Source organism: Urocitellus parryii, chromosome 7, assembly GCF_045843805.1.
Source record: "Urocitellus parryii isolate mUroPar1 chromosome 7, mUroPar1.hap1, whole genome shotgun sequence".
Taxonomy (NCBI): Eukaryota; Metazoa; Chordata; class Mammalia; order Rodentia; family Sciuridae; genus Urocitellus; species Urocitellus parryii.
Window position 1 is genome coordinate 78,670,049 of NC_135537.1, and position 144,179 is coordinate 78,814,227.

Below are 144,179 nucleotides of genomic sequence, written 5' to 3' on the forward strand. Positions count from 1 at the left end.
CACACATGTCCAAGATGAACAAGGCAAATCACAGGAGGAAATATGGCTGAGGAAGGGAAAGTAGTGTGTTGTATTTTTTTTTATTTAACTTTTTAAAAAATATGTTTTAGTTTTCAATGAACCTTTATGTTTATTGATGTATATGCGGTGCTGAGAATTGAACCCAGTGCCTCACACATGCTAGGCAAGCACTCTACCATTGAGCCACGATCCCAGCCCTATGCGTTGTATTATTTACACTCAGAAGACTGTGAGTGTGGATATAACTTGGAAGAATGCAGAGACAGAGAAAGAAACAAAGAAAGGGAGGAAACAGCCAAAGACATATTTAGTCTACATTAATACTCTGTGTGTGAGAATCTTGGGTCCCCACAAGTTTTCTTCTTGCTAACTACCATAGCCATAGTTGAATTAGCCAGGGCATCTTTCTTCAAAGGTTAGAGACCTGCTTCTCATTTCCTTAGAACTCCCAGCACTGCAAAGAACAAAGATTTGCCTCACTGATGCTTATTACTTGGTTGATAATTTCTGATTAAGTGCACTGGGAACTTTTATATAGTAACACTATATTAATTACATAATGAATTGTGTGACATTTTACTCTGTGACTATCAGAATTTTTGAATTACTTTCTTTACAAAATGAAATAAAGACATAAAGCTTTCCTGTGACACGTGTAAAGATTCAGGCATCAACTGAACTACTAGAGACTCATTCAAACTAAACTATTTGAGTTTACTCGTCACTAAGAATCACTGGATTTTCTTGCAAAATGTTTCATCCCCTTTAAATTCTTGTGACTCACTCTTGGCTTTGGGGCTTTGTAGTTTTGCCAGGTATTTGGGGAATGTGCACAGTGGGCACATGAAAGATAATTAGCTGTTTCTTCAAATAGCACCATTGTGGCATCCATTAAGATAATTCCAGAATCCTATAAATGGAGAGGGCTTGTTCTTCTTTCCCTTGCTGAACTCTCCAAGAGCAGACTATACCATGATACAGCTAATGAATCTGTTCTAGTCTATTAGGTTGTCACTAATGGACTCCTAAGAAAATAGCTGTAGCCGTTTTAGCATATATTTGGGGAATTTTCAGAGTCACTCATAGGCAGATGTGACAGAGGCGTTCTGCTTTCTACATTGATGACATCTTCTCATATATTGATTGCAACCTTTCTGGGATAAATATTCAACATTTGTTAAAATTTAAAATGTTTGAAACCTATTATTAAGTCAGTCCTCATTTCGGAGTTACTTAAGGAGATAAGTCATATATAGATATTGTGCATATGAGTGACCACAGCAATGTTTTAAAAAGTAAAAACAAATTTCATATGTATATAAAATGATTTGTTAATTAAATTGTGATGTGTACATTCAGTAAATTATTTTTCTTTTGCATATATATATATGCAAAAGAATTAAAATCAATATGTTAAAGAGATATCTGCCCTGATGTCCATTACAGCACTGTTCACAATAGTCAAGACATGAAATCAACTGATGTGTCCATCAGTGAATACTAAAAAAATGTGGTATATATGTATATATATGCACCACATTTTAAATTTTATATATATATATATATATATATATATATATATATATATATATACACACGCACACAAACACAAACACACACAATAGAATTTTATTCAGTCACAAAAAGAGTGAAATTTTGTCATCTGTACCAACATGAATGGAACTAGAGGATATCATATGAAGTGAAATATATCAGGTACAGGAAGACAAATACCTCATATTAACTTTATAATGTGGAAGCTATAAAGTTGATCTCAAAGAAGTAGAGATAAAATAGTGTTCTCAGAATCTGGGAAGGATGTGGGGAAGGAGGGATTGAGAGAGCATTGTACAGAGGTACAGTTGGATCGAAGGATTTAGATCTAATAATAGCACACTAGTATAAATATGGTTTATGACAATAGAAGATGTCAAAATACATAGTAGAAATTTTCAATGTTTCCAACACAAAGAAATAATACATGTTGGAGGTAATAGAAAAACCAATGACCCTGATCTGGCAATTACTTATTGGATATATGTTTTGAAAAATAACACTGTATTTCATAAATATTTTTTATTTTTGTGTGTCAACAAATAATTTCTAAAATTTTTAGAAATGGATACTTCCAAATGGCAACATCTTTGTGCATAACATTATTACAAGTGATATTTACTTTATTTTTCACTATTTTTCTGTCATTTCCATTTTTTTTAGATTTTACTCTAATAAAATGTTATTATATGGCCATAAGTTTTAAAATTTATAAAGTAAGTATTATGCATTATGTATCAGCCAAATATAGTGTTCAATTTAATAGTGTTCATTGTTCTTCAATATCCCTCCTCATTTGTGAATCCCAACACCTTAAATCATGAATGGTTACAATCAATACCCACTGACAAATATCCAGTGTGTGGGCTCCAAAGCAAAAATGGTTTGTGTAAGCTTCTAGGAATGTTCCCATCAAGGTTGGTATACATTTATTGGCACTGTGTTGATTTATTTTGACAGCAGGCTATTGGTATAGATAATTCCAATGCTCTTTATCAGTGGTAAAATTATATATGAAAATTGTGTGTGTGTGTGTGTGTGTGTGTGTGTGCATGTGCACACATGGGTCATTATTCCAAGAATGTCTTGTGCCCTGAATGTTCATAAGGTAGTTACATCAATGCTATTTTCAAAGTTAGTATAAAGTCACAAATTGTCTTTATATAAATAAATTATTCCTCCACCAGATGTTATTTAGATTTAGACAAGAGAATAATACTTACGCAGAAAATGTACTGATTGGGAGAATTATTGGCTTGATCTCATAAACAACAGCCAGACAATCATTCTCAGAAAATAGACTCTAGCTGGGGGCTGTGGTGCACACACACCTGTAATCCCAGTGGTTTGGGAGGCTGGAGCAGGTGGATTGTTAGGTCAAAGCCTGCCTCAGAGATTTAGGGAGCCCCTAAGTAACTCAGTAAGACCCCCATTTCTAAATAAAATACAAAGAAGGGCAGGGGATGTGGCTCAGTGGTTAAGTGCCCTTGAGTTCAACCCCTAGTGTGGAAAGCAAAAAAAAAAAAAAAACCAAAAAACATAAAAACAGAACAACAACAACAACAACAAAAATAGACTCTAGCCTAAGAAGTGACATGTGGCTGATGTGTTAGTATGAAACCACTGTCTTGAGCAGGCATCCTTCAGTGGGGTCACTTTAGCCCCTTGTTGTGGCCTAGGTTGCTAAGGACACCAGCACGCCTGGTTATTGGATGCTGTGTGGCTGAATTCTCACCTCTGCCCTAGTACTATTTAATAATCTTGCCTCTGGGGGCACTGTTTCCACTCATTTTAGGTGTAAGATCCTAGCAAGCCATTGCATAGAACTGCTGCTGCATAGACATATTGGGATGCTGTGGCACTAGGGATGCTCCAATAGAGGGAGAGGGAGACATTCCTGCATTTCTTGAGTTCTGTAACTGGAGGGAGCATCCTGGTGCCTCTCTGCCACAGATTCCTGCAGAGAAGAGTTTGAATAGTAGGAAACCTGATGGCAGAGCTCATCTACATCACAAGCAGAATTAGGAAAAGAACAAAAAACTAATTACAAAGAAACTTGCTAAGATTATCTCCTTTTTTTTTTTTTTTTTTTTTTTTACTTTTTGTAAGTTGAGGCAGATGTGTCAAGCTTTCTAAAACAGTGTTGAGAAAAAAAAAAAAACAAAACAAAACAGAAAAGACCGAGGATGTAGCTCCTTTGTTAAGTGCCCCTGGGCTCAATTCTGATTTACTTAGTGTCTTACTGAATTTCTGAGGATGGCTTTGAACTTGCGGTTCAGGCATGTACCACTGCTTCCAGCTGCAATTCTTCTTCTCCATTCTTCTTGAACAACAGTTCTCACCTGTGAAACAGTCTACTGATGCCAAGACGTCTTCTTCACTGATAAAATTCAAACATCATTCTCAATCTTCCTATTATCTGTCCCATCAGTAGCATTGAGCATATTTGTTGAACAGACCAGCAGATGACCTTTCCTGATACCCACCTTCTGGCAATAACTTCTTTATGCAATTACCTCTCTTCAAGAGCTGGTGGGATTTATGAGTTTCTTGTAAGCAACCGAGCTTCACAGATGAGATGGGATGCTCCACCCATGACTATGCTGCCTTTTTATAAGTAGTTTTTAAAATTCCAGCCACACCATCCCTGCAACAGTTAACCTGTGCCCAGACGGCTGGCTCAAAGACACTGAACTAGTAAATGTGAACTGTATGAAGCAGGAAGTTGTGGGATTACCATTAGCAGCACTGGAAAAACTAGTACAGCATAATGAATCATTCCCTCTCTCTTTCTTTTTGTCATATTCATCCTATTTTCAATAACAATGTCAATTTTTAAACAAATCTTTAATTTAATGGCCAAAAAAAAAATGTGTTTTCCTAATTTTTGTGTTAATGTTCATTTGTTTACTCAATAGAGACTGAGTGTTTTCATCCCCTGCCTCTTTTGGAAACATAGTCTGCACCTGACTGTCAAGAACACACGTTTTTCTCTTCCCCCACTTCTGATTTGGTTCTTCTTTTAGTTCTAATTCATCACTCCAATCTAGGACTTTCAGAAGGTAGAAAAGGTTAGTCCTCAGAGCAACAATTTTCCCCTCTATGGCCACCTCTTGTGACTTGTCCAACCTGAGTGTTGAGTGCAATCTCTAGGTTGGGGATACCTCAGTACAGGGGTCTGATTTATATTTAGAGTTTCTCCAGGGACCCTTTTCAACAGGCCCTCATGATTTACTTACTGCCATTCCCTCCATATCACCTTCAGCTCTGATGTTCACAAGGTAGCCCCTGAGGCCATTCCTTATAAAATAGCCCACGGTCACTCTCTACCGTCCTCATACGGTTTTGCCTATTCTCCACAGCACTAATTGCCTCCTAGCATAGTATCTACTTACATGTTCACTTAACTAGTGACTGTCCTCCTCAACTGGAAGATGAACGCCTTAGTCACTGAGTCTTTGTTTTGCTTAGTGCCAACTTCCCACACCTCCCCCAGGCCTGGAACACAGAACACAAAATGTGAACAATTGTTGAGTGAATTCGGCAGTTGTGGCCAAAGGAAACCATTGTTGTAAGGCTATGACATCAATCCTATGAGATAATAGGGACTCAGACCCGAAACCTATCATTTTCGAAAGAATGAAGATGAATGAGCAGATTTAAAAGTTTTATGTTAGGCACACCTTTTCCATGTCTTCATTATTTTTATTCTTTTGATTGAAACAAAATGATTACACATATCTACAGGGTATAAGGTGATGTTCTGATGCATGTAAACATGGTGTAATGATCAAATCAGGATAATTAATATATTGATTTCTTTTAGAAAAGAAGAATTGTCTAACTCATCTTCTCACTTTAAATCCCATCTTAGACCACTTCCTTCTCCACACTTCTTGGGAAGAATTTCCAGTTATTGTCTATTAACACTGCCTATGAGATTATGTTTCCATTTCTTAGAGTAAACATGGGAAGACCTTGTGGCAAACACTTTGCTGAAATTTATATCATTCTGTGTAAGCCAACGTTCTGTTATTGTAATGTTGTGGTGTGAACTGATAAATACAATCAATAAGAGTCTAAGTTATAGGTTATAGATTAGTAAAAAATAGAGATTATAGATATAAGATTTTGATAAGTGAGATAAGACAATGATAAAGCAAGACCTGTCATAGACAGGCCTAAGACTCCATTTTGCTGTCTTCTATAAAAAACTATTACAAGAGCTGTTTCTGGGAAACTGAAATGAAAGCTGTTTTCTTATATTAAAAAAAAAATTATCTCCCTGTACTTTGTACCCCACAAATTGTACCCTACTCAGGATGCAGTGGTAGTCCTGTTGAGCTACATCCTGGGTTTGAATGCCCTGGGGGTCTACATGTCTTTGAAAAACCTCTGCCAAATTCAAGATACAACTGTCCAGCATCTGCTTGAACCTGGGACTGTGGTCAACTGAACTGCAAAGCTAATGCTATTTTAGCTTCTGTTTATCTCTTGCTTGCTGACTGGAAAACTCTAGTCCTGCCTAGAGCCCACAGGTCCCACGTATTAATGTTTTAATTTCTGTGACTGGATAGCTCACATGACAATAAACAAATCAGTGAGTTGTGGTTTTTGTGCTTACATTCTCCTTGGATGGACCAGGAAGTTGCTGTCCTCCCAAAGAGTCTCTGCGGTGGCTGACAGTCCCTGGCCAGGTAAACAAAGCTCTCTTCTGAATTGAAATTCGGACTTGGAGTGCTTTGTGGATCAGTTCCCCATAACAGTAACAGGACACCTGAGACCGCTCAACCTAAAATCGGAGAGGTTTATTTGGGCTCAAACTTTACAGGGCCAGCCCATGGGTGGTTGACTCCATTGTTTTGGGGCCTATTAGATAAGGCAGCACATTCCGGTGAGGAATGTGAGGTGGAGCCATTCACCTCCTGGCCTTGAAAAACAGGGAAAGAGAAAAAGAACAGCCTCTCATATCCCTTCTGAGATCACACCCCCAATGGCCTGAAACGTCCCAGGAGGCTCCACCTCTTAGAGGATCCCCTCTCCTAATAGCACCAAGTGGGATACCAAGTGTTAACACACCGACTTTTGGAAGATATTCCAGATCCAAACTATGGCATACCCTAACGCAGCTACCCACCCCCCAATGATTTTAATTTTTAGAGTGCTCTCCACATACCCCTTTCCAAGGAGCAGTCAAGTCCCTAACACTATGTCTTTTACTCTTGGAAAACCTACTGTCGCTCAATACCGAGTTAAAATGTGCTTGTTGTCAAGGTCCTCCCCACCTCTTCCTTATTTGGTAGTGCCTCCTGGAGCTCCCAACCTTGAACCTTGTGTGTCCACTGTCAAGGCCTTAGTAGTCACCCTGGGGCTTACTGTTCTTGAGAACAGGGATAAGTCATAGTTTTCTCTGTGCCACTGGGAGCTCAGATCTAAGAAGGCATTCAGCAAATGTGATACAAAAGCAGTGATCCAGGAAGGAAATGGAAATTTGGGATGGGTGATAAAAGAGATCTTAGGAAGGAGAATGAGGGTAAAAAATAGGGAAGTAAGAGGAAAAGAGGGGAGACTAATTGAAATTGTGGAATAATCATGGAATAGTCTTCCTGGAAAATGTAAATGATGAGTTTCACATAACTTCAAGGAGAACTTCTGACCATGTCAATGTAGGTAAAGAAAGATATGCTACATGTATGCGATTAAGAAAGATAATTAGAAACTTAGAAAGAAAGATTGATCAATGTGGTAGAATCTATAGTCAAGGAATTATTTTTAATGAAAAATGTAAAATGAAAATCTATTTTTATAATTGAAAAATATGGAAATAATTTCTTGAAATTTGTAATTTAAAGGTAATTAGTGGGTTTGATATAGTTTCACTCTAAAGAAAATGTGAAAAATCTCACTTACAAGTGTCCCACATTATTTTATAATTTTATTTTGTGAGAGCAAAAACATAATAAAGAAATTTCAAAAGGATCTGAATCATTGTGCAAAATTTATTTAATGGGATAAAACCTCATTTTCCCATAAATGGCTACTACTAATAACAAATTTATTATTATTAATTTCTTGATCCCCATTGACCATCTGGTGTATCTTAATGGTAGCTTTGAACCAATTTTTCTATTGGTAAATACACAAATAAAACTAATAGTGACTTATACAATGGCAAAAGCCTATAAACTGTAGTTCAGTTACATTCTTCTATGTGATGCTGCATTTTTAACTCAACTGCTTATTAACACATGGTGGGATGCTATTTAAGAAATTTTAGGATTTTGATTAGAATCAGATTCAAATATTGATGCATATAGAACAAGATGAATGTCAACTTCCTTCAGATCACTTTGAGAACTGAGTCTTGGCAAAGGGATTTATGACCACGAAGAGATCAAGTCACTTTTGATCTTTTTTCCTTGTTGACAGGGAAAGGCTTTGAAAGAGCTCAGCTCTTCTCATTCTGCACATGCAGCGGACAGGAGGAAGCCGAACCTCACAGAAATGTTCATTTCCAGGCTGACTCCTGGGGTGACATAATTGAACCTGTGGAGCTCTTTCTCACTTTCTCGCTGAGATCACAGAAAACAACCAATTCTGGATCAGATCTATGCTTTTTTCTTTTCATTGTAAATAACTTGAAAGAGGAATGAAAATTACTCTCAAAGCCATTGAAATAATATCATCAAAGCCATATCTGTTTTTTTTTTTTCCCCACAAGGAACATTCAAACCTGTCTCCAGCAAATCCCTCCATCTATTCTCTGAGTCTTGAATTCTTCTAGGAACCACATTTCATCATTTATTCAAACATATTTCCTCTTCTGTTACCTTTAACCTCTCCACTACTTTTCCACCTTAAATACACATATCTCAGTATGTCTCATTAATATATATATATATATATATATATATATATATATATGAAATGTACTCTATCAGCCATACATTTCCCCTATTAGTCTCTCTCTGTATTTACCCATAGCAAAGATTATTAAAATTGTTGTTTATACTTACTGATTAGATTCCCCAGAAATTACATGAAATAGATTTTGCTAAGTCTGGAAAGCCCACTTACCAAATTTAAAGACTATCCTTCATTAAAATCTCTTCCCTAAACTGATATGTCTGGGACACTTGACCTCACAATCCACCATGGTTAACATTTCTTCTTCAAATTTGTATTTTCACTTTTTGTTCAGTGTTATTGCTCAAAATTTTGACTTCCTGTTTTATCTATTTTAATATATTTACTTTTTATGCTTAATATTTCACACGGGATCATTCAAACATCTGAAATTCTTGGTAGACAGCATTACTTTGTATTTAAGTTTTATTCTGATTTCAGTAGCAGAAGTTTCTTTTTTGCTCTATTTGTAATTGTTTGTTTTGAGCAGTGAAATCATGCCTGGTTTTCTTAATCATAAGAATCCCAAATATGTGAGTTGAGGATGGTTTCTTTACAAAACAATTTGGAAACTTTCAAGACTGCACCATTTCTCCTCAGGGTGTTATATAGATTTAGACCCAAGTATTCTATAAGGGCTAGTCCATGGATAAAATTACTGTAAGCAGTATATTTTACCCCATTCAGAGTCTTGGCCTGGATAGTCAGAACCCCATGTTCCCAATTTTTCATAAAAGGCTAATTTTTTTTAACTTTTTTAACCATATTTTTTGTTGCTTTTAAATCTTGGCTTTAGACTAGGTTTGATTATTATTTTTTTTAATGATCTGGCCTTCTGCCTTGGAATTGGACAATGAAGAGCCAGGCTTTCCATAAAGAAGAATGAAATCATGCTTTTGTAGAAAAATGGATGGAACTGGAGATTATCACGTTATGAGAAATAGGTCAGACACAGAAGATAAATGTCATATGATTTCTTGAACATGTATAGACTTGAAAATATAATATGGAAGCAGTAGAAGAACTATTACTCTTCTTCAGGGAAGGATTCCTGAAGGAAGAAGGAGAGAGGCAAGGGAAAGTGTATGGATATGTTTACAATCATGGAGAGGACAGACGATTAGCATGCAATATACACACAGGGACATGTTACAATTTGGAGCTAAGATAGAACAAAGACCAAAAAAAATAAAATAAAAACAGGGTCAGTCTTCCTTCTTTTAAAAATTCTTATTCATAATAAAAATATATTTTTTAATTCCTGTGAAAAACATAATATATTATAACCAGATCACCTATTTTGTTGATAAGAAAGATACTCACTAAGAAACTGGTTTCACCTGCTTGAAGGCACCTTTCCTGCACATCTGAAATGCTGGCAGTAGGTAGGCAAGGCCCCGGGGGCTGTGGGCTCTGGCTTTCATCATTGTCACAGGGTATTTAGTGGAGACTAGGGACCCTAGGCTGAGAAGCAACCTGAGAAAAAACTGCATCTATTGAAATAGGAAGTAAGGGAAGACAAAAAAGGAACCCAGAGACCCTTGGAGCCAGTCACAGGGGCCTTTTATCCAAACTCACATGGCTGTTAGGAACAGCAGGGACCATGTAGAGTTATCAAGCAAGAGAAGGTCATTGTCACTTGGTGGCTAGTGTCAGGAAGAGGAGGATCCTGCTGCTTCTGGTCAACCTTTAAGTCCTTGTCCCCTCTGTCCTGAGCTGGAGGCTCCCACTGCTGTCTTTAGAACTGTCAGGCGTGGAGGGAAGAGGGAGTATGCAAAGGTCAGAGGAGAAGTGGTCCGTGCTATCCTTCAGCTCTGGCTCAACCTCCCCAGGCTGCATGTAATCATCTTTGATGGAACCATCCTCATCCTCATCTTTACCCACCTCTGGTTGGTTCACATTTCTTGTTTTGGGTAGTGGAGGCAGAATTTGTCAGCAAGTGCAAGGAGCACAGAGAAGATCACAGCCCCCAGAACAATCTCTACCAGCACAGACCATGCCCGACCCCCAGTGATCAGTCCAGGGGTCATGGCTGATACTGTGGGGAACTCTAAGAGCCCCCCCCCCAAGGGTTTAGTCTGCCTTACTCATGTAAGGGCCTGATGACATCACTAAGCCTTGACCTCTATCAGAGGCCTCTGTCCACACCACTTGTGCACAGAAGAAAACAACCTGAGTACTCTGAAACGGGAGGTACATTCCTAAGAGCATGAACACTATATAGAAGAGGATACCGAGGTCCAGAAACTCACTTAACCAAAGCCCTAGGATTTGAACCCAGGTGTCTGACACCACAGCCCAGTCTGCTACACTGTTTAGCTCAGAATGGGACTTGGAGGTGGAAGCTGGTCCTGACTCACAAAAGTTGGAGAAGAGCAGTTGTTTGGAGCCACCTAGACACAGGGCAAGTCATATGAGAAGGATGCTAGTGTCTGCCCAGGTCAGGGGCCCCAGACACAGCCACAGCAGCCCTGCACCTCTGCTACTGAGTTGGGAGTCACTACTACAACATCTCTACCCTCCCCAGGCTTTCTTCTGGGGTTATGTAAATCCTTGAAATATAAATTATCTTTCTTTAAACTTCTTTTACTTTCCAGTGCAATGTTTCATGCTCTGAATGGTCTAGCGTCCGATATTTAAATAAATTATATGAAACGTAATCAATAATAAGGTAGTGCATTACTCAGGTTTTATTGCTGTGACCAAAATACCTGACAAGAACAATTTAGAGAAGAAAACATTAATTTTGGCTCACAGACTCAAAGGATTCAGTCCACAGTTCAGCTCTAAGCCAGAAACATCTTGGGAGAAATCATGGCAGAATGGCATGGTAGAGGAAGGCAGCTCAGCTCCTGGCAGATGGGAAGGAGAGAGAAGAAGAAGGAGAAGGAGAAGAAGGGAAAGAAAGAAGGAAGGAGGGAAAGAAAAAAGAGAAGGCAGGGACAGACAGTCCTCAAGGCCACACACCCATTGACCTACTTCCTGCAGCCATGCCTCACAGCCCTACAGATTTTATCACTTCAATTAATCCATTCATGATGTCAGAACCATCACTATGCAATCATTTCTCCTTCTAACACTACTGCATGGAAGGCTATGCTTTCAACACATTTTTTTTTACAGGATGTTCCAGATACAAATTTTTTGGTTTATTTATTTTGTGTCCCTAGTACTTAGTGAAGTACTTGGTACATAGTAGGTGTCGATAAATATTTATTGCATAGATAAGTAAGTCTAATGTAACAAGTTGAGATCTATGTAACTTTGAAGAATTAAGTTGTCATTAATTTCACCTTTATCATATTAATTCTTTATCAAATGATATGCTAATACTGTTCGTGCCAATTCTTAGTCACATTGTATCTCTAAGTAATTTCATTATCTTTCTGACTGAGGTAGTGATGTATAAGAATTAAATAGTCACAATTTATTAAGATGACATATGAATGCAATAAGCATTTGCAAAATTGAGTATATAATGATTTAATGATAAAATAATTCAGAGATAAACATGCAGATAGTTTGAAAAATTTCCATTTCCATTTGTTTGTAGTTATGACTAAAAGTTTCTTCTATTTCACAAAGGACAAGCTGAGCATTGCATTAAGATTATACTCTTCAGCATGCCACAAGGTGTGTTCAATTATTTCCTCCACTTTATTGAAGGTGTAACAAGAAACTTGTCAGGAGCCATACCTCCATTAAGTCATGATAAATCCTTAGGGTCAAGAACTGAGAACAATATGCATTTAGTTTATTTCTATGGACATCAGTCTGGACATTTTTGAAAGAATAAATGTACTTATTATTGCTTTTATATTCTGTGAACTTTTGATGTCTTTGTTACAGGCATGAATGCCTTCACAAGTGTTTTTATTGTATAAAGGAAAATTGCATTCAAATTTCTACAGTCTTATCTAAAGACAGAACCTCGTGTTACTGAGGATACATTTAAAGATATCAGGGTGTTTGCTTGGTACCCCTCTGTCAGAGCATCATTTCCTCCTCTTTGCGCAAGTGCATGTTCATAGCACCATTCTCTTTTACTGTCAGTAATGGAAAGAGAAAAAGTTAAAGAGTGTGTGCTGATTCTAAGGTAATCAAGTAGCTTCTCTGTGCAGAATACACACACACACACACACACAGAGACTTGTGTGTTGATATCTCATTAGAGAGTAATTAGAGTTCCACATTAGAAACTTAATATGCAGTGCTATCCAGTTTAAATGATTTAAAATTTGATTTCTCCCATTTGTTTGCAGTATAAGATATTTCTTTGGGTCCTCTTCCCAATCTAATGACTAGTTTAGAATGGTAATGATGCATATAAATTTAAAAGCTACCTATTCAGGACAGAAGCTATGTTAGAAAGGGTGTTTAGATGCAATGGTGTGTGGCCATACTGGGGAAGCCGTCATCAGAAAAGCAAAACAATTGGACTTACAGAGCATATTTAAAGGTAATCCAATAAAAATAAATGAAGATAACATTTTCTTTATTGACTAGAAGATGTCCTAATGGATATTAGGTTTGGGTATTCTGGGATGAAGTGTTATTCAAACTAGTCAAAATATCATTAACAGTGATGAAAACTCACCATATGTCTTCAATGTTTAAAATTGGGCAAACCCACGTCTAGACCAAGGCTTCTCTGCACACATCAGGGGAAAATTGCCAGATCCTGAGATAGTTAGTGCTGAAAGGATTCAAGCCCTGAGAAAGGCTCAGAGATTCCTATAGCTGACACTTCCACGTTCTTGCTGGAGGACCAGAAAGACCATTTTGATGGAAAATTCCTACACAGGCCACCTGGTATAACTGAATCTTTTGCCTAAGTCTTTCAAGATGTTTTAACATATTGCTAATTAAGTTTACAAACTCATTGTTATTTCACATTTCCTATAGTATTCAAAAATATATTTTAATGTAATATCAGTAAAACATTATTACTTTTAAAAGTAGCCAGTGAAGCTGGGCATGGTGGTTCATACCCTAGCCCTAGCCAGATGGGAAGAGGGAAGACTACTTTGTCCCAGGATTCAAGATAGACTGAGCTCCATCTTGAAAAACTAAGCAAAACAAAATCAATAAATGGCTTTCCAAAGCGCTTATCTTAGACAATCCACAAATATCACAGCCTGAGGAGTGGCCTGAAACCTCAGTTCCTGCCTATGCATTCAGAGTATTCCTGTCCACCATCTCTCATCATTCTTTTCTTTCTGATTTTTTAATGAATCACCATATACTGAATCAGGACATAACAAACTTTTTGTGACATTTACATGAAATTTCTCTATCTTCACCATCTCATTTTCCTTATTTATCAGTCAGCCTAACTATGCAAATTTCTAGTCCTGAACGCACAAATTCTAAAGAATTAAATTTCCTTGATCCCAGGTGTGATCTTGATTCAGTTTTCAATTTATATGCACAATACATCCAAAATCTTGTACTCCATCTCTTTGTTCTATCTGGTTTTGACCACATTATGGACTTGGACCATTTCTGGTCCTCTTAGCTCAAGGATATATTATTTTTCCTCATATACCTTTCTAACCAGATTCTATGTCAACTGTCCCAGAAGTTTCTTCATTAATAATGTTGATTTCACAATCTTCCTCCACAATACTGGGATATGTTTGCAATAGATAGATGTCTTCAACCTCTATCTTTTGAAGTTAATGCCCGTCTTTTTCAATCATTGCCAAACTTTTTGAATATACTAATACAAATTTTCATTATTGTTTTATTTGTTACAAATAAGCTTTTAAAATCAAACATATGTACATTAAATGAGACATGCTGGAAAAAAAGAACCAATTGTCCTTTCATTTGAACTTAAATCGTCTGTATTGATTAGTATTGTAAATTAACTAAAAATTATGCAATATGTTGCAACTCATTAATTTGGCTAACGTGAGCCGAAAGAACTTGGCTTGGAGCTTTGTTGATTTAGTCACATGCCATTTTCAAAACTTAAAATCACGGTTGTTTTTTTTTTTTTTTTTTTTAATGGAGTAATTTAGGTAAGTGACCTCTCTGAATATTTCCATGTTGTGTTGCTGCTCTTTCACCTCCCTTTCTTCAGACTAGTCAGGTATAATGACCCAAGCAGGCTGCTGTAGACTAGCCATCAGATGATCACACAATAATGTTCAAAACATGGCAGCAAAGAGTCATGTGAATAGCCGAAGACAGCTCTTTTTATGATTCTTTGTTCTTTATCAATGTTTTGTTGACTGGAATTGGATGGCAATTGCATGATTTCTTTATGACCAATCACTTGTGCAGATAATGATATCATATGTTAAAGGCTTGGTCACCAGACCAGTAGATTGGGAGCCAGTAGAACCTCTAAAAGGTAGTGTCTGGCTAGAGGTGTTGAGGTCTCTGGGGATAGGCAGTCGAAAGAGATAGCCGGACCCCAACCACTTTCTTTTCCTCTCTCACCTGCAGTTCATGAGATGAGTGGTTTTGCCCTTCGAGGGCTACCTCACCACAGGGCTAAAAGCAGTGGGCTCTAACAAACATGGACTGAAAACTCTAAAACTGTAAGCCAAAGCAAACCTTTTATTTTATAAGTTGATTATTTCATATATTTATTATAATAAAAAAGCTGACTAACCCACTTCCCAATCCTCTCCTAAGCCTTCTATGTGCTAAAAATGAACATTAGGAACACATTCAAAATATTCCATGAACTTCCATGACTTCATTTATTTTGTCCTCTGCCTGTCTACCTTCATATACAGATGAAACTCAGAGACATTCCAGGTTTTCTTCAAGGCCACCGCAACAAAGAAAATATCACAATAAAGTGGGTCACATTAAGTTTTTGGTTTCTTAGTGCTAATAAAAGTTATGTATATACTATATTATAGACTATTTAGTGTGCAATGGTGTGATCTCTTTAAACATCTCTATCAAAATCTTTATTAATACCCTAATTAAACCATACTTCACTGCTAGCAGAGTCAATAACCATTTGAGCCTTCAGTGAGTTATAGTTGTCTTGCCTTGATGTTGATGACTGCTGATTGATCAGGGTGGGGTGAAGGTGAGATGGCTGCAGCAATTTCTGAAAATGAAACAATGATTAAGTTCTCCACATCCACTGGTTGTTCCTTACATGGAATATTTTTCTAGCCCAAGAGACTGTCTGGTAGCATTTTGCTAATAGTACAATTTTTTTTTCTCCAAAATTGGAATTAATCCTCTTAAAACTTGACACTGCTTTATCAATTAAATTTATGTAGTATTCTAAAGTCTTTGTTGTCATTTTAGTAATGTTCACAGCATTTTTCACCAGGAGTAGATCACATCTTAAGAAACCACTTTCTTTGTTCATCCATAAGCAATCACTCTTCACTCTTAAAGTTAATGTGATTGCAAGAAATTCAGTTATATCTTCAGGCTTCACTTCTAACTCTTGTTCTCTACTGTTTCCACCACGTCTCCAGTTATTTTTCTCTCCTAAAGTTCTGAAGACCACGAAGTCATCCACATGAATTGGAATCAACTTTTTTCCAAAGTTATATTCAAGTTATTTTGACCTCTTCTATGAGCCATACACATTTATAGAGACAGGTAAAGTGGTGACACTTTCCGGGAGCTTTACAATTGACTTTTCCCAGATTAATCAGAGGAATCCCTGTCGATAGCAGAATATCCTTATAAAATGCATTTTCTAAATAAGTCAATTGTGTTCCTTGATCCATGGGATACAGAATGAATGTTGTGTTAGCAGGCATAAAACAGTCTTAATCTCCTTGTACATCTCCATCAGAGGTCTTGGGTGATGGGTACATTGTCAATGAGTGGTAATACATTAAAGAGAATCTTGCTTTCTGAGCAGTATGTCTCAACGGTGGACTTAAAATATTCAGTAAACTATGTTGTAAACAGATGTGCTGCCATCTAGGCTTTATTGTTCCATTTATAAATCATAGGCAAGAGTAGATTTCCTCTGATTCTGAAGGTCCCTAGGATTTTCAGAATGGCAAATAAACATAGCCTGTCTTCAACTTGAAATCACCAGCTACATTAACCCCTAGTAAGTAAGGGAGTCAGCATACCTTGGATGCCTTGAAGTGAGACATTGACTTTTCCTATCTATTTCTGTAAGTCCTATATGGCTTCTTATTCCAATAGAAGGCTGTTCCATCTAATTGAAATTCTCTTGTTTGGTGTGGGCACCTTCATCAGTGATATTATCTTGAACTTCTGGATAATTTGCTGAAGCATCTGCAGCCAGCACCTACTGCCTCTCCTTGCATTTTTAGGTTAGGATTCTTAAACCTCATGAAACAATCTTTGCTAACTTCAGACTTCCTCCCCCAGCTTCCTCCGCTCTCTCAGCCTAGATACAATTGAAGAGTCAGGTCCCGTCTGTGGAATAGCTTTTACCTTAAGGGAATGATGAAATTGATTTGATCTTCTAGCCGGACTACTGAAACTTTCTCCATAGTGGCAATAAGGCTGTTTCATTTCCTTATCTTCTGTGTGTTCACTGGAATAGCAATTTTAATTTACTTCGAGAACGTTTCCTTTGCATTTACAACATAGTTTGAAGCCAGGGTTCTAGCTTTTGGCCTACTTCACTATGATTATTTATTTCTACTTTTTTTCTCTAGTTCTTGTCTTAAAGTGAGAAACACATAACTCTTCCTTTTACTTAAACACTTGTAGGTCATTAGAAGAGTATTAGTTGACCTAATTTTATGCTATTTTATGATTGAGAATACAGGCCTGATCAAAGGGAGAGCGATGTGGGAACAGCTGGTTGGTGGAGCAGAATGCATACAACAAATTTATCTATTAGGTTTGTTACAGTTTTATATGGGCATGATTCTTGGCACCCCCCAAATATTATAGTAGCAATATCAAGAACACTGATTATACATCACCATATCAGACAGAAACCTAATGAAAGCATCTGAACTGTTCTGAAAATTAAGTCAGGAAGACCACATACCTTCAATGTGTAAAAAAAGATGTGATATCTGCAAAATGCAACGACGTTAAGTACGATAAAACAAGGCATGCCCCTTCTTTGTAAATAGTTCTAGAAGAATAACTAAGAGGTGATGTCTTCTACTTATTAAAAATTAACACTTACTATAAATCAAAAGTAACAAATCTGACTATTTACTGAGTGAAATATGGGAATCTCATACTTGTATTTACATTAATGTACTCACAAACTCTAAGAATTTAAACTGCTGTATGTCAAGTACACATAAGAAATTTCTTTGCACTCAGAGTTGCATAAACTGTCCAAGGTTACTTTGCAGGTAGTAGATGTGACTTTAAAAATCACTAACACTAAAGTCACACTTTGAGTATTTCACATATGGCATATCATTTCATTCTAAAAACTGTAAATTTAGTAGTATTAGACCGGTTTTATATCACAAAATGGTGCTTTAGAGATATTAAATAATTTAACCAACTTTAGAGCTGTTGAAGTAGCTGAGATTCAACATACATGTGTCTGACATGATAGCCTGTGTCTCTAATGGGCTGGTAAGTTTAAATGGGCTGCTAAAATATTACTTCCTTTGAAACATTTCTTAGTTCTCTTACAGTAATGTGCCTCTTACCCTCAGTTGACCATTATACAGAGCACTGCATTCAAGACACATAGCAGAGTACAAGGTGGATACTGAGCACACCATATAATTAGTACTTTGCATAACTATTGGACCAGCACTTAACATGTATATGATAGTTTTTTGGAATAATATATAGTAGACATTTAGCACCTCATATCATGGGCCATATGCTGTATATAGCCTAGCATATGATGGACACTTAGTACATGTTACTAAAGTACTTTATATGATTAGCATCTCATGCAATTAGCACATCTTACCATAAGCATGTAATGCATCATTCAATGAGCCCTAAGCATACAGTACACCACCAAACAATTAGTAGACATGACTTGAGCTCTGTGATAGCAAGTTTGCATTTTATGTTTCTATCCTAGAGATTACATATTTTATAGTATAAACAGTGAATTCAATAGTATAGTACTTATTACTATGGTTGTTTTAATAAAGTGAAATTGATATTTAAATGTTTATCATTGAAAATGCATGTTCTAATGCTGCATATTTAAACTTACTAGTCATTAATTAACTACATATTTGAGTGATTACTATGCAACAACACACTCATAAGTAAAGGAAATCTGATGTTATTTTAAGAAATTTTTAAAAAATGTCTGGGACCAAATTAGCCTTCTTCTTCAATTTAGTTAATGCATTTTGAAAATAATAATCATTAAGTCATCCTGAGACTGTTTGCAGGATGGGAAAACAAGAGGTGGTCACACCTATATTTAGAATTTCACATGTAATAGCTTCAGATGATGGCTTGTATTCTTAGCCAGGACTCAATTTTCCATTTAGAGGAAGAAATTGATTACTGAGTTCCTGACTTTAAAAATGTGTTCACTCCCTCCCTAGTGCACCTACCATCCAAAATGAGACTCTGCAATTTGCTTTTTATCCTCCTGATCTCTTTTGGGAATTCTAAGCCAGAAATGAAATACACTCTTCAAGAATAAACAGATGGACTCTTTAATTGAATAGCAATTGCAGCAATCTGAGTACTTTCAGGTATGGCTGAAGATAATTATTTATCTGAAGATAAATAATTATCCTATAGTATCATTGATGAGACAGTATGCCACAAAAATAAGATTTCTATTTGATATTCAGAGAAAGCAACTATGCACCAGAAGAAGAATTTTCAATCCATTTACAACCCCTTTAACAAAGATTAATCCTTGGAAAACTCCATGGGGTATTTTACCCGGTTCTCATACTTTCTCAATTCTAGCGATCAGCTAGGATGACTGGGGCCAATTTCTTTGGAAATTTGGCAACCGTTTTCTTCATTATTGCTTAGCACAAATGAAAAACAGGAAAGCCTTTCGGAGGTAATTTGGCAAGTTAATAGGACAATTCTCTGCTTTATTCACCAATAATTTTAAACTATGTCAATAATTTATAATCAGATGATTAAAAATAGAGTTCTAGTGTCTATTCCAGTACGGTAGTTAGGGCTATGTTGCTTTCAGAATTTTATGTTTAGATGTCAGTTCTATTAATGCAGAGATTTAATTAAACAAAATGTATATATTAGAAGCATCAGACCAAAATGCTATTTTATACAGTCTATAAAATATTTCCCAACTACTATTTGTCACATCCATGCTTAGGCAGAAATGCTATTCACAAAGTAAGATGTTCTTTTAGTTTATGAGAGATGACATAACAAAGCAGCACAGACGAGTTGGCATAAACAATAGCAATTTCCTCTCTCACAATTCTGGAAATGAGAACTCTAAGCAAAATGCGATGAGGAATGGTTTCTCTTGAAATCATTCTCCTCCCTCCTTGGCTTACAGACTGCCACCTCTCTCTCTGTCTTTATATGGTCTTCCCTCTGCATGTGTCCGTCCTGACCCGCCTCTTCTTAAGAGATACAAGTCACGTTGTGTTGGGGCCATCCTCATTTAAATTTAGTTTCCTCTTAAGAGAACCTGTCTCCAAGTATGTTCACATTCTCGAACAGTGAGAATTAGAAGTTCAGCATGTAAATGTGAGGTAATAATTCCGCCCATTATAAAGTTTTGTCATTGTTGTTTTAATATCACTGAAAACTCTGTGCTATATATACACTCGTATTCAAGTTCAAAAGAAAATCACTTTTGGAAAAGGGATATCCATGTTTGAACCCAGGCTGTGGTATTTACCCTCAGTGTGATGTTGGAAATGTCACTTATGAAAAAGAAAATGATTTGATGACCTTTGAGCATTATTAATGGTTACTTATGGATTGTGTAGCCCTTTGTGATATAGGATTCCTTATAAGTCACTACTTCATAAAGGGCTGTACTTCTCAGCCACATCAAGCTGTGCATGGTGTTAACCCTAAAATCCTCAAGTTCCTCTCCAGAGGATTCTTATAAGTCTTGGAAAAGACCTGGGAAATGCTATCTAAAATGTGTCCTTGTATCTCTGAACAGGAAAGCTGAAAATACTCAAAGACACTCCTCTGGGCATTACTCTTAATTTAGCTTTTTGTGCCCCATTTCTTGTTTATTTAAGTGTGACACAATAAGGGCCACTAAATGTTAAAGATCAACTACCATGATCAATAGTATGAATCTTAAATAATTGACTGTTTTTCTTGAAAGAGAATTTTCCTTTGGTTTCCACAATACTAATATTTCCCAGTAGGAAAAAAAAATATAACTAGTGCTTTGAACTTACAAATTAAAGGCTAATTGTATTCTGGCAGGAAGCATTTGCTTAAAAGTTATGAGAATATATGAATTAATGAGAGATTATAATAGGAATCCCTTAGCAATCTGAAATTGAATCATTTTGAAAACATGTGAGAAAACATTAAACTTTTGCTTTTTTGGGGATAAAGATAATCCTAAATACCTAATCACTTTCTATGTCTTGCAGCAATGAATAAAACTAGAGATTTTGCTCGGTTGAACCATATCACCTTCTTGCTATTGTACAGATGGTTTCTCTGCTCATCATTAAGAATTCTCAAAAGACCCATCCAAAAATCTCATCGTTTCTCCTTTTAGGAACACAGAAATCAGCAAACACACTCATTTACTCACATTCATTCTATGAACACTGACATATCGGTGCTTTTATAGAGCAAGGCGGTTGTGGTTGGAGCCCTGAGCAATGTGACGATTACCCTCAGCTAACACTCTATTCATGTAAAGCTCTCCAATGCCTAGATAAAGAATGGCAAGTCAGGATTTAAAGGAGTCACATGACTTCTTATAGGATGAAGCTACCATCCAAATGCATCTAAGATTTTTCACTAGTGAGCTAATTTTTACATTCAATATTGATGACCCTATCTTGCCACACACTTTCACTTGGCTTTTCTATTTTTGCAATTCTAGAAGTGATGAGCCCCATGAATTCATCAATATTTCTGTTTGGCATGTAATAGACAATAAAGTTTGGCTAAATAAAGTTACAGCCATCTCCATGTTTTCAACAAATAATACAAACTCTCTATCCATTCTTCAGGTGGAATCTCCTCCAATTCAATTTCCCATAACTCCTGATATTATATTTTACCAGATGTACCTCTGGAATATATTCTTTAGAATTTATTCTTTTTACTACTTCTATTCTACCTCAAGTAGGAAACAGTTCTTTTAAACAAATATTTTTGTCACCATGAACACAGGCTTCCCTCTGTACAGGACACTGTGCACTTGACTGTCAACAATGTCAGCATTTATCCTGAGTTTCATCCATAGACCCCACCTTATTTAGTTATTGACACTGTAGCCCAAATTATCTTTCTAAAGTATAAAACTAATGAGTCACCCACCATTTTTTCTTAAAAGCCTTCCAGCTCTGCTGATTGCCTTGATGATGAAGTACAGACAGCTTAGCACCATTACAAAGCGTGTGCATCCCCTCCTACAGGGCACAGCCTACCTCTTGGCATGCCCAGCTGTTCGCCTGACCTTACAGACCTGCTTTAACTCCCCTTTCTGTACCTCTCCCATCCCCGCCCTTCTCCAACTGCACAAGCATACTGGAACTTTCTGCCTGGAATAAGTCAGAAAATGTTTACCCACCTTCCTATTTCATTTGCAAAATGAGCAAAAATCAAGAGTGTGTTGGATGCACCATTAGCAAGGATATCTTGAAGATTTTATAATTCTCTGACAGAAGCATGTATTAAAGAGATTTGGGAACACTTGCCTACATCTGCATGGACAAAATCTGCAGGGGTGTGTATCGGAGTGACAGTTGCATTAAGTCAGATTTTCATTGCTATGACCAAGATACCCAACAACAACTGAGAGGAGGAACAGTTTATGTTGACTCAAAGTTTCAGAGATTTAGTGCATAGAAGGCCTTCTCTGTTGCTCTAGACACAAGATGAGGCAGGACATCATGGCAGAAGTGTGTGGTGACACAGCACTTCCCTACACAGGGAAGCTAGGAAGCAGGGAGAGAGGGAGAGTGACCACAGGGAACACGAATACTTCCAGAACACACCCCCATGACCCAACTTCTCCAGTTACTCTACACTTGCCTACAGTTACCATCCAGTGAGTTCATTCAAACTAGGATGGGTTGATTAGGTTACAGCTCTCAAAATCCAATTATTTTACCTCTGAATGCTTCAGCATTAACACAAGAGCTTTTGGAGGACTTCTCAGATCCAAGCCATAACAATAGAGGAAACTCAGTGGCCCTAAGGAAGGGCAATATCCACTGAAAGCCGGACATCTTGTTATCATGGAGGTGAGGTGAGCATAGACGTATCAGCCTACCAGACGACTTCAGTCTCCAATCCAAGATTGTGAGCACCTAAATGCATCATTACTAACAGATTTCCACCTGGAGACCTTGAACATGACATTTAGATTTAAGACACACATTCTTGCCTTATTACACTTGTTCTCTTTTCCTATTTAATTTCAAGCTGAAACACTGCATTATTTCATGATTTAAAAATTAATTCTACTTTTTGTTGTTGTTGTTTAGTTATAATGTCTTGGTTTAAATCCTGGACAAATTCTACATCCATGTTACTTGTTTTTCAACTTCTAATTGTTCTAACATACTCTTCCTAATACAAGTAAATAATTTTATGTTGTTTCATTTGATTGAATCATGTTATTCCTCACACCTACCTAACAGCCTTCACTATCCTCCAAACCACATAAACACAATATCTGTCAGGTATCTTGGAATCTCTTTTTGTATATAAAATTTTGTGTGGGTGGAAAAGCAAAGCTCAATGCTCTAGAATGTCCTTGGTTTCTGTGTAATAAAATAGTGAAGAATTTTAAACATCAGAACTTCCAGGGAACTGAGAACCATACAGATAAAAAGCTTTATTTTATAAATAAGTAAACCAAGACTCAGAGTTTGTGATTCAAGTTTGCAAAAGTAATACATGACCGTTAAGTCAGAAGCATGGGGCTTCCGGCACCCAGGACAAGACATTTTACTCTAATAAAATGCTACTGTATTCAGATGAAAAATAATAGTACTAGAAGGCCATTTTTATGCATGTTGTAAATGTGTGTTCTTTGACAATAAAACTGGAAGACATTCTATTATTCTTACATAACAATAAGCCTGACTTGTAAATATTTTCCTCTCATTATCTAGAACAGTCTGATGGGTTCATGAAAGGCAGGCAGAAAGAAAATGACACAGTAGGGAACAGAAGCTCATCCCAGTGTTTCCTGGTGCTCAGATTCTCCTGCACTGTTTGCACGGTCACAGCCAGCTGCCCTGGTCCAGCCAGTCCTCAGCTGCATACATACCTTTGTTTCTCTTAGGTAGTCAACACCAATTCTTTACCAATTCTTTATCGTAGCCCAAGGAATTGACATACATTTGTAGATAAAAGGAAATGCAGGGAAGAAAAATGTAAAAAAATATAGATATGAAAAGGTAATTGATAGAAAGTAGTGGGTTCTGAAGAAAATTCCTTAATTAGTGGTGATAGTGGTGGTAACAGTTGTTGCCATAAAGCAGATGGTAGGATGAGTGGTAATAGCAATGACAGCAGTAGTGGTAATGGAAGTAGTAGGAGTGGTCGTGAGAGTCACAGTAAAAATTGTGGTGGTGGTGGTGGTGGTGGTGGTAGCGATCGCTGTAGTGTGGTGGTGAACTAGTTGCAAAGTTTGTAGTGGAGGCAGTACTAGTTGTGGGAGTAGTGATGGCAGTAGTGGTGATGGTAGTAGTAATGATCTGAGTAGTGTCAGTAGTGGTAGAAGTAGTGTTGTGGTAGTAGTTGATATCTCACTTTCAGATGAGACACTGTACCATGGAAAGATCAAATGAAAGTTTAAAAGCTCAAAAGGTTTAATCTAATAAATTTAGCAGCCAGAATATTTATATGCTCAAAAATATTGATCTTTAATGATATGAGCTCACAACATAATAATCTTGAATTGTCAACTTTAAATTATACTACGTCAGTGGTGCAGTGGAAGCAGCAGTGGTGGTAATGGTAGTGGTGATGGTAATTATCATGGTGGTCATAATAGTGGTGGTGGCAGTAATAAGAGCACAAGGAACAGTGGAGGCAGCTATTTCCTGGGAATTTACTAAAGGTCAGTATTACTCAAACTCTTGCAAGTACTGATTAATTTGTATTTTTCTCAAAATAACCCTGAAAGGTAGGTACTAATTCAGTGATTTTTTTTTTTTTTTTTGACAAGAAAATACAGCACTGCACCCAGTTCTGAGCAGAGTGTCCAAGGCTTTGCATTTGGAAAATGGCAAAGCTACAGTCTGAACCCAGCAGAATGGATGCAGTGCCCATACTCCTAGCTGTTGTGTCTCAAGGGAAAGTTATTTACTGATCATCCACAAGACTGATGATGAGTAATTGTTAATGAAGAAATGAGAATAGTTTTATAATCCTGGCAATTCTGAATCCTATGTGGAAGTATGTAATGTGTATCCCCTCTGAGCATGTTTCTAAGATTATTAAATTTTGAGCTCATATTATTCAAGGATCATTATTTTTAAGCAAATAAATATTCTGGGTGCTAAACTCATTGGAGTTGGACTTTTGAGCAGACTGTTTTAACTTCCTCATGCCTCAGTCTCTTATTTGGATGGGAGCTACTAACTGTACTCCTATCATAAGCTTGTTTTGTGAACTGATTTGATTCAAGGGCATTGATTAAAAAAAAAAAGTTAGGGCTAGTTAGTTAAAGGGCAGCTATTACTATGTGTTCACATGTTAACTCATTTAATTTTTACAGTACTTATGATGAATCAATAAATGTGAAGGGGGATTCAGTAAGTAAATTGATAAAGTCACTCAAGTAGTAATTAGTTGAACAGGGATTTAAATCACTGTTTCTTTAGCTGTTAAATGCCACGTTCTTGCCATTGCATGACAATCTTTCTTATTAGATTACAACACAGCTTTCCTCAGGTCTAATCTGTCCCATGCCATCCCACTCACCAACAGGATCCCTGGGGGCCAGCCTCATCTCTAGGGCTCCTTTGAGCACAGCAGGGTGTCTGACAAAACTTGATTAATCCACGGAAGCCATTCCCCAGCAGTGTCAAACTGAGAGCCTTCCTGAATTTTTTCAAATCACAGCAGAAAAAGAGAATCCGTCTTTTCTGTTATGGCAGTGAGAAAATATGAAATTGGATACTTTCACTGGTAATATTTTTCCACTAAGTAGAAAGAATCAGTGAAGAAGAAGGCGGAGAGGCCAACCTAGAAAGAAAATCAGGAAGAATGAATGAAAAAAATGACTTCTGGAATGTTCATTTTTTTCCCCGTTCAGTTGTTTCAGACACTCAACTGTGTGCTTCCACTCTCAGCAGTTGGAAAGTTTAACCTTCTGTTAGTTTCCGTGAGTCATTATACACCCCACTATTTCCATGAGCCAGCTAGAGGTTGAATTCTGTCACTCAGACAGAACACAGAAACCTCTAATGCAACACACAGTTATAAATTGTGCTATTCCGCTTCCAAATCTTTTAACTTAAAGAGATTAATTTTTGTTTTCTAGATGAGCATAATTTTAATATTAATCAACTAATGATGCTCAGAATGATGATAACAAGTTGATACATTTTGTCACTTGAAACACTAGCAATGGTAGAATTTAAGATACAAAATTACATATAAGAGGAAGTGAGGGGAAAGGGGAAAAAAACAAGAGAGAGAAATGAATTACAGTAGATGGGGTAGGGAGAGAAGATGGGAGGAGAGGGGAGGGGAGGGTACGGGGGATAGTAGAGGATAGGAAGGGCAGCAGAATACAACAGACACTAGTATGGCAGTATGTAAAAAAGTGGATGTGGAACCGATGTGAATCTGCAATATGTATACGGGGTAAAAATGGGAGTTCATAACCCACTTGAACCAAATGTATGAAATATGATATGTCAAGAGCTTTGTAATGTTTTGAGCAACTAATAATAAAAAAGAGCTAAAAAAATAACATATACTAACAAAAGTGTTTGCATGGGCAGAATAAAAGGTTGATTTCAAAAAAAATAAAATAAAAAAAAATAAAACTGAATATCATGTTTTAAAAACTGTAATGGAAAAATGAAAGAAAGCAACATTAGTTTTTAAATCACAGATTTTTGATTTTTCATTCAAGCTTCCCAGGGTTCTCTGGAAACCTAATGGAACAGGAGGAAGATGAGGATCCTTCACTAAACTTCTCCAATTAACACTTTAATAATTCATTAAATTATTATGTGAGGATACGAGTAAATAACTGAGTTATTTTTTGCTTCTATTTCATTATACACAGTGTTCAAATAATGATAATATCTACCTCATTGTGATACTGTACAGATTATATGAATCTCCATATGGAAAATATGTTAAAACACTAAGAATATCATTCAACACAATAAATCTTTACTCATGTTATTGTCATTTCCTAATATGTTTAAAATAATATATTAATGCAATTTTAAAATCACAAGGAAATAAACTATTGTTTCCTGCAATTGTATTAACTTCTGGTGTCACTGAAACAAGGTTCTATGTTTTTGGTCAGAGTACATCAACAATGGACTTCTAGTGGTTCAAACACCTCTGAAGTAGAAAATCCTAAATTGATTAACTAACCATACTGTCCAAGTTATGGATATACAGTCTGATTCTTTATTAGAAGTTGGATAATTCTTGTTTGTTTGTTTGTTTTGCTGTGCTGGGGTTTGGACCCAGGGCTTCCTATGATAGGCAAGTGCCTTACCCCTGAGCCACACTTCAGCCCTCAAATGGATAGTTCTTAAATCACAAATCTGCAACACAGAGAAGCAAGTAGGTGTTTCCCGGAGAATGTGAATTCTAAATGCAGTGTGTTAAATCTGGAGTAGTCAGGTTTTTCCCTTCTCTGACTAATACCCACATTTGATGGATCTTATCAAGGTACAGCATATTTTATTCCCCAGCGTTGACAGTTATACATCTAGTCAGGACTTATCAGATGAAACCAAAACATAACTTGATTTCAGTCCTGATATTAAAATAAAAGATCAAAACAAGTAAAGAAAATATAGCTGTCTTCCTAATTTCAGAAACTCTTCAGTTATTGGTAAGTGTTCACTCTTCTGGGCTACCAGCACAGGAGAAACAAATAACTGGACCTAGTGACCTAAGAGAACAATCTGAGTGCTCACTCAAAATTCAGTGAGAACTAATTCTATGATGCTAATTAAAATGTTTGGGAAAATTATTTTTAAATAAATAAATTTTGTGATTCAGACAGAATCCCAAGGAATAAGATTTTTTTTGAAGGATATGAAGACTGGAGTATGAACTACCCTCCCAATCTGTATCCATTTACCAGCTTGCCCTAAGACATTGTTATCTTCATCTATATGAGTTAAATGACTTACATTTTATATTCTTCATAAAAATGTAGGAAATTATACCAAATACTCATGTAATGAAATTGGCCTTAAATTAACATTAATTCTTTTTGTTTTATGATTCCAGAAGGTCTTGGATATACTGAAGAATCACACACATTTTGATAATATAATATAAATAAGTTTAAACTATTTATTTTATCATGTGCTAGAATATAATGTTAGACTAGAAATGTATAAAAAAATTTACATCTGTAATTAGGTTAAACTTTTTTTATACTGTAACAAACTCAAGTTGTTTGCATACCCTTTGAAATAGCGTCCTAATACATATTTGAATATTTACATGCATATATGAAATAATGACAAATTATTTATTCATCTGAGTGATTAGAACTTTTCAAAGCATAAGTACTAGAATATGTTGCTTCCAGAATTTATGAAAATTGTTTTACAGTATAAAACCTGATATAAAATTGTTAAATATAACATTATTCATAGTATTCCATGCCTAATTTTCCAATGGAAAAATGACTCCAAGCAAAAAAAATAATAACTTTGCAAATGTTCATAATCTCCAATCTTCTTACCATGAAATATAAAATTTTCTATTCAATAGGAGATAAAATTTTAACTAAAAAGGCTGAAATAGTTGATTTCACATTTCATAGTTTTGAAGGTTATTCTACTAATGACATGACCAAGTAAAGTCATATGTAAATTTTTGGAAAAAAAACAGATAGAATTCAGAAGGTTACTGAAATATGACTTCTTCATGAGCAGAGAAATTAGAGCAACAATCACAGTAAGCCTCTGACTAAATGTCCATAGAAAGTGCATTTAAAATCAATGCATAGTATCTGAAGATACTATGTACTAAGAACCTGAGTACTAAGGTGTACTAAGAATCTGTATAACCAATAAGATAAAGGGATAACAACAATTTAAATAGAAAGCTTCACATAAGCATGCAGCCAAGAGGTATGGTATTCCCATACAATGAGAGTACACATTCAAAATTCTTGACAGTTTTCAAACTAGAATGAAGTGGGTGAAGACTGACGATGGAGATGTGGTTAAGACTTTCATCCTGTGGGAATATAAAGTCCATTCCAATAAAAAGTCATTGATTTGTAAAGATTTGGCAAAGTAAGCCAAAGGGCAAGTAGGAATAACAGAAATACAATAAATTCAAGAACTTAGAGTGGAGGTGGGCAGAAAGCAGAACTAGTGAGACGTCAGGAAGTAAGACCGATTTTATACTAAAAAGTGATATTTCACAGAGGCATGGGGGAGCATTACATTTTTAAAAAGTCACTTGCAAAGTATAAAATGCTAGATGGTGTCATTTATAATGAAGACAGAGTATGAGATCTGGAAGCTGATATTCTGAATTTGACCAATTTAACTATTGGAAGTCACTTATGTCCACCCACATTCTATTTCTTGTAATGTGAAATTGGGATAAAATAAAAGACATATGAAAGCAATTAAAAGAGTGCCATGTGCATACTTTAAACTCAGTTACCTATTTTTTTAATGCTGCACTATGACTATTTTGCATGACCTCAAGATTGGGCTAAAATGATTGACACTTCATTTCCTAGGTATCAAAATTCTTCCCTATGGAGGGAAGAGAGATGCTTTTTAATGAATAGTGCTGAGCAGCTGAATACTGATAGGCAATAAAATCAACTAAAATAAGCCTTGATCTAAATTTCATACTTTGCAAAATAACTTTTTAAATGGCAATGGACTGAAGTATAAAATATAGCAATATAAAAGTATTTTTTAAATAAGAGCAAATATTTGAAATAAAGAACAAGGCAGAATTGTTAGACTTGAGGCCTCAAATTACAGTCCAGAGAAGAACGAAGCTATAAATTAGACTTCACTAAAATTAAAACTATTGCTTTGCAAAGAGGATGAAAAAGGAAGCTACAAACTGAGAAAAACTGTCTCCTCTTTCATACATGCATGCACGCGTGCACACACATACAAGCACACAAAGACTCTTGATTCACTCAGTCCTCATGGGTCATAACTACTTAACTGTGAATCATTGCAATGATAACTTTCCTGAAAAGGCCTTTAACAATCATAAATCTCTTGCTCACCTTGTAAAACCACCCCTTTAGTAGAATTCAATCAGGATTCCTCTAGAATTATATCTGACCACCTTGATTTTACAAGGAAATATAAGATATGAACTGACTGATTTCACTTCCAATACAAGAGCTGAAAAATGACCTTTTATTATAGGTCCAATACATTTCCAGTAGCATTTACATTTAACAATTCATTTTTGTTAGCCTATATTTTATTTTAAATTTTTATTTGACAAAACAGTTGCATATATTGAAGCTATACAACATGATGGTTGGATACATGTAAACGTTGCATAATGATTGTCCCATTCAAATTAATACAACTCTCACCACACTAGCTATACATTAGATCTGAAGATACTTTCCACCTCAGAACTGAAACGTCGTACCTGTTGACCAACATTTCCCTGTTTCTATCTCCTCCCAGCTCCTGATAACCACTGTTATTACTCTCTCCTTTTAGGAGTTCAGCTTCTTTAGATTTTTATGCATAAGTGAGATTATGCAATATTTGTCTTTTTGTGTCTAGTTTATTTTACTTAGCATAATATCCTCCAGATTTCAATGTTGTCACAAAAGACAGGATTGTCTCCCTTTAAACTAGTTTTATCATGTTTGTCACTTGTGAGAATAAGGCACATTCTTTTATTTTTTCTTAATATAAAAAAGTCCTAATAGTTTTGACTGTTTTCTAGATATCTGTATTACCAAACTGTCTAAATCATCAAAGTTCTTGATTTTATAGGTGTACAGTTATGTAAAAGAAAATAAATAATTGCATCATTTATCCAAGGTAGTATTGTTTGCATTTTTCATGAGCATTACTATTAATGTTCTGCAAAAGCTCATGTTGAAGTCTTGGTTGAAGGGGACAGTCCTCAGAAGTGGGACCTTAGGGATGTGATTGGATTATGAGAGGTCTGATTTGCTTAAAGGATTAATCTGTTGATGGGTTCATACAATAATTGGTTTGGGGAAGGGGGCTTTGTAACAAAAGGTGTCATAATCTTTCTGTCAATCTCTGTCTCTCTGTTTCTGCTTCTTACTTGCCATGAAGCAAACAGCTTTGTTCCTAAACATTCGAATGCTACCCACCATGATGCTCTGCCTCAACAAGCAAGTGGTGAGGAAACAAGTGACCATGTACAGAAAACTGTGAAACTGTGATACAAAATAAATCTTTTCTCTTTTAAGTTTATTGATCTCAAGTATTTGCCATAGTAATGGAAAGATAGCTAAAACAATGGATGACTCTTATTCTCTCAAAAATAATTCATCTGAAATACTTTAATATGGAACATATTTGCTATTCACTTTAGAGAGATGGTAATTATGATGTACTCTCAGTTTATTCCATATTTTGCTTTAAAAGAAATGACTGCTTAATTTTATCAAACACAGTCTTCTTAGATTTTTATTATATGTTATGTGAAGTTGAACCATAAATGATTACTTAGAATTAAACATTCAACCATATTGCATAATTATTTTGGTATACCTTTATTTAATTGATTAGAGATTTTTACACTTGCATCCATAGATCCAACTGGTCTGCTACTTCATTTTATGCTATCATACTAGTTTTTTGGTTTGAGAAAGATATTGATTTCACTTTTTTCTATTTTAACATGTTAAAAGTTGAATAATCTACAAATGCCTTAAAACAAACCTTCTTGATTAACTACATTATTCTTCTGGCATAACTTTGGATTTAATTGACTAATGTTACAATTATAATGATTACGTATATATTCCTATGTCAAATTATTTTAGTCATAATATATCAAATTATTTACAATATATTACATATCTTAATAATGTCCTGGCATGAAATGTGTGTCAGCTATCTTTTTTGCAATCTCAGATTCTTTGGACATTAACTTAATCATGTGTTCTTTAAAGGTTAACACTTGTGTTTTATATCTGATATTATTGAATTATTATTTCCCAATATTATTGAATTATTCAAGTTTTCCACCTCTTTTGCAATGTATTTTGATAAGTGAAGTTTTCTTAAAATGATCCTTTTTTTTTTTCAAATCAATTGCCATAGAGTTTCTTATATTGTGACTATATTGTTTTGGTATAAAAGACTTTTTAATATTGTCTTTTATATTTTTTTTTTATATTGAGGTCTTTCCTAAGCACTGATTTTTTTAAATTTTTTTTCTTCTTTTTTACTTTTAATTTCTATTGCTGGTATTTCATCATGGTACTATCATTGTGTCCTAACTGTTATTCACAATTTCCATTTCCTGGGAATTTTGCTTAAAACTCTGAAATATATTCTCTACCATGATTGAAAAAAATACTAACGCAGTTCTGCTTGTGGGTTTTTTCCCCCCAGTTTTTTATTAAAAGTTTTATTGGTTTGAATGTTTCAGCCTGCTTGGGCTTCTGTTATCAAAATACTACAAATAGGGTAATTTAAACAACAACAACAACAAAATATTTTTCCATAGTTCTGGATGCTGGAAGTCTAACATCAAGGTACCAGCAGGATTGATTTCTGATGAAGGATCTCATCTTGGCTTATGAACTGCTATCTTCTCAATGTGACCATATTAAAAAAAATATACACACACACACATATATATATATATATATTTATATTTGATAAATATTTATATTTTATATTATATATTCATTATATGTCATATATATTATATATAAAATATATATATATATTTTCTGTGACCACATAAGAATTAACATATATTTATATATTTAATATATAATATATGTTATATATATATTTATGTTTAATATATATTTTATATATTTATATTATATATTTTTTCTTTTATAGATACAAGGAGAGAGAGAAAGAGAGAGAAAGACGTATGAGATGAATAGGCAAAGAAAGGGAGCAGTCCTGTAGCGCCTCTTATAAAAAGATTCTATTTATATTTCACTGGATTCCCACTCCTAATACCACATTTAATCTTAAGACTACTTTCTCTATGGCCCCATCTCCAAATTCAGTTATGTTGGTGGCTAGGGCTTTAATATATGAGTTTTAGGGAGAGACATCTCAGTCATATATAAAGAAGGTACAATAGTTTACTTGTTAAATAATCCTAGGGAACATATGTCAGGGAGAATAAGACACAATAAAAAATACTTTATGTGCATTTGTTGGCATTTGTAGTGTAAATTATAGAGGTATGTTTTTTCTACGATTCCAGAGAGTCATCCTAGATTCCCCCCCCCAAAAAAATTTTCTAAAATAATTTTTCAAGCTACAACCTGCTCATAGGGTTAACAGATAAAATGCAAGATTCCTAATTATGATTGGATTTTACATAAACAAGTACTTCTTTAAGACACTTAATATCAATCAACAAATATATGAAAAAATGCTCATGATCTCTACCAATTAGAGAAATGCAAATCTCACTCCAGTCAGAATGGCAGCTATTAAGAATACACACAACAATGAGTGTTGGTGAGGATGTGGGGAAAAAAGTACACTCATACACTGCTGGTGGGACTGCAAATTGATGCAGCCAATATGGAAAGCAGTATGGAGATTCCTTGGAAACCTGGGAATGGAACCACCATTTGACCCAGCTATCCCTCTCCTCGGACTATACCCAAAGGATTTAAAAACAACATACTACAGGGACACAGCCACATCAATATTTATAGTAGCATAATTCACAATAGCTAAACTGTGGAGCCAACCTACAGCACTTCTGTGGATGAATGGATAAAAAAATTAATGTGGCATATATACACAATGGAACATCACTCAGCAATAAAAGAGAATAAAACCCTGGTACTTGCAGGTAAATGGATGGTGCTGGAGAAGATAATGCTAAGTGAAGTTAGCCAATCACAAAAAACAAATGCCAAATATTTTCTATGATATAAGGAGGTTGATTCATAGTGGGGTAGGGAGTGGGAGCTTGGGAGGAATTGATAAATTCTAGATAGGGAAGAGGGGTGGGAAAGAAAGGGGGGCAGGGGATTAGCAAGGATGGTGGAATGTGATGGACATCATTATCCAAAGTACATGTATGAAGACACGAATTGGGTGTCAAAATACTTTATATACAAACAGAGATATGAAAAATTGTGGTATATATGTGTAATAAGAATTGCAATGCATTCTGCTGTCATTTATTTTTTAAACAATAAAAAATAAAGAAAAAATAAAATTTTACAATTTATGTAGAAGTGGAATTTAAGTATCTGTCCTGCCTTTTAATAGTGCAAATAATTGAATGACAAATCATTTTTGTTGTTGATTTATTTAGGCATGAATCTTAACTTGTTTTGTGGGTTCTACCCCTTCATGGACCTTTCGTTAGAAATGAATCTTGTGTTTTTATACCATGTTTATTGCATTGAAAATCCTTTTGCACATTTTTCCCACAATACTGTTCTTTACAGAACATTAAATTCCATCCCACATTCCATGTGAAATTATTACATAGAATAGTAAATATTATTCTTGCTACACCAGCCTTTGAATTGCCCTCTGAAACACCACAATATAACCTGTACTATATTTTATGGCATTTTAAAATTCTCCTGAAGCAACTGGTTTTTTTCAGGATGTCAATTCAAGTACATAACAGTGCCTTGCACATTGGTTTGTTGCTGCTGTTTTGAAAAAAAATAAAATAAAATGCTGTACTTTGCTTCAGTGTTTCTTGAGGAGAGTTCAATTGAGTTAGGAAATGGTGCTGGCCCACTCATTTGGAGACAGAAAACTATCCAAGGCAAACTTTTTATGAGTGCTGTTAGAGGCTAGGTTGTCACTATCTAGAATCTCTTACCTTTTTATGACCTTAGGCAGTTAGGATTTGATTCATGGATTGAACAGTGACTCATCATTTTTAGTATTACTTTGGGAAATGCTTATGGCAAAGTCAAGGAAACAAATATTTATCAATGTAAATTATTTGCAGGATGGAAATACTATATTATATGTGGAATACACACATGAACACGCACATACATAAATTTTCACATTTATTCCTTGTAACAGTGATTTGTTTTTGTTAACATTGTGATTCCTAATTTATGTTACATTAGCTTTATTTAAAAATAAAAAAAATTTCCTCATTTCTGTTACATTCTTAACTTTAAAACAATTCTTGAGATGACTTAATCCTAAAACTTACAGTGTGTACATTAGTTGTAGATATGTTAAAGATACCACAACTAATATAAGGTACATAGAAATATTTTATATTATAAAAATTGACCTTTAAATAACCTCTGTGTGGGAATCAATCTATAAATCGATTAATCTCTCTGTCTGTGGTGCAAGTGTCTTATCTAGAATCCTGAGAAAGAATGTGGGGAGGGAGGGTCTATGTTTCCTTCTTATTTGGTCATTACACTTTCTCCCAGAAACTTCGGGTGGTCTTAGGGGTTTAATGTCATTTTGGTACTTATCGATTTCAAGTTTTCCTGGCACCACTTGTTGAAGAGGCTGTCTATCACCATGTATTAAACTCAATCTCTCATGTGGCACAAAACTCAATTCAAAGTGGATTGAGGACTTAGGCATTAAATCAGAGGTCCTTTACCTAAGAGAATAAAAAAAATAGGCCCAAATCTATATCATGTTGGCTTAGGAAATGACTTCCTTAACAACACTCCTAAAGAGCAAGAACTAAAATCAAGAATCAACAAAAGGGATGATATAAAACTAAAATGCTGCTTCACAGCAAAGGAAATAATTGATAATGTAAAGAGAGAGCCCACAGAATGGGAGAAAATCTTTGCCACTTGCATGTCAGATAGCACAAAACTTCAGGATATATAAAGAACTCAAAAAACTTATCACCCAAAATAAATAAACAAATAAATAAATAAATAACCAATCAATAAATGGGCAAAGGTACTGAACAGGCACATCACAGAAGAAATACAATCAGTCAACATATATATGAAAAGCAATATCTCTAGCAGTTAGAGAAATACAAATTAAAACTATACTGAGATGCCATCTTACTCTAGTAGAAGTAGAATAGCAATTATCAAAACTACAAGTAATAATAGATGTCGGCAAGGATATGGGGGGAAAGGTGCACTCATACATTGTTGGTGGGACTACAAATTGGTTTAATCACTCTTGAAAGCAGTATGGAGATTTCTCAAAAAACTTGGAATGGAACCACCATTTGACCCAGTTGGTTTATGCAAAGGACTTAAAGTCAGCATACTAAAGGGACATAGCCACATCAATGTTTATAACTACACAATTCACAATATCTAAACTTTGGAACCAACCTAGGTGCCCTTCAACAGATGAATGGAAAAAGAGAATGTGGTATATATACACCGTGGAATATTACTCAGCAATAAGGAAAAATGAAATTATAGCATTTGCAAGTAAATGGATGGAAATAGAGAATATTATGCTAATTGAAGTAATCCAATCCCCAAAATCCAAAGGCCAGATGTTTGCTCTTATATACAGATGCTAACTCACAATAAGGGGTACAGGGAAGAATAGAAGTACTGTGGATTAGACAAAGGGTAATGGAGGGAATGGAGGGGGAACAAGATGAATCAAACATTACTATCCTATGTGCTTATATAATCACATGACCAATGTAATTCATATTCAAACAAAAAAGTGAGAAGTTATACTCCATGTATGGATAATATGTCAAAATACTTTCTACTATCATATAAAAATAAATAAATAATACATGTTGACAATATTTAGAAGATGAAAATATAAAATTCATTTAAGAAAATTTATTTCAATGGACATTAATAACATTATTTTCACAAAGAGTAAAATTTTAAGTTTTAAAGTTTCCTAATTTTACTGAAAGTCAACTTTGGAGTCCTGAATGCTTATTCTCAGGAGTTTACATGAAACTTTCAGTTAGGTGCCCAGAAATAATCAACTGTGTTTGTCTACACATTTGTTTGTGCCGCTATAATTTGTTATTGTGATTGCACAATGTACTATTTTAGAAACATATATAATTTGTTCAAATAACCATGGGAAATGTAGAATTGGGTCTAAATCATATATGAATATTTAAATAGATATAAGTAAAGTGAATTGTCAAGCAAAAATGTTATCAAAGGTAAAATAATAAAACAAGCTTGAGAATCTCATGAAAATGCAAAAAGGGATCTGTATTCAGATTACTTTTCAAGAACGAAAGTATCTTTGTACTTATCAACCTCCCAAATGGAAATAGTATATTGAAGATGAGAACAGTTATGAGGGTTTTGTTTTTTTTCTGGAAAAAAAAATCAAGACTAATCATCAACGTTGTTTAAAAAAACTTATTCTTACTTCAAAAAATTGTCAAGTAAATACATAGTGTGTGTCATTTTTAAAGATTCTCCCTTTACCCAATGATCTCAAATTTTTAGCAATTTTGGTTCATATGCCATAGTGTGTATGTGTGTAAGAGAAAAACACTATTTAAAATGTAAAGAGTGCATGGGTTCTTTTTAAAAACTAAGAAAAATAGTTAAATTCTCAAAGAACTGCAGAAGAAAATTTTACTCATGTAGTAAAGAATATCATCAAGAATAGAAATCTATCTATTCCTAAATATCTCCCCTATGAAGGTAACAGAGTTTGGAATTCTACCATTAGGGACGTGTAACTTTTATATGTTTCAACTCAGTATAAAATGTCACCAGCCCTAGAGCACTTTCTAAAACCTCAGATGGAGTGTGTCCCCTTCCTCCACAGGTACATGGCACACTGTGAACTCCATGAATAACACTAGTGTGATTTGAACACTGTTTTATGTTAGGCTATAATGAATATCATGTACATTGTTAGATCGTGAATCTATGGGCAACCTAGTGCATTGAGCCTTCCCCAAATCCTATAACTATAAATAAGAAATTGTGCATTGCCATATATTATGTAGATTTCATTATAAATGTGCTTATCTAAATCTAAATCCCACACTTTCTCACTATGTCACATAGCATTATAGTACTCACTCTTGAAATGCAATATTTATGGGAAGAATGTTTTGTTTATTAAATGGACTGATGAAAATTCGTTTGTCAGATGGTCTCTTCTTGACCAAGAACATAAAATCAGTAGTAATACTCTGACCTCATTATCAGAAAGAGGCTGAAACCATTTAATAAATATTAGTGACAGATTATGAAAAATCAACCTAAGAACATCCCTTTTGCTTGGGATAAAAGCTATATTTTTAAAAATATTTTTAAAATTGTTGATGGACTTTTAGCTGAGCTACAACTCCAACCCCAAAGCTATATTTTCACTTATGTGAAATTCTTAGTCTTGTGGTATTTATGACAATAATTGTAGAAGAACTAGAAAAAGAAAGAATCCAGTATCTTTTTATACAACAAAAGTAAATATTTACAACTTTCCAAATATTCACATTCATTTGTATAAAAGGTAAAGTATGCTAAGCATAATTATTGAAACAAAGCTGTGGCATATAAAAGTCTGAACATCAGGTAATCTATTTATTTTTTTAAATTTATTTATTTATTCTAATTTGTTATACATGACAGCAGAATGCATTTCAATTCATAGTACACATATAGAACACAGTTTTTCATGTCTCTGGTTGTACACAAAATAGAGTCATACCATTCGTGTGTTCATATATGTACTTAGGGTAATGATGTCTATTTTTATCCACCATCTTTCCTACCCCCATACCCGCTCCCTTTCCCTTTTACCCTGTCCAAAGTTTCTCCATTCCTCCCGTGTTCCCCTCCACCCCCATTATGGAGTAGCATCCACATAACAGAGAAAACATTAACCCTTTGGTTTTGGGGGATTGGCTTACTTTACTTAGAACGATATTCTCCAAATCTATCCATTTACCTGCAATTTCCATGATTTCATTCTCTTTTAATACTGAGTAATATTCCATTGTGTATACATACCACAGTTTCTTTATCCATTCATCTACTGAAGGGCATCTAGGTTAGTTCCACAATTTAGCTATTACGAATTGTGCTTCTATAAATATTGATGTGGCTATGTCGCTGTAGCATGCTGTTTTTAAGTCCTTTGGTTGTAGACAGAGTAGTGGGATAGCTGGGTCAAGTGGTGGTTCCATTCCAAATTTTCCAAGGAATATCCACACTGCTTTCCAAATAGTTTGCACCAATTTACAATCCCACCAGCAATGTATAACAAACATCTTATATAAAATTTGTTTTGACTCTGCTAACTGCAAAAATTATGACAGGCAGAAATTCTAAGTTTACTGACTTTCAATCAGAATTAACATATTTGAATTTTTTTCTTCATATTCTGAAAAGTTTGTGCAAATATACACTGTACTTCTAACTCTCCCTGGCTTCACAATCAGATAAGGAAAGAACGGGTATTTCTCCTCATCAAATCATAGTTCCTGTTTGAAAATAAAAAAAAATCCTAGAAAGAAGAAATATTTGGGTATGGCACACAGTTCACTAAAGACAAACAATTAGAATGGTTTGCTCTTTAAATTATCCTAATACCAGATCCATCTAAGGCTATTAGGTCCTAGCAGAAAGTAATCCTTCAACATACAATATAACAAGTTCATAATTATTTCTCTATATAATTTTAATTGAATATTATTTTAATAATTCAGATTAATTCCAGTAAGAATTCCTTAGTTTGTGTTTTATAGAAGTGATTTGCCTTCTTTCATCTTCATACCTAAGTGCAGGGAGAATTTTTTCATCCATTTGTAGCCTGAATGGCTACTTTGACTATAGTAATAGGCCTTGGCATAAACGTCAATATGACCCACATGTGTGAATCATCTTGCCAAATATTACTCCATTCCTCATGTACTGCTCTACTGAAAACCAATCAAACAAACAAACAAAAAAACACTTATCGGCGGCTATATATTCAGAAAAAAATCCCCCAAAATTTACATCTTATATTCCAGTTCATAAATGTTATCATGCCTTGCTATATTTCTGTACATACTTTGTAAATTTTCACAGTGAGCAATATTACACATGGGGAAATACAAACTCCTCATTCACTAGAAACATGTCATTTACAGTTCAGTTTTTAGTAAGATTTCAACATGGATGTTAGAAACTCAGGGAAAGTCTTTATTGAAGGGTAGAATAATTTGTTTCTCAATATCTATAATGACAAATCCTCCCATCACCTCCTTCACAATTGTACTCTCCTCTTCTATCCTACAAATTTCTTCTGTTTTGCAGAAGGCTAATGTTTTCCAGAATTACACATTGGTTAAAATATCCAATGGAACAAACTCAAACTATTAAAACTATGCTGAAATCTTTCATAATTGTTATTTTTTCCATTCCATTTAATCTAACCCTCAAATTCAATATTTTAGAAATATTGTTGATAGAAATGGGCATTAACATGGGCAGTTGGGTTTTGCCAGTTTCTAAGTCATCTGATTTTGGAGAGGCAACATCACTAAATTATACTTCAGTATGAAGATATAAAGTGGTAAAACAAATTACAGTGAAATTTTCATGTTTAACACTTACTTGACTATGTTTTTAATCTTCTCTTTGTCCTTAAAAAAAATCCTGAAATGAGCGACTGGGGTTGTGGATCAGTGGTAGACAGCTCACCAAGCACGTGTGAGGGACTGGGTTTGATCCTCAGCACCATATAAAAATAAATAAAATAAAGATATTGTGTCCATCTACAATTAAAAACTAAATTTAAAAAAGTCTTGTGCATGGAATTGTTTCTTCAATTTAGATAATTTTAATAACAATAACAATTACATATTCACATTTTAAAAGAGTTTACCTATAATATATTTTTTTCATCACAAATGTCTTAGATAAGCTCATGCTAATTTTGGAGAGCTTGAAAAAATAGTACCAAAAGGAAAAGTGACCCAAAGTAAAGATACTGAGAAGCAAAATTTGTGATATTAATCTCCATTCAGAGATTTTTCTGCTTTATCTTTACTTTTATTTAAAGACATCTAATAGAAATAAATAAAACTTATAAAACTTATATATCCAACTATGTCATAATCAGATTGTCTTCTGAATTTTTTATTTATTTATTTTTTATTTCAGGGAAGACACTGGGAATTGAACTCAGGGACACTTTATCACTGAGCTGAATCCCCAGCTGAATCTATTCCTTTATTTTTAAATTTTTTTAAATTTTTTTTTTTTTTTTTTTTTTTTTTTTTTTTTAGGCAGGCTCTTTCTAAGTTGCTATGTTTCTGAGGCTGGCATAGAACATGGAATCTCCTGCCTCATTCTCCTTAGTTACTCATTATCACACCACAACACACATTCACTTTTCACATAGAGCATTTATGTGTGCATTTACTTTACTATGCTGCCATAAGTTAAAGTCATTTTTTTTACCTCTTCTCTGATTTGAAACCAGCTTTGTCACTGTCAACAATGAGTTCCTCCAGATCTTATCCATGAGAAAGTTTCCAGCCCTTACATAACTAAAGTTCTATGCCACATTTATACCAAGTAATCCTTCCTCTTAACTCATTTCTTCCTCTAACTTATTTTGACAGTTCAGTTCCATGATCTTTTTCCTAGTTCACTCGTCTTTCATTTTTAATATCTTTATTACACTTTTCTGTCTTTGATCCTTCTTAGATGTTGATGTGGCTTCAGTGCTGTTTATCTCTCTATTTTACCTCCTCTTCAAACTGAAACCCACTCATGGTTTCAGCAAACATCTAGACAAGACTTGGAGATAAGTACCTTCAAATCATCTCTTTCACTAAATTTCGACTCCATCTAAAATATATAAATAAATTAAAATAGAACATATACCCAGAACACATTTCTTTTCCTTGATCCTCTCCCAAGTAAAATATATATTATCCTCACAAGACATGCAAGCTTAAATCTTGAGTTTTATTTAAGGTTCTGGTTTCTCCTATATCTTGCATCTTAATCCTTACAAAATTCTGTTCACATTTATATCTCCTTTTCTTTTAACTTTTCTACCTAAATGTAAATGAACTCTTTGGAGCTTTAAAAATTACTTTCTGACTGATGAAAACCCCTCTGACTATTCTGGTTATAATCATTCAGGAATGATGTGATTGCTCTACTATGGCTAGTAATCATGCCTCACTGTCACTCTATTTTGTTGGATGACTCTCTGCCACCCTCAGGAAGAAACCCAAACTCTTAAACAGTTCATAGGTTTTCCAAGATTTGGTCACTGTCTACTTTTTCATTGTCACTTCTACACTTTTTTTCTCCATTTGTGTTACATATCTGATAAGTCCTTTAAGGGGATATGTTCTTTCACTTCTGTTATATTTTAGATCTGAAATGTTTCCCAATGCTCATGTGTTGTAAAGCGGGTCCCTACTGCAGCAGTATTCAGAGGTGAGGCTTTGGGAGGTGATTAGATCATGAGGGTTCCGGCCTTCTCAGTGGTTTAATCCATTTATAGCTAAAGGGATGACTGTGAGGTTGTGGAAACTGTAGTCAGATGGGGCATGGATGGCGAAAATATGTCGCTGGTGACATTCTTTGAGGCACTAAAACTTGTCCTTGGACTCTTCCTCTCTATATATCTGCTGCCTGGCTTCCACGAGGTGAAGAGCTCTTCTCCATCATGAGTTTCTACTGTGATGTTCCGTATCACGGCAGGCCTACAACAATGGAGCCACCAGACCATAGACCAAAACTTCTGAAACCATGAACCCAAATAAATTGTTCCTTCTCTAAGTTGTACCTGTCAGATATTTTGCTTGCAGTGACAAAAAGTTGACTAACCGAACATCATGTTCCAGGGGTTTATAATCAAATCCTGGAGATTTCTTCTCCTTCTCCATGACTTGATCCATTTTACCACCTGTGAACAAACTTCCCTGGCTTCTTATGTATCATTCTCTTCCTGGTTCACCTAATTCTGAGAGAGGTTTGAATGAAAGGATCTCAGGAAAAAACTGACGTTCTACTCCTGCCCTGAAGTCAGATCCATGTGGAAATTGGGTTATTATTTCATTTGGCTTCATAGAAACCCCCTCAACTGTGAGCTGCCCTTATTTGCCCAATTACTGGTAAGGCTTCCACACCCTTACCACCTTCATATTAAAAATATTGAAAATCTGACTTGTACGGTAAATATTTTCTAACATTAGACCATGGTGATGGTTGTGGGACAGTGAATATGCTAAAAAAACAACCCCACAGAACTGTAAGATTTAATGGGTGAGTTTTAGACTATGTCAAAGTGAAATTGTTATTAGGAAAAAAATATATGATCGCAGGTTTCATCCGAAGCCCATTGATCTTTTAATGAGAATTCCACTTTGTGTGTGTGTGTGTGTGTGTGTAATATTAAAGTTTGAGAAGTACTGTAAAGGGTGGTAGAGATTTACAAACCTCTTACTTAGGTGGACTATTACTTAAGTGGATTCTCTACCCATATATGGCCCTAGGAAATACCTGTGTGAGAGAATGAAGAGGGGGTCCAAGGTATCTGGAAGACCTTTAAGCCAATGAAGAAGAGAATGAATGCAAGTCTCCTAAACACCCAGGTGAGTTGAAGAAGTTCATCAATGATTTCAGGGTATCTTCAGGCCAAAGTCATCTCTTTGGCAAATACCATGCTTTCCAAGCTGAATCTTCCCACTAACACTCCTTCAACATTAGTGAATGCCTGGGAGTAGCCCTTGGGATTCAGACCTCACCAGATGGGTCCTATATTAATTGTGCTCCTTAAGTAGGAGATCTTAGAAGCATTTCCATAGTGGTCACATAGATTTTGCTAAGATGTTTCATAATCCTACCAAATCTTAACCATCTAGCTGTATTATAACATGCTCATGGGCTTCAACAGGCATCTTGTTTAGGTCCTCCTGTTTCTTTTCACTGATGTAAATTGAAGTGCCAGCCTGTTCCCATGACAGGGGACAGTGCTGAGCCAGGTCCACAAGGTCTCTGTCATTGAAGGTTAAAGGACATAGAACAAACTCATGCAAGTCATTTACCAAATAAAATTTTGTTGAGTGTCACAATAAAAAAAAAATAAACATTTGGTGATATTTTCTTTGAAGTAGGAAAAGGAGATAATCATTGAGGTTTTCTGTTTGCTTAGTTTTTATTTTAGATTTGGAGTTCCTAGGTGACATTTATGTTTTGTCATTGCTATTTGACACTAAGTAGAAATCTGATTATAATGTGTCTTTCACTAAAGCTGAACTTTGTATTTTAATTAAATTTTAGAGAGACTTCTAGAGACTCAAATAGCAGAAATAATTTTAATTTTAAAAAGAAGTCAGTTGTCAGTTTGTTATCCTGCTAATGGATTGCCTATAGCTTGACTTTCCTTCAATTATTATGGAAAGATACATCAGCTAGAATACTTTCAAACAGATACATTACCTTAAGTGAAACATACTCAAGAAGAATATAATGGTGATATGTATATCCACACATGATCACACAAAACCATGCAATATAATATTAATTATGCTTTAAAAAAGAAATCCCATGTCTTGGGGTAACATGGGTGGAACTGGAAGACATTTTGATTATTCTGAGTGAAATAAATTAGAAGCAGAAAGATAAATACTTCATGATCCTACTTATGAATCCATATACACCCATACCTGGAAATAAAATAGTATAATGGTTGTTACCAGAGGCCGGAAGGTATAGAAAATGAGAAACAGATGTACAAATAGTACAAAGATGTACTTATTTAGGGTGAATAAATTCAAACATCTAATGCACAGCTTGAGTACTATAGTTAGTAATAACGTATCCTGTGCTATATATTGGAAATTTGCTATAAGATTAGATTTCTGGTGGCCTCACCATATAAGAAAGAAGAAAGATAAAGCTTAAAGAGTTAAAAAAACAACAACAACAATAACAAAAAACTTAACTATCTGAGTGGAGAGCTATGATGATTTTGAGTTGTAACATTATGCATATGTACCTCAAAACATCATATTGCACACCCCAAATATATATATATATATATATATATATATATATATATATATATAGTTAAAAGAAGAAATATATATGTTCTACTTATTTTCTATCTCAAAATTAAGAAAAATATATTTTTATTATTAAATCTTGATTGTCTATGCCACTATCCTCATTCATCTTCATGAAGTCTTAATTTATTTTGCAAACATATTTGGAATACTTATATATTAATATTAACATTTCTTTTTTTAATACCTTTGAGGGTAATTTTTAAGTAACATTAATCTCTAAGTAAAATTTTAAGAATGGCTCCTTGTGTGATCTTAATTGCAGATAAGTTATTTTTCTATTCTTTCATTTCCTTCTCTGTGTTCAGTGAACTTCATTAATGTACTCTTTGCATCATTGTATTTGAGGATCTAACCAGTGCAATGTGTGCAGTGATAAAATAGCTCTTCTTAATTATCGGTAATTGCTGCCACAATATCCATCTGCTCTTCTTTGTTACTCTATTCAATATGATCTGAGAGGAAAGGGAGCAATGGATTCCAAAGTTGGTGCACAGGATGAAATTTGTTCATTATCTTCCTCTGTCCATGCTAATAATTTAGAAACAGAACGTGACCCAGGTTTGTAATTACAAATTGAATATCAGAATTTCTTTTCTCACTCTGAAAGTAGCAGCTTGGGTAAAAGGTCTACATTTTCCAATGATTAGCATGGGGGCATAGCTCAGTAGCAGAGCATTTGCCTAGTATGATGAGACTCTGGGTTCAATCCCAGGCACTGAAAAAAAATATTAAAATGATTTTCTGGAAATGAAGCCATCTGATCCCCAGGAGAGGATCCAATCCAGAAGAGAAGATGAGAAATGAAGAGAAAGGAACTGGATCCAGTGATATCTTTTGAGGACCCCATGTAAAATGAGCCTACAGCCAGTGCAATCCTCACATTATTTCTTATACAAGTTATAAGCTGATTATTTCCTTTTTTGTTTAAGTCAATTTACTTTTATGTTTATTTTTTACATTAGTCAACTCTTCATGTGGTCTAATTTTTAAAATATAGTTTTAAATTTTAATGAATACATCATAATTGTACATATTTATGGGGCACAGCATGACATTAATACATTTATACAATGTATAATGCTCTGATCAAGATAATTTGGCATATCTATTACCTCAGACATCCTTCTTCATGTTGAAAACATTCAATATCCTATCTACTACCTATTTTGAAATATTCAGTTAACTGAATATTCAATTAACAGAATTATCACATTGTGCTACAGAATATTGGAAGTTATTCCCCTTATCCAACTATACCCCTGTACTGCCAATCATCTTCTTTTCATCCCCCTTCCCAACACCTTTCCCAGGCTTTGGTGACCACTGTTCTGTTCACTACTTGTAATGAGATGGATTTGTGTGTGTGTGTGTGTGTGTGTGTGTGTAGGCTGATTTAGAACTGGATTTTATCAATGTCAACTGAAATAGCCTGAGTAATGGGCAAGTTTAATGAAATTAAAATCTTGGCTCAAAATCTTACAATATGAAGATAGGAAAGTTATGTCCGATTTATTCTACATAACTTTCCTAGGTTCATATATGAATTCACGACCATTGCAACTCCACACTGTGTTCAACCACAAGAATGGGATCAAAATTATAATGGGTTGCACCCCACATATATAATAGAATAAAATATATAATATGTCAAAATACATCCAATTGTCATGTATATCTAAAATAAATAATAATAATAATAATAATGATAATAAAGCTCTTACAATATTTGGTGAGAAACAGTAATTTACACTACTGGCAAAGAACTGTTGGAGGTGTCACAGTATTGTCTGGTGAGCAGCCCAAGGAACAAGCATTCTTGAAAACTAGTCTGACTTCTCAAAGGAAGCGGCATTTGTGCGGGCTTTTACAACATGAATAAGAATTTCATCAGGAGGAAATCTGAATGAAGACATTATTGGTAGTGGAAGACATGCTAAATATAGAGCAAAAATGACACTCTGTTCCTATTTCTTTATTTCACAGATTGTAAGAAAATGATGTCCTAAGTGATAATTTTAAGCATAATTTTATGAGTTTGCTGACTAAACTTCCTATCAACTCCTATTCACCAGTCATGCAGAGGAAGCAGAGGAATGCAAATAATTAGTCAATGTTTATCCAATTTATTTGGCACTGGAATTCTGTGTTTAATTTTCACTTATTACCTGAAAAATAATATCTCTGTTCTGGGAATAATACTATAGATTTTTTTTAGAAGACCTTCTAATTATCTTTTAAGTATACTACTCTTTCTGATCATTTGGATTTAAAACTTAACAATGAATATTATCCTCATGACTTCTCAATAGGGAAAACTTACCAAGTTGGAACAAATATAATCATAAACTTAATTAGAATATACTCATAGACTATTCTTTTCCATAAAAAACACTTAAAATATTTTAGAAGCAAGAAACAGGAAATTATCATCAAGAAAAGGTAGAATTTTTAATATTGTTTTGTTACCATATAAAAATGTTGGAAATTATTAAAGCAAAAAACTGTACATGATATTAAAAAAAAAAGTCATGACTAAGAATTTCAGGCCATCTAGAACTACGAAAACGCTCATTTAAGACACCAAAGCTTAAGGATACTCAAGCAGCACTCTTGTTTCAATCAAAGTCAAATATGACCCTTTCAGAGGAAGCTCTAATCCCCAGGAGATCACAACTGAGAGAAGTATTAAATCTACAAAAGAAGAACCTGAAAATGAGCCAAGTATTTTTGAGTCTTTCTAATACATGTCTTGTTCGCAAAAGTTCAATCACAAAGGGCATTAAAAAAAAAAAGAAAAAGACATGTCAATTTCTCACTTCACAAAAACTACCCAGAACACGAGGCTATAGTACCACAAGCTAAGGCTGCTTTTAATCTTGACAAGACCTTCCTTGAAGGGCTAACTGTGAAGAACAAATAAAAGAACAGTGACCCTGCTTAGAATTGTGAACAAACAGAACATACCTGTTCAAAAGAGAGTCCTAAACTCAATGGCCATTTTCAACCTTAGTGTGCCATCATGCCCTGCAATGTTACCTAAAAGGTTACCATTTTTTATGTCAGAGTCCCAGTCCCTCACTACTTCACACAACATATAATATTCCTACAGGCTTTCGTTTAATAAAGTGGAATCATTGGTATGTTTGTTTCTTCCCCAGAATTTCAACCACATGGGCAAATAGCACAGAGATCCTTGTTTATTGTCATGAACACACTCAGTTTATACTTAAGATTGGCAACCAATTGGACCCGGGCCTGCCCCCCTTGCATGACTTGAGCACTGTAAATAAAAACTTTAAGAGTATCTTCTAATTTGATCCTTCTCTTGACATTTCCTATCTCTACCAATTTCACAGATATTTATGTGAACTTTCAAGCAGAAAGCTGGCTCCCACACTATAAATTTTCTCTTCATCATGCACAACACTAACTCATTACAACATCTGATTGTTTTCCTATTTTTCCCTTCTACTCATAGCCTTGCCTCTAAATCTTCATCAAGTGAACTATTTCGGTGCATAAGTTTTCCTAATTAAAAATTGCACATATTTTCCCAATGGTCTCTCTGCCTCAATTCTTTCCCCCATACTCATGACTGTCTCCACACTGACATCAGAGTGGGGGATTGTCACTCAGGGTTGATCATGACAAACATTTGCCTGTAGAGTTTCTACCAATTCTTTTAAGACTCAATTCAAACAACAGAGGCAGCAGTCAATGGTCTCTCAACCAGAGTGTCCCTCTGCAATATTATGCATGCCATTTGTCTTAATCCTCAATAAAAATTTGAAGAATTGTGTGGACATGGTTGCTTGGTACCCACATCAATCCTTCCTTTTTCAGAGAACCACAAGATAATTGAAGCATTCACCCATGATTATATTTTAAAAAGGTGTCTCCTCATTATACTATTCCAGAAGATCGCAGGCCCTTTTCAACATGGAGGTTTTAAAAATATAATTTCCAAGGTCCCAGCATCAGAGGTTCTGATTTCGTTGGCCCAAGATGGGACTTGAACATCACTGTGTTTTATATCCTTTTACAAATTCCTAAAGTGCAGCCACCGAGGAGAGAAATCGTGTGTCAATGGGCATGTGGGATTCCACAGAGATATTTTTCCTGGACAGTGCATGAATGAATGAGCTAATCAGATGAAAGGGAATGATTGATATTCCCAAGTTCAGGGTCAGGTTTACTTTGTCGCCTGCTGAATATAAGCAGGAGGCATGTAGTACAGACGACAGCACAGCCTGTGACAATTAGGAGACCAGCCAAAAGAATGCATCAAACAGCAAGAGGATAGAGAAGAAGAATGGAAAGAAATCAAAGATTTGAGGCTATTATTGAAATGATGATTATACTTTGTACAAAGCCTTGTCACTGATGTTTTACCTCTTGTCTGTCCCAGAGAAATGTCGTCTAAATGAAAACAACATTTTGCTTAAATTTTTCAGCATTCCATCCCATGCCCATAAGAGTGATCAGTACCTTTGGCATCCAATGTCAAATATGGAAGGAAAGAAAGAGGGAAGGTGTTCAGTCTTGTAAATTGTTAAATTTTAAAAATACATGGCAGCTATTGAGTTGTTCAGTGACTGATAATTTTTCCATAAAGGAGTTTTGATCAGGGTATAGTGGCACACACCTGTAGTCAAACCAAGTCAAAAAGCTGAGGCAAGAGGATTCCTTGAGCCTAGAAATTTAGACCAGATTAAACAAAAAAAAAGAGGGACTCCATTTGAAAGAACACCCACATTAAAAAAAAGAAAGAAAGAAAAAAGAAAGAAATCAAGTCTGGGGACATAGACTTAATATCCAGCACTGTAAAGGAAAAAAAAATTTAAAAAGTAAAAAAGAAATAAAATAGAGTGTTTTAGTATATATTTTTACTATTTTAAATTCCTATATATCATTTTAATAATGAAACAACAACTTATTTTTAAAATTAATAATATTTTTTTGTACATTCCTCCACAATTTCTGACATGGACAGTGGGATTTCTAGAAGATGATATTAACTAATAAATTTCTGCTCTCACATCATCTAACTTGGGCGCTTACTTCTGAAATATTGCAACCATAAACAGGTTCACAATCAATTACAATCTCAAACATGTAACATATTATAATTATAAACATGTTAATAATTAAGAATTTTAAGTATTATAGCACAATAGTTTACTTTTATTTATGTCATAAAATAATTGAAATAAGCACTTAAAATTGATTCATCAAAGGTCATGAAGATCATGATCATCTAGATTAGGCCAAAAAAATAAAGTTTACTTAATCATTTTGTACTACTACACAGTATTTAAAATAGCATTTTGTCCGAAAAAAACCATTTAGCACTGGGGTTACCTTTAAGAGAGGGGTATCAGAGTATATATTCAACTTAGAATGAGTGTATCAATAAAATATGTGCTTATGGCTACAAGAATGAAATGCTTAGAGTTTAAAGAGGTTAGGGATAAAAATCACAGTACCAAATTAAGAATGGCCAAGACAGCATTAAATTAGCATAGTACTTTTTTTTCTAGTAGTTAGAGAATAAGAAAATCATAAAATATTATATATATAACTGAAGATTCATAACCCTGAATAATAATCAGATATTATGAAATTATTGACTGGGCAGTTAGACAGCAAGATGAATTGAACAATGAGAACCATAAGGAAAGACAGTTCCATCATTTTAGCAGTTAATATTTTCTAAAAAACAGAAATACATCCTGACACAGATTTGTATCTGTGTTAGAACAACTAAATATTAACATGCCAATAAAATGAATTATTGCAGTAAATGATATGATAGTTTAAATAATAGGGTAGCTTACCTGCTTCATGCAGTATTTTTGATGACTAGAATCTATTAGTAAAAGGATTGATTTATATAAAAATCACAACTTTAAGATGCAAATGTGTACATTGACAATGAAGTCAGAATAGGTTTCCAGTTGCCTTATTCCCCCTTTATTATCAGTCCTTTCTCTCATTAAAAGATTATGATTATATTTCTTGTAGCCATCACAGGATAAACAGAAGTGAGCACAAAACTGACTTCAATTATTGACAATGAATTTAAAAAGGAAAATGACTTTAACGTTTTGCATAAGCACCTGGTATTACAATGTTGTTTTGACTTTAGGCACAAAGAATTTGAAAAATACCCCCCTTAAAAATCAATGCAAAAACTGGGTAAGGGTCACAATAAGCTATTTTAGCATTCTAGAGTGTGACTAAAGTTGTACAACCCATGCCAAACTAAGCACAGTGAGAATCTTGCCCAACAGTCTGTGACAGTTTCGTCCCTGGTTGTCCCAGAGCACCCTCAGTTCTGTTGGTTGTATGGTTTTCCCTGCAGGAGGAAGCCACCCAAATCAGCAGCTTCACAGCTGTTGTGAGAAAGAACTCACTGCATGCCAATCATTGTCAGTCAGTTTGGCAATCTTGGTGTCCATCTAAAAGAGAGCTCAATAACTCTGCTAGCCTGTGTTGAAGTCCTATTGGAAACAATCAGTAGACTGCAGGGGTCTCACAGATTTAACAGAGAGCTTCAGAAGTTGAGAGAGTCGGGAAGCACAGAGGACTTGATATTCTATCCATCCATCCCTGGTGCACACACAGTGAAGACCACAAGGGCTAACATACCCAAAAATCCCTGGCAAACAGAGCCTGAGCACACACACCTGAAATGTCCATGGGAGGTAAAAACCACAGAAGCTTTAAAGAAAACTGACATTTGAAATCTCTTGCCAGGCCATATATTAATGAACAGAAAGAAGAGACCTTCCTGGCTTAAGGTCTTTGAGTATATATCCTTAGACCACCTTACTATGAATCCTAAGTACTCAAACACAGTGGATTCAGTAGATTGTCACCCAAAAAAAGAAGGAAGAGGAGGAGGAGGAGGAGGAGGAGGAGGAGGAGGAGGAGGAGGAGGAGAAGGAGGAGGAGAAGGAAAGAGGGTGAGGGCAGAAATAACCAGGAGGCACATATGGCAGGAAAGAGAAACTCTGCATTTTTTCCAGGCAGGCCATGAAACAAACAACAAACAAATGAAACATCAACGCTCAGTGGGAAAAGACAGAACATAGAATTCATTAATTAGAATTAATCAGTGGTCTTCTTGAATGTTTGTCATTCAAATCAGTGTTATCAAAAAATAAAAAGAAATGAGAAAATTTGACCAGTATTTTAAAGAAAAATGTTCTAGATACTATTGTATCAGACTTCATGAAAGCTTTTATAAACATTTTCGAACAACCAAAAGGAATCACATTAAAACATTAAAAGAAATATAATGACTTTGACTCAAGGAATCGTGAATCCCAATAAGCACAGAGTCTCTCTCCTCTCTCTCTCTCTCTCTCTCTCTCTCTCTCTCTCTGTATATATATATATATATATATATATATATATATATATATATATATCAATAAAAATTTTGAAGTTAAAAATATACTGGCAAAAATTCTCAAGAGTCTCAGGAGTAAGAAGCTGAAGGGAAGGAAAAGCAACTCAAAAGAATAATTGAAAACATTTTAAATATTATGGAAAAATTCAGTGGGTAGATATGGGGCTCAATAGGTCTCAAGTAGAAGAAAGACAAAGAAGTAACATATCTACACGTAATAGTGTAAGTGCTGAAAGCCAGAGAGCAAGAGAAACACTGCATGGAAGAATGAGATTGATGACCAATCATATACAGCATGATTAATGCCCAACTTCTCAGAAATAGCAAGCCAAAAGGCAGTGTGTGACTGCATTCAATTTTATAGCAGAAAATATTTGTCAGTCAAGAATTTTATAACCAACAAAAGTAATCATCAAAACTAAAGAGTAAATAAAAACAACCCTCAAAAAAATAATAGAAGAAGACTAAGGGCCTATGCTGCCCTGACTTATAAGAAATATTCAAGAAAATTCTTCGGGCTAAAAGATTTTATTTTAAATTGGCAGAAATTAAAACTGGTATAAATGATAAATATGTGGATATATATAAAAATAACTATGATATAGTTTCTCTCTTCTGTTAACTTATTTAAGTTAAATTAATGTAAATTAATAATTGTGACACCATATTTTGCAATTTAAGGAACATATAGTATTATATATGTGTGTGTATATATATATATACACACACTATATATAAAAAAAGAGATAGGAAATATGTTTGAATACAATTTGTATATTTTACCAGAATTAAACTACTACTATAATTTTGCAATAGATTGTGACAACTTAATAGGCACAGTGTAATCCCTAGATCTTGAGTAGAAAAGCTATGATCCTTAGAATAACCTAAACTGTCACTTATTTTTTTGTGTGTGTATGTGTTTTCTTTTTAATTTTAGGGAGGGATTATAATGAAATATGAAGGAATAAAACTAGCAAAATAAATCAAAACTTGTCCATCAGAATCTATAAAACATTGATAAGATGTATTTATTGTAGAAGATCAAAGTAAATATGGCAATATCATATGGTCATGAAATATTGTTAGTAGGGCAATTCCCTGCAAAGGTGTCTATTAATTCAACATAGTTTCTATCCAGATCCTAGAAGGCACTTATAGAATCTGACAATAACAATATGAACTCAAAACTCTTGCGAAAATGCAAAAAATGAGAGTATTTAAAAAATCTTTGAAAATAACAAAGGTGGAAGAAATCCCCCTCCTAGTTTTTAAATTTACTGTAATGGTACAGAAATCAAGACCATGGTATCGTCCAAAGAAGTCATAAATCAAAAGAATTGTGTGACTTCAGTAGTGTCTTTACATTTATTTTCAAATGGAGTTTGACAAATAAGTTATGACAATTCAATAGGGAAAAGAAATTCCCTTCAATAATTAGATATTCATATACACATATTTACACATAGATATTAATATTTATGTGAGCATATATTTAGATTTATGCAAGAAATTTCTAATTAAATAAAAATATGTTTATAACCTTATTTCACACTATGAAAAATAATCCAAAATAGATCAAGGACAAAGGTAAAAGCTAAAACTATAAAATAAAACACATACACACATACACACAGGAGAAAATTGTGAAATTTAATCAAGCAAAGTTTCTTAGACATATATGGAAAGGTCTGGTGTTGAGCATAGGGATTGTCTCCAAATGGGCATGAGGAAACTTTTTTAAAAGATGGAATCAATTTAAAATTTCATTGTAATTATGGTTGCAGCACAATATAAATCTACTAAAAGTTATGAATTGTCCATTACAATGAGTGAATTTTATCTTATACCAATTATACCTAAAACTGTTAAAATTGGTTGCTAAAATGTCAAAATATGTATCTCATAAATTTCTATGGAACAATACCTAATAATTATAATATGAGCAATCATGTTCTAGAAAACAAAACTGATTAGAATTGATTGTTGCCTTAAAAGAGAGAAATGGTAAAAAGAATATTCACTGTTCCTCTCAACAAGATAGTGGATTGGACTTTTATTTTATCAGCATTTTGTATAATAGAACTAGAAAATTGTGAAGAAGTAGTATGATCTATTAACCTGAGTGCTAGTACATTTTAGTTCTGAAATCCAGCCCTCTGGTCAAAATATATGTCAATCAGCTCTAGGTTGAATAAAGAGAAAATGCTAGAATGATTCTACACTGAGCTGACAAACTGATTATTAGATTAATTATTACTTTGCTTTACTTCTTTGTAGCCCAAATATGTGGTTGGATATTTTGTTCTGCATTTGTAGTCTGTCAATCAGTAAAGCCAGCAACACATCAAGGGGCAAGTTGTAGAAGGTAAAGCCAGATTCAGGAGAAATGATCTCCCAGTTGGATTAAATTTCATTACTTGGACAAATGATGCCCAGTGTCCTGAGATTCAAACATTTTTCCCTAATAACTAAATTGCCAATTTACACTTTCCTCTTTAAAATTGACTTCAATAGTCAAAATGTGAAAAAAAAAAATATATATATATATATGCTTAAATATTTTAATAAAAACACAGGGAAAGTTGTAGTTTTGAAGATCTCCTCAGTTATCAGTAATTTAAAATTTTAAATAGAGTATATAGTACAAGTAATAGAGCTAAACAATTTATATTAATTATTGCAAAAGTTTCTTTTCCAAAGAAACAATAAATGTGTCCCAGTAGTAAATGAGAATGAATTAGTATAATTTGCTTAAGAAAACTAAGCCTAGAAATACAGATTAAAAACTCAGAGAATAACCTGAATGGTTCAAGGTCACTGACAAAAAAGAATTTTAATATTTTATGACACATAATATGTAAGTTTGAATATGTCAACATTTACTCTTGATTTTTATTCACTTCTTGTTAATTTTTCATTTTGGTTTAATGGTAATCATTATACATTTGTGGACCCTTTTTATAATCCATTCAAAGTTATTCTATAAAAAACAACAGCAACAATTTTATTCTTGACCTTGTCATCGTATTGGCAGTCATATATTTTTGTTGAATTCACATTTTTCAAAATTAAACATTAATAATATACTAATGTATTATTATTATTATTCACAAACCAACTTCAAAATAATTTTGAAATTTTGTTTTCTTTTTTTTAAATATTTTTTAGTTGTCAAGGGACCATTATTTTGCTTATTTATATGTGGCTCTGTGGCTGAGAATGGAACCCAGTATTTCGCTTCACACTGTGCTACTGAGCCACAACCCCAGTCCCTTGTGTTTTCATTTTTATACACTACTTAAGGAACAATCATTGTCAGATGATAGAATTGATAAAAAAAGAGTAGCTCTCACTTGAATTGATCTATGATGTTTGCCAACCCATGTTACATTGGTGACAGCTTCTTGATCTGCTAGAAAAAATTTCAGGGTCAAAGAAGCAGTAGATAGGCAGTTAGCTGAACAATTATATGATGCTCAAAAATACCATTTTAAATTTTCTTCAGCAGTGTGAATAACACAGATACTTTCTCTAAAAGTCCTCTCTAAGTACCTAGTCAATTCAAGTACAAAATTAAAGGTTTTGATATTACATATGTCAGCCCCTTTGGATATACTCTGTAAAGCAAAATGTCCAGAAAAAGCTATACTGAAGTCCTAATCATTAGTATTTATAAACTTTTTGGAAATAGTGTCTTGCAGATGGAATCAAATTCAGATGAGAAACATGTGTTCTAATCCAATATGGCTAAGTGTCCCCTTGAGAAGAACAAAATGCCATGTGAAGATAGAGACACATGGGAGAACACTATGTAATGACAGACAGAACCTAGAGTATTGCAACTGCAAGCCAAGGAACACTTGGGCTTTCAAAGACTAGAAAAAAACATCAAGAATCCTTGCTTAGATGACTTGGATGGAGTATAACCCAGTCAAATCCTTGATTGGAGGTTTCTAATTCAGAACTTTTGAAATTCAATTTCTGTTGTTTGTAAGCCCAACATTGTGGGTATGTTTGTAATGGTAACCCTGGAAAATACATATATACTAAGATTTCAGCATGTGGGTATTCTTTACAATAGATATCTACAGATATGAATGTAGTCTTGAAATTGGGTGATAGGTAGAGACTGGAAGCATTTTGAGACTACAAATAGAAAAGGTCTAGATTGCTGGTAAAAGCAGTTATAAATAAAAGAGTTGAAGAGAAAACATTCAACACTGTTTTAGAGAATACAAATATCATGATGAAAAGAATTTTTATAGAAATATGAGTATTAAAGGTATCTCTAAAGATGTCACAGATAGAACTGAAGAACTTTTTATTAAAAAAATGGAAGATGGTATACTCCACTGGTTTGTGGAAAGCATAACCAGTAGGGCAATAAATTTGGATATTTAGATGAGAAGATTTCCAATCCAAGTGTACAGACTTCTTTTTATTTTCTTCTTATACAAAATGCAAGACAAAGTGATAAATTGAGGAACCACTAAAAAGAAATCACCTTTGATGAATTGGAAAATTCTCAGCATTGCCAGAAATTCTCAGCATGCCCTGAAACTGTTCCAAGTCTTCGGCAGGGATATTACTTTCTGAAGAAATTAGATGTGTTATTCTTGATTCTAACCAACCATCTTAAGAAGTCAGGATATAGATAGAATTTTCTGTAGAATATTCCCTCTTGTTTGATGTATCCCCATCATGTGCGAAGGAGACGAAAAAGGTTTGTTTATTTATTTATTTATCTGTTTATTTATTTTTTAATAAGCAAAAGCATTGGACTGGATTGGAAGTTACAGAGATGAGAAGAAATGAAGGAAAAATACTTTATACCTCCCTTTTATATTCTGCCAAATTCTACCTTGCTGTCTACATAAAATCATGAGGCTGAGCCATGATGCAAAGACCTGGGTCAACAAGACCTCTTTGTGTCAAGAAGGCAGGGCCACACCTCAGTGGGCCAACAGGATGGAGTGCTTGCTGCCCTTGTGGGCCAAGGGGACAGGGCTGTTGCACCAGTAGGATCAAAAGACAGAGATTTGAAATTCAGATAATTTTTCTTAGGTCATACAATTTAATGAAATTTTTCCCTTATAGCTTTTAGACTTCTTCTAATTTCTTTCTTATATAATTGAAATATCTACCATGTGCCAGTTACACTACACCATTGCAGAAGCAGATACCTTCTCTGGTTTCAGTGATAGGAATTTTGCAAGGAGAAATCACATTTCAAGTATTACTCAAAACTGATCCAATGGTAACTTAGAAAATAAGATTGTTGTACTTTTGAGTGAATTATATTCAGGTGAGATCTCAGAGTTAATATTGGATTGGGCTATCTTTGGGGGATATTAGGATGAAGTGAATATATTTTTTAATTAGGATAAATATGAATTTTGAAGAGCAATAAGGCATACTCTTCTGGGTTGAATTCTGTCCCCTGAAAAAAATATACTAAAATCCTGAGCCCCAGAATGTGTGAATGTGACCTTATTTTTAAACAAGGTGCTGTACATAAAGTGAACTTTTGATGATATCTTTAGGTATGCACTGTGAGAAATAGAAACTCTGGTGGTCCATTTACAGCATATAGTATTCAGCCTTAATTGTATCCAATTATAGCCATTTTAATTTTAGCCCTTCCCTTTGCCCGCCCTAATTTTAAAATTAACCATTTGCATAGATTGTGCCTCTGAGTCCTCCAATCAAGGCAAAGGGCAGCACTGCATTAAGTTTATAAACAGGCAGACTGCCTTCCCAATGCTTGCTAGCCAAATTCCCTAGCAAGCCAGTCTGGCAGAAGTAAAGTTTGCCTTACCTATCCACTTTCAAGGAGGTTTTAGGTTTCTTGTGGTACCTCGATATTTCTAACATGCACTAATTCAGCAAAACTGATATATTTTGAAGATGAAAGCAATGTTCTGTGAAGATAGAAATACACAGAGAACATAATAGTAGACAGCACATAATACTGGACACAAAACTTGGAGTGTTAGAATCACAAACCAAGTAACATCAAGGACTGATGCCCATCACCAGAAGCTGGGAAAAGTCAAGGACAAATTTTACCCATATGCTTAGAGGAAATATGGCCTGCTGATACCTTGATTTTGGATTTCAAACTTCTTAAGTTTGACAGAATAAATCTTATTGTTTCAAGTCACCCAGTTTCTCTACTTTATTAGGGCAAATCTATGAAACTTATTCAGACAATTAACTAGTAAAAAAGAAGGATGCCTGGATTGGTAATTTTTCTCTTATCTAAAAGATTAAGTGAGAAAACTCTTACATATATGAACCAGGATTTAAAATTTTGTACATTTCTGTAGTCTCTTCCTATTGTAATTTATACAATGGAATGAAATTTTCCCTATAACTTATAAAAGTAATGCTATTTTTAAGTGATCATATGGCTTAGGATTATGCAAAGTAATTCACATATATTTTCATCTAATAATCAATAACTCACTATGGTAGTTACCATTGTTTCTGTTAAGTATCACAGGAGATCATAAAGAATAAATTTTTTGACTAAAGACAATAAATCCATGTCTGTCCAAATCCAAAATTCAACCTCTTAACCACAAAGTTTATTTGAAAACTGCTGTTTAATTCTCTCGTATCTGATTTTCAAAACTAGATTTAAAAATTAGTTGGTACAAATAACACTTGAGGACCTGTTATGATGGTATGTTTCTAGGATCCATATAAAAATTGGAAGGAAATAATATTTTTCTTTGGTTAAAAACGAACAAATATATCAACTCTTACCATTTATATGTTTTATTATTGACACGTATTACTTTATAATTTGGAGTGCCCAAATTTTTATCAACTGAAATTTTATATTGCAGAATAATTATTCTTCACTGTGTGTGTGTGTGTGTGTGTGCTAGAATGCTATCCTAAAATATTAATTTCAAAATGTCATTATGTCTTACAATAAGTTTGTATGCATGTGGTGAATTAAAGATGGCTACACATTTGCTCATGTTCTCCCCTCCGGTATTGGGAAATAGTCCCCTCCACTCCATTTTGAGGAATCCTTTCTAACCACTTGGCCAGTTGTGCATAGAATAAGTGCATTGTACCCAGATTTAAAACAGCTGTAGTTTCTACTCCTTTGTTATGGAGCACTCTCCATGGGAGCCATGATGTTCCATGCAAGAAATACAACCACTCAGCTAAAGGCCAGCATGAAATGTCCCAGTCTCCTTACAGAGAGTGAGGGAGAGAGTTCAGCTTCCATCCCAACATGGAGCAAAACATGAGAGTAAAGCCTTTTTTGACTTTTCAACCCAGCTGACAAAATATAGGGTGGAAAAATTAGCTAGCCAATCCTCTGCCTGAATTCTTGGCCCACAGTTTCATTGGATAATAATAAAATTGTGTGCAAACCATTAACTTTAGTTCCTCCTTCATTATGCAGCAATGCATAACCTGATCAGGATATTCAATTGCATTTTACATAATGAAGTCAAAACCATTTCCATTCATTTTGTTTTTTTGTTTTCTATCCCAAATCTCTGACCTGGAGGTTCTGTCCAACCTGGTTTTGTGCAATTTGGCTGATAAGAGTAGTCATTTGGCTTCACCAGTAATTTGCAGGTGCTTCATGGATTTGTATGTTGTCTGATTTTGTGCTTTTATTTCTAACAGGATAAAAAAAATACTGATTAAATTTATGTTTCCATCTGCTTACAAGAAGGTCACAACATGCTTTTAAGATTTAATGCATGATAAATTTTCAAAGTAGTTTCCAAAATTTAAAAGAAGTTGGGATAATAAAAGCTATTTTGTTGTTGTTGTTGTTTTGTTTGCTACTATTTTTAAATTATGGGAGCAAGAGTATAAGAAAAACTTATTTCTCATCTTAATTCTGTAGTGAGAAAAAAATAATTTTTACAAATGGCTTCTTGAATATTTTCCCTTATTTGAACAATGCCTTTAAAGTAATATCTATCTGATATTCCTTAGTAAACATATGTATTTTTCTTTTTGTGATTTCATGAAAAGATTGACTCTCATGAAACATCTTATTAACTATTGCAATCATTATACTTTTGCTATCATATCCATTAATTCTTCATTATTTGTCAGATATCTATTGAATGTTCTCTGTGTTTGGGATATTTTTCTCGAGGTTATAGTCCTGTAAATAGTCACAAGAGAAGAGACAGACAAGTTAGCAAACACCTATTTCCCAGACAGGTGTGCTCCCAGAGAAGCAACCAGGTGGCACAGAAGCAACAGCCTTGGGTCTTGGGGATAGAGTCTTGGGTCTGCTAGGTGCAGACTTGTAGGAGGAGAAGGCATCAGCCCACCTTGACTGGAAGGAGTACTCGGAACAATTGGTGTGGAGCATCATGCACCAAGTGGCACACGGAGCAAAGAGCAGGACCAGATCCAACATGGACAACCATACCAGGGACTCATTGTGAGTACCCTGGGAAAAAGCCAGAAGAGGAGGGAGAAAGCAGAGGGGGCTTAGAAAGGGAACCATTCTCTGATTTTGAAACTGTATATTCCTGCTGGAAAGAAAGAAAAAAAATAATCATACTCCTAATTCCATGGCTCAGAGGTAACCACTAATACTTTCACATGAAAGCATTTGTTTTCAAGATGGTTTCAATACACAGTTTTTAACCATTAACAATTTCATATAGCATTTTTTAAAAAATTATGAGCAACTTCCTGACCTCTATGGAAAATGTTTTTATGATTACTAAATTATTTTTATTGATGTTCTGGTAAGTGTTGTGTTAAAGGCTTTACAACCACTCTTCTGGGGAATAAAAGTCCTGATTTGTGGAACTTGGAATTTTTTGCTAAGAAAACACTCCTTCACTGGCTAGTTTCAAACTCAACAGGCTACTGAACACATAGTTGGGAAAAAAAAGTCACAATGTTCTCTCCTGAGTGGAGTAAGCCACTTGAGCACACTGTTTTGAGTTGATTTTCTGTGCTCTAGGTAGCCTTAACTTCATTTCACTTTTTCTGTTATTGGATACTTGATTTCCATACATTTCCTTTTATAAACAAGATCTGACTATCACCTTGATATGTAATCCTGAGAGGAAGGTGCTGTTTAAAATTTTACAATTTCTGACAATTATCTACTGTCTGGAGATAACAGATAATTGCATATTATAAGTAAGATTGACTTAGATAATTTTTCCATTTTGTCAAGAATTGTGTACTGCAATGAAGAGATTAGACATGATGTTTTTATAAAATGTACAATTGAAAAAAATGTTATGAATAATAGTAGTTGTAAATATATTTAAGAAAGACACATGGGGAGATGAATGACAATGTAGAAGCACAGGGAAGGGGAAATTTACACTATCAGGACAAGGGTTAAATAATCCACTGGCAATTCAACAACAGCAAATATTGAGTACCATTGTATATCATGGCCTGTTTTCACCACTGCAGATATCCTATTGAACCTGTGGGGAGGGGATTACCATAACTGAGTATCCATTCTGATGGAAAAGGCAGATAATAAAGGAGAGATCACTAGCATAGAATGTTAAAAGTGCTCCTCACTACTTTTTCTTTATCAAAGGAGGGGTACTAGGATTTGTTCAGGCTGCAGCTGAGCATTTGGAGCACTTGAAAGCTAACCACATCCTCAGGACCTCTTTGTATATCAAACACCTTGGAAATACGTGGCAATGATTTTTTGCTCAGGAATGTGACTGCTGTGGTTTGGCTTCAAAGCAGTGATGAAGAGAAGAAATTGTAAGTAAAATAGCAAGAAAGGCTGCAATTGGAGGTGATGCCACCACAGTTCACAGCTAGAAGATAATTCCTGATGGATATAAAGGGCAGCCCTTCCACAGCTTCTCGCCACTCCACCCACTTGCCTCATTGAGACAGTAATGAGAATCTCATCAAACCTGCAACTTGGAAAGTCAGAATTATTCTCATGTCGACAATTTACCCAGGAACATAACTGAGCATTTCCTTAGCATCTTTGATTTCCTACAGCAAAGTTTTGCTTGTTTGTGTTTTTCCATCAGTGAAACCCTCATATTTATTTTACACAGTTTCCTAAGCATTTTGTCTGTTTTCTGTTGTGCCTGGAATATCTGGGTGTGCTTTGATATCATTTGTTGTAAGTCGATATGGTATTCCAAGAGGGATCTCTGGGAAAGAATCAGATTTCTTTGTGCAGTAACTGTATATGCACCATTATCCAAGGTCATCAGTGGTAAGTCAGGGAGCCAGCGAAGCACTGAGGAGCAGTGTCTACCAGACCACATGCTGAAGACATGGGGCCAAAGAAATGAAACTCAGGATGTGAATTCTCAAACTCTGGCAAAAAAAAAAAAAAAGTGATCAGCTGTAGATTTTTCAACAGAGATAATACTAGAGTAAAGATTAAGAAAGTATTTTTTGAAAAGAAATAAACTGAGAACAAATTGTTAAAGAGAAGATTCAAAAGGTTTAACAAAATGTAAGAGCAAGAAGGGTAGTTATAAAAACCGAGGAATTGCACACTGAGCTAAGTAAACAGGCCCATTTGAAATAAAATTCTGCATTAGAAATGGAGAAACCTGAAACAACCAGATGGCCTGCAATTGTATTTCTACTAATCTTATTTTCTTAATGGCTTAAAGGTAAATTTAAAGTTAAATTAGGTTCAGAATGCAATTGGGAGTTAAATGGTGTGTAAATTAATAGTTCAATTTTTAAAGTAATGGTATTAGTTTAGATTTTGAAATAAACTGGTGCAAAACCACATATGTGGGAAATAAGAATGCTTTAAACTTTGTAAAACTTCATGGGAGTCGCACTGAAACCTAACAGGTTCACTAATGAAAGCAGCAGCAATACTAAGTGTAAAAAAGGCAGACTTTGATGTCATTTGTGAGAAGGCACGTTTTAAAACAAGAGATGAATACTACTGATAACAGAAAGGCTTCATGTGACTATTAAAGAAAAGACGTGGAAAAGAATTAATAAAAGAATTATTAATGGTTAAAGATATTTAGTGTATTCACTAATACTATAGTCAAATTAATCATTGTTTTTTCCAATGAAGTTTTCCAAGAAAGTCCATCCTTTTCTTTATTGTTTTTGTACTTCTATGTGAACATTTTTCAATGAATTAGTTATTAGGTACTAGAAAACACTGGGGAACAAGTAGCTTGACAGGTATTATAGTGCTGTGTCAGAGTATAATGGGGACCATCTGTCCATATAAACAAAGACCATACAATTAGATAATTTCCATTAAATCCTTTATTATTTTAAAAATGAAGCTAAAGGCAATTTCTATTTATCCTTCACTGTGGTTTTACAGCATATGGAGATAGAATCAAAAACTCATTTATATTTGTTTGAGGGTCTACAATTCATTAGTGTATCTGAAAATCTTCTCCTTGCTCTAGCATGAATTTAAGCAATCAAAACTGGAGGAGGAAGAAAAGATAAGGAATTTAATAAAATATTTTTAAAGTTGTCATTGAGTTGTAAGTGTTATTATTACTAACCTTATTTCCTCCAAAGTTTTTACTCAGGTTCTCACTAACAAAAACAATAAATAAATAAAATTTATGTGAGTTGATAGGTGAGTTAGTTGGCTGGATTGTGGTAGTAATTTTACAATATATTTATACTTCAAAATATTACATTATATGACTTAAATATACACAATGTTTATTTATCAAATGTGCCTTAGTAAGACTGAGAGAGGAACAAGGAAACAGTATGATGGGGTAATTATTTTAAGCTGAGAAAGTAACATGAAAAAGGGTTTCTATGGACCTATTTTTAAGGTCAGAGCATCCTTGGAAGCCAGCTATAGCTTGAACATATTGATGATGGACGTATATATTTCAGCTGGTCAAATGCATTCCCTTGTTGTATAGTGCTTTTCAGATTGGTTAAGCACCTTATTTAAACACATCAGTTCATATATTATTTGTAAACTACCAGGGCACTTATAACAAAATGCATAACAGTCTATTTACCCAATGGCCATATTTTCTGCAATTTTATTGAATAAGTCCATAGTGTTTCCTAAAATAAGTTTATTAATAAGAATTTTAGAGTAGTCTACTAAATGCGATAAAAACTAATATGATAAAACCACAAATATTTCTTAAGGGTTATAAATAATTGGAACCTGTTATTTTTGGTAGGTTATATCAAAGAAATGCCTCTGAACTCAATTCTAGTAAATTAGGTTTCCAATTAAAATGACATTTTATTTATTTAGTTTTTATTTGTTCATTTGTTGGCTGCTAGATTTTTGTCATTTAAAATTATTACTGTTTTTATTCTGCAAATAGTTAAACAAAAATTAGATTAGAAATGGGACACTTTACCTCGGCTTCTTTCTGGCAGACTGAAAGACATTTTTTTTATTTCAGAAAATCCAATTTCAATTCATCGCATTTTATTAGATATAGAACACAATCCAAATCTTTTATTTGAAAATCACTTGCCAATGTTCAGAATTGATTATTTCACTGAATCATGATATTTTAATAAATATTAAAAGGTTAATAAACTAAAACCTAAATCTTGCAGAATTTTCAAAAGCATTTAACTACTCTATCACTTTATGCTTCTTCGTAAAATTATTATGTATTATAAACTTTCATCGAATTACTATGTGGGAGACATTGTCCTAAGCACTTAAGTTTGGTGGTTGGATCAATATTCTAATATACTCATGAGAAGAAAATGAATAATATATGTAAGATACTATACATTTATTACTATAGTCAACAAGACATAGTGGTGTGGGTGAGAGCATCAAGGGATGGAGAGTAACTTAAACATAGGGGGTCAGAGTCACATCCCTGTGAAGTTGACAAGTGAGCTGAAGCCAGAATGATTTGGGGAAGTTGACATGTAAGGGTCTGATCAATCTTGCAGATAGAAGAATTGGAGTAGTCAGTTATCCTAAGATAGGGATGAGCTGGACCACTCCAGGGCCAGAAGATGTACACACAGGAAGAAACAAAGTCAGAAGTATGGCATAGGAAGATCATGTATGGTCACAGCAAGAGCTTGCAGTGATGAGCCACTGAGCTTGAGAGCACACTCCTGGCTATAGAAGATGACTTTTCTAACTGGTGGATGGAGCATGGTGGTGTGGTAGAAGGGGAAAAAACTAAGGAATACAAGAAGGAAAGTCAATTAGGAGGTACATTCAGAAGTACATGCAGAGAAGGACGATGGCTTTAATGAATTATTTCCCTAGAGGCAAGAAGATGGAGATAGTTTCAGATACACTTTGAAAAAAGAGAAGAAAGAATTTCCAGATGGAGAGGAGGAAGGAAAAGAGGGAGAGAGACATCAGTTATAATGACTAAATTGTGAACCTCAAATACTGGGTTGATGTCATTTCCAGAACACTTCTGTTTTAGTCATGTTACATTTGGTAATGCTGAGAAACCCATGAGTAGATAATATCTATTGAGTGAACAATTTGTGCCAAGCACCGTCTAAATTTCTTTATGTATATTATTAAATTTAATCTTTTTAACAAATCTATGAATAGTAGATACTATTTTACCAACACAAAAACACTCATAGAAAGGTTACTAACTTTCCCAAGTTTATATAATCAGTAAATTACTGTAGATTGAATTTGACTTAATCTCCCTGTCAAGGTAGGTAAATTTACAGGATACATTTTGATGTATGCATTAGTATTCAATCCCAGGGTTAAATTAGAGTAGATTTCTGCTTCTCTAGGAACAAGATCGTCAGACTGTTTTCTAAGAGATATCAAGGTTGGAACCATTGAGGATGAATATATCAAAATCTGGAATCAGTATCTCAGGTCTATAATCTCAGATATCCAATTTTATCATCAGATTAATTTTTAGAGGTTGGCTACAGTGGATATGCTTGGGAGATGGATGGATAAAAGCATCAAATGAAATACTGAGAATTTCCAAAGCATCCATTTTGGTTGCATAAGTGTGATGATTTGGATATGCTATGTCCCCTAAAACTTCTATGTTAATGGAGGAATGGCCAAAGGAGACTGATCAGATTCTGAGAGCTGTAACCTAATTAGTCCATCTTAGTTTAAGTGGAGTGGGTAGTACCCATTGCTGGGCAATGGTTGAGTGGGGTGTAACTGGAGGATGTGGGGCCCTAAGGCTGTGCCCTGAGGGGCTCATCTTTCCTGTGGCTCCTTCCCCATCTCTCTGTCTGCTTCCTGTACCCCGTGAATTAGCAGCATTTCACCATACCCTTCCTCCATGATGTTTTTCCTCACCTTAGATCCAAACCAATAGAGTCAGCCAACTATAGACTGAAACCACTGATACTGTTAGCCACAAATAACCTTTTTCTCTTCTAAGTTGCTCCTGACAGATATGTTGGTCACAGCAATGCAAACCTGACTAAAACACATAGGCATGCATTTGTATTTTTTACAATGGGAACTCATTGTTTTGTGCCTTAGAAGACAAATGATAATGAGAATTCATGAAGATAGAAAACAGCTGAATGAATGAGATGATTCAAGTATTCAATGTCATCAGACCACAAAGTGAAGATAGTGTGGCCAAATAGGATCAGGGTGCTTTGATCTTCTGGCCAGTGACTGCTGAAATCAAAGATGTTGGCTGATCTCCCCTGAGAGGGCACTGCACTTTTGATTAATGTCTCTCACTCTGACTTCACACTTATGAGCAAATCCCTTCTAATTTAAGTACTCTTTTATGTAGACATAGTTTTTATCAGAACACATTATAGTTGTACAGCCACTTTCTGAAAATAATTGTTTCTCTTTCTTTTGACTCTCAATGTATAATGGCTTACTAGTTCAACGCTAACAAGTGTTAAGAGTGAACTTCATTGTAGATTCAAACTGCTGAAAGTATATGCCGAGTTTGCTATTGATATCAGTGACTTCTACTTTTTTTCAGATCTAAAGCCAGCATTTCTTCATGAATCTATTTTATTGCACAAGGATCAAGAACACAAACTTCACAGACTTTTTGAATTCACTAGCCAGAGAGAGAGCTTCCAAATCCTACTGGCAACAGTTCTCATTTTGTGAGCTGACCTGATCACATTTAGCACTTGAGTCATCTAATTCATTCCCATTTTCTGCTCTTCATGTGTTCTCATTTGTCTTCTGAAATAAGAAACAAAACAGTGACCTCTCATTGGAAAAAAAATATAAATGCATGGTCATGCAAACATAAATATTCTGTTTACTTTGGAAATATTCAATGTTTTCATTTGCTGCTTTTATGTTTCCACCTCACAAGTTTGTCTACTGGGGCCAAGACGTAAAAAAAGTCCATCTACTCTCAGTTTGATAATAAAATTAAGTATCTGAGATTATGAAGCTGAGGTTTTGACTATAGACCTTGATGTATTTACAACTATATTGGTGTTTGAACTTAATTCCTCCTGGAAAACAGCCTGACAATCTTTTCCCAAGAGAAACAGAAATCTACTCAGATGTCACCATGGGGCTGAATACCAGTGCATACATTTTAAAACACCTTATAATTTTACTTACATTGAGAGAGGGATTAAGTCTAAGTCTTCCATTATTAAGTCATTAATATATTGGTGGTTAAGTAACTATTTTCACTACCTAATCACCAGTTTCCTTATATTTAACTGAATGCATCATGTAATTAGGTACACTGTGATGCAAATATATATAAATCACACATGCAAACAAAATAAGTAACATAAAGGGTATGCAAAATATGTGTAGGCTTCATTAACATTTATGATATGTAAATTTATGCATTAAACCATTGTTTGTGAACAAATCACCTATGTTCCTAAAATTTAATGCTGAACAAGACAAAAAAAGAATCTACTAAGATGAATCTAATTTTGCTGACTATGAAAAACTAATTTCAAATTCAAAGACCTGCAGACTGAAAGTAAAAGAATGGAAAAAGATTTAATTTGCAGTAGGTAAAATAAAGCAGGAGTGGCAGCTTTCATATTAGATAAAATAAATTTTAGAACAAAGAAATTTGCTAGAGGCAAAGGGGCATTATATAAGGACAAAAAGATCAACCCAGCAGATCAACTTAGAAGTCTTAAATGTATATGTATCAAACAGCAAAGCCATAAAATAAATAAAGCAAAAACTAACAGAGTTGAAAGCAAAAATAGACAAATACATGAATGAAGTTTTAAATTTTGTCATCTCACTCTGATACAACCACTAAACAGAAAATCAGCAAGAATATAAACAATGAGAATTCGATCAACCAACCAGATCTAGTTAGCATATGTAACATATCCTAACCCAAAACCCAATAACAGCAGCAGCACCATAAGCATTTTTTAATGTATGAAATACTCACCCAGAGACCACACCCAGGATCATGGAACTTATCTCAAAAAATTAAAAGAAATGAAATTTTTTAATACTAGTGAAATCCAAGCAAATATAAGACCACAGAAAATGTCTGAAAGTTAAACCATATACTGAAAAATAATGCATTGTGAGAAAGAACATCTGAAAGGAAATAATGATTAAATGAAACCAAATTAATACAGTTACACAGAGCATATTATAATATATGGGTGAATCTAGACAGGTACCAGACACACACATACAAACATAAGTCAAACTGTGGATCTGAAAAATATCTGTTGATTATATCCATGTCAATATCTTGGTCATTTTGTTGTACTACAATTTGAAAATGTTAAGTTAGGAGGGAAACTGGGAAAAGGGCATTGAGGATCATTAAATATTATTTTATAGCTACATGTAAACCTGTAATTACCTCAGAATTGAAAGCTTAATTTAAAAACTCAAGGGAGTTTTAGAAATAACCATAGGGTGTGCATGAGGACAGGTTTTCTAAAGTCTGCTCTGCCATTTGTTTAGCTCAGCCACCTCAAAAATTCACTTTACCATTCTAGTATTCCCTCACAGGAAATGAAGGAATTTAGATAAAATGTGAAATTTCCAGTCTATTGGGTAGTAAATAATTATATCACACTGTAAAACATTTTATAGCTATTTCGCCCCACCAGAACCACTTTATGAGTTTATTTAGAAACCACTAATGGAGATTTTTACATGAAAAAAACTGTGTGTTTCTCCCTTTATTAATCTCCTAAATCTTTATAAACTTGAAAAAGCATAGTATTTTGTAAAAATATTATTCGTCCATTCCATAGATCATGTTTATAGACTCTGTAGGTCCACATGTCCACTGCTATCTGTAATTCCTTAACCCCCTCTGGGTCCACATTTTATGGTTTGCAAATTTAATAAGATAGGCTTAAAAAAAATCTCAGAGGTCTCTTTCAGACCCAGAATTCCAAGGAGAAGCTTTAGATTTTTCAACCATGAAATTCTTAATAGCTTTTGACTTACTATTAACCACAGAATTTGCATATGAATCATATTTCCCAAAATGTGAGAGTGCATTATCAAATTACATGCAAATCACACCTAATAGGTTACAAAGCACAAATATACTGTGGCCATGATCCTAAAGACATATCATCAGTCACAAATGTTTTTTATTAGTTCCTAATTGAAATAATATTGAGTTCTAGAATCCTGAAATAGGATCTCAGGATCCTGAGAGAGGGTCCTGAGATCTGATCATTTCTATAAACAATATCTATGAGGGAAAGGGATGCAGACTGGGTGCTACTGAGTAATAGTGATGTGCATCATCTCAGTTCACAAGTCCTGTAGAGTCTAAAGACAGAAAGGGATCAAGTTCATGTCTCTGTCTTAGCCTATGCACATAGTACCGTAGACAGTACTATATGTCTTAGGTATTAAATCCTCAACGAAACCCTCATAACTTGACATCACTTTTGTTAGACAGATACCCATGCTGATGCTGGGAAGGGTATACAATCTGCCCAGACGAGAACTGGATGCTGGACTTAACCTTAGCTCTGTCTTGATATGAAGCCCACACACTTTATGCTGCACTGTGGCATTTCATGTAGTTTGAAAAGTTAAGAGACAAAAACAAAACAAATAAAGAAAAACCAGAAGTTCTGAAAAGGAGAAAAAAAAAAAAGAAAAATGAGCATACTCAGCAAAGGCACCCCTTCCCACCAGATCTAATCCCCCATTCTGTCTTTATGCATGTTGGTCCCTGTCCCTGATCTGGGCTTATCTTCAACAGCTGCAATTTCACTCAGTGTGGTCCTCCAACAAGACAGATGCCTGTGACAAACTACCCTACCTCTGGCTAGAAGAACACCGCATTCTAAGAAAGGCCAACAATTCCCCCCAAAAAAGAAGTTAAAAGGAGAGAGAGAGAGAGAGAGAGAGAGAGACTTCAAGTAATCTAGTTCCAAGTAACAATCACAATGCTAGATGTCTCCTATAAATTATGTTTCACTGAATCACTACTGAAATACATGATGAAATATGACTATCTTAACTCTTGTGACAATATACTTGCATCAGATATAAGAAATTATAGGTTAAACCTGAAAATGTCAGTAGATAATATGGTTGCTCTCTGTAAACCCAAGCCTGTAGGCTCAGCAAGGATTGGCTTGCTCATTTGTCTTGATTGGCTTGCTCATTTGTCTTGCCCTTGTTCCTGACGTATATACAGTATAAGGCACTGCTGTTCCAACAATCTCCAATTGCCTCCATTGGGACTCATTCATCGACTTTTCCTATTCGACTTTGGTGGAAGGTGAAACCCCTTAACAATAGCTAACATAGACTGAAGAATATACCATACAACATCCTAGGAAAAAAGGCTTGTGGCCCCATTTCTATTTACTAATAGTGTGACCACTTGCCTGGAGTGGTTAAGAAACTGCCTCGTGTGGTTTCCAAACAAATTTGAGCAAAGTGGATGGACTCCCTGAACCTGACAGTGAGTGAAGTGAGTGACTCACCTACGTATCTTGAAATATGATCCCCAATTCTTGATGTCATTATTCACCGTGACATTTTTCATGTGTTCTATAGCCAGCCCAGATACTTAATAAATAAAGGAGAATAAAGTTTCCATAGTGATCCGAGAAGGAAACTGATGTAGCTTCAAGTAAACTGCAGGTTTTTCTCTTTCAGACAAAGTGCCTAAGGCTAGTCCTAGCTCCAAAATCTCTGGGCCTGCTCAGCTTTGACCTTTGTGGTTGAGCTTGATATTGTATATGTAAAATACATTTGTTAGGACACACGATCTTTCATTATTCTGTTCTAACTCAACCACTCTTGAAGCCCAAGGACATAGAATCCTCAGATCAAAGCAGGAGTACTGGGTGAACCAAAAGGATCGTGAGGATGATAGAAATTCATGGTTTAGCTATTGTGAAGTCAAACAATATAAGGCTATTTTCAAATCCAGTTTGACAATTCAAAATACTTGTACGGGAAGGCGATGATTCATTTTTTCCTTCCCTTTGGAACTTCTTCCAAGCCCTTGAAAATAGAAAGGATAGAAAAAAAAATGGGGTCAAACAGAATTGTCTGTCGTGGCACATTATCCATTGTTTTCAATTAAAAAAAATATGAGGAAATATATTTTCCAAAGAAATTAGAGACTATTAAAAATCTATAAAATAAAATGAAATAAAATAACAGAATACACGGATGTATTCACTTCTCTACCATTTGCATAGAAATAGTGCAAATAACTTGTTTTTTTTATGAGAGAGAGGAGAAGATGAGTTATGAGTTAAGACACACTTCAGAAATATCCTTTCTTGAGATCAACCTGGGGGGTGGATAGGATTAGAGAGAGCAATGCTGCCTCCTAAATTAACATGCTCCAGAGGACATAACTTTTCATCTTCAAAAAGTCCTATAGTGTCATGATGCCTTCCACAGATCAGAAATCAAGACTCAGTAGATACTAACAAATGTGCTCACCAAGGGGGAAAAAAAAAAATCTATGTTATCCCCTGTTCCATTCTTTGGAGCACTATAGAGCCTCCTGTCCTGGGCTTCTTCCCTGTGACACAGGAAGCAGCAGAAGAATAAGAACATTCACAGGCTCTTCGAAGTTTATTGAAATCCTGGGAAGCATCTTTCAGACAGTATTCCATTTATTCATACAAAATTATTTGTTGAGTACTAAATTTAACCTTCCTGAGATAAGGCTGATTCCTGCTCTCTCAAGAGCTAACATCCTAGAGAGGGACAGAGAAAATGGAAAATAAATTCATTATAAATTCTTACGAGGGTGTATAAACTCAAATAATTCTGAGTATTCAGTTCATATTGGCTGCCCGGGGCCAAGAAAGCAGTTTTTATAGTTTGTATGTGAGGTGTCCCCCAGAAGCTCATGTGTGAGACAATGCAAGAAATTTCAGAGGAGCGATGATTGGATTGTGAGAGTTTTAACCCCATCAGTGAATTAAGCCCTGGTGGGATTAACTGAGCGGTAACTTGAGGCAGGTGGAGTGTCTGGAGGAAGTGGTTAATTGGGGGGCATGGCTATGGGGTATATATTTTGTATCTGGAGCAGTACTCTCTTTGCTTTTGATCACCATGATGTTAGCTGATTCTCTCCACCACACTCTCCCGCCATGATGTTAAGTCTCACCTCAAGCCCTGAGGAATGAAACTGGCCTTCTCTGGACTAAGATGTCTGAAATCGTGAGATCACAAATAAAGTTTTTCTCCCCTACAGTTGTGCTGGTCAGATCTTTTATCACAGCAGCGAAAAAGCTGACTAAAATAGAAATTAAAGTCTATATAGGAACCAGTGAGTATGAATCACGGAAGTACTGGGATGTTAGGAGAGAGGTTGGCAGCCCATTTAATTCATTTCAGAAATGATCATGTGATTCAACCCTAACAGAAAGAACTGAGGCAGCAACAGTAGGCTGATGGGGGAAAGCTATTTCAATACTGAAATATAAAGTGTGGATATTATGCTGCTCGCTGGGAACCACTGTCCAATGGTTTGATGAGATGGACTATTTTGGCAATGGTATGAAAAACGATGTTATGGAATTGGATAAGGGTGGCTGTCCTGAATGAAGAGATAATTGGAGAAATGCAAAATGTCTTTAGAAGGTGAAGTATGCATAACTTGGTGATGGATTGGGTGTAGAATATAAATGAGAAAGAGCAGTCAAAATAATGTGAGGCTTCTGGATTGGAAAACTGAACAAACACGGCATCATTCACTGAAAAAGAAGCACAGTGGGAAGGAAAGAGGTGAGTCATGCTGTCTTCAAGTGGAGTCCATTAAATAATTCTCTTTACCTCAGGAGAAGGCCAAAGCAGAAAATTTAGACTTGGGGCTATCCACATAAAGGTGACAATATGCTTCCTTCTCTAATGGATAGTCAATTTAACAGGAAGGTAAGAAGATGGAAACAAGAATGAAAATCTGGGCTGCTTAAGGTGTCTGATGCAAATCCCCAGCAGTGACAAGGATTCCTGCAGCCTTTCATCCTTCACCTGATGATAATGCAGTAGTGTTAATGCTTTAAAGATTCCTTGAAAAATATAGTGTGGAGTTAGAATTAGGGCAGTCATCAGAAAAATTAAGTTCATTTCACACTGTGTGCTGTGTGTGTGATGTCCTAGATAAAGAAATGGTTGACGTACATTTCAAGAGATAACAAATGAATTAATGAACGAGTGCATATTACATGGGTTAAGAAATCATGAACTAGGAACTATTCTTGGGGGAGGAATACTCTCTCTCTCTCTCTCTCTCTCTCTCTCTCTCTCTCTCTCTCTCTCACACACACACACACACACATCACATATTATCTGTGTTTTTACAAAATAGCTTTAGGGCTACGGTTGTGGCTCAGTGGTAATGTGCTTCTCTGGCATGTGTGAGGCACTGGGTTCAATCCTCAGCACCACGGAAGAATAAATAAATAAAATAAAGGTATTGTGTCCATGTACAACTAAAAATAATCATTTTTAAAAATGACTCCATTAAGATCTAACTTTTTATAATTTAAGCATAAATATCATCTTTGGAAGTCTGCAATTCATGATTTGTAGTATATGCCAAGGTCTGTGAAACTGCCCTCACTCCATAGTTTCAAAATATTTTAATCACAAAAATTCTGTACTTATTAGCAGTCAGTCTTCATTCACTCCCGTTCTTAGCACCTGGAAACCACAAATTTACTTGTATCTCCATGGATTAACCTGTTTTACACATTTTATATAAATGAAATCATAAAATATGTGATCCTTTGTCCCTGACTACTTTCATTTAGCTTAATGATTTCCAGGTTTATCCTTGTTAAAACACTTGTTTTTCATATTTCATTCCTTCATTGTTGACAGAGAATATTCCACTATATATTTATATCATTTTCTTTTGAGTATCCTTTCATCAGTTAACAGTCATTTGGATTGGTTCTACTTTGTAATTATTCTGTACTTATGAACCTATTGTCAAAGTATTTTTGTCTATATGTCTCCCTTTGCCTTGGGTAAATATGGGATATATGTTCATTTTTTCTTAGAAGAAGAATTATTGACTCATATGAGAACTACACCATGAAAGTGTTAAGTTTTCCCAAATGGCTGCACCGTTTTACACCCCAGCAACGTAGGAAGGATCAAATGTCTACGTCTGGACCAACATTTATTTTCATCTCTCATTTAATTGTGGTTGGTTTTTATTTATTTACTTATTTATTTTTGAGTATCAGTGATTGAATCCAGGGGTGATCAATCACTAAGCCACATTCCCGGCTCTTTTTCACTATTTTATATTTTATTTAGAGAAGATCTCACTGAATTTCCAAGTGCCTTCTAAGATGCTAAAACTGGCTTTGGACTTGTGAACTTCCTGTCTCAGTCACCAGAGTCGCTGGGATTACAGGCATGAACCACCATGTCCAGCTCAATGCAGTTTGGGAATTTTTTTTGTGTGTTGTTATGACTCACTTGTCATACCATTTTGGGGGAGAAATGCCTATTGAACTCCTGGGATTTTTTTTTTTTTGTACCAGGGATTGAACTCAGGGGCACTCCACCACTGAGAAACATCCCCAGTCCTATTTTGTATTATATTTAGAGACAGGATCTCACCGAGGTCCTTAGCACCCAGCCTTTGCTGAGGCTGGCTTTGAACAGGAGCTTCTCCTGAATCAGAGCTGATGGGATTACAGGGATGTGCCACCATGCCTGGCTCAAAGCAATTTTCATTCTCTTTTCATCATGATTAATGATGTTAGGTGCTTTTTTGTGTGTTATTATGGCTAATTTGTTATACCATTTTGGGGGGAGAAATGTCTCTAGTATCCTTCAAGTTAAATTTTCTTTTCATGTTGAAATTATAGGTTTTTAATACATCAGAGGTATTACTCCATTATAAGAAATATAATTGGCAAATATTTTCTTTAATTTCATGAATTGCTTTTTCTCTTTCTTGGCAGTGTCCACTGAAGCACCAATTTTTTTAAATATGAATGAAATCCTGCTTATAATTTGGACATCACAGGTAATGATTACCTAACTTAAGGGCACAAAGATTTACTCTTACATTTTCCTCTAAACAGATTTATAAATTCATCCCTTCCATTTAAGTTCATACACCATTTTGAAATCATTTTTATACAATGTAAAGTAGAAAGCCAACTTAATTCTTTTTGTGTGAATATACACGGTTCCTAGCACCCTTTGATGGGAATTCTATAATAAATTGAATTTGGTGGGCAACACTGATGAAAATCAGTTATATTTATATGTAAAAGTACATTTCCAAGTCTCAATTATACTCCACTGTTCTATATATGCCTATCTTTATGTTACTATCACACTATCTAATTTTGGAAGCTTTTTAACTACTTTTGAAATTGAGAATTATGAGTCCTCCAAGTTTTCTTTCTTCTTTTTTTTTTCTTTTTTAGGATTGTTTCAGCTCTTCTAGGTTTTGTACATTACCAACTACCTGTCAATTTCTGAAACAGATAAGTAACAGCAACAACAAAAATGTGCTGAATGTGTGAAAAAGATGGCCTTGTGTTTTTAGAGCAACTTGGGAATTGTATACATGGTAATAATATTAAGTCTTAAAATCCAAGACCTTGGAATAATTTTTCTTTTACTTAGTTCTTCTTTAATTTAGTTCAAAAATATCTGATTTTCAGAGAACAAACCATTATAAGTTGGATTGTGCCCCCAAAACTAAAAAAATAAATAAGTTGAAGTTTTAACCCCTGAATGTGACTATATTTAAAATTAGGGTCCTTGTAGATGTAATTAATTAGGATAAAATCATGGAAGAGTATGGACCCTTAATCCAATATGATTAGTCTATTTAAAAGAAGATGACCATATGAAGACAGAGGAATTATTTAGCTTTAAGCAAAGTTGGAGAATAAAGAAACTATGAAGAGCCAAGGAAGGATCAGTTTATGTAATTAAAGGGAGCACAATACCATCTACATTCATTTTGGACTCCTAGCCTGCAAAACTGTGAGGTAATAAATTCTGTTATTTTTGAACCTCCCAGAGTATGGTACTTTGATATCCTAGCCCTAAGAGTCTCGAAGTTTGCACTTCTTTTGTTAAACTTATTCATAAGCTTTTTATGCTATCATCAATGTAATTGTGCTTAATTTTATTTTTGGAGTCCATGATTCTATGTGCAGAGGTATAACTGACATTTAAACATTGAATTTATATACTGCTGTCTTGCTGACATTCTATCACTTCACGTTTTCTGTGTGTGTGTGTGTGTGTATTTGTGTATGAGGTTTTTCTACATAAAGATAGTATACTAGATTATAGTTTTTCTTCTTCCTTTCCAAAATACATGTACCTTTTCTCTTTTTCTTACTTTATTGCCTTGACCTGAAACTTGATTACAATATTAGAAACAAGAGGCAAGACCATATATCTTTGTCTTATTTCTGACCTTAGGGAGAAAGTTTCTGATCTTCGATGATTTAGTAAGATGTCAGCTGTTGGCTTTTCAGAGGTGCTTTTTTATCAGGTTGAAGAATTTTTCTTCTATGTTTTTGAGTAGTTTTATCATAAAAGGATATTGGAGTTCATAAAAAATATTTTCTTCATATACTGAGATTGTTAAGTGGTTTTATTTTTATTCCATGGCTATGTAAAATTAAATTATTTTTCAGATTTTAAACAAACCTTACAATCCTGGGATAAATATGGTGTTGGATTCTGATTCCTTGTACTGAAGACTTGTGTGTTCTATATTCATAAAGAAATTTGACCTTCAACTTTCTTTTCATGGAGTGTATTGTGCTTTTGTATCAGGATAATATCATCTAAATAAAAAAATCTGTTATTTTACTCATCCTTTGTATTTCTTTAAAAAATTGTAAAGGTTAGTAATATTTATTTAATATGCACTTAAACATCTGGACCTCGTATTTTATTTGTGGGGAGGTTTCATTTACAATTCAAACTGTTTACTTTGGAAAGAACTTATAGGTGAACATATCTAGTTGGTGTTTTCTGCTTTTAAAGGTTATTATTTATTGATCCAATTCATGTAACAGATACAGACTTACCGAAAATATTTTTTCATCTGCAAGTTTTGACAAAACTTGTTTTCTAAGGAATTCATCCATTTAATCTAGATCATTACATTGGTGTGCATAGACTTGATCATAATATTTACCATGATAATTATGAAATCAGTAGTGATGGCTCTTCTTTCATTTTTTATATTAATAATTTGTGTCTTCTTTTTTATTCCTAGTTATTTTTCTTGAATTAACTCAATTTCACTGGTTTTGTTTTGAACCAGATTATGATTTTGTTATTGTTGTTTTCTTTTCTCTACTAATTTCCTATTTTAAATTTGATTCAAAATATTTTTAATTTTTCTTGAGACTTCTTCTGTGATCATGTGTTCTATAAATGTTGATTTTAAAGTTGAATTTTTAGACATTTTATCTATATTTTAATTTTATTGTGGTTCAAAAGCATACTTTTCATGAATCTTTATATCTGTTATGATGTATTTTGTAGCCAAGAATATAATCCATTTTGATGACTATTCCAAGTGAGTTTAAGAAAAATGTGTATTTTGCTGTTGCTGGTTAATATAGTCTTCAGATGCCAATTAGATTCATTTGATTGTGGTTTTGTTTGGTTCAATTAAGTGTATTCCCTGATTTTCTGCCTATTTTTCTGTCAATTTTTGAAGGATAGGTGTTACAGTTTCCATGCTACGTGTACCCCAAAAGCTCATGTGTGAGACAAGGCAAGAAAGTTTAGAAACAAAATAATCAGATTATGAGAACCTTAACCTAATCAGTGCATTAAAACCCGAATAAGGTTTACTTAAACTGAAGGGCACGTAAATAGTGTGTGGCTGGAGGAGGTAGGTACCTGGGGGCATTCTTTGTGGTATGCATTTTGTTCCTGGTGAGTGGAGTCTCTCTTCCTAGTGGCAAGTTCTGAGCCACTTTCTCCACCACACTAATTTACCATGATGTTCTGCCTTGCTTCAGGCCCCAAGGTGTTAGCTGTCTATGAACTGAGACCTCTGAAACTGTGAGCTCCCAAATAAACTTTTCCTCCTTAAAATTGTTCTTGTCTTGTCTTTTGGTTGCAGTAGGAACAAGCTAACTAAATTGGAAATTCGTACCGAGTACTGCTTCATTGCTATGACTGACCCAATGATGTGTTTACAATCAATTGCAACTTTTTGGAATTTAATGGGAGGAAATTTTTAGTGGATGATACTGGTGGGAGTTCAAAAGATCAGAATGCTGGTGGTCCTGAGGACCGTGAAGGTGGAGCTCATGAGGTTTCAGAGGAGAAGGAGGACTCTATTGGAAATTGGACTAGAGATCATTAGTGTTATTACATTCTGGCTAAGAAGGCATCCATATTTTTGCCCATGTTCTATGCTGTGAGACTGAAATTGAAGATGATTAACTTCTTAATCTTGTGGAAAAAATTAGGCAACATAAAATTCAGGTGGCCGCATGGATATTGCTGGCAGCTTTGAGCCAAGTGTATTGTGATAATCCAGAGCAGAAAGTAATGCTGAAAGATTTGAAAAAAAATTACTGTTTGACTAGAGAACTGTGAGTAAAATTAAACTATGGTTGTTAAAGGGATTAGAGCCACTAAAGAAACACAAAATACCTTATCCAAGAGACAGTAGGAAAGATTGCTTGAGGGCATCTCAGAAATTGGCAAGACCATACCCATCTCAGATTTCAGAATATAAAAGTAAAAATTAAAAATTCTTTCCAGAAGACCAATGGGGCACACTGCTTGCACAGGGAGACCTGGGAAGTTGTTTCACCAGGCTTAGCCACCCAGCCATTCAGAGGCTGCTGCTTGACATGGTGGCAGACTTTGATGTCAACCACAGGAATGCAGAATGTGGGAGTCAGGGGGTACTGGAGGCTTCCACCAATATTTCAACAAAAGATCCTGGAGGCCAGGCAATGTGCAGCAGGGCTAGAGTCCCTGTAGAATACCCGTAAGGCAATGTACAGGGATGTGAGGAGGAAGCTAGAACTGGAGTGGAGACGAAATTAAGAAATCTCAGTAACACCGGGGTGTCTGCCAAGGAAAGTTGCAGGAATTGAGTAGGGACAAGCCAACACAGAGGCCATGAGGACCTTAACCAGGAAAGCCATAGGGGCAGAGCTACAAAAACCCTTTGGGGAGAATGTCCCAATGCCATGTGTTCCAGATGTCCGACATAGAAATGTAGTACTTGTTTGCCCATCTGGATTTCAGTCTTGCTTTGGTCCCATCCCTTCTTTCTATGTCCGTATTTCTTCCTTTGGAATGGAAATGTTTACTATGTGCCTTTATATATTGGATACGTGTAACTTGCTTTTGATTTTTACAAGAGCTCATGCTGAGAGTTTGTCTTGTGTCACAGAATACTTTAGACTTAGAATTTGGGGCAATGTGGGATCTGTGGAGACTATGGGGACCCTAAAACATGGACTAAATGTATTTTCTATTGTAAGATGGAAATGAGCTTTGTTTAAGGGCCAGGAATGGAATGTTATGGTTTAGATATTAGGTATCCCCCCCAAAATCTTATAAAGTTGAAATGATTGGGCTATGACAGTCTTAACCTAACCAGCGAGTTAATCTCTCCATAGAGATTAACTGGTAACTGAAGGCAAAATGAGTGGGAGTGAAGGAGGTGGGTCATTGGGGGTGTGTCTCTGGGGTTTACATTTTTGACCCTGGCGAGTGGAGCCTCTCTCTGCTTCCTGGTGCCATGTCCTGAGCCGCTTTCCTCCTCCACACTTTTCCAGAATGATGTTCAGGCTCATCTCAGGCCCTTAGGAATGGAGTCCGCTGTCTGTGAACTGAAACCATGAGCCCCCCAAAAAACTTTTCTTCCTTAAAATTGTTCTCATCAGGACTTTTGTCACAGCATTGAAAAAGCTGAATCATAAAAGGAGTAAAGATCCACCAAATATAATGTGCATTAATCCATTTTTTTTCTTACTATTCTATCAGTTTTTCATACAAATTTTGATGTTATGCTTTTAGGAACATAACACATTAAGGATTATTATGTCCTTGGGTTTAATGAGCCTTTTATTATTGCATAAATTCTTCCTTCATCTCTGATTAATTTTCTGGCCTTGAAATCTGTTTTGTCTGAAATTAATATAGCCACTGCCGCTTTCTTTTGATCAGGGTGAGCATGGTGTGCTTTCTCAATCCATGTACAAGGCATCTAAGTCTTTATCAAATATCAATATGAATACACTGTGAAATGTCTTCTTAGGTCTTGTGTCTTTATACACTGTTATATTCTCTATCTTTCAATTGTTGCACCTAGAATATTGACAAAGTGATAATTGATGTGGTTGGCCAAATTAATATTATATGTTACTTTTTACTATTTTTTGCTCCTGTTTGCTTTGTTTTTTAATTTTTTTTGGAACTTTCCCTGTTTTTACTGGATTTACTTGAATATAGTATATCATTTCATTTTTTATTCTTAGAAATACCAATTTTAATATTATACTTTTAAAACAATTTTTAGTTATTTAGAATACTGAAACTCTGTTTCTTTGCTTTGTGTTGCTAAAACGTAATCTTACAGATCAGGTAATTTATAAGGAAAATAAATTTATATCCCATAATTCTGGAGGTACTGACATCTGGTGATGGCCTTCTTGCTGCATCATAACATGGTGGAGGGCATCTCATGGCAAGAGAATGAAAGAGCCTGCAAATTCAAGTCTCTCTTCCTATTCTTAAAAAGCCATTAATTCCATCATGCTCATTATCTCAACTCTTAATTATTTCCCCAAAACCCCTCCTGAAAACATATGAATTTTGGAATTCATATGTATCAACATATGAATTTGGGAATTTAATTTTCAACACATGAATTTTGGGAACAGAAGTTCAAAGCATCAAAGTTCTTACCTTCAAGAAATTGAAATAATAAGCTGTGAGAATCAGACACTGAAATTGAAATGCAAATAAATTCCATTAAAGAGACACACAGTTGGCAATTATCACTAATAATAATTTTAAACAGATAAAGTGATAAAAGTTAAACACAAAAAAGAGTGTGTTATATTGCCAGTGTTTAGCTAATAAATGTTGACAAACATGAACCAAATTGCACAAAAATAAAGCTAACGGATTAACTGAAAAATTATTTTTTTATCATTTTCATTTAATAACATATGCTTTGTTACTATCAGCCAACACTTTTTGTATGTTATGCTTAATGTGCTGCAAAAGTAAAATCTAAGTATTTAACAAGTGTTTTACAAGAAGAAAAGGCAATGAGCAGATTATACCAAAATGAATAAGCACATCTGTAGGTCAGAGAGAGGTAAACCTGGTGCAGGTAACAACACACACAGGGATAGTGGATTCCCTAGCGCTCTTTATATGGTAAGTAGCAGTTGACAGAGATGAGTTGCCAGCGTTTTATTTCATGTATGCAACCATTGAACTATACACCTTAGACATGTAATTTGTTTTCAAATTTGTCTCAGTCTAGTAAATCTTCAAGGCTTCAAATATTTCTAAACCTCCATATATTTTTAAACTATTTAGTCCCCTTAATTTTATAAAGGATCAATTAAAATTCAGAAAAATTAAAAAAAAATTTCTAATGCTTATTAGCTGATTGTGTAGGGGAAATTATTTTACCTAATTAACAAAATATATCTCTGCAATATCCTTTCCTGTGGATGTCAAAATTAAAGTAGCTTTATTTATATTTTATTATACTCATTAGTATAATTTTGTGATGGTTTTCTCTGTGTTGGGTTCTGAAGCAAATCCATTACATGTGCTCTTTCATTTAATCCTCAAACCTGTACCTTGAAATGGGCTTTATTATTTCAGTTTTAAAGTAGAAGAAAGACTGACTCTATAAAGTTATTGCTAGTAAAAGGAAGTTTCTCATCTTTGCTTAATTAAAAACAGATCATCATAAATACTTGTTAAAAAATAGACTCCATTCGGAACCTTGAAGGCGTGTAGAAAGTCTACCTTAGCCTGTTCTCAAGGCTGACAGGTTTAGAAAACACTATCTGAGCATCACTGGCCCACTGCTTTTGAGGAAGGAGAGTGGGAGGAAATTTTATATTCAACCTATTAGATACATTTTAAAAAATAATAGTTATTTGGTTGAAATCAAAGGACTAACATGTTTGCCAAAAGGTAATGATTTCTAGTAGAAATTTGTGAAAGAGAGTATTCTGGTCATGTGACTAGACTAGCTAATCTAGACTAGCTTTTTAAGATTACCAAATATCTTTTAATTTTGACTTCTTTGCATCTAACTTTCATCTCTCATATAGGTTCAAAGGCATTTTGTTACATATTTTTAACATCTCATAAATTTAAAGTAATTCATGTATAAGTAAATCATGATATTTATGACTTTTATTTTGAACACATTTTTTAGCCTTTTATCATATGTTCTAAGAAAATGTATTACTCCTTAAAGCTAGAATAAGAGTAAGCAGACTAGAATTTATAAAACTCAAAGAAAATCACTTAATAACATAACTGACACTTCAGATTTCTTTGGAACATCTGACTAGGAAAAAAACTAATAGGAATAAACAATTCTAAATGTATTTTATTAAAGCTAACAATTTGGCTATAAAACAGTATCAGCCTATACTAAGTAAAAGTAAAAGCAGAATAAACCAAAATGCATCAAAATAATCAGACACATGGGAAAATTTTAAATGACATAAAAATCAAATTAACACAGCAATGGAAAATCATCCCTTCTTTTTATATAAAACAGCACAAACAAAAACAAAAAACTGCTGAGAGTATTTAACTTTTTGAATGCTACCTAATTTGCTTTATTTTAAGTTTACATAATTGAATTCTAGTTTAGTGATTAATTACTCTTGCCCCAAGACTTAGTATTGCTTATACTTACTTTAGAATGACTTGTACTAGGAATATGGATCTCTGAATAATATATTGAAAAGAACATAATTTGCTACTTATTTGATAAAGGATGAGAAGTTAAGTAGAGGAAAGATATGCTTCTTTGTGACTATCTTTTGAAAAATAACAGCTTACACCTATCAGGTAATTTTCAGAAAAAAATACTACATAGATATGTAGAACAACCCTTAGATATGAGAATGGAAAAAAAAAAGATCAAAGAGGAATAGTCATAAAACAGAATCAAGAACTCTTGGAAATAACCTACTTTGGAGTTCAGTGAACTATATCCCCAAAACCAAATCCATTCTGCTACCTATTATTTATGATCTACAAGATAAGAATGATTATTACTTTTATAAAATTTGGAAAAAGATATAGAAATACAATTTAGTGATAAGTAATACTGTATGAAATTTAAAATTCAGTTTCCATAGATACACTTTCCATGAATCACAGCAAAATTGTTCTAGTTCTGAACTAGAATCAGAGCCCAGGTAAGCTGACCACCAGTGGAACCTTTCCACTGTGCCCCTGCATCTCTTTTGTCCTAATATAATCACAAATCTCTGGAATTTAGTGTTAGAAGGAAATATGGAAATTTATAAATCACTAAAAAATTACTGTATGCATCAATTTTTAATGTACATCATTTATCTAGTTGATCACTACAACAAGTATTTATGATAATTTTCATTATGTCTGCTTTGGAAAAATAAAAGCCTTATAAAGTAAAGGAAACCCCAAGCTAGCTAAGGGGTTTAGGTAGGAGGCTAACACAAGCCTTTTCATTTCCAGTACCTTTGCTCTGTCCCTGCACCCTGTTGTCTCCTGACAGGGCTATTCATGGCACACTGGCCTAGGAAGACAGACCACATCATAAAGACTGGTGCCCTCAGGTTTATTCTATTATCCATTTATCTACTTGTCATCAGTCTGTAATCTATCATCTATCTTTCTCAACCAAAAGCACTAAACACAGTGTATAACAAACAGTGTTTTACAAATATCTTATTTAATCCACTGAGAAATTGAAAAGTGTAAAATAAAACCAGTTCTTATATCCAGAAGTTCTTGAAGAATCAGTTATTTTTTTCTGTTCTTCTCAATATCCTTCTCAGTTTTCAATAATTAATTTGATAAAATGATTTTTTAATTAATAAAAATTTTAGACACACAAGTTTCTGGATATGATTTTTTTTTGAGGATGCAAGAAATTATCCCAAAGCTATATGCTTAGACATCTACATAAACCTGTTTCTCTCAACCAAGAGTGAGTTTCGGTTTACTTCAAAGCTATTGTAGAAGTACAAATTCTGGGCTCTCTGCCACAATTTCTGAATCACAACGATGATCCTAGGTGAGGTCTGGAAATGCTGTATTCCAAGCAACAGTGAAACTCACATGCACCAGTGGAAGAGCATCAAATTAAAGCCCCGTAGTTAACTAATTTCATGGAGGACACGGGTATAATTTTACTTTTAAATGTTTCCTTTAAACCAGGATAAGTTTGGAAAACAAGGAACATATTCAACAGACTCAGGATTTTTAACAGATATATCTCACAAGCAGAAATTATGTTTAGCTCTAAAAAATATGCCTGGGGAAATACCTCCTCTCTTTTTAGCTACAAATGTTGATAGTCTCATGACCTATCCAATAATTCTTGGTTAAAGATTTTATAACCATCTGGGAGCAGTGACATACTCCCAGTGGCTCAGGAGGCTGAGACAGGATGACCATGAATTCAAAGCCAGCCTCAGCAAAAGTGAGGCACTAAGCAACACAGTGAGACCCTGTCTCTAGATAAAATATAAAGTACGGTGGGGATGTGGCTCAGTGGTCAAGTGCCCTGAGTTCAATCTTTGGTACCCTCCCACCCCCCAAAAAAATTTATAATTTTATAACCGCTTTTACTTAGTAACACATCAGTTTAATGATTAAATATATCTGATTCTGTGTCGTATTCAAAGCTCAGAACTTGATTTAATCTTGTCCATTCTTTATTCCCTAATGGGAAACGCTTGTGATCTGACCTCTAGAAGAGATGGGATAACAAGATCCTTCTGTTCTCTGCCCTACCTCAAGATTGCAAAGTGTGATTAAATATATATATATAATGTGTATTTTATAGAAGCAGCAGAGTGCATGAAGGAGTATCAGATGGACAATCAAGTTAACATGTGATTGATATTATCATAAAATCTCTTAACTCTAGACCTGGGAGGTGTTTAAAGCCTTTTTTTCATCCTTTGGTGGTTGTTCAAAGATCCTGACTAGAAACACTCCTTGGAATGTCGAGGATATGGATAATCCATTTTCCTCAAGAGGTGGCTTTCTCCTTAGCCATGTTTCTTTTTGAGGTGTGTGTTTGTGTATGTGTGCGTGTCGTGTGCTTACCTCACTATGTTGTCACCTTTTTAGTATACTCCTTGACAAAGTAGAAATACAGTTTGAACCAAAACAACCTTGATTCCTCTGCTGAAGCATGAATCATTCAATGCATCCATTTCTATATTATATAAGCATGACTCAAACATCAGTCTCTGGGGTGCCTTAGTTATAGATCTGGGAATGGGAGTTGTAGGTAAAGGAACTCAGTTCACATTAGAATTTTTCTCAGATGATCTCCTTTTTGAAATCATTTTATTAGTCAGACCCTTTTTTATAAACTCCAAGTGAGTAAAGTGCAAGGAAGTCATGTGAAAGTTTCAGTTACTTCTTGGTAAATTCTGATCTTGAACATGCTGGTATGCCACACATAGTATACATTTGTGTCAAAAATTCTAATTCATCTTCTTTCTGTGAAAGAAGTGATTCTAGAAGACTTAAGGGTTCTGTAAAGGGACACTATGTATGAAGATCATTTTCTTTACTTAAAAATATTCAGATTTAGTACCAGACTTGCTAATATAGACTCTACTGATAATGCAAAATATTTATCTTAACAAGTTCTTCCCACGGATTATATTTTGCATATTAAAATTTGATGAAGTGAAAAACTGCTATCTTCATTCTTTTAGAGCAGGAGAGGAAGGGACAAAAGAGAGGAAAGTAAGTTTGGGTAAAGCTAGTAAGTACCATAATTTTTAAAGTAAAAACACTGAGTTAAAAATAAATCCACTGATGACATATATGCAGACACAAGTCAAAGTCTTCACACTGTCTTAATTGCTGAAGAGAAAATTATTGTCAAAGTAGTCTAAACAAAAATTTATATGCGTATTCAAATTTCATAAAGTATACATTTAAAAAGACAAATAATAATATATGGAAATAAAATTATTTGTTACTTCTAAATATACTTATTTCAATCTATCCACTGCTTAGGTACCAAAAAATGAAGAGTAAAAGTAATAGCAACATTTTGAATAGAGACAAAAACATTATGATATATTAGAACTGCAGAAGAGAGATTTGGCATGTCCTTTGAATTTAATCAAATTAACAAAGTCCAATAAATTTAAAGTACAGAAATCATTAAAACACCCTTTCAATGAGTTTTTAGAGTGAGCACATATTATGCATCATAATTCTATTCCTATATGATTTTTGTTTTAATTTATCCCTCATTTTTTGTAATTGAGATGTAAAATGAAAACAGATATCTACCTAATAGTAGTAGTAATGCATTTATCAAATTGTGTAGTTCTAATACATTAATCTTTGGTTCTTTTTCAACACAAAAAATAGTGAGAAATTAAATTATTATTATGAATTATATTCAGAATAAAGTTTTAGTATATTTTTTTTATTCTGTGGAACCCAATCATTAATTGAAATTACATGGGTTTTCCATTAAGTGATGAAATGTCACATATAAGGGAAATTCTATTTTATTTCAAGGAAACTTGGACATACAAGAAGTAATATAATTCAGAGAAGAAGTATAATCACATTCTAGAGTTTTCATTTCTATAAAAACTATAAAATGTATATTTTTGAAATTCAGGCATTTAGTCATCTATAGGGATTATCTTTTTTTTTCCCCGACAAATTTTAAATAGCTTTTAGTAATTTGACAAATGTAAATCTCTTAGAGTTCTCCAACACTATACCAAATTCTGTGGTCTTAAATCACCCCAAGACCAGTTTCAATGAGATTTTAATTCAGTCCAGTGCAAACAACTTTTAATTGTGTCATCACACAAACATGTAACTGATACCATAGTAAAAGGACCAGCATCTTGTGAGAGCACACACCAGAAAAGTTCTACACTTTTTTTAGGATTAAGGAGGACTTTCCTGACAAAGGCTGATTTAACCTAAGTTCTGAAGGATAAATAAAGAGATGATCAAATATGATACATGGGCATGTGCAAATGTACAGACACCCAGGAGAACTGGGCACCCCGGAAATATGAGAATTGCAATTGGAGCCTAGAAAGTAAGAAAAACAGTGATGAGAGTAAGAGTTCGAAAGGTCATTGGTTAAAATATGGAAGAACAGGTATGGGCATTCATTCTTGAACAAAAGGAAAATAGACTCCTGTGAAGGTTGCTAGTCAAGAGACATGTCATCACAATTGCACTTTGGAAAGTCTCTTCAACTTCCTCTGGGGATAATAGTTTATAAATAAGATTTTCAAAGCACTAGCTGTCACCCAGGGGAGACATAGTGGCAAAGGAGACCAGAGAAATTGCCCTGGGAATAAAGAGATGAACAGATCTCAGAGAGTGCCAAGTGGTCAAAGTCTCTTTAGTTGTCTTACACTGAAGAAAAAGAAAAATTGACCACTGAGGAGATTATCTTATGTATAAAGACAGATTACAAAGACTAGAAGAAAAAGCTGGGAAAATAGGAGAAGGGTATGGAGTATGGTGGGATGGGATTCAAGTACAGGCATGAATTTGATGGGCATTTCCGCTAGGAGCAAAGCCCTCTCTTCCCCAGGAAAGAATGGTGAATGATAATTTTATTTTCCACTTAACCAAACTCATTAGAAAAAGAGATCCATACGTATCCCCACATGAGAAAATCCCCACTAAACCTGAATGCTCATCCATAGAAGACTGGAAGTAATCAGAAGGGGAGGGAGACTATGGTCCCTCTATGAGCACAAATATGGTTCCTCCTCCCTCGGTAGCTTTCCTGAGTCTACTATGCCTGAATAAAGAAAGTACAAGATACAAAAGATGTATGAATTTTTAATGCCACCCTTAGAGTAATTTAAAAAAGAAAAAATAATCTTGGCCATTAAAACTACTACCAATCTCATTCTCTTTTAACCACAGTTCTTTTATTTTTAACACGGAAAAAACAATTCACATTTTTGTCCTTATCATGTGAGCTTCACAGTGACACACTGATTTATTTACTTTCACCAGAAAACATACTGTAAAGTCATAACTTATTGTTAATCTTATAATAGTAAATGCTTAAAGCCATTAGTAATGTTCTTGTTGTTAATTGACTGCATACATATTCATTTATTTATTGAAATTTTCAAATATTCATGGAGAATTGTGTACTGGCCTTGCCTGGAGCCACTCTTCCTCTCTATGGCTATCAGCACTGGTCATTTGGTCCATCATCTCCCTCCTCTTCCCTTTATTGTTTGTTGAACTGGAAAGTGATTCAGTGGTACTATTTTATTTAATCTAGAAATCTCTCATTGTTCATCACTATCAGGAAAGGTCATTTGTGAACAACAATATCATGAAAATCCACGATAATTAGTAACAATTGATTAATACCATCAAATATTCAAATAATTTTGTAATATTTTCCTACAAGTCTCATATTTCTTTTTTCATCCTCATCTAAATCAAAATCTAAACAAGGTCTGCATATTGTATTTGTTTGCATTGTCACATAAATGTCTTCTGTTTATAATCATCTCCTTTCCTTTTTCTCTCATGCCACTTATTAGTTGAAAAAAGAAGGTTGCTTGTCCTGTAGACAGCTCACCATGTAAATTTACCTGAAATATTGATTTATCTCTGCATTAGCTTTATCATGTCATGTTTGTCTTCTAAGATTTTAATTTTGTAAGCTAAAAGCACTCCAAGTGGCCACTAACAAATTAAGACCCATGGTGCTATTTAAACCTCTTTAATTTATACCCGTTATAAATATGTAAATTATAAATGCTTAGTAAGACAGGTAAATGACAAATGCTCAATTACAGGACTTGTTGCTGTGATGAGTGTCACAGCAAAATACAAAGTGATATTTGACAAATGATATTCTGCTATAACCAAAAACACGGTGTCTAATATGATGGGCTTCATTGTTTGGCACAAACAGCCATAACCAATCTCCACCCGAAGTGAAAGGTGAGGTGCTTCTTGATCTACAGGAGAGGGTGAAATGTCATCCTTGACACTTGGGGACCATAGGAGCAGCACAAGTAGACCACAGTGGCTCATTCAGAAGTGTTCAAAGGACACTTTCTGCTCTCACTTTTCCCTTCTGCTCCTCTGATTCATAGTCTGCACAAGTCCTTGATACAACAGGACTTATCTTGGTTCTCATTTCAAAACCAGGAGTTCAAATATGGTTCCCAAACCACAGGGTGCTCTGCCCCTTGATGTTGTCCATTCAGGTATGCAGAGGCCTCACCCTCAAGTGCACTGTGGCAGGCTGCAGGAGAAGTCCTCCACTCTGACACTCACTTTTCAGTTAACAAAAAGCAAGTTTGGTGCCTTTGAATCATGACTTATGGATTATAGTTTATATTTATGGTCTCTAAATTACTAGAAAATATGTAATACAAATATGACTTATTTGACATAAAGCAAAACCACAGAAACTAGAAAATTTGTATCCATTATATTACCTAGAAGAATCTAATAACAATGGTTGATGTGGATAACAGAGATTATATTCAATAAGTCATCAATTATTAAAGAATGATAGATCATTAATTAAATAAATGAATGAGGAAATATTAAGGAAGATATTCTGTGCTGATTTAGAAAATTAAATAACCAAATTAACATATTAATGCTATTAATGGTGTATTAAATGGGGGGACATAATTATCAAATTAGTTAATTAATTTATAAATTTTCAGATTGGGATGGATTGTTTTGGAATGGCTTTGTGATGAAGGAATGCTATCAGACATGTATCACCTTCCTATTGTGATGCCCTGTGCCCTCCAGCAAGGAGGCCCTCACCAGATTGGTCTCCTGTCTTTGACTTCCCATTTCCAGAACTTTCAGATAGAGATATCTTTTCCTTGTACATTACCCAGTTTCAGCTATTCTGTTATAGCAACAGAAAATAGAGTAAGACAATGTGCTCATTTGATTAAATCTGAGTAAAAAGGGTTAGTTAAAATGTTCTAATTAAAAGAACTTGCCTTTGTAAATCCCCACTTTATATAAGAAAGTGGCCTGGTAATTAAGCTGTATTTTTTTTTTTTAACTTTAGGAGTTATCAAATAAAATGAACATAACCAAGTAGAGAGTAAGGTAAATGCAAAAAACTGCTGTGGTCATTTAAACAAAATGATACCCCTTGTATATAAATTTAACCCTTTATTCTTCCTACCAGTAGCCACTGGACTCCATGATGCAAAATGCAGCATGTTCCAATGTTCCAACTGAGTGCCCTGAGGGATTTGCACCAAGCCCCTTCCTAGGGGATGACAGGTACCAAGCCCCACATAATCTTCTATATGATCTGAATGATTATGATCAGCCAATTGATCAGCAGGAAACTTAACATTCAAGTAAGTTAACATACTGTGCAGAAAGCACTCCGCCTAGTAGGTGCTAGATGAGCAAAAGTCCTGACACCATGACAAGACAGCATCCACAGAGTGATCAACACTGTCTTAATGGACAGGTGTGTGTATATATGTATTTATAGCCCACCTATATCCAGCAGTCACTTCCTCCTCCTGGTTTTATCTCATCCTCTTTGGAGGCTACCCTCCTGACTTATCCTTGGGTTTTTCTTAGTTGTGAGTCCTTAAAAATCAACAAGGAATTTTTTAGTAGACTTTCGTGACCGTGTGAAACAAAACTATCACCTGCATCATCAGAATATTGACATGCGTTGTAGGACACACTCATAATATTTGTATGTGTATTAAGACAATATATTTTAATCTTGGTGCCAAATCACTAGGAGAGGAAATAGAAAGCAAGAAAGTATTATATATGATAATCACAAAAAATAAGTGAAATTAATGTTTGGGGCCTAGTGGAAGGAATTTAGGTCATTGGGAGCATGCCCTAGAAAGGGACACTGGAAATTAGTGCCTTCCTCTCTTTCCATTTGCTTCCTGGTCACCATAAGGTGAACAGACCTCCTCTGTCATGTGCTCTTTGTTGCAATGCTCCACCTCACCACGGGCCCAAAATGATGAAACCAAGCAACCATTGACTGAATCCTCTGAAACTCTGAGCCTAATACAACTTCTCCTGCTTTTAAAATTGATTTATCTCAGATATATTGTCACAGTGATAGAAAGATTAACACAATTTATGTATCCAAACTCTTTGCTATCTTATTCAAATTTATCAATTTTCCTAAAAACAACTCCCAGATAAGGAATATAAGTCCTAGAAACTAACTCAATGTTTGTAATTTGACAAGATAATTAACAATTTTGCCCAAGGATAAGCAGCCACTAATGGGGAAATCCAGAAGTAAAACCTAGAAAATCTAGAAACTTCCTGTATATAGAACCTCTTCTTTTAAAATGCAAAATAAACATTAGAGAAGCAGGATAAATTTAATTCACATCACTGGAAATAACCTGAAGCACTGACATTCTAACTGTTCCTATATTTTTTATTAGCAAGCTTGCTATTGACTCCACTTTAAGAATTATGAACCAGATAAGAACTCCTGTTTCCAGGCCCCTGGCCTCAGCCTGGCATTCCAGGCTTTGGTTAGAAATGCAGAATCTGAGGCTCCTTCATAGACCTTCAGAATCTTCATGTCTATTGTAACAAAATTGTCAAATGATTCATGTGAGACAATGGTTGGGAAGTATTGGTTTATTAGACACTCAGTAAAAAACATGAAAATATCCTACATTAAAATAATACCTTTGTAAAAGTATTTTTAAATGGCAGCCAACTGATGAAATTGTGGAAATATAAACAACATTCATCATTTCCTAAGCTTAAAAAAATAAACAGGCTGGCTATGCAACTCAGTTATCACATAAACTTAATTGAGAAAGACATCCAGACTCCTAATGCTGAGATGCAAGAATTGTGAACGTTACACATCAGTGGTACAAATGAAGAAGTTGTAAGTTTTTCAGTAAACAGATGAACTTAGATCACTGAAATCTACATAGCTTTCATGTCTCAAGTTTGTAGGTTACATAATCATCGCTGTTTTGTTCTTACATAAATTCTTGTGTATTTTGTAAGATTTTAGTCCCAGAATAATCTGTCAGCTAATGAAAAATACCTATTGTTAGAACACGGTTTTAGTCAAAATAAAAGATGATATCATACTTCTGAGGGAATGAAAACATAGCTCTTCTACACTCATAGCAAATGCATGCTTTGACTGAAGAAGAGTTTGGTTTTAGTCTGTTTACACATAAAAAAATAAATATATATGTTTACACCTACTAAATCATTAACTATGACATATGATGAGTTTTATCATCAGCTCATGGTGGTCTAAGCACAGTGCTAGGAGCCAGGGACAACTTAGCACAGGGGATATTCTTCCCACCTATGGGGAGGGTGAGTCTAGTAGGGAAAAGAAGAAGGAAATATGTCAAGATGATTGAATCTAGAACATGTGATGTTAGAGATATATTCTAAGAATAACTTATCCTAGACAATGGGAGTGTCACAGAGGAAAACAAATCTTTTGACAAAGGAATAAACATGAGTCTGGGCAGAAAAGAGGGTTTTAAGGCAGGGAAGAAAGAACAATCCCAAGTATTGAAGGTAACACTGGGTATAGCACAAAGAAAGCACTGAAAAGATCTTGCAAAACTGCATGAAGATATCAGAGCCACTTTTTTTCCTACCAATACAATGGTCTTGATCTGTCAGGTCATTCTTTGAGTGTTCAAAAATACTCAAAGACATTTTTCAATGTTTGTGAAGAATATTTTGTGAAATGCAATGCATTTATATTATTGCACACTCAAATGTGATAAATTTAATTAATTTTCATTCATATAGCTGCACTTTTCCATCATTTTTCACCATTGTAAATCATCCTGGGTGGATTTGTCATAAAGAAAAAGCTGTGCATCAAGATATTAAATTTTCTAAATTGTGTGATGCTGATTCTTTATAACTTACGTTTTCCTTTGCTTTTTTTTTTTTTCCCTCACAGGATCTCAGGAAGAAACCTAAAACTGGCCTTCACCAGGTTGACCTCTAGTTCGATTATGGCAGGTGCAGGCCAGACTTGTACATCTGGCCTCTCAGTTAACCCAGATCTTTTTCAAGAAAACTCCATCTGGCCCTGCTTCCTGTCAGGTTCACACTGAGCCCAGTGATGGATGTCCTCTTCAATTCCACTGTTCCTTAAACAGGCTTGTTTGCAACTTGTCAAGACTATACACTGGACAGTCATATCTCTGAGGGCCTCTGATACTGAGAGGCCATCAAAATCATTTTCTTGACCTGAATTTGGAATCCTAACTGACAAATGGTATTGAACAAGGAACTGAAAAAAGAGGACACACTGACTTTTCCTAGAGGTCCAGTCCTCATTTCCACATGAAGAAGACAAGTAATTCTAAAAATTGTTAAAATATTAGATTCGAATCTATCTCCCTAAAAATGTCACATTTTATGTTATCTCCATGGAAAAGGATCCAGGAAGAACATTCATCTGGGCCCAAAGATATACTTCCTGAAATAAAGAAAAATAGGATTCATGTCCCAGGCAGTAGAAGAGGTAAGCAGCTTCATTATGGATAAGATTTGAGAATCTTGAGAAGAACAAATGGAGGTCACAGGAGTAGGAGATTCTTTCCAATATGACTGGGGAGGTAGGTCAGGACAATATGACTCACTTATCCAACAAATAAGTTAACTATGTGGTAGGAACTATATTCCCCTGAGAAACTGTATTCACCTGCAGAAAAATCAGCTTTCCTTAGAAGAGCAAATGAGGCTTTGCCAATAGGCAGCTCAGGAAGATCTCTGATGTCATTCACCAGGTGGCAATTCAGTGGTAAGTCATTCTGCACTTGGAACCCTCCTTCCTCCCACTACTGGAAATTGGGTTGAGGGGCACTGGCAAGCTAGGGGGTGATCCATCCCAATTTGTATCATGTAAGCCTAAGACATACAAATATTGCTTTCAGAAAATGCTGTTCACTTCTAGAAATCTAGACTATCCAACATGGCATAAAATACCAGGTGTGGGGCAGAGACTCCTACCCATCAGAAATTGAGACATTGACCCTCTCCATGTGACTAATCTCTGTTCTTACTGCCATAGGAGTTTCAAATAAAAGAATGGCTTGATTTTAAGATGTGATTTTTATATTTCTTAAACAGTGAAAACCGCATTTCTAGGAGCTTAGAAAACCTTATTTGTTTCCTAAGTACACTAAGTAAAACAGTCTAAATTTCATCAATATTTCATCATATCTTTTTGCTTCTAATGAAATAAATATAGCAGTCTGATTTTTAGTAAGCCTAGAATTTGCTTTAGAGCTTTCTTCTCATGTTTTAAAAGCATTCAGGCAAGACATTTGATGGTGCAATTGATGAATTTATATGGATTGAGAAAGAAAAACATTCTAATTTCCTCCCAACTCCATATGCTTAGGGAGATGTGATTGATTGTTCCAGAATGTTATGCTAACTATTTATCAGACAAAGCCTTTCATCCTTTCCAACTTCTTCTTCCTTGGGTTATGATTTCTACTGTCAAAGAAGGTAATTGATCAATAATTAATAATCTTTTCATTCAAATCAAAAGAGATTTTGCTGAAAAGGCAATTTTACTTCTTACTACTTACCTCTTTCCATCCTGGCTTTTAACAAATCAACTGATGAGACTGTAAATCACCCTCCACCTTCTGAATGACATGGGGGAAGTTATGGGCTGAGTTATGCTCCCCCCAAATTTATCAGTTAAAATCTTGACTGCCATTGCCTTGGATATGGCTTCATTTGGAGATATGGCCTTTAAAGATGTGAGTGAATTAAAATTGGGTCATTAGTGTGGGCCCTGTTCCAACCTGACTGGCATCCTTATAAGGACACACAGGGACACCAGGAAGCATGTATACAGAGAAAACATGAGGTGAGTAAATAGCATGAAGGTGCCTACCTCCAAGCCAAGGAGGAAACCAACCCTATTAGAATCTTGACCTTGACTTCCATCCACCATAACTGTGAAAAAATAAACTTCTTTAACTCACCCACTCTACAGACTCTATATTATGGCAGCCCTAGCAAACTATTATAAAAGACATTGAGCATATATCAGTTTTTATTATTGTTATTACTAAGAATTATAAAGTACTTTTACATGGCACAATGCAACGCAGTTTTTGAAGCGGTATCATCTGAAACATTTCATTTGATTTTCTGAAACAAACCCACAACTTAAGCAAATGGAAGAGGAAAACTGGGGTCCAGTAAAATATGTGTCAAGGGAATTTTGAGTAGTTATCTCAAGAAGACAGGACGATTCTGATTAAGGCTTATTTGGGATGGGACCATATTATCGGTGACTTTAAATTCTACACAAAACTCCTAGAATTCACAAAGTCACAGAATAAAAGATCAACAACCAGGAGCTGGGGTTGTGTCTCAGTGACAGTGCATTTGCCTGGTATGTATGATGCACTGGGTTTGTTTCTCAGCACAATAAATAAATAAATAGATAGATAGATAAATGGATAAATAAATAAACGTCCATTGACAACTAAAAAAACAATATTTAAAAAAAAAGATTAACACAACCATAACCATCAATTTTACTTTTATATTTTAATAATAAACACATAGAAATAAATTTAAAATGTAAGCCACTTACAGTTTCTTTTTTTTTCTTTTTTAAAATTTTTATTTATATATGACAGCAGAATGCATTACAATTCTTATTACACATATAGAGCACAAGTTTTCATATCTCTGGTTGTATGTATAGTATATTCACACCAATTAGTGTCTTTATACCTATACTTTGGATAATGATGATCATCACATTCCACCATCATTAATAACCCCATGCCCCTTCTCTTCCCTTGCAATACCTCTACCCTGTCTGGAGTTTGTCTATTGCTCCCATGCTCCCACACCCTATCCCACTATGAATCAGCTTACTTATATCAAAGAAAACATTCCACATTTGACTTTTTGGGATTGGCTAACTTCACTTAGTATTATCTTCTCTAACTTCATCCAGTTACCTGTAAATGCCATGATTTTATTCTATTTTAATGCTGAGTAATATTCCAATTTGTATATATGCTACCACTATTTGACCCAGCTATCTCTCTCCTTGGTCTATAACCAAAGGACTTAAAAACAGCACACTACAGGGACACAGCCACATCAATGTTTATAGCAGCACAATTCACAATAGCTAGACTATGGATCCAACCTAGATGCCTTTCAATAGATGAATGGATAAAAAAAAAATGTGGCACCTATACACAGTGTAATATTTTTTTTCCTTTTTATTTCTTACATACATGATAATGCAAGTGTAATTCTAATAAAACTTATTCAAGGATTGTAATTTGAAACCATATAATATTGCTGGGGGAAAACACTGGGAATATCTAAGTAGATAAAGTGTAATGGCTATGGATTGGAAGAGTCAATATAATAAAGACGTCAATTTTCCAAAATAATTTTCACCAAAAACTTACCTTGATTCTTGGTAGACATAAAAAATTATAATGTATATATTATTTACTATATAATTTTCATATATATATATATATATATATATATATATACACTCACACACACACATACATATATAGAAAGGCAAACAAACAATTTTACAAAGAAGAATACAGTGGGAGGAATGCCTCACTCAATTTCAAGAAAGACCCTGATGTTAGTGGATGGATTGACACACACATGAATATGACAAAAGAGAGAATCCACAGGTGATGTTAGACAAAATAATTCAACAGAGAAAGTATATCTGTTAAATAATGTTGTTGCAAGTATTAATTGGACCAAAAATATTAACCTCTAACTAAACCTTATGTCATATTAAAAATTACTCAATCACAGAAAACATGTGAAATTTTCAACCATAAACTTTTTAAAGTAAAACTTAAGGAAAAAATTGGGATAGATATGACTAGATATGAAACCAAAAGAATAACCCAAGAAAAATAAAAAGTGAACTTCATCAAAATTGATTCTTTTTTTTTCACCAAAAAAAATGTTAAGAGGATAAAAATATATACTGGAAGAAACTATTTTTGAATCACTTATCTACCAAAGCACTTTATTCCATAACATATGAAGAACTATCAAATTTCAACATTTTAATAAAATCAACCCAATTAGAAAATAGACAAAAGACATGGACAGACACTTCACTGAATAGTAAACCCATAAAAGATGAAAAGATCTTCAACATCTCTAGTTATTAAGTAAATGTAAATTATAAAAGCAAAGAAATATGATGGCAAATCTATTAAAACAGCTGAACGTTTTAAAAACTAATGAAGATATCAAACTCTGTCAAGAACTTAGACAAAACTGGATCTCCTAAACATTGATGGTGGAAATGTAAACTGGTATAGTCAGTCTGGAAAATATTTAGTCAGTTTTATATTAAAGCAAAAACAAAAAACAACAACCAAAAAACTAAACCTACAAATGCCATAGGACCTAGCAATGAAATAATATATTTATTTGTAAAAGCCCCAAACTAGAAACAAACTAATATCTCTTAAAACAACAACAACAACAAAACCCAATGGTTGAGTAACTGCAGTACATATATACCATGTGCTATGTTGGATGTTATTTGTCTTCCAAAGGTTCATGAGTTGGAACCATTGTCTCCAGTGTAGTATTGGTGAGAGGTCCTTTTATGGATGGGCGCTACTGAAAGGTAATTGGGTCGCTGGAGGTCACTGCCTTTAACAAAGAGGCCTTCAGTTAGTTCCCATGAGAGAGGCTATTATAAAAGAGAGAGACTGACCCTTTCCATGTTCTAGCTTCCTGTCTCACCATGTGATCTCTCCCTCAAAAATGTACTCCTGCCATTTTGATGTTGTCTATGATGAAGGCTTCCCCAGAGTGGGGATAATGCCAGCATCATGCCCTTAAACTTCCAAAACAGTGAGCTGAATAAATAAATTTTATTCATAAATTACCCATGGCTCAGGCATCTTTTATAGTAGCCAAAAACTACTAATGGCATACCCCATAGAATACTACTCAAGAATAAAAACTAACTATTGATATACAACTAGTTTGATAATTTCAAGACCTTTATGCTGAATATAGAAAGCCAACTTCTTGGCAGAGATAATGAAAGCCATGGATTTTGATTTGCAAGATTCACAAAATAGAGGCTGTGTGTGTGTGTGTTCTTTCTTTCTTTCTTCTATTTTTTTTATAAGTTCTCTAAATTTGGTTTTGAGTACTGAACTTCTTGATTCAAAGCAAAACCCTGAAGGAATCTTGGAATAAAGGTTAAGCCACAACGAACAATACATCTGATACAGAGGAACTGGTGAAAAGTCAGATTATCTTTAATAAAGACTGAAAATTTTCAAATTAACAGAGAAAAATTCCCAGAGGGATAATTTGATTGCAGGGAACTGGAGAGTGGATGAAACTGGATTGACCAGGAACTGAAGGGTTGATGGCTATTGAAACTGGATTTATTATTATAGTCTCTCTACTTTTGTGATCTTTTTCTGTTGAAAATATTCATAATTTGGTTTTCCTCCCTTTTTCTTTTGGTTAGTTTTGCTTAAAGGCTTATCAATCCTGTTTATCTTTTCAAAGAGTCAACTTTTTTGTTTTGTCCATCCTTTGTATTATATTGTTCTCTTATTCTCAAGTTCATTGATTTTGTCTCTAATTATTTCCTTCCTTCTACAGGTTTTGGAATTGGTTTGTTCTTCTTTTTCAAGGGCCTTGAGATGCATCCTTAGGTTCTTTATTTAGGATCTAGATAAGGTTTTCTTATCTAGGCACTCATAGCTGTAAACTCTCCTCTTAGACCTGCCTTCACAGTGTCTGAAAGGTTCTGGTATGTTGTATCACTATTCTCATTTGAGACTAAAAATTTTTTAATTTCTTCCTTGATTTCTTCTATCGCCTATTCATCATTCAAAAGAGTATTGTTCAATCTCCGTGTGTTTATATAATTTCCATAAGGTTTTTGGTGTTGGTTTCTAATTTCATTCCGGTATGATCTGATGAGATATAAGGAATTATGTCATTTTTTGGTATTTTCTAAGAGTTGATTTGTGTCCTAAAATATGATCTATTTTGGAGAAATATCCATGAGCCACAAAGAAGAAATTGCATTGAGCTGCTGTTGGATGATAAAATTTTTCATTGTTTAAAAAAATAAAGAAAATTAACATCAAGAGGTTATTCCATATAATTTCATTTATGTAACATCACTAGAAGAAAAGGCACAGGGAGCACAGATTGGTGGCTGCCAGAGGTATGAGGAAGGGTATGGATATAGATGTAATCTATAGGTATAATTTTTGTTAATAATGGATCAGTTCTGTATCTTCATTTCAGAGGTCACAATGTTCCAATGTCAATTGTCCACTTTTTTTTTTTATTCTAAGTAGTAATCATTAGAGAAAACTAGGCATAGTTTTACCCTGGAACTCTCCATACTATTTTTGCAATTTCCTGTGAGTTTATATTTATTCCAAAATATTTTTTTTTAAAAAATGATGAATATTTTAAGGGATAAGATGAATTGAGAGACTAGAGAATAGGGAAACACTTATGAATTCTATTGTCTGAGCAATTGTTATATGTAATGAATTGTATTGGATGGCATACTAATGTCCTCTGCTGCTGTAACAAAGTCCACCAACTGTGGGACTTAAAATGAGAAAGTTATTCTCCTGTATTAGTCCATTTTTCCACTGCAAATAACACAAAATTTTACAGGCTGCCTACATTTATTAAAAAGAGATTTATTTTGACTTATGGTTCTGAAAATCCAAGATCCCCCAGGGTTGCATCCTCAGCCATTAGATCTTGAGGCAGCACAGAGCATCACATGTAAAATTCAGGGCCTCATGTGTATATGTGGGTCTGTGGCCTTGTCTTTCTCTTTATAGAAAGCCACCAGGATTCAATAATGGGGTGTCCACCCTGATGATCTTATCTAATCCCAATCACTTCTGAAAGGCTTTACCTCTAAACATCATAGTCAGGTTGTGTCTACACCCTTACCACCCAACAAAGGGGAGTAAATTCCAACAAATGAAATCTTTGTACCAGGGAAACTATTTTACACGCTGCTGTAAAACCTTTATTGTTTCCTTCCACCATCAAAGAACCCTCTTCGATTACCATTTTTGTTTGATGGGTTTATTTTAAACATATCAATGACATGATTAGTAATAATTGATGATCTGTCTCTTACTCATGTGTAGGAGGAATTCAAAAGAGAAGAGGTTAGCAGAAGCTGGTGGATGGCAAGGAGAATGAAGCAATCTGTAGATGAAAAACACTGAAGCCTTGAGCCACCAGAATGCTGACTGGAGGGGAAGGAAAACTCTATCTAGTCAAGCAAAATCACTGCTTGTCCATTCACTGATTTTTATATTCATTTTAATAATTATTTTATCGTGGACACTGCAACATGCTTTATCGTTGAAGTAAAAAAAATGTAATTTTTAAAAAATTTAAAAGTAGATGTGTTAAAAACATTTTTTAAAATTCATTTCTTTACAATATTTCATGCAGAATTTGTTCTTTTCAAGGGAATGCAAGATGACTGTTTTAGACACCTATATGATATTACCTAATTTTCAAAATATGAATCCACTCCTATCTGGAGCTTCAGAATTTGGGTGAATTTTCTTTTTGTGGTTGGCTTTGCATTTCCACTGAATCATCATTAAGGTCATAAATTTCACCCAAGTGCAACACTTTGCACTTGAGATGCAATAATTCCAGGCACAAGAGTTTGGAAAACTCTTATGAAGTTAACTGGTCAATAGGGAGTTGGAACCTTCAGCCTTTATCTCATTATCAAGCCTCTTTAACCAAACAAGCTAACTTGCCCATCTAGGGTATTATAATTAGAGCAGGAAAAATACTTTAGGTTGTTTTGTATACATACATAACATGTAGTCCAAGACAATATAGAATTCAAAAAAAAAGTATTTTCTAGAAAAAGATTTGGAATAAATAGCCACTATCATCTGCACATATCTAAAGACATTGTTTAAAAATCATCTGAAGAAAGAAAAATCATGTCTGATAAGATACACATGTGCTAAAAAATAATGTAGAAATGGGACTTGGGAATGATATAATATAGCTTTAATATCATAACACAAACTGAATGCATATTGATTGAAAATGGCACACAAGGGGTCAAAAAAATCTCTATAAACATTTGAACTTTTTCAGCATGGAACAATTTTAGATAATTTATGTTCTTCTGAAACTCATTTGTATTCTACTCTAAATATATAGCAGCCTAAAGTTTGAGAAAATCTGGGCCGAAGACCTAAATACAGAGCTCCAAGGAGGATTGCTGGCTGCATCCAAGCTGTTATGTAACCACTAGTCTAGCATTTTATCAATGTGAGAAATGGAGTTATTTGTTTCACTATAGCCAGTAAGATGTACTCTCTATACAAACATGTAACCATGACAGGAAAAATTGCAATGTATTGATGAGGAAGTTATTTCCTAAAACAACAACAAAATGAAAGAAGAGTTTAAAGATGGTTCTAATGTTTTTACCATGCTGAGATTGCCACAAAATATTTCACAATGAACAACTAGCAAAAATATAAGACTTTTCTTAATATCTGAAAACTTCAATTGCTGTCAAAAGGATTAAAAAATACCAGCATAAATCTTTGTTACTATAGGAGTTACCAAAGGCATTTCTTTCCCACCTAGCTTTTTTCAATGTTCTTGTTGAATAACTATTGTTTTTGATTTATTGCATGTCTCTAAGTATCATTATAAAAATAAAATACACTTCTTGTACTGTTAATATCACCTCCTATCATAGAACTAGACTGCTTACCTTCCATTAATTTTTTTGAAGGGCATATTTAATATTCTAAGCTAATAACTAACTTGGTGAGCACAGTTAAATGCATGGTAAAGTCAGCAGAGAAAACATATACTTAGTAGTTAGAATTTGTGATGAATTACAATTAAGATTAATGATAAAAGGACATTTTATTGATGACTAAAATTAACAAAAATATACCTTATTAGTGAGAAACAATATTCTACTTTGTTACCAGGGAAACTATAGGGTGAATATACCTTTATATTTAAAATGATCATTGAAGCTGTCATTTCTTGGTCTTTTAATAATATTTTTCAAAATGTTTGCTGTAAAGAAATGTTACCAAGAAATTATGTATAAGAGATTACATTTCAATACCCATGACTAATATTATTAACATATATTGGCTTTTGGACAGAAAATATGGTAGAGAGTAATGGGGTGAAAGTAACAGGGAGTATGTTATTTTTATTTGGTTAAAAATAAGATTTCCTAAAAGAAATCTAGTACACATGACTCTGCAAGTTAACTTTAGTGAAGTGACTAATGTCATCTTGCTTTTATATTACATAACCATTTCTTTTGCTAGATCTGGATTCTGTTTGCCTAGAAATGTGCTTCTTAAACTTTACTGTCTTCCCAATCACCTGGACAGTCATTAAAATAAATAGTATTAGATTATGTCAGAGTTTTTTTAATTCCTTACTTCAAGGTGGTATCAGATTTTTAATTTCTTTTTTTCTTTTTCTGCAATACTGGGGATAGAGGGACTGGGATTATAGCTCAGAGGTAGAGCACTTGCCTAGCACATGTGAGGCACTGGGTTCTATCCTCAGCACCACCTAAAAATAAATAAACAAAATAAAAATATATAAAAAGAACAAATACTGGGGATGGAAACCAGGACCCTGTACCAATGTACTATCTCAAAGTCCTTTTTGTTTTTATTTTGAGACAGGATCTCCCTTCATTGCCCAGACTGTCCTTGAACTTCTGGTTCTCTGCCTCTATCTCTCAAGTGTTTGAGATTTCTGTGCACCACCACACCTGGCCCAAAAATTTAATTAATGACAATCATGCACTTGGTTTCAGGATCACACAGAAAATAAGTGGTGACAATTGTAAGAATGACCTCTTCTTCTAGCTACAGCTTAAACTGTCTCAAGACTAATAGTAGAAACTATAACAGAACCAACTTAGTATTTAGGAGCATTTGCTGACATACACATAAACATACTTCTCTGACTTAAGAGATGTGTTAATTGAATGAATCCTAGAGCCTGAAATCCAGTGTATCAAAGACCACCAATCCTGTGAACCAACAGCAGAGTTCCTGGTGGGTGGTCAGGAGGCAGTTGGCCACAAAGTCCCTCAGTGGAATCTCTTGTTGATCATTTGAATTTCATGGAAAGCTAAGAGACTATATCATTAATATTATTATTATTGCTGTTGTTGTGTGCTAATGCTACTCATTCTTTTATGTTACATACATTGACTTATTGAAGATACTGCACATAAGGGAAATTGAATTTTCTGTGCTCGGAGGCAGCAAGAATCTTTGAAGACACAAAAGATGTTGAAAGAGAAAAGGGAGGACGTTTCAAAGTAAGTTTTATGTTCCAAATGCTTAGGGAGTCATCATTAGCAACCCTGTTAAATCTTCACAGATGAAATCACATTTTCTGAAACTCATATTTGTATACTTGCATAAACATTTTTTGACAAAATATAAAACAGACTCTAAGATTTGCCCCTGAAGCTCACTATTGAAGTTTTACTGTGTGTCAAAAGTTATCATCCAATCCAGGTGTAGTGGTGCATGCCTGTAATCCCAGAGGCTCAGGAGGCTGAGGCAGGAGGATCACCAGTTCAAAGCCAGCCTCAGCAAAAGCAAGGCGCTAAGCAACTCAGTGAGACCCTGTCTCTAAATGAAATACAAAGTAGGGCTGGAGATGTGGCTCAGTGGTCAAATACCCCTGGGTTGAATCCCCAGTACCAAAAAATAAACAAACAATAAAGTAAATAATAAAGTAAGTAAAGTAATCCATAAAACATATAGTTCAAAAAATAGTGTCCTCTTTGTGTCATTTGACATCTTTTAAATTCGTGAATCTACCATTTTTGAGGGAGATATAAAAATTATTCCCTCCTCTAACTTCATATTCTAATCCATTGATAAGAGTCTCTTTTTGCTCAAACCATCAAACTGATGTATACTTCTAGAGAAAATGAGTAGCTAATGAACCATTGACTCAACCCAATCCTAATTACTCATACTACTGCAATAACTCATGAGATTCAATACTACCTTCTCCTCTTTTCCATCTGTTCCTTTCCTCGTGCATCTTCCCAACGGACACCAATCACGTTTAGTTCTTCCCAAGCTCCAACACAACCTTCACTTCATTCTCTTTCCAATGTTAATCATGTTGTCCTTTCACTGACAGCCAGAACTCTTAGACTGGTGCTGAGGCAGGTACTCTACCATATGTTTACATTACCTATTGGATTTCTTTGTGTGTTTGGTTTTTGTGTTAGTCCTTTTTCCATTGCTGGGACAAAATATGTGGGATGATCCATTTACAAAGAGAAAGGTTTTATTTTGGCTCACAGTTTCTGAAGTTTCAGTCCATGATTGACTCAGTCACTTTGGGCACTGTGGTGAGGGTGCACTTCATAGTGGGAGAAAATGGAGGAGGAAATCAGGAAATAAAACGAAAGAGCGAAAGAGCCAGAGACCCACTAGGCTGAACTTCCTCACTCCATGCCCTCCTTAAATTTTCTATGACCTCCTAATAGAGCCACAGGCTGGTAAACAAGCTTGTAACACATTATCTTTAGGTGACATTTAAAAGCCAAAACTAAACATTTTGTTTCCACTCTAATGGCTCCACTCATGTAATTAACTCCCATTTGAAAAATTCTGAAATAAATCACCTTTTCACGGAGACCCTGGAGCTCAGAGATTTAAAAATAATCTAAAATCTAGAAACTATCATCTAGACTCCTTTGAGAAAAAAAAAATTTAAAAAGTTAAAAAGAATGAAAATGACAGAATTCAAACAAAGTTGACATTATAGAATTAAGGAAATCAATAGGAAGAAAAATCTTGGATTGGAAGATTAGAGCTATAACTTATAACTCTGTCCTCTGAAAATCAACTCTGGAATCATGGAGATTTGCCAGAGAGTAGTTTGTGGTTTTGTTTTGTTTCATTTTTGTTTTTTTTTTTTCCAGTATAGTTAGCTCTGATGGAATCATACAGAAAGACCTTAGAATTTCCCAGGATTTCATGGACATAATACCTAGATCTGTGGACAAGAAGAGTCTGTACCTACCAAAAAGATTCACTGAAGCAGAGATCCAGGTGACCTCTTGTCATATCCATTGCTGAACAGCTTTCGGGGTGATTCTCAGCCAGGCAAGAGGCCACAATTTGAGAAACTCTAGGTTTTGCCAAATCTAAGATTTTTAGATTAAGACAAATAATCCAGTGGTTGTAGAGGTTCTCCTTTTTCCATTAAATTTCTTGGAAACAAGGGGACTATCCACAACACAAGTAAATTCCTTTTTTTGCCTTATAAAGAGAAGAAAATGAAGTCAAATTACCTAGTGCATTGGGTAGTCCACGAATAACCTAAGAAATAAAAGCATTTTTGCTCTCCTCAGTATCTGATCATTTCAGAATATAATTGATCAACCTGTACAGGGGTATCATCTCAGCATTTTCACTACCTGCTTTCCAGTGAACAAGTTCCTTTGTAAGAGGGTTTGTTGATGCAAAGCATAAACAAACAAATCAAAATAAATAAAAATCAACTGACACAGATTAATGTGCCCAAATCAATTATACAATAATTATTATAAGAAAATATCATCCTGATAAGATGTATTTTAAAGAGAATGCAATCAAAAGTGTATTACTTTTCAAATGACTGCACTGTACATAGTAATGTTTATTATCTGCAAAGGTAATTAATAAACTCAGCTTGACTGTGTTTGCATTAAACCTGATGATTTAAAAGTGAAATGAATCACAGGCTAGCAGCTGTGTGGGAAGCCTTGTTCCTGCCTTTTTCCCAAGGAAACCTAGTGTAAATATGTCAAAATAAACTCAAAGAAAGTGGAGGTATTTTATTTATTCACTCAGTATTGTGAGAAACTTTACCTTTTCTAATTAGATCGGGGGGAAGGGAGTAAAATAGGAGGAAGAGAATATAGTTTTCCATCAATGCAAAGTATTTTGGTTTAGATTTTAAATTTGCCAATGAGTGGGAAGAAATACACATCCCAGGTGACCCATTGAAAAATAAAAATGAGGGGGATTCCCATGTTGAATGATGGAGTGCAAGAGCACAACAGGTCTGTTTTCCCATCTTTATCTAAAACATGGAAGAGATCATGTATTTTGCTACAAAACTGACAGATGTCAGATTTCAGTATCTCAATCACTTTTGGAAAAATATTATTTTCATAGCATCTCAATTTGGCAAGGGCAGCAAACCCACATCCATGTTTAGAGAACATTTTGGGACGCCAACCTAGAAAAAAGCCATTCAAACAACAGTTCATACAGCTGTATTCATGCTCCATAATCATTCCCTCATCATCTTATGGCTCCTTATTCTTAACATATCCCAAGTATTTGTAATGATAATTGGTTTTGTTTATGTTTTATTGAGTGTACGAGTTCATTTCTTTTAGGGTTCCTCCTTTGAATTAATTTCAAGTGTATGAAATAGGATCCATGGTGTATAGATGAATTAATGGCTATATAAATGCATGATAAAGGGATGAGTGAAGTTCAGATAAATTTTTCACAGATGTTGATAGCAATATAAACTGGGGACTTTGTTGGGAATAAGTGGAAAGTATCAAATAGTTTCTTGGAATTTCACTCAACAAAAACACATAAAACATTTCACACACCTCTGCACGTGATTTGTAACATATATATATGTGTGAGTGTGTGTGTGTGTATGTATGTGTGTGTGTGTGTGTGTGGCTATCCCAGACTACTGCTCTCGCTGAAGACTAAAACAAGAAAACTTACAAAATCATCTTCCAAAATGTCAGAAAGATAATAGAAACTTTTTGTAAAACTTTATTCATAAATATTTAACCTTCTATTAAATTCACCCATTGCAGTGTTTACATTAGTCTTGGTACTAAATTTTCAGGGATGTGTAACACTATAATATTAGAACGTTTTAAGCAACCCAAAAAGAAACCCCATACATATTAGCAATAGTTCTTCCCTGCATGTCCCTCAACCTTTGCCCTGACTCAGCTTTGTCAATCTACTAATCTACTGTCTATCTCTGAGTATTGCCAGTTCTGCATATTTAAGACAGGGTATTATTCAATATTGGCTCTAATGTAACTGCCTTCCTTCAGTGAGCATGAAGTTTTCAACTGCCTTGCATGTTGTAGCATGTGTCATTACTTCATTCCTCTCTATTGCCAAATACTATTCCATTGCATGGAAATGCCACTGTGGATTTTGTTTACTACTCATCAGTTAATCATTATATCCTTTAGGATATATCTGTTTGGGGGCCATTATCAATAATGCTGCTATGGACTTCCAAATACAACTTTTTTCATGGACATATGTTTTCCTTTTTCTTAGATATGTACCTAGGAGTTGAATTACTTGTGTGATAATTCTATGTTGCTTTTTTTGAGGAGATATCAAATTGCTTTCCTCAAAGGACTGCAAAAATTCACATTTTCAACAGCGAGGCAAAAGGAATAGCTTCACATCCTGGGCAATACTTGTTATTTTCTCTCTATTATTATATCGATCCTAATAGGTGTGAAGTGGCATCTCACTGTGGCTTTAACTCACATCACATTAGTCTCATGTGCTTATTGGTCTCACATATGTACTAATGTATCTTCTTTGGAGAAGTTTCAAGTAAGATATATTTCCTATTTTAAAAATCTGGGTGATTGTCTTTTTGCTGTTATTAGCATTCACAGCACTCTAAATATTAGATCCGTAGATACACGATTTAAAAATGTTCTTCCATTTTGTAGATTGTTTTTAATATTCATGATATTATTTGACATGCAGAGTTTTTACTTTGATGAAGTCCAATTTGTCTGTTTTTTTCTTTTTTGTTCTTTTTTTAAAATTGGTGTCATAGAATTAAACAAAAAGAAAGAAAAATTTCTGGCATAGAGTCAAGATTTATCTTACATTTTCTTCAAGGAATTTTATAGTTTTAGCTCCTGCATTTTAGATCTGTCATCCATTTTGTGTTGACATTTGAGTTAGGTGAAAGATCGATATCCAAACTGATTCTTTGCATGTCAGTATCCAGTTGTCCCAAGAATATTTGTTAAAACTCTTCTTTTGATACTGAATGATCTTGGTGTTACCATGCTGTTTTTGTTACTATTGCTCTAAAGTATAATGTAAATTCTGGTATAGTGATATCACCTGCTTCACTCTTCTTACTAAGGATTGATTTAGCTATTCTGGGTCTCTTATTTTTCCAGATGAATTTCATGACTGCCTTTTCTATTTCTATGAGGAATGTCATTGGGATTTTGATTGAAATTGCATTAAATCCCTTAGTGTTTTTGGTAGTATGGTCATTTTGACAATATTAATTCTGCCAATCCAAGAATAAGGGAGATTTTTTCCCATCTTCTAAGGTCTTCTTTAAACTCTTTCTTTAGCATTCTGTAGTTTTTGTTGTAGAGTCTTTCACCTCTTTTGTTAGGTTGCTTCCCAAGTATTTTATATTGGCACCAAAATAGACTGGTAGAACAATGGCACAGAATAGAGGGCACAGAGACTTACTCACATAATTATAATTATCTTATATTAGACAAAGGTGCCAATAACATACATTGGAGAAAAAAATAGTCTCTTCAACAAATGGTGCTGGGAAAACTGGAAATCCATATACAAAAAAAAAAAAAAAAGAAAAGAAAGAAAGAAGCTAAACTCCCATCTTCACCATGCACAAAAGTCAATTCAAAGTAGATCAAGGACCTAGGAATTAAACCAAAGACACTGTGTCTAATAGAAGAAAAAGTAGGCCCGAATCTCCATCATATTAGATTAGTCTCCAACTTCCTTAATAAGACTCCTATAGCACAAGAATTAAAATTAAGAAGGAATAAATGGATTGACTCAAAAAGCTTCTCAGAAAAAAAAAATCAGTGAGGTGAATAGAGAGAGTCTACAGCCTACAGCTTGGGACCAAATTTCTAACCCCTCACACATCAGATAGAGCACTAATCTCTAGGTTATATAAAGAACTCAAAAAGCTAGACACCAAAAACCAAATAATTCAGTCAATAAATTGGCCAAGGAACTGAACAGACACTTCTCAGAAAATGATATATGAAAAAAATGTTCAACATCTCCAGCAATTAGAGAAATGCAAATCAAAACTACTCTAAGATTTTATCTCATTCCAGTCAGAATGGCAGCTATTAAGAATATAAATAACAATAATTGCTGGTGAGGATGTGGGCAAAAAGGCACACTCATACATTGCAGGTGGGACTACAAAATTGTGTAATCAATATGGGAAGCAATATGGAGATTTCTTGGAAGAATGGGAATGGAACCACCATTTGACCCAGCTATCCCACTTCTTGGTCTATACCCAAAGGACCTAAAAACAGCATACTACAGAGACTCAGCCACATCAGTGTTTATAGCAGCACAATTGACAATAGCTAAACTGTGGAACCAACCTAAATGTCCTTCAGTGGATGAGTGGATAAAGAAAATGTGGAATATATGCACAATGGAATATTACTCAGCAATAAAAGAGAATAAAATCATTGCATTTGCAAGTAAATGGGTGGAGTTAGAGAAGATAATGCCAAGTGAAGTTAGCCAATCCCAAAAAACAAATGCCGAATGTTTTCTCTTATATAAGGAGGATGATTCATAGAGGGATTGGAAGGGGGAGCATGGGAAGATTAGATGAACTCTAGATAGAGTAAAGGGGAGGAAGGCAAAGGGAGGGGAGAAGGGGATAAAAACGATGGTGGAACAAGATGAACATCATCTTTCTCTTCTATCTCAGGATAATTTTTTTTCTCTGCTTCAAAACAACTTTAGTCTTGCCTACCCCTCAGGAAGCTCTTACTCTAATAATTATCCTATCTCATTTATTAGAACTAGAGTTTTTAGGAGCTGTAAGGGAGCTCAGAGAGTTTCAACCTGATGGCTTTAATTTCATCACCAAGTAGGAAGGAAGATGATTTGCTGAACTCAAAGGTGAAGATGTTTCAGGCTTGGGAAATAAGAGGGAATGGGTAAGTCAGCAGTTGAGAAGGGTGGAAGAAAGAGCAGGTTAACGGCAGCTTGAGGCCACCTGAAGACGTGGCTGCTGACCACCTGGCCACAGGAGTGGGTAGTCAGTGAGCAAGGATGGGACACTACAGAATGGTTGAAAACAAGGATGAGGAGGAAGAGGGCTGCAGAGAGGATAAGAGGTCAAGGCCAAGATCTTGGTGAAACGCAAGATCTTGTTACCTGGAGTCTTCCACACAGAACTTTGTAGTTTCTTACTAGAGGCATAAGAAGTAGAAGGGGAAAAAAAAAAAAAAAAAGAAATGTGAACCAGACGCCCATATCCTAGGGGAAGCTTGGGACACTCATGATTCCAGCCAGCTTTGATACATCAAGACCAAAGGGTAATCTGCCATGAGATGAGAAACTCTCAAAAAAAAAAAAAAAAAAAAAAGGAGTGAGATACCTTTTCAGGGTGCCCAACTTGTTCATTTCTTCTTTCATTCAGTCCTTCAGCAAACTAAAAATATTTATGAAATGCTTACTGGAAGAGGACAGGCTATCTGGATTTGTCAGTTCTGAAACACACCTGTATCCTCCTCCCACCCCAACTCTGCCCCCATATTTGTAACCTCTCTGAAGTCAACAGGGTTGCTGCTTACACTGACGAAAGTCAGACTTCAGTCATGATGTCACGGTCTGCCCAGGTTCAAACTCAGTCATCGCTGCTCGTATTTGTCATCACTCCAATTGAGTTAAGTATACTGTTGGTAATAACACGTTGAGCTCAGTCGCTGTTTAAATTACCAAAAATTGCACTATGATTTTGCAGTGAAATGCAAAGTTATTGTATTTTCAGAAGCATGGAAACGGTGGGCCATGAATCTTATATTAGGGAAGCAATAGTCATCGTTGGACAAATGATTGTAATCTCACATATTATTGTAAAAAGAAGGAGGAGGGGAAGGAAGAAGAAACAAGAAGAGAGAGGGAGAGGAAGAAGGAAGGACCACCAAGTGTTTTATGGGAACTGAGAAAGAAAGCTATGTTTTGTTACTGAGATACATGCTTAAGAATTTCCTAGATAAACTGAGAAGTTCAATAAAAAGCAGGAGGAATTTCTGCATGTTTCAAAGCAAAAAAAAAAAAAGATGAACATCATTACCTTAAGTACATGTATGAAGACATGTGTGAATATACTTTGTATATAACCAGAGATATGAAAAAGGGTGGTATGTATGTGTAATATGCATTGTAATGCATTCTACTTTCATATATAACATATCCAAATAAAAAATATCAATTGAGAGTGAATGTGAAGATTTACTTTTGGACAATTGCATTGCAGTAATTACATATGTAGATAGATCTATTCTGATGCTCATCTCTTAGTTTCTTTATTACTGTGGCTTGCAATAAGAAATCAGGAAAGGTGAGTCCAACCAGTTTCTTCCTCATGATCATTTTGACTGTTCTGAGTCATTGCCATTGTATATAAATTTTATAATTTAAATAAATAATCCTTGCTAGGATTTTTATCAGGAATATGTAAAATCTGTGGATTAATGTAAAGTACATTGCCATCTCAATAATATTCCTATGATTGATGAATATGTGTTTTCTGTCCATTGACTTATATTTTTTTAATTTCTTTCAAAAGCTTTTCTGTTTCACAGCGCTCCATGTGCTCTTGAAAAAAAATATATTCTACTATTGTTAAGTGTTGGGTTTGATAAATATCTTTTAGGGTTACTTGTTTTCTATTGCTGTTTCTCTTCTATTTCCTTGTTAACTTCTGCCTAGTTTTTCTATCCATTATCAAAAGTGTATATTGAATCTCCAAATAAATTATTGATCTGTATCTCTCTTTAATTCTGACAGTTTTTGCTTGATTAAATGTTAGACCTTTTTCTAGATGCATGATTACAATCACAAATGTTTATAATCAAGTGTTTACAATGATAGACTTTCTGATTAATTGATCCTTTTGTTATATTTTTTTGCCTATAGTAGCCTTAGCCTTAAAGTCTATTTGCATAATATTAGTTTCTCTATTCCATCTCTAAACTTTACATTGCATATCTTTCCATTCATTTATGTTAAATTTACTTGTAAACAGCATATTTCTGAATCACATTTACTTTTTATCCATTTCGCCAATATCTGCCTTTGGACTAGCATATTTAATCATCCAGATTTTACAGACTCTAACAATTTAACATATTTATAAATAAGATTTGCTATTTGTTTCCTATATATTTTATGTCTTTTGAATTTGTTCATCCATTTATAGCTTTTAGATGTGTTAAATAGATATTTTCAAACATGCCTTTTAAATTATCTTGTTTATTCTACTGTGATTTTTAAAGTCATCAAGCATTTTTACAATTACTGCTTTATGCAGTTGTTTATGAACAAGTACTACAAGAAATAAGTAATAAAAATACATTTTATACAGCCTTTCTTTACACCAGAACATGTGGCCTTATACTAGCATTTGTCCTTTTGTCTTCCTAGGAATATTAGAGCTTTTTGGTATTTGTTGTCATTGGGCACTTCTAGGGATTCCCTTTTGTTCTCAAGCCAAGTTCTTGCTTTCCTCAACTGAAATTCCAGCTTTTGGAGTCTAAGATGTTGCCAGCAGTTTTCTGTTGCTCCTTAATATAGTGGGGTTAGTCTTTTTAAAATCTGTCTTCCCTGAGTTAAGCTCTGGGTCCAATCAAATAGCTGCTACCTTCTACCATTTCCCAGGGGGCTGCAAATTTGGACAAAATATTGACTGTGCTATGGGTACAGTGTTTTAAATGAAGCTTTGAAAATAGTCATGTTTCTCCCCGATTGTAACATTTGTGGCTTTTGTACATAAAAGATCAGAAAAGCATTGCAGTGACTACGGTCACAGTGCAGTTGAGTATTTACTCTTAGATAGATGGTCTTCAATTCCTTCTGTAGCCTTACTTAATTTCCAGAGGGCAGAAATGGTATATTTTAGCTGTTATGTTGTATTTTGTGTAGGGGAAACAGAGCTAACCAAGATGCCTACTCTGCCATTCTGAAATGATTTCTCCAATGTAAAGTTTTCAGGATCTAAATACATCCAATGTATAAAACTCCTGGGCTCATAATTATATTTGTTTTCTTTCTCTGTATAATTTTCTACAATGAAATATATTAAATATATGTAATGTTTTATAGAATTTCATAAAAGCACCAATAAAATAAAAACAATATATTTACCTGATTTCTATCTTGAGAATTACCTTCATTTAAAATTCTATTGATAAATTACATATATATTCAGCTGCGCGATGAAGGTTGTAGGTTTAATAAAACAAAACTTTTACGAAGCAAAAAAAAAATTGATAAATTAACAGAAGTTTACAGGCAAATCTTCCACAGAGCTTTTGATTTGAGAATTCATAACGTGAATAGAAGTCTATCCCAAGTCTCTTTTGCTATTTTTCCCTTGCTAATTTTTGCAGTCCTCTACACATTCAATGAGCTCTTTGTCACTCTGTTAAAGAACACTACTGTTTCTTTCCACCAAGATTTAACACTTGTAAGATTACAGTATGATGAGTTGTGAATCAGTTATTCATTCATTCATCCAACAATTATTTATTGAGCAGAGTGCTTGGGCCAGTATCAACCATGTGCTTTGATTCTGATTTTTCTCATTTTTTTTTTTTTTTTTTTTTTTGATACTGAAGGGACTGTCCCTCTTCTCTAAGAGTTCACAAATGTTTAGAGAAGATAGACAATTCACCTGCATTCTCGAGTGGGCCACCTTCCATTTGAAAACCAATCCAGAATTCAATAAGCAACCACCTCTCTTATTGGACTTTCACCTTCTGGGACACTATTTACCTGTCCCAATTACCCCAGGGCCCCATACCAGAAAACTAGGGACAGCCCTTATGCCCAGTGCCCACGGAAACTATGAGAATTGCCCATCTTCAGACTCTTTACACTTCCTTATCTGTACCTTCCTGCAGAAACCCCAGTTAAAACTCGTGCCCACAGTCAACCCTCCATCCACACCTCTGCCTTCTGACCAACCCGAGCACTTCCCTCTATGGCCCCCTGGGGTATAGCAGCCCCTTCTTAAGAACCTTGGTTCACAATGTATATTTTCAGTGACAGCCATATCCTATCCCTTGGTCTCACCTAAGCTGAATAACCATAAAATGATGTTTTATAACAGAGCCTAACATTATATTGATTTAACAGTTTAGTTACCTGATTCTCCAACCTCAGCCTCGTTATGATAAGACAGAATGATAAACAATGTATAACCCATCTGAAATTGTAAAGTTGGTACAGATGTATTAGGGATCATCTTTCAACAATCCTATGCCTCCCAGTATTTTTCACCCATTTTGCAGTTCCAAAGGACACGGATGATATCAACCACATTTCTGTAGAATCCCATTTCAATCCACTCTCAACTCCCACACTCCACTAAAACACAAATGGGAAAAATAAAATAAAATAACCTTGGTTGCAGTCCCTTGCATGAAGATATCATGGGAAAACAGGAAATAAAATTTTGGCAACAACCACAAGAGAAGACCAATGTCCTCAAGAGGTATAAGTACATTTTTAATAAGTAAATAAACAAAAGCACATTTGTTCTTAGGTGAAAATAAAATGTGTGTAAATTACAACTCCTATTTAGCCAACTTTATTTGCCATTTTGCCACAGGTGTATTTAATATTGATCTTAAGTGTTTCACACCCTGGATTTACTATACCCAAACAGCCCCATGAGGAAAAGATCTTGAGCCATGACATGGCCTCCAAAGTGAAAAATTGAAGATGACGAAGTGCTTACAGCTCTAGTCTTTGCCCATGAAAGGAAGAACTAAAGTTCACTGATATTCAAGTATTCACTGCTTCCAACAAAACGGAGGTCTGCACCAAATATATAAATTAAAAAAATAATGATTAAAAAAATTGAGGTCTGCTGTATTGATGTTCTCTGTGTAGTCTCAGCATCTGGCTCTCAGCAACATATTCATCTTTTGGTGTCAGAAAAAAGTCTTATTTCACAAAACATGTTCCTCCCCATCGGCATTAAGCAATTTGCAATATCTTGCCCAAATTTTAATCGTACCTTATTTCCCCCCCTCAAAAAAAAAAAAAACATATAAGAGTCTAAGAACACTCAAACTTTTTTCTTTGCTTTGGAACAATGGTCCAAAATAACAACAACAACAACAATAATAATAACAACAAATTTAAATTTAGCCTCACTGTATTTATTTAACATTTAACTGGCAATAAAAGAGTACTAAAAAAGGTAAAATACACTGTTTAATGTTAAATAACTTCATCAAAATCCCCCCAAATTCTGAGTGTCATAATATCTTTGGCGAAAGTTAGAAGGATGCGTGTTTAAAATTATTGAAGAATTTACAACGCATTTTTGTATTATATTAGCAATAAATCTCATGTACTAAATGTTTGGTTTTTAAAATTGTTATTTTTTCCCCTCCTAAACTCGTTAACCTGGAACAAGATTTGCTAACTTCTTTAAGGTAAAAAGGTAATAAATATCAGAGCTGGAATTTGTAATAATGTCTGTCATGTTCTAGTTCTCCAAATCATCTCTCAGTGAGATGACGAGACAGATTCAATCACAGTCAGTATTTATTACAGAGCACGTTTCCTTTCAAAGCAGTGTCATATGCAGTCCCAGGCACGTGCTAGATTTTTACATTGAATGGAAAAACTAGATATATGAGAGAAATCATTTAAATTTGTCTCTATTTTATTCATACTCAATAAGTCAAAGTGGCATATGTATTTTCAATTTAGTGAAAATATTTCACTGTTATTAAGACAAATGAGAAAGAGTGTGACAATAGGAAGCCATAAAATATATACAGAGCAATAGAACTCTGTTTTTGTTAAGGTAAGGAGAGGAATCTGAAACAATAACAAATATTTAAACTTATTTTCATACACACCCCTCCAAGGCACACACAAAAGTAAAAGCATTGTTTGTTTAAGAGAAACTTTTGTCTGCAGATATTGCAATGAACCAGTTCATATGCATCTAGCATCTTGCTCACTCTCCACTAGGAAACTTAAAACCAAACCAAAAAAGAATAGCCCATTGGAAACTATGGTTGATAACAGTGTGAGCTGAGGTTTCCTAAGCAACCGGAGGATTCTGAAAATCTGTACAGGGAAGTTTTTAGTAAATGTAACTTAAAATTTGCCAGTTAAGACAGTTTCTCAGAATTTAAGGTAAAAATTTGGCTTCATTATGTTCAATTAGAGAATTTGTCATTCTTTGGGGGGAAAAAAACTGCATTCTTTTTTTTTGTTGGTTGTTCAAAACATTACGAAGCTCTTGACATATCATATTTCTTTCTTTCTTTTTTAGAGAGAGAGAGAGAGAGAGAGGGAGAGAGAGAGTTTATTTGTTTTTTAGTTCTCGGTGGACACAACATCTTTGTTGGTATGTGGTGCTGAGGATTGAACCCGGGCCGCACACATGCCAGGTGAGCGAGCTACCGCTTGAGCCACATCCCCAGCCCATATCATATTTCATACATTTGATTCAAGTGGGTTATGAACTCCCATTTTTACCCCGTATACAGATTGCAGAATCACATCGGTTACACATCCACGTTTTTACATACTGCCATACTAGAGAGAGAAGATGGGAGGGGAGGGGAGGGGGGATAGTAGAGGATAGGAAAGGTAGCAGAATACAAAAACTGCATTCTTTACAAGATACAACCTCTTGGTATATGCATTGATAATTATATAATCAAATTTTGTATTATAGTTTCAAATTGTATGTGTTTATCACTCTAAACGTTAACAAAATACATAAAATTTAATTGCATCAAGTAGGCAAAATCACTAAATGAACCAAGAACACCCCTCTCTAACTTGTGACCACACACACAAGCTCTTACAACTCTATGTGTTCACTTCCTAATTTGTGAAATAAAGAAAAGGTCCCATGGGAGCATGGAAGGACTGAGTTATTCTAAGGCATATATTTTGACTAGTGTCTGGCACAGTTGAACACGACTGTTATTATAGATGGATGTTGATTAAATTTAATTCCATACTAGTACAAGTAGGCCCATACTGAAATCTTAAATTTTTTTTGTACCTATTGCAAATTTTCTTTTAAAAAATAGAATGAAAATAGAAAAAAAAAATGTAAGCTTAATTAAGAAAAGTTGATGAAAAGAAAAACAAAGAGCAGAGTCAAGAGAGAAATAAAATGATAGCATCTAAGTATTATTCATATTATACAGATTCTTACATAAGTACATCATGATTAACACATTGCAATATGTATTGATTATTAAGCTCAAATGAACCTTTTGTTGGTTTTGGAAGATTGGCAACATCCCCTCCCTCCAAAAGAACTCAGGTACTATTTTCTAGATAAATATAGACAAAATAGATAAAACTGGTTCTTATGCCCTAATATATAAAGATACAAAATGGTGCCACAAAATCCCAACAAAAATACTTAGCCTAATGTTCAGGGTATAGAGCTTTCTTAAGGTAATATTTATGTAAAAGGTAACAAACGTATGTATGTCCAACTACATCCTCATGCCTTTTGAACTCAGGAAAAGTAATCAAAATCTACCAAAACAAATACAATGGCTAGAGCAGTAGTTACACTGAAATTCCTAAAACAGGCATAATGTGAACATAGAACAGAGAATTCTGTTTACTCCCAATATTAAAATTAAAATTACGAAAAGCAAGGCAACTAAAATCAAATAGTAAATGTCAAGTTGGAGCTACATACCATGTAAGAATCAGTGCCCAGCCAACGGGTATGCAAACTGTACAGATTCAGGTACAGAAATAATATGACATTTGAGTACTTCTCAAATAATAACTCATAAAATTCTTACAAATAAACACGTGACACTCAAAGTGTGATAAAAATGAATTGAATTCTAATAATAAATAATTACAGTTGGAAATTGATTCTCTATAGGAGGTAAACTTTGGAATTAAAGAATGAAACTAAAATTGCCTGAAAATTATTCAAAATAACTACTCACATGTTGTGAGAAAATGTCATGGTGCTCTTTAATCCACTGATTTAATTTTGCAACTGTGGACAAGCACCTAATTAACAATAGGAGCTGCATATAGCATGCATTTAAGTAATGCATCTACATAAATCTTAGCATAATCATTTTAAAATCTTATGAGAAATCAAATTCACTTGTTCTAACGATTCAGCAATATGGCAAACCAGGTGGTTGACACATAATTTGATTTACTGAGACATGTTGTAGGCAGAATTATATAAGCATAAAGTTTCCTAGTATTATCTGCCAGGCAGTTGATGGAATGTTTTATTATTTCTTCATCCATCCATATATTCATTCACCCATTTTCCTACTTACTATATCGGAGATTATTTTTAAAAAGAAAATTATAATGAACTTTCTTTCAGGAAAAAAAGACAGGACCTGATTGCTAAAATAAGCATTATCCCCTGAGGATGTCTAATAAGAGAATATCATAGTCATCAGAGGTATACCCAGACACTATAGTAAGAAATATGCATGGAACTAGGTGTGGTGGTGCATGCTTATAATCCCAGAGGCATGAGAGGCTGAGGCAGGAGAATCAAGAGTTCAAAGCCAGCCTCCAGCACAAACAACTCAATGAGACTTTGTCTCTAAATAAAATACAAAATAGGACTAGGGATGTTGCTCGGTGGCCAAGAGCCCCTGAGTTCCATCACTGGTACCCCGACGAAAACAAATAAATGTGCATATATTAGCTCATCTAATCCTCAAAGAAGCCCTTGACGCAGGTATAAATATGAACTCATTTTTGAATGAGTAGCAGCACAAAGGTTCAGTAAGTTTCTTGATGTCACTTACTTACTGGGAAAGAGTTAATACTTCAATCCAGAAATATTCACTGCAGAGCTCCTGCTCTGAATAAGCATTGCTTCTGACATAGATATGTGCTATCTTTTCATAAACAGAATCTTTGAATTTATTTTTTCTGTCCCTCCCAATTCGTCCCAAGGAAAGCTGAGATTCCCTGCAAAATTATTCCACTCTCTCTAGCTCACCGTGATTTTTTTCTCTTCCTGGAAATTGTACAAAAACCTATCATTATTCAGAAACCAGTCACAGCCTGCCACATGGCGTATCTGAAACCAGTTCTTAAAGCAATCCATATCCATTGTTTGGCTTTTGCTTTTCTCATCTTTTAAATTTTGTCTAATCAACTCACAGTCTGTTGAGTCCCTAAATCTTCTCAACATTATTATCATCTCCTCTAGAAAAATGCAGCATCACTGAAGGGTAAGGGAAATAGCTAGGTTGTAAAATGAATTAAGAGTTTTTCAGTCCACAGAATATGGTGACAACTATATCTCCTTGCTCCTCCCCAAAAGCTCAACCGTTGACCGTGGGGAAAAAGTAAGACAAGGGAACACGAGAGCCCTGAAAAATAGAAGCTGGGAGGGGGACAGGATGCACAACTGGAAGGACAGCTCAGATCTGGGGTACCACATTCCCCCAAGCAACACAGGGAGGACCCCCGAGCCAACATCTGCTGAGTCAGGGGCTCAGGTCACCTCTGGATGTCAGCAGAGCCCACCTCACCATGCAATGTGAGAATGACCCGTCAAGAGGACTGATCCCAAACTTGTGAGAATTAAGTTGCTTCTAGAGAGGCTTTTTCCTTGGCCTGAGGCTTCTCTTTCACTATTTTTCAGGGACATCAGCAGGGACAATCACAATAAAAAATGCCCAGACCTGGAAGACACTTAGTCCCTAGGGCCTGAGTCTCCCCTCCCCCAGCCAAGGACACCAAACTCTCAGGAAGTACCTGGAAGAGTAATCCTGCCCCAGGACCAGCCCTCTCAGAGGTGCCCACAGGGTCCTGCTCCCTCTGTAGGCAAGGGTATTATCCCTGCACAACACTGACCAGCAAATGCTCTTCGTCACCATTGGCTAGGCAACCCTTCCCCAGTGAGAGGCACAAGGCACTTGGGTTGGGGAGCTTCTTCTGGGACCTCAAGCACACCAGCAGAGACTAGTGGAAATCTGGTGGTGCAAGCTAAGCATGCACACCAAATTAGCACCGTATACACTCAAGAAGTTACACTGTCCCTGAAACCAGACAATCCGTGCACGAAACTAATTTAGCACTGAAAACAGGGTGAGTGCCTGCTTATGTATGTGTGTGTGTGTTGGGGGTAGTGGTGGTATGACATAAATATGTGTAAATTTGTGTGTTACATATGTTACATATAGTATATGTATAATGTATATGTATGTATACTTATGTGCGTGAGCTTTGTAACATAATAAACAAAGAGAAAGGATGCAATAAAAGCTGTTTCATTGAGAACCAGGAAGATTAGAATGGGAGAGATAAAAGGCAATCATCTAATGCCTACAATTAGATGAATCACCTATTGCAACTATCTGACAGAAATTTTAAAAGCAAACCTCATACACGATTTTTCAACAAGCAACTTCAAATTCTCCTGAAACAAACGAAAAGGAGAAATTCTCAACAAAGAAATAGAAGTTATAAAAATGTAAGTTATAGAAGTCAAAAGTACAATAACAGAAAAAAACCCACAATAGGCTAGATGGGCTCAGTTTTATAGGGGAGATGATGGAGCATGGAGGGAAGGAAGCAGAGGCCCGGTCTGTTCAAAACAGCAGAGAAAATTCTAGAAAAACAGTGAGTATGGCCTGACACCATCGAACAATTAAATAGACATTATTCACATTAGCAAGTAAATCACCTGGAGTATTTTGTATCAGAATTTCAAATATTCATGAGATAATATCTGAACGGAGCATCTGGATTTCTGAATCAACACATTTGTTCTAGTTCAAAAATGATGCAATAAGAAAAATCAAATACATATCTGAATGTAATAATCATTATCGCACATTTTAAGTATATTTTGAGTAAAAATCCTTGTAATTTGATTTAACAATATGTGTTACATGGAAATATACAATTGAATGATCAAATGTTTTCCACTTTCCAACAATTCTTTTGAACTATGTATTCAAATAAGATCTACTTTTTTCTATTGAAAGATGAGAAACATAATAGGAAAAAAAAACCACTTAAATATATTTAGGGTAGCATTATGGTACCATATATGTGACAGTGAAAAATATCAGTAAAGTTTGTCTTATTTTGATTTTTATCAAATTTTAGCTGTATGATTCCTTCTCTATATCATATATTTCTGCTCCTGTTCTTTTTTTCCTGCTACATAATATGAAAATTTATTACTCTAGTTTATTTCTGATACAACTACCTTAAGTTACAAATATTCATCCCAGAGATCCTGATATTTTAAGCTCTTAATATCACTTAGTTCAAAGCACTTTTTATTTACTTTTTTGTGCTTTTTTCTTTGACCTCTGAGATATTTATGTGTGTCATTTAATTTTGAAACATTTGACATGTGGGGGTGGGGTTCTTTATATCGTAATGTGATTGATTTCTAATGTAATAAATCATGCAGGAAACAGTTTACATAATTTCAAATTTTGAAAAAAAGTAATGGAAATGCTTTATATATTGATCGTATTGATTACATACATGTCAAATCCGATCAAATTGCATACTTCAAAAATATGTCTTTTATTGAACTTTAATCTCAATACAGCTATGGGAAATAAGATTGTTGTTTTTTTATTCATGAGTGATCACTGCATTTTGCAAAATAAAATCACATTTTATTTTTATTCCTTACACACTCATAATGATGGGTATAGCATACTCTCTATTGTCACTTCCCCCAGTTTAGAATGCGAAATTTACTGTTTTTTTTTTTACCTAATGCATATTTTACCTATCATTTGCAGTATTAAGAAATGGAATTTAGAATTTTACTGGACTATACCTTTCTAAGTATTAGTATCAGAATCAAGAACAAAACACATATAGTTCTACCTGGTATTTCAGTCTATTTTCTATTGCAAGAAACTAAATAAAGCATAATTTGATCTGGTTCATGCTGTTAAGGGATTTATCATCTCAAATAATGGAAAGCCACTGGGCTCAGAAATAAGATTCGGTTTAATTTAGAAGTGCAATAATGTCAAAAAGACTCCAGTTTTTCATTCTCATGGCTTTGTTTTGTGTGCTGTTCATTCTAATGCTGTTTTCCCTTTAGTTCTTAGTAGCCATAGGGCTACTTCATGTACTTTGAAGAATAGAGGATTCGTTGTGGAAGTTATTTCAATTTGATCATTGATTTCTCCAATGGCCCAGAAATTTCTACATAGCAATGATTGGACCCCATTGATTCCGATGGCCATCACTACAATGTTACACCTGAGCAATTTGCTCTGTGCTAACTCAGAAGTTGAAGTCAGCTTTTTCAAAACTGGCATGAGAAGTATGGGAGGACTTAAAGTGACCCAGTTTCCAAAATTAAGTAGGAATTCCCAATACACGTCTTTTGTATCATAATGATCCCAATTTAAATGAAGTGAGTTGATCTATGATAGAGAAAAAAATCCATAGGGCAGAAGAAGGAATAGAACTCAAGTAGTTGTTTTACAAATACTTAAGGCAGTTTTGTTAAAGCTGTTGTAAGTTATCATATAACATCCACACAAAATCATTCCCGGTAGTTTCATTGCATTCTAAGAGACTGGAAATCTAGACTCAGGGACATTAAATAACGTCCCTATAATTACATCGGCATTACATCTTCCTGATCGCCCCAAATGAGGACTCCTCATTAATATTCTGTTTATAGTTTTGCAAGTCTTTGAGATCAAACCAGGAATAAAAGCCAGTTCTGGATCCTTGACAAATTCTTAACCGGAGCAAAAAACCCTAGGTCAACCACAGTGAAACTCACCTCCTGCAGATGGTTCTGGATCAGAACCAGACTCCAGGGAACAGGATAGAGACACCTGGAAGCATGACTTAATTCTAACCGATAATGCCAAGTGAGCAAGCAGTTTTCATTTGGGTGTTTTCCAGAAAGAAAATGACCAAATCATTTTTATTCCCTGTGGAGGCATTAGCACAAGGTTCTAATATATGCAAGGACAGCTCCTCTTGCAAGAAATAAAGTAAAATATCAAGTAATTAAAACAATAAAAATAGCTGTCTCTAAATAGTGTTTTCTCCTAAGACATTCTTTAGGGAAAGAGTAAATTTCACACTATAATCATGTTTTTTAATTAAAGTGGAACAATTCTTAATTAAAGTAAAACAAAAAGGAGATCTTTCCATAGTCACTTCAATATCAGAGAGGTATTGTTTTATCTTCAAATTTAAATTCAAATTTAAATTAAATAAAGTTGATGTGTTTAGTTTAACTAATTAATCAAAGCAATAATTGCTAGAATCCATGAAGCTTTTCCTAAACCATCTGTTTTTCCCAAAGGATCACTGCAATTGGATGGATAAAAGCACTGATATTTATTTTTCATTTATAGTTTAAGTAATAAGAAATAGAATACTTTTCTTGCCCTTTATTTTAAACAAATATAAAATGCTATTATCATTTTTATGTAGTAGTCTCATTGAAATATAAGTCAAATACCATTACATTTATCTTTTTTTTAAGAGAGAGAGAGGAGAGAGAGAGGAGAGAGAGAGAATTTTTTTAATATTTATTTTTCATTTTTTCAGTGGACACAACATCTTTATTTTATTTTTATGTGGTGCTGAGGACCGAACCCAGCTCCCTGCGTGTACCAGGCAAGCACATTACCACTCGAGCCACATCCCCAGCCCACATTTATCTTTTAAAAATATAAAATAATGGTTGCTAGAACTTTCATAAACTTGTGTCACCATCTTCACAATCTAATTCCAAAACATTTTCATTATTTTGAAAGAAAACCTTTAACCACTAAGAAGTCCCTCTTCATTCTCACATTCTACTGACTCATTAAATCTGCTAGCCTACATTCTGTCTCTATGGATTTGTCCATCCTTGGAATTTAATATAAGTGAACTCATAAAATTTGTGGTTATTTGGATCTCGCTTCTTTCACTTAACATAATGTTAAATTTTATTTGTCTCTTAGCATATGCATAAACCTTATCCCCCTTCGTGGCTGCATAATATTCCATTCAATGGATATAACATATTGTTTATGCATCTGTTCAATAAAAAAGCATTGGCTTGTTCCCATACTTGGCTATTATAAATTATGCTATGATAAATATTGTTGTATAAGGTATTGTGTGATTATAGTTTTTAAAAATTCTTTTGTATATACACTCAGGAGTGAAATTGCTAGGTTATTTGTTAACTTTTATACGGTTATTTCACAAACAATCTCAAACCTACCTAATATGAAAATCGTCTTGTATGTGATCTCTGAAATAACTTAAGAATTGAAACCTGGACAATGCTCACAGAATATAAACATATTTGTATGTTTCTTTCCAAAACAAAGGAAATCATGTAGTAAGATATTTAAATTATGTTGAGAATTACTTTTAATGTTGAAATAAAGTGGGTGTTTATGATACAAAACATTATATGTATATTACTAAACATACTTCAATAACCCCAGCAAGAAAATATCACTTCTAAACTTTTCAATTCATTCACTTTCTTTTTTTTTAAATAATTCATAGTTTTTGTTTGAATGTACTCTTCACTATCATTAAAATGTCTGTGTTTAACTCTGTCTAACCCAACAATAGACAAATCTCATTTAATTATATGTTTGAAAGCCTAAACAATTTACTGATGTGTGTGTGTGTGTGTGTGTGTGTGTGTGTGTGTGTTCAGAGGACGTTAAAATGAAAACGTACTTCCTTATTAATGATTTCACTTTGCATTGCACCATACACCTATAAACCAATAGCACTACATACAAATACATTTAACCCACTTCTTTCAGAAGACCACAAAATAAACTGGGAGACAGCAAGCATAAAGAAATGAAAGGGAAAAAATGCGGAGAGGATGATTGGAATGGCTAATCAGAAATAACATTAGGGTCCCGTATTTAGAGGAGAGAGAAGCATCCAAAGTGAGACCTTCTAAGAAATATCTATTTTTGACACATTACTCTCCTACTACTATTAAATCTCATCACTTCAATTTGTTCCTGTGTTTCCTCCTATTTTCCAGAGATATTATCCAGCCGTATAATCTTTAAATATAATAAATTATGTCTATTGATGAAAATGTTCTACTCATGCCAAGTCGGATAAGATATGAGGGGCCAGTTTGAAATAGAATTGGTCTAGGAGTCTCCAAACCTCCACTCCCAGCCTGATTCTTCCACTTTATTGCCTGTGCCACCTCTGGCTGGCACTTACTTACTTCCTCTGAGTTCAGTGTTCTTATCTGCAAAATATAGTTTAGATCCCTTCTTTCATCCCAAGGAGCTTGTATAAATCAAACAAACTGACACTTGTAAAATTACTTTATAAACCGTAAGTTTTTGCTGCAAAGCAGCTCTTTAACCCTGAATGAGCCTCATGGTTGCTGGGAGTATGTCCCATGAATTTCCATAGAGGGCCACTTCCTGGTGTGGAAAGGAAAAGTGGTTAATGCACTCAGCCAACAACCATGGGTACTCAGAAGTTTAGAATGCCAAGAGAACCACACTTTAGTTCTACACCTCTGTAACTTGCTGTGTTCATTTGGGAGCATGTGATGGGAGGGTCTGTCCTGTGTATACAGACGAGTTGTTGGAAATCATGCAAAACTCGGAATGGCTGATGCTGGGTCAGTAACTGCCAATTGAAGCTCTCAACCACATTCGATGACACATGACAAAGATTCCTTTCTTGATCAAACTCCAGTCAAACTCCTTTGGGCCCTCTTATTAACCAGGCCCCATCTGGACCTAAAATAAACAAACACTAATAATAGTTCCTAACAGCTAATAAAAGCATTCTTAGGATGTCTCTGGAACTTTTTAAAGTTCATGCCCAAGAAAACTCCAAGCTACTCAAAAATCTAGCTTGTTCTAGCAAAAGCCTCAAGATAGGGTTCTTATCTCGGAGTCTTTGTATAAATCCCCAGTTAGCAAATCTAGATGGATTTTATACAGACCAACCCATTTTTCCCCTTTTTTTTTGTTGTTGTTGTTTTTAAAATTTTTCGCTTTTCCTGATGCTACAGTTTCAATTTCAGATTTCCCCCCAATTTCCCCCAAAGTCCAAGCTATTGAAGACTTGATTCTAGCCTGTGTTGCTACTGGGAGAACCTTTAGAAAGTGGGGCCTATTGGGAGAAAGTGAGGTCACAGAGAGTGTGTCCTTGAAGGAGACATTGGGATTGCAGACCCCTTCCTCTTTCTCTCTGTTTTCTGGCCACCATGAGATGGCCACCGTCCTCTATCACCTGCTCCTGCCATGGTGAACTGTGCTGCACCAGGCCCAAAGCCACCGAGCCAGATGATCATGGCTTCAAACCTCAACCTCTGAGCCAAAATAGATCTTTCCTGCTTTTAAGTGGATTATTTCAGGTCTCCATTACAGCCACAGAAACCAACCAACAAAGCTGACTTTACGGAGCCCCACTCACTGCCCTCCCACCTTCTTTATTCTCCCTTTAAAATGTCTCATCACCTCTGCAAACGGTTGTGTTCAGGACTGCAGTCATATATCGCCCGTCACATCTGTCCTTACCACTTTAACTAGTAAGCTGATTTGCTTGTCTTGAACATGATTTTTCTGGGGGGAAAAAAAAATGGAAGGTGAAAGCCAGGCCTTAACAACCTATGTCTTGGTAACGATGCTCTGATGCTTTCAAAGGGCTGAAAGTTCAGACATGGTGAAATGGTTTTGCTCATTCACCTGAAACAGACAAATTTCCCTGCCGCTGACCTGGAGGATAACCCCATGTCCAAAATCTATAGGACGCTAACGAGAATGGAATGAAGTGCATTAAATAACTAGCAGGAAGCAGTTGCTCCCGACCGTGTTTGTAAAGCCCAATCTCTGGTCTTTCGTGCATCGATGTGACATTTAAGGGCAGAAAAGAATCAAAGCTCAGTTTATCAGAGCCAAGGACAATATTTGATATTGCTTATGAGAAGTCGCCTGGAGGCTGTGATATTTGCATTCTGGGCTAGCTTTTCTCTGATCAGGCGTTACATGAAAATTTATTTCTTCTTACACAGAGCAGAGGCTGTCCTTGCCCCTCCCACTGTCGTGGTGTAGCTGGAAGGAACTGATGGGGAAATCTTGATAGGCAGAGTGAAAGCACACGACAAAGAGAAACCACAGAAGAGTCACAGGGAAGTGCAGGCATTTTCAGGGTACACACAGATGCTTCTAGCATTTCTGTGATTCAGAGGAAGAGGAATTGATAAATTTTTAGAAATATAAGCAAGGACATTTGTGATGAAAATCTGAACTAGGAATAATGTCAGTGAACACTGAAACACTGAAAACTCTTCCTGTGGATATTAAAACAAGGATATAAGAGATCAATCATTTCAACACAAAAGGCAAGAAGCAAGAACAGAAACAGCTCATGGAACTTGAATTATGAAAAGACGACATCTGGACCTGTTTGGCACACACTAGTTATTATGGAGACAATTAAATGGGGAAAATAAAAAAAAAAAAAGTTAAATCAACGAATAGATTCTCTTCTGGCCATACCAGAATAAAGTTTTACTTTTTTTTTTTTTTTTTTGTAGTGAGGAATGATTAAAAGTTAATATTGGCTACAATTATTCAATTGAACAATACTTATTAAGCCGGAAACTGATCTAGATCCTAGGGATATAGTAAGGAACAGAATACAACTGGCCCCTCTCATAGCCACAGAGTCCACATCCACAGATTGAACCAACAACAGAACAAAACTATTTGAACAGCAACCAAAAAATCGGATCTTTACTGAATACATAAATAATTTTATTAAGCATTATTTCATAAGCATAACAACTATTTACATAGCGTTAATATAGTATTCAGTATTATAAGTAAACTAGACATGATTGAAAACACATAGGATGATTTGCAGGGTTCATATGCAAATATTACCCCGTTTTTTACTTAAAAATCAGCAGATTTTGGTATCTGCAGGGGTTCTGGTATCAATGGCTACCAAGGAATGACTGTAGAAAAACGCACCATTATGGTTCTTTGGAATTTGCATTCTAGTTGGGGGGCGGTGGCGGTTATCACACAAATAAAGTTAAGCAAAACATTTAGTATTGTTAGTTTGCCTGGTGATAATGAGTGCTACAGAGGAAAGGTGAAGCAACAACTGAGGGTGGGATGCAATGGCATGACAGTCGAGTCAAATGTTGGCCCCAGCAAAGGTAGGCTGGCGGCATGGCTGTGAAGGTGGTATGAAACCATTTCACCTGTGAACAAGAGGGCAAGGACCACTGCAGAGATCTGAAGGAAGGGTGGTCTGGTCCAGTGGAAGAGCAAGTGCAATAGGTAGAGATGGCCCCGTGGCTCTACAGAAGGAAGTGACAGGCTTCAAAGCACTCTTCCAAAAAGAAAGGGGTGAGTGGTCAGACTCATCACAGGCCACAGAGGGAGATTTCATGAGAAGGAGGTGGAATGTCACCAAGAGAGAATATTTAGACTGTGCTTGGGTTTAACAAGATCACCTTGGCTGTAGGAGCAAGAATTAACTGGGGGCAGACGGGTAAGAATGGAGACAAAAACACTCATTGCCACCCATGAGGAATCTCTAGTAATCGGGCAGGCCAAAGACAGGGTTGTCTTGGATGAGCCAGTAACAGCAGAGGCACTCAGAAGTGCTTCCCTACGTATCTGGGGGATGAGCTATTCTCTAAATGAAGTAAATGATGAAGGTGAGAGAAGAAATATTTTGACTTTGGCATGTGGGAAAATAGACACAAATCATTTGCATATAGAGATATCCATTAAAATGCAAATTAGAAGTTTTGAGAAGGAATACTCAAGAACTGGATTTAAGATATCTTAATTTACTATTCTTTTTGGACATCTAAGGAGTAATGTCTAGCTACACATACATATGTCTGAACCCTGGGTAAGAAGTCTTGATAGATGGTCAAATACAAAATTTTCATAACCAGGATAGTTTCTTTCTTTCTTTCTTTTTTTTTTTTTTTGTATTGGGGGTTGAATCTAGGGTGCTTCGCCACTAGGCTACATCCCAACACAGCCTTCCCCCCACCTAATTTTTTTGGGGAGATACTCCCACTAAATTGCCCAGGCTGGCTTCCAACTTGTGGTCTTCTTCCTCATCCTTCCAAGTTGCTCTGATTACAGGTGTGTGCACCAGCATATCTGGTCAGCTTAGTTTTTAAAGGGATAAAACAGGATGAAATAACTAATCTATAGGATTAATCTCCAAGATACCAAAAGGCCCCTAGATTAAGGTGCTGTTGTAAGAAACCAATAATACCACCAAGAAAATCTGAGAAAGAAAACTGAAGAAAAACCAAACTGTTTTTCTTTTTTTTTTTTTTTGGAGGGGGGGAGGGGGCAAGTCAAGTGAAAAAAATATTTCCAGGCACAGGGTATGATCAATTGTGACAAACACAATTATTGTTAACTCACTGTCACTAAAGTAAGTCCTAAGAATCAATTATTGCTTAAGCAACATAAAGTTCAAGGGTGACTTCAAATAATCCCAGTGATCAGGTGAGAGATAAATGTGCTTCATTAGATTGACCATGCTGTCCGGAAGAAGAGGAATTAGAGACAGAAAGTGGATAACTCTACAGAGCACAAAGGGCAAGCACAAAGGGCAGGCACATACGGTGGCAATTACAGAAATTTCTTGCTTTTTTTTAAATGTAAAAATGTATTGATATGTTTATTTGCATATAGGGATAATCCATTAAGTTGTGAGGACGAAGGAAGGATATGATATAAAGAAGGAGCAATGTCCAGAGAGTGAACACCTTGAATAGGCCAGAGGAAATGAAGTTAAACATAAAGGTGGATGGTGTGCCAGGCATGGAGGGGGACGCGTGAAATCCTAGCAACTCAGGAGACCCAGTAACTTCAATGTCAACCATAGGCCAAAAAATAAATAAATCAATAAGTAAACAAACAGAAAATAAAAATGAAACACTCCAAATGTAGCTCAGTGGTAGAACATTCCTCAGTTCCATCCCCAGTAAAAATATATAATTAAACTAAAATAAAACACACCATGTTCTCCTTCTACATGTTACTGTAGATTAAAAAAAAAAAAAAAAGCAAGTTCATGGAGTCACATAGTTGTCCAGTGCAGGTAGAGCCAACATAGATTTTATATTCTCCAAGGACAAGTTAAATAAGTAAATCCCAGAAGGCATTTATTAAAAAGCTGATTAAATTGTAGGTGTGCCATGCATTAGAAAATATAAGTGCATTCAATAAAATAATTCTAGAATTAGTATAATCTAAAAACTGTACAATTCATCTTCAAATTTAAATCAGAAAGCATGAAATTCTCTTAGGTGCCTGCAAATACCCAGGGACGGTGAAAGTATACTTAGTAGAACACTGACCTCCCTGATAGCACTAAGTGAAGAGTATTTGTAGTTGACATATCTAGATGATTTCCAGAAAGCAAACTTTAATATTTTGAGTGTCATTTGGTCATTTCTTAAAATAAAATTCTTTTTAAATTGGTTAGTTTATCAATACTTTCAGAAAGTTTATACTACATTTTAAACTTATTTCTAAGCTTTATAATAATTATTTCCAACATGCAATGTGAGGATATTAGATAAAATCAGTACAAGGATGTGAAAAATGAAGTGTTCTTTTTTAAAGAGTAGTTCCACAAAAATGGTGAAGGAAAGAGATGTTTCTTCTTAACATTTAGAATTGACACATTTCTCATCAAGTTCTTCCCTGTGGTTATCAGCATGAATTTGATGAATCATCGAATCACAACTAATATTTATGTTTAAAAATAGGGACATTTAGGCCTTAACAATTGAATTTGGGAGTATAGGAGTATCTTTATCCTCTGCTAATAAGAACCTGAAAAAATGGAATTCAAGTAACAGGAAAATGGGGATCTATTGACCAAGCAGTGAACATTGCTTAGCCCAGGATAAGGAGGGTGAGCAGGAAGGCACTGCAGAGGGTACTCCTCCTAGACTTGATTCTTTATTCTTCCTCTACTGGGTATAGATTCCAAAACATACGTTGTCAATATCATGAACATTTTGGCTGCAGTATTCTTCTTTTAGACCCTCCTGGTACTGTGTGTGTGGTGTGTGTGTGTTGGAGGGGAAAGGAACTTTATCTCATTAAATCTGACTTTACTATCACTTATTTACAAAATCTGAAGTACTGCAGCTGCTGGAGTAAAATCCAACCGCACACTTTATTGCCACCACTATTTTGTCATGTTCAAACTCAACAGAATTCTCAACTCTGCCCACCAGACCTTTCTATGTCCATATTTTGTCTGGTTTTCCAGGGTAGATGTATTTTTCAATTTCTCAATTGTTCTCAAACTTCTAGCATCATGGCTACCCAATTCATTTTCGGCCAATAAACATATTTGCAATTTTTGGTTTAAAATGTCTTTTGAATACAACACCATCAATAGTTATCCAAAATTCAACAAATATCCCTACAGGTCCATCCATCCTTATTTTATTTTTTTTCTTCTGTTTCACAGATATTAAGTGTCCCTTTAGAGCTAAAATTTGAGCTTTTCATCACAATTTGAGAGCTCATTCCCTCTAGAAACTTCTGCCAGTTGATTATTTTTTTCTTCTTTTATTTTATTAATACCTACTCTTGAAATGGTCTTTCTCAATCTCTGGACTCTCATCTTAAAGCAAAAACCAAGTTTGAATCATCTTACTATTCAACTTCAATATTTTTTATTTGAATTATGAGGTAATTTGGCTGGGCAATTATTATTACATTTTTTGTAACATATTCTGTTAATTATTAGACCCACAGGGTCATTGAAATAATAAAGTATCCTTTACTGCATTTTAAGATCTAAGATGGTTGTAAATGAAATTTTCAAAAGTAGTCATTATTAATCTTTATTACCCTACTTTTAAGGTCCCCTCTCAACCATTCAATGTCATATGTGCCTGACTTTTTTTTCCCATAAAATGTCATCTTTCATCTTGTTACATCAGATTGTTTCCTAAATTCAGAGAAAGAAGTTAGAAGTAGTATTCAACAGTCAAGATATTGTATTAGGTAATTTTTAACAGTTCTTTCAGTTAGGAAAGAATCATATTTCATTCAGTCATCCCAGTTCAATTTACAATCTCTTATAATGTTTCTTAGTAAGTGTTATGATTTAAATAGGAGGTGTTCTCGCAGAAGCTCATGGGCTATACAATGCTCAGAGATGATTGGATTATGATAGTTGTAAACTCCTCCTGCATTGATCCATTTGATTAATTCATTTGATGGATTAATATTTTGAATGTACCACCAGATGGTTAGCTTAGGCAGGTAGGGCATGGTTGGAGGAAGTAGTTTAATGGGGATATGCTCTTGGGTATTATATTTTATCCCTGACTCCTAGCAAGCATGAGCTCTTTCTCTCTTTCTGTCTTTCTCCCTCTTCTCTCCCTCCCACCTGCCACGAACTGACCAACTTTCTTCTGCCATGCCCTTCCTTCTGCCATGATGATCTGCCTCATATTGGGACCACAGCTACAGAGTCTGCTGACCAGGGACTGAACCTCTAAAACTGTAAACTCAAAATAAACTTCTCCTCCTCACAGTAATAATGATGATCTTGAGAATTATACCCATTAGCAGGTGGATAACAAAAGGACTCGTTTATCTACATCTTATTTATATTACAAAAACTATAAATTATATACTTGTATTCATATATAATGCAAAGCCCTGATAAAAGTATTATTCTCTTCATCAAGGTGAAAAGATCCTCCTGTATCATTCCACTTGTCTTCTTAAAGATGTAATAATTGTAAATGAATACACATATACATGTAAACATACATACAGTAACTAGTGTTTTCTTCATAATAGACGACATTTGTAACATGTAAATATTACATGCGAACTACACATTTTTGTAAAAATAATATTTCATTTTCAACTCTCCAATGTCCATAAGTATTTAAGTTCTAGCCAGGAAAGTGAATGAATGCAAAATTGAAATAGAAATACCACTGTTTCTGTTCATGAAAAGCTGATTATAGTATTTCTGTGGCCATTTTATTTACCAAGAATCCAATTTTAGCATTATAGCTTGAATTATATCTATAAATTAATGGTTAAAGCAATACATAGAAGCTAATTGTGCTCAAGAGGTTCATTAATAGATGAGACCCACTTTTAACCCTACAGGAATGGTAAAATATTTTCTCAGGAGAAATGTACTACTTAGAATTCCACCTTTCTGCTGATGGTAGACACTACCATGAAAACCAATTTAAGTTTTTTCTAACACAACTCATTTGTCAGTGCAGATGTGTGGGAGTTTGTTTCCAGTTAACGAGGTTTCTAAGGCTCTCTGTGTGCACGTAAGCCTTTTACTCGCCAAAATAAGTATAAAGTGCCTGGAGTAATCTGAAAGTTAACATGCTTCAAATCAAGTGTCGTGTAAATCCATGTAGAAAATCTTATGTAAGAAAAAAATTGGTTTTCAAAAGACATTTGAAATAGAAAATTTTTCCCAACTTAAATACTTCAAATCCTAGTAGATAAAATTGAATCCTAATACGCACAGTTACTGAAAGCCAACATATTGTGCTTAACTGACTGAAACGGAGTCTAGAGTCATTATATACCTGGTCCTTTCTCACTGGTGACCTTCTTGTCAGTCCCTTTCACACACTGTGGCCTGCTCAAGAATATAGGAACATTTCTGAAATTTTCTTATTTTTCTACATTCTTTTTGTTTTAAATATTTTTTTGACATTCACGGGCCTTTTTTTGTTCATTTATTCATATGCGGTGCTGAGAATCAAACCCAGTGCCTCACACATAGGAGGCAAGCACTCTACCACTGAGTCACAACCCCAGCTCCTATTTTCCTATATTCTAAATGTGAACATTATTAAAACAATGTAATACAAAAATTTTATTCTTTGACCCTGTGGAAGGCTATGGTATCTATCTAACTCTAAGTATTCAGGATATACATGTGTAAGTTTCAGACCATTCCAATTCATTTGCTGTACAAGAGAGTGAGAGAATCATGTCATAAGATTATTATAGGAGCAAAGGGAGACCAAAAAAGGAAAGAATTTGCCTTTCAAACTTTCTCCATTTCTGGACAGTGTTAATGAAATAGAATTCATACAACACAATTTACATCAATTTAAGTGTTGCAATTCATTTAGAGCACTTAGAGAGTTGTGCAAATATCACCACTATCGAATTTTAGAAGTTTTTACTGTGACAAAAAGAAACACAGTTCCCATTTGCAGTCAAACATTACTCTTTCTTCTCCAATTACTACTCTTCCTTCTCCATATTCAGCAACCACTAATGACATTCACTACCTGTGGATTTGCCAATTCTGGACATGTAAATGCAATTATTGACTATTATTTTTTTATTTTTTAAATTTTTTTTATTTATACACGGACACAATATCTTTATTTTTCTTTTATTTTTATTTTTTTCTGTGGTGCGGAGGATCGAATCACTGCCTCACATGTGTAAGGCAAGCTCTCTGCCACAACCCCAGCCCTGGATTATTCTTTTAGCATAATATTCAAAAGTTCACCCATGTTATGAAGCATGTAGGTTTACTTCTTTTCTTCCATTATGGAGATGCAATGCTTTTTGTTTGACCCTTCACCAGTTTGTATTTGGGTTGGTTTTACCCTTTGACTATTGTAAATAATGCTGCTAATATATTAAAAAAAATAGTTGCACACAAAGTTCTATGTGAACATAAGTTCCTCCCTTCAATATATTCCTAGAATGAGAATTGTTGGGTTGTGTGGTAACTGTTTAACATACAGAGGAAATACCAAGATGATTTTTGCAAGTGATTGTACCATTTTAAGGTCCCACGATCAATGTATAAGGTTTGAATTTTCCCAGAATTTTATCAGCATGTTATTACTTTTCTTTTTGATGACACTCATTCTAGTAGGTGTGAAGTGGTATCTAACTATAGCTTCTTTGCAACTGGCAAATAGGAAAGGATGTTCAGTCTACTTCCATGCACCCATTGTCCATTCATGTATTTTCTCTGGAGCAAAGTCTATTTAGATTCTTTGTCCATTTTGAAATTTGAAAATTGTGATTTTGTCATTGAGTTGCAAGAGTTTCTTATACATAAAAGTCTATTATCAGATATATGAGTTGCTATTGCTTTTTCCAACTCTGTCTTTTGAGGTTATTAATGGTGTTCCATGAAAAACACAAGATTTTTATTTAAATAAATGTTTTAGGCTTTTTTGTTTGTTTGTTTGTTTGTTTGCGGTTGCATCTGAAAGACCCAATGAGAGCAACTGTAGCGGAGGAAAAGTTTATTTGATGGCTCATGGTTTCAGAAGTCTTAGTCCATTAAGGTTGGCTCCATTCCCTAGAGGTAGAGGCAGAATATCATGGCAGAAGAGTATGGCAGAGGGAAGCAACTTGCATGGTGATCAGAGAGAGAGAGAGAGAGAGAGAGAGAGAGAGAGAGAGAGAGAGAGAGAGAGATACTCCACTCTCCAGATACAAAATATATACACCATGTCCACATCCCCAGTGAACCGCTTCCTTCAGCCACAACCCACCTGCCTCCAGTCCAGCTACCACTCAGTTAATTCCATCTGGGATTAATTCACTGATTAGGTTAATGCTATAACACAATCATTTCTCCTCCAAACCTTCTTGGTTTTTCTCACATGTGAGCTTTTGGGGGACACCTCCCATCCAAACCATAACAATATATTGAGTATAATTTATCTTTTTACTATTGTTGTTTATCTATCATTTTTATAAAGGCTTAATATAAATCATAATCATAAAGAGTTTCCTCTATGACATTTATAGTTGCAGATCTTATATTAAGGTCTCAGATGCATTTGGAGTTCAGTTTTGCATATGGTGTAAGGAAAAAGACAAACTTGATTGTTTCCACTTGGATATTCAACTGCCCTACAATTGATTGCAAGATTCTTCTTTTTCCATTAAATTCCTTGGCATAAATTGAAAATGGATGAACCAAAAATATTTATATTTCTTTGTGGAGCCTCAATTCTATTTCAATAAGTTATGTGTCTATTATTTGGCCAATAACACATTATTTTGATTATTGTAGTTTTATAATTACTTATGAAGTCAGAAATCGTGAGGCCTTCAACTTTGTTCTTTTTCAATATTATTTTGGCTATTCTCCGTGCTTAGTATTTAATCAAGGATTTCTGAGTCTATTCATACAATTCAGAGGTCTGTACTTTCCTTGTAATGTTCTTGCCTATTTTTCTTAGCACAATAATCCTGGCCTCCTAGAATGAGGAGGAGTGGTTTCCCTCCTTATGTTTGTTAGGACACATTTATTCTATATAAATGTTTGATATAAATTCATAAATGAAGTAAAATGAAGTAAAAGTCTTGGGTTTTAATTTGTGGAAAAGTATTAAACGAATAATTTATTCTATTTACAAAAATCTATGCAGATTTTCTAATTCTTCTTGAGTTAAACTCTAGTTTTATCCAGCTGCTTGCAGTATCTGATGCCACTCTCCAAAAGTCACAGCCCAGGCAGGGCCTGTGCTTAGTCACTCCTGGGTAACAACAGTTTCCTTGAGCTCTTTGACTATCTCTTTCCTTGATCTCTCCGTCAAGCTGTCTTTGAATCTGCTTAGGTTGAATCTAGCTGTTTGTTTTCACTAATTCCCATCTTATCATTCTATTATGTTCTAAAATGCCTTGAGCTACAATTGTTCCCTGGTCTAATCCAATTAAATTTGGGACCCCGCTCCACAGATAAATTTTTAGGAAAGATTGCAAGATTGTTGTGACATCAGGAGGAAGGTTTCTTTTCTTTCTTTCTTTTTTTTTTTTTGCCTTTCTTTTTTAAGCTGTGTCTTTCTTGGTCCTCTGTATTAAAATTTTATATGAGCTAGGGTTGAGTTTGTTGCTGTCAGAGTTACCAGCCTCATCTTATGCTTACCACCCAAATCTCCACAGTTTTCAATAGCATTTTGGGGTGTGAACTTTCTTATACTCTGTATCACACAAAGTAATGTCCTTTAGACTTATCTTAAGAACACCCTGTCTTAAGACTTGATTTTCTTCCTGGGAAAAACACATGTGCCACTGTTCCAAAATTCAGATCAGGGACAGCAATCTACTTCACAATGTATTTGTGTAGTGGGGACCTGCAGACAGGCAGGACACTTGACCCTCACTTGCCTGTACTGCGTGGAACCTTTACCCCATAAGCCGACTGAGACTTGGACAATCAGAGTCTCAGTATTTGGGACCAACAATACCTTAGGTCAAGTTTCTAACCCCACAGTATGGTTGGATAGAGCAAGAGAACCCCAGACCTGCAGTTAGTCTTGACTGGAATAGAACTTCTGTAGCACAGAGCTGGGGCAGATTAGAAATACAGGTAGTTGCCACTCCAGGCAATAATAGACAAGGATAGCCTGGGAGCTGGGAAGCAAGGGAGTCCCGTGTTCATGGCTCCACCTGGTCAAGACAGAGCACTTATTATGCTGCCATGACTTAGTAGGGGAGGTGGTTGGAATTCAACTGCAGACTCTCATATTTTTAACTGAGATATGGTAACTTATGGGATGAATATTTCTTCATTTGTCATATGAGATTGAGACAGTTTTCAAAAACTTTGAACCACTGTTTATTTTTTGTTTGTATATTTGTTTTTATAATTTTAACTAGTATGATTGTTTCACTCTGCAATTCTGGAAGCCATCTCCCTAACTCATTCTTATATTTTTATACATACTCTTAAACCTTCATGCATCTCGTGTGGTTAGGTTTGACCCTTTTCTGTTTTATTTTCTCTACATAGTCACTATCTGCATAGAGATAACTCTCAGTTTCTCTTCTCAGTTCCAACATGGAACTGAAACTCAATTGTGTCTCCTCATGGGTGTCAGCATGGTACTCAAACTCAATATTCCCTAAATATAATGTGTCATATTTTCCCAAACATACCCAATTTCTCATTCCCCATAAACTAAGAGCAAATGGAATTACTTTATTTTTACATTGAAATTTTAGATCACTCTTAAATTTAATCCCAATATTCATCACAGCAAATCTTTCTTCTCCATTTACAGTGGAATCCATAGGGTCGCCATTTAATCTGAAATACATTGCGAGGTACTGTGATGGTACATGCCTGTCATCCCAGTGGCTCGGGAGGCTGAGGCAGGAGGATCACAAGTTCAAAGCCAGCTTCAGTAACTTAGTGAGGCCAAGAGAACCTTACTGAGATCCTGCTTTAAAGTACAAAGGGGCTGGGGATGTGACTCAATGGTTAAGCACCTGGTTTCAATCCATAGTACAAAAGTAAATAAATAAAAATAATCTGGGATACATAGAGTCTGCACCATATTCCCATCCCTGTTCTGATGAAACCCTCAACACAGGAAATTGTAAAAATGATTAATTTTAGACATCCAATAACTTATATGGAGTAATATAAGTTATACATCTAGGTCTAAGACATTAAGGAAAATATTATATCTCAAGTCATTCCTTTGATTTTATTGGAAATAAATTATATTTGATCTCCTTCCAATCCAAGAGAAAAATACTGTTTTGAAATAATAAAAACAAGAAATAATCACAGTATGAGTTGTATTTTTATATGTTTGTACTTTAGTTCAAATCAGATTTTTAATTATTGTTTAACCCCTTCTCTTTCCCTTCTAAGAAGAGCCTGCCTACACTGCAGGTCTCTGTTTGTTATCTGAAGATCAGTGACCCACTGGATTCTTTCCCAGAAAAATAGGAGTAAAATATGTAAAGTACTGCTTGGCATAAGAAACTTATATTCTTGATTTGATGCACTACATTTTATATACTACACTATTGCCAGAAAATTATGACTATAAATCTGATCAATTGAACTATTGTTTATAAATTTTCATGGATGATTTACGACATAAAATAATATGGTTCACCTGATACCAAAATATTGCTTACTTCAATAAATACTAATGATCTTAATTTTAATTATATATTTGTTTTGTGGCACTGGGGAGGCAGTCATGGATTCTCTACCACTGAGCACCACTGAGAGATATTCCCAGCCCCCACTTTCTTTTTTAATTGAGGCTCATTCACTTGCCCAGGCTGACAACTTATGATCATTCTGCATTAGGCTCCTGAGTAACTGGAATTACAGACATTCAACACCACACTTGGCTCTAATTCACTTATTTTTAACAATATAACACTTCTGTTTAGAGAAGTTGTTTTATTACCAATGAATAGTTCTTTGTTTTTCCAATAGATGGTTTGAATTTTAAAAAGTAAATTTTATGATTCTTTTAATACAGAAAATACCTATTTATAAAATGCATTGTATCAGATTTACCAGGACAAATAACATTATCATTAGTGAAATGGAGCTGGCTATAAAATCAGTTTTAAAAACCAATAAAGGCATGACCCCCTCTGGTGACACCAGGAGCTGAAGATTTGGCAACCTTTTGGCTTAGTTATTGAAAATAGTTAACTTAATTGTGAATATTTTTATTAGTGTTGACTGAATATAAATTTTATTTAACTGTGTTTACTTTTACATAATTTATATGAAATACTTAGTCACTTACTTGTAAGTATAAGGAAAACAATTTTATTTTCAGTTCAAATGAAAATCCTCACCTACATGAAAGAAATTCTTTTTTTTTATTAGTTGTTCAAAACATTACAAAGCTCTTGACATATCATATTTCATACATTTGATTCAAACGGATTATGAACTCCCATTTTTACCCCCTATCCATATATGAAAGAAATTCTTAAGGCAACTTAATAACATTCATATTCTCTGGGAAGATAATAGGAATTGTGGTTTCAGTGTTTAACAGACCGAAAGCCTATGATTGTCTCCACTTTTAAAACATGTTTAGTATATTTCAGCCATCGATTTATGCCTTCATAACTATTATTCTAAATGAATTATTATGAAGTTTGCCTTCTTTAGGAATTGAATCTTGGACATGAGAGTGAAAGTCAATTAATTAGAATTCAATCAAAATTACCAAGACAAATAACATTATCATCATTTGGGACAACTATCCTTCTGGAAAGGCAAGGGTTGGAAAATGTGCTTCAGTAGAACAACATGTAGCTGTCTGCTACAGATGCTTACTGAGTTTGATATTATACAGGCAACATACCTTTCATGACACACCTCCAACCAAATACTTTTAATGGTATTGTGTTGGAAGGGTGCCATTTCATTAATGAAATCAGCTAGGCAGAAATTCCTGAAAGCTGCACTAAGAATGGTAATCTCTTCTTTGTACAAAGTATCAATTCTACAATTTACTTTCCATAGAATATAGTGATGATTTTGGAAAAAAAAGAGAGAGAGAGCAAAACATTACAGTAATTGAGTCATATAAGTTATACATCTAGGTCTAAGACATTAAGGAAAATTTTATATCTCAAGTCATTCATTTGGTGTTATTGGAAATAATTTATATTTGATCTCCCTCCAATCCAAAAGAAATATTACTGTTTTGAAATAATAAAAACAAGAAATGATCACAGCATGGGTTGCATTTTTATATGTTTGTACTTCACTTCAAGTTAGATTTTTAATCTATTATTGGGAACATAAAATGCTGCCAATGGAAACTAATGGCAGGACGGTAAGAAGCATGGTGGCTATAGAAGTCATTGTGCTTCACAGTAATAGGCTGCATCTGCACATTCCTGAGTTAACTCCTTACCATCACCACAGGGCAAGCATCCTACCCTTTTATTTCATTGTAATAGATTGTCTTATGAATGAAATTAAAAATAAGATATAAATGTTCAGTAGGGGATTTTTTTTTTTTTAATCAGGAATTAAACTCAGGGTTGCTCAACCACTGTGTTTCAACCACACAGCCATATCCTTAGTCCTTTTCTTTTGTTGTTGTTGTTGTTTAATTTTGAGAATGGGTCTCGCTTAGTTGCTTAGGGCCTTTCTAAGTTGTTGAAGCTTGTTTTGAACTTGTGATCCTCATGCCTCAGCCTCCTGAGCTGCTGGGATTACAGGTGTGTGCCATCACACCCAGCTAGTAGGAAATACTGTTTGAATACTTTAGGCAGGATTCAAAGAAATGGGAGTATAGTAACTCTGTCTCTTCTACACTGATCTCCGCAAACCATTGAAATCATTAGGACAATAAGACCGAACATAATTCTAGCCCTGCCTTTGGCCACTGCTGACTGCTATGGCTGAATGGGAGCAGGGGGTAGTGGATAGAGGTGGGGCAGGAGGTTGCTTTTCTATTGTCTTATTGTGTTAGTCTTCATTAGATAAATTAAGGACAGACAGAGGAATAACAGTGACTTATTGGATGATTAGGCATCCAATGCTTTTATTTATGTTACTGCATTTGGTTACTTAAGTTCATGTATCTCATAAAATACTTAAAAATAAAAGGCAAATAAGATACTTTGTTCATTGTATCAAAGACTGAATTTGAAATTTTTAAAATCAGAATAAATCTGTGTGAAGTCACATTAAATGTACAATTTTATAAAGAGGCTATTTGAATTTTGAAAAAGATAAACAAATTATTTTTATTCCAAATTATCTGATATTTATCCCTTAACAAAGATTAATCAGAAAGTTTTTAAGTTACTTTTTTTCCCGTCAGTTATACTTGAGTTCCCATAAAATACAATTATCCATCAAAGACAAGTTGCCAAGCCTTAAAGTAAGGGCAGAACTGTGAAGACACTTGAGGTTTTATGGTCCATGAAACCAATATGGTATAAATTCTCCTCTTTCTGCATCATCCCTTGGTTAAGCAGAGAGGAACTTGTATTTATAGAGCAACCATGGACTGACTTCAGACAAGCATTTTGGCCTTTGAAAAACTAAATTAAAAGTACACACTACGCAAAGAGTTTAATGCTTTCTTAAATTAGAATCTTTCTGACTCAATTAAATGGAGTTTCATTAATTAAACTGTATTTTCCTTCTCTTATGATTTAACAATAACTGTAATCTAACATCTTCTGTGAATGATCATAGGAAATATGTAGACATAAGCATTACTAGAACAAAACCAATTTTAACATTTTTCTAAAAGTAAAATTAGGGATTGCCTAAACTAGGCTAGATTAAACCATCTATTTCTTTAAGGTAAATAGAAACTGAAATAACCAGAATAAGTACATGAAATTTCATATTTAGAAAAATACACATTGTGTATGAGAGTATATAGAGAGTTTGTTGCACTTTGTTGTATGTTCCTGTATTTGTACATTCAACATTTTTCAGCCATCAGTTTTTCTTGTATATTTTTCCAATTCCCAGAGCTTCAACCAGAGCCTAGCAAAATGGCAAGTATGCAAGAAATATTTACTGAAGGAATTAAAGTCACTTGAGCCCCCAATTTATTTCAAACTCTCAAAATGAAAGAAGCAAATACTATCATCTTAAGCAGTTGAATGCCATTGAGGACTCCTGTATTTTTCCTGCTCATACTTATTAGAACTGAGCAAATACTTGTCATTATCATTGCATACCTCTCCAGAGCATAAATGTACTTTTTCTGTTATAAGGATATCGTGGAACTGGAAAGATCATATATTTAAATTAAATAAGACATAAGACTTTGATTGGACCAAAGTGTTTTTCAGAACCCTACTTTCTTTAAAGATTTCTATTTTAATGCTATTGTTCTCTCTGTATATGATATTATCTATTAGTTATTTTGTTTAACAAAACCTGTAGTTAAAATATTAATGCTATCTACATCCCCAATGATAAAGGTACACTTAAGATATTCTAAACATTTTTAATTTCCAATACTTTTATTTCAGTATACTGATTGACTACACTGACTTTTTAAGGAAATTTGTAGATTTTGAATCCCAATGAGTCAAAGAGTATTACATTTTATTTGATTTCCTCCTAGGAAACAAAATATTTTCATACAGTTTTAAGGAAAAGGAAAACATTTTATGTACATGAAGATATTATTTCAGCTATTACTGATAACCTCAAAATAGCAAACCTATTA